This window comes from Melozone crissalis, unplaced genomic scaffold (assembly GCF_028551555.1).
Source record: "Melozone crissalis strain CALT ecotype California unplaced genomic scaffold, PUWL_Pcris_2 ptg000005l_1, whole genome shotgun sequence".
Taxonomy (NCBI): domain Eukaryota; kingdom Metazoa; phylum Chordata; class Aves; order Passeriformes; family Passerellidae; genus Melozone; species Melozone crissalis.
The window spans coordinates 63216687-63360865 of record NW_026535783.1 but is presented as its reverse complement, the minus strand read 5'-3'; the positions used below and the strand labels follow the sequence as shown (position 1 = coordinate 63360865).

Sequence of the window (144179 nt, the reverse complement as noted above, 5' to 3'; positions counted from 1 at the left end):
TCCTATAAAGCTGCCCAGTTGATGGAACAGCAACAGCTTCCATGCTCTTTGTGTGATCCAAAATAACCCCTGAAACCCCTCGGTCTTCACTAAGTCTTGCTCTATTTACAGCTAAGTGTGTCAGGCACAACCCACAGAGCAGGTTCTGAGGGGCAGTGTGCACTGCATCCAAGTGGCCGAGGTGTTACCATTCAAGCTGTACGGCATAAAGAAGCCCAGAGCTGTTCCTGCTCTGGCTGTGTTAATGAGTTAACTGATCAGAGGAGGCTGCTGAATATGTGTATTTATGAGATTAATTTTTACTTCATAACTCAATAGCTGTGTTTTTCTATCTCACTTCCTTTGCCCCCTCCAAGCTTAACCTCTCTATTCAGCTTTCCTCTTTGCTCTGAGAGTTTCCCTTTCTCTACCCTTTCCCGCTGCCCCTTTAAGTACTCTCTCTCTCTCTCTGCATTCCCACATTCCCTGGCTCTTCTAAGAAGACTTTTTACCAGGGATCAAACAAACCGGAACAGTCAAATCCCCGGTTAATTGGTGGGGGTGGGGGAAAGGCTGCACAAGCAGCTGCACAGATGAGCCCTGAGCCATGGCAGAAGTTGCGGGCTGGTGCTTCTGCAGCTTGGATGTAGTGAGGGCCAAAGAGTTTGCTCTCCTCAGCCTCAACACGTTCCAGGTATTATTGTGCCCTGATACTGAATATGACTGGGTTTTGCCTGTTTGTCAGGCCAGGCTTGCAGTTCCCCCAGTGCCAAGGAAAGGTGCTGTGGGTGCTTTGACCTGGGTAGGTATTGCCACTGACCAGCTGGACATGGAGTATTTGGCTTTCCTGGCCTACAGCACAGGCCAAAAGGTAAGGCAGTTTTATTTCCCCCAGCGGCCGGTGGTCCTTGATGGATGTCTCGCGTTAGCCCTGTCTCTGTACTACTTGTTATGAACAAAAATTCGGTTAATATTTTTTTTGTGAGAAAAAGTTACAAAAAGGCAGCCAGATGACTGTAGCTGCCGAAGTTCTGCGTGTTTTGTTATTGTAATCACGGGTCATTGTGGCTAATCCATCCTTTTGTATTAGCAGAGCCTTGCCCGAGGCTAAGTTGTACCTTTCCCAGAATAGTGAAGACACCTGAGAGGGTGGCGGGGGGTTATGCAAAGTGACTCCAAGACCAGAATGCTTTGTGGGACCCCGACTCCAAACGCATGGAGAAAACCCCAAAAACAACGAGCCAAATAAGAGTTGAGAGACTGGAGTGATGTCTGGATGTGAGGAGCGGAGTGCTGGGCCTGCAGAGATGCTGGAAGCCTTCATTGTTCCTCACCCTGTCTGTAGAGCCCCCGGGACAGGTCTGGGAGGAAGCGAGACTCAAACGGAACCAAGATCTGACGGGGGAAACTACACTCTAAAGGCTCCCGCGAGGACTGGATCCCCCAGCCCTGCCCCTAGTGGACAGAGCTGCGCATACCCTCTTCCTCTGAGTCCCCCTGGGAGACATGGAGGGGACTGCGGCCCTGCCGAGCCGCCCAATCCTGAGCTGATCACTTTTAATAAAGGCATTAAAAAGGAGAAAAAGTCTCCTGGCCCTGTTTATTTCACTACTGAGGGTGTAAATCTTTGATTGCCAAGAAAATGTCAGAATAAAGCAAATTTTGTGTCTGAGACACAAGTCTGAGACAGCCTTTAGTTACATCTGCCTTGTGTCTGGTGTCCATGCCTGAGTCAACTGTATAGAGGTGGCGACATTCAATAAACTGCTGTTTTTTCAACTTACTGTCAGAATTTAGGTAATAGGCTTTAGGGTGGTGTTTCTGCAAATTTTAAAGTCCTTCCTTCCTTTAGAGGAATTATTATGGGCTGTTCTATGAGGTTTTTTGAAACAGTGTCTAGACTCCTCACAAGACCAATAAAATTCATGAAGCACTTGCAAGGTAAGTGGTATCCTGCTTGTAATACTGAGAGTTCAGTCTGAGCTCTTAGTCCACTGCACAAACTGCTGTCCCTGGACCAAGATGAGAAACTGATTCTATATTAGGGTGCTTTGCTTTTTGCAGAAGGTGACGAAGGATATGATTATGGAATGAACAAGATACTTTGCCTTTGAATTTCACAGATATTTTTGTCTGTAAAGTAATAGTGAAATTCAGGGTACATGCTGTCCAGCCTGGTACACAGGCTCTGTGTGAACCACTTCCAGGTCCAACTGCACCAATGCAGGACTTTGCAGCCCAGGAGCAGCACCTCACCAAGGTGGCGACTCTTCTGGGATCCAAGCTACTGTTCTGCTGAGAGGTCCATGACAACTCATTGGCACCTGTCAAAGCTCTTGGATGTCTGAGGTAGAACTGTGCAGCACCAGGCAGGGACATGGACTTGAACACACATATTTTTCTGCCCTCCATCCCTCAGGTTTAACGCCTTCTTCTCTGCTTTTTCCACTGTGTTCATCCCACTTGTGTCCCTAAACTGCCATTTGCTCTTTGTCCTGCTCCTGTGCCCCTGCTCCTGATCTCAGCATCTTCCCTATTCAGGTTGCTGCTCCCTGTGCCAGCCAAGCAGTTCTGTAAGAAGTTTTCACCAGGTGTCATTCTTGCCTCTGTTTGATCCAGGTGGCTTCAGGCCAACATCATTCTCTTTGCTTAAAAGAAGATTTAACTACAGCACACATACATATGTTTATGGTTTTTTCATGGTCATGTATGTATAAAACATCACCATATTCCTTTCCTACAAGAAAGGCTCATTGAGGGTAGTGCCTCTCTTTTTAAAATGTGTCACAGTGACCACAAGAAAGAAACTTTTCTTTGGATCTTCATAAATGTGCTGTTAAAAAATCATCTTTCAAAGTTTAAGGTAGTAGAATATATGTTACTATTTCAAAAGGAAGTAGAATAAGGAGAGAAATAGAAACAGTAGTTATAGAATCATAGTAAAAACAGTTGGGAGGACTCTTGAGAAATTATTTCATCCTTAGTAATCTTGCAAGAAATACCTGCCCAAGACTGCTGCTGTCTCTTTTGGCAGTCCCTCTCCCAGTACTTCTGCTGCCATTAGAACATAAGCAGCTAAAGTTTCTCTTGCTTGAATTGAAGCCCATTAACTTTTATCATCCCCCTTTTGCACAGGTAGCAATATGTTTGGTTGTACACCAACCTTTATTTAGTTTCAGATTATTATCATGTGCCCTTTGAGTCCTCTTTGGGCCATAGAATGCAAGATCCTCTGGTCTTTCCTTACTGGTCATATTTGATCATATTAAATTCTCCAGACTCTTTTAAATTACTTACATCTTTCCTAAGGGCAATATCCAAGCCTGGGACAGACTTTGGCTGAGCCTATCCAGAGCTGTGTTGAGCAGAGAGATTAATGCTCTATTATATCCCAAGTATCCTGTTGTTGCCCTGGGCAACAGCAAAAAGGAATAACTAGTAGCTGAACCCCCTCCCATTAGTGAGAAGAGTATTTGCCATCTAAGCAGAATTGAAAGATATGAGGAAGGTCGTGGAAAGTGGATACAGGAAACAAAAAGCACCAATTGAGTCCAGGTAAATGAGCAGCTGAGGTAAGTGAAGGCAATACCATGTGCAAATGAAGAACTGGAGAACTGCAAAGTGGCTGAGCAAATAAAAGGTGAACGTTTTGCAGATTGCTTAGCTTAGAGGAGGCTGCACATGGGCACAGATCCTTCTCCAGGTTGCCAGGCCGTGTGGCCAGCAACTTTGTGCTGCACATTCACATCTGTGTCCATAACATCTGGGGGGGAGGCTGCCCTAGGGACAGCTGCCCGACTGCCCATATTTTTCACCTTTCACTATTCCCCACCTGCACACAGCTTTGAATACTGTTTCCCTCACAACAGCACTGATTCTTGTTTTTTTAACTGAAGCTTATCTTGTAGTCTAGTGATCTTCCATTTCCTTTCTGAAGGTTTGCTGCCTCAAAACCTTTCCTCGTTTATTAGTGATGACAATTACTTACCTTGCCTTTGCTCATTCTGACTGCCATCCTAATTAGTTTATTTGTTAAAATAATTTTGATTTCCATACCCACCCTCCAGTATACTCACTGTCCTTTCCCTCTTCATTTCAGTGTGGATTCAATAAGCTTCTGATTGTCTATGCAATTTTCTAATTTTCTAAGAAATTTTCTTTCTTTAGTGCCAGAGTTTGGAACTTCAAAACAATATTTCAGACCAGCTTTATTCCTTGTTGCTTTAGGTCTTGTTTTGTTTCTTCTAGAAGCTAAGGCTGAGAAAGGCAGCTTTTTAAAAGGAACATTTAAATTTTTACCCCTACTCAATTTTTACAATAGATTAAATTTCTAAACAACTTCTGATGATTCTAATCCAAATGGTTAGATATGTTCTATCTAAAAAATCTATCTATAAAAGGGGTGCAGGTCCCAAATAATGCAGATACCTTTTAAAATTTTGCTGTTCAAGAACCACTTCTCAGCTGGGAGGAATGTGAACATTAGGCTGCATGAAGTTTCTTTACCTCAATTTCTGAATCCTATCTCAGGTGTTCCTTATTAAGCATGCCATTGAGATACAGCCTATGCTGTAAAAGAAAGAGTGCAATTTGAAGTGGGTGTTAAAACAGGGATCTTAGAAACTTAATTCTCTTTTGGAATTTGACAGGATGGAAATGTGTCATGTTCAACATATGTGAATATAAGGAATAGCTGATCGCATTACCTGACTTTACTTACCTGGCACTTTTAGAACCAGAAAAATTCTCTAGTCCTCTCTAGACCAGTTGGTCAGCTCATCTCCCTACCTTTTCAGAAAATGCTGTATTTAGACACAGATAAAATATTCCTATAGACGCTGTATTATGAGTGGTGTTGTTGCATTGACGAGGCATTAGGATTAGTGTAGCGAAGAGCCTCTGCAACCCACTGCTGACTCACAGAGAGTTACAAGTTCTCAACAGCTTTAAAGATATTGGGGCACACTAAAGGACATTTCCTTTACTAGCTCAGTCTTGAAAAAATAGTGATGAACTTAGAAAGAGCAGTAGCAAAATATTTCCTGTTGGTCAGATTCATGCAATGAAAGTTTCAAGTCCACAGGCAAAACCAATTTACATCATCTCTGCTCAACTTTTTCACAACTTCCTTTCTAAATATGTAACACTTGATTTTCTCAAACTGACATTACTTTTCATTTCTCCATTCTCTTGTAAAATGCTGTTGAGTTGCATTACCTTGCACTGGATTTTGAAAATTCAAAGTGATTTTCATTATAGAAGTCTCTTCCTTCGTCGTTTTATTAATAGGCTCACTAGATTCAGAAAACTGTGCTTTTTTGAAAAATCTAATTCACTTCTGTTTTCCTTCACCTTACTTGCATAAACTAAAGCTCAGTTATTGCCAACCAGTCTAACTAGGCTACCTTTTTCGACTTCATTAAGAAATTAATTTGAAAGATTGCTGTTTCTACCTTTTATGTGCTGTGAGGGATCTTACCATGTGAAATTTTCTCTGCTATGCCTGAGTTTTCTACCAAAAACCTCTTAATATTCCATAAACAATCAGTACAGTAAATGCCAGTGTTGTTGTAAGTACACTGTGGTCATGATAGTGCTCTTCCATTCAAAATGAGAGAAAATAAAAAATTTTTGTAAAAAAATCTTTGGGCTGAATTGCATTCATTTGCATTTGACTTAGGAAGTGAAAAACAAATTCCCTCTACTGAGCTGATTCTCCTCTGAGATGGAAAATAGCTTCAAATCCATAAATAAGTGTGACATGCTGTAGTGTGTGTGGCATTGCTGCAATGTCATTCATTGTAAACATGCTGCAGGCATCTCCTTTTTACCTGCTTCCTTGTTCCTTATTTTTATTCTAGATAATAAGCAGAGAGGAAATATTTGAAGCTATTTTTGTCTCCACATGCATGGAGTATGTTCTAAAAACACTAAACCAACAACAGTAGAGAGCTAGATTCCTTTTTCCCAATAACAAAGGAGTGGCTCAAGCAGAAATAGTTCAAAAAACATAAGAAAGATTAGATTAATTTTTTTTCCTGCATTTTGTTTCATTGTTACCCTCATTGTAAGTGGAAAAGAAGAAACAAAGAAGAAAAACAAATTATTAGCAGGGTCCCCAGTACTGATCAAGGATGATTATATTGCCAAATAAATCCAAAAATTATTTGAAAAGGAGGCTAAATACAATGGCAAGGAACTTTGGCAATTATAGTAAACTTCAGGACAGTCTCATCTAGAGGTGAGTGACTGGGTAATAAAATGTTACATGAGATTCAGTGCCAGTCTCCTGGGGGAAAAAAATAATTATAAAATATAATTATATACACCAAGAGATAAGTAGAGGATAAACTGAAAAATACCATTATACCCCTCTGTTAACTCCATCAGTCCTTCATTTTGTACACAGAAAGTGTGTAGTAGAAAAACAGAAGGTGAAAGATCTTATCTTAGGGAAAGATAAACTAGTAACAGTGATGATTAAAAGTGTACAACCATTTTAAGTTTCTGGTATCAGGTTAATCCGAGTAGATTTGGACTCTGTAGTCTGGAAAAGTGGAAGAGAAGGCAAGGGAAAGCTGAAGAGTAGACAGTTGATTACTTTTCCTCTTAGCTCAAGCATGGGCGGCACATAATGAAGTTATCAGGCAGCAATCTTAAAACAAGTAAAAGAGACATAGCACCCAGCTAAGCCGGGGAATTAATCATCCTCAAATATCGAGTAGTCAGAGTGGGAGTGGGATTAGAAAAACTGACAGCTGACAAATTCAGGGGTGCCTATTGAACACAACAGACACAGTTCAACCTCTAGTTCAGGAAGTTCCTTAATCACAGATTGCCAGATACTCCTTACTTCAATGCTACATACTTTCAGTAATATTTTGTAGTTTCCTAAGTTTCTGTCTGAGATGGGTTACTGGATAGTCTTTGTTTTGACCCAGTTGTGACTATGGCCCTGTATTTTTGTGCAGTATGCATTAAAATATGCTGGGTCTAGAGCCAGAACTGACACAGAACCAGCCCTCAGGATATCAATAAGATACAAGTGATTTCTGGCACAAGGACATCCTTGGGAACAACAAGGAGCATGCCCTTCACTTCTATGTGTTTGTGGACTTAAGCCGTCAATGGCACAACACTGCCAGTTTTAAGGATCACCATTTATTAAAGTAAAAAGCAGAAAGCAGAAGTCTGGTGTGACTGTGACTGAGATTTCTAATTAATTTTGCACAGGCAATGTGCAGGCACCAGATGCTGTTACCCAGCCAGGATGGAGCTCTGAGAAGAGCTCTTGTGGTCAGCCCTCATAACCATCAGTAAATTCCCTGACTCAGCCAATGCTTTTGTTTTCATATTTTTGCAGTGGTAGCAAGCCTGACTCTAATTTTGGATGCAAAATTAGCATTAGGAAATGTATGCCACCAATTTGGTAAGAAAATAAAGGGAAAAGTGTCAAAGGCAAAGGTTCAAATTACAATACCATTGGAAAACGGGAAGAAAAAAGAGAACTTTTCCCATTAAAAGATAAAAGTAAAGAGGAGGCTTATTTTTCTACAGAAATACATGTGTCTTGAGGCTACATCACATTACAGAGCTCTGCAGAGAAGGTCATCGCACTTCTTACTAATCTATTACTTCTCATGCTGCTCACAGCAGTAATCTCTGGCACATGTTGATCAACAATATTAAAAGGCTACAGATCATGAATCATATCATACTCTAATCTCCTCACAACTTTTACTCATGTGTTTCATCCTATTGTTTTAATTTTTTTGTTTCAATTAATTTTTTTCCTTTACCAAAAAACTCCAAATTGTAAGCAACGTGAGCAGGTAGAGGAACGGAAAGATTTAGAGGTCATGATTAGGGAAAGATAAACTAGTAATGTAGAAATATTATGCAGATAAATATCTTTAATAACAGTTCTTGATGGTAATGGCAGTTTTTTAAGTGGAATAACTGAGTGCCTTGTGTAATCTATCATGACAAGAAATTATGATAAGGAATTTCATGAAGAAAAGGTGATATATTGAACATCTGCCAGGTCCTTGTTTTCTTCCTCATGACCCAGTCTTTCCTCCTTTGCTTGAAAGAGTCAGAAGAGCAGCTGTCCAAGTGTATTTTATAGGTTGTGCAAACATAGTTTATTAGACAGTAAATTGCTTCAAAAGTCAATGTTTACCATGATTCATATTTCTCCACAGAAAATACTAATTTATCAACATCACCAAATACAGTTTTTGCTCTGAAAAGAAAAAGTCAAAAGCTGAAAGAAATGTTTTGTTTCTGTCAAAACAGAATGTTCTGTGGTTTTGGGGTTTTATGTTTTTTTTTGGTTTGGGGTTTCTTTAAGTATTTGTATAAAAATGAGGTCTTAGTAGGAAGTTAAAAACCTGGACTTCATTCCATTGAGATTAAACTAAATTTTCAGATGTTGGAATTCTCACAGAACAGAAATTACTATTTACAATCAGCTTTTGAAAAAAGTTTCTTCATTTTCATCTGAAAGTTTTCCTCCTTGTTTATCTAAGCGTTGGATGAATGAAGTTCCTCTGCCACTAAACCCTGACAATAAAATAGTATTTCCAATTGCTTAAAAATATACTTAGAAGTCGTCCTTCTGGCCACCTCTAGCCTTCATATTTTCTCAAGCAGTAGCCCTTGATATTTATTCTAGGAAACAGTTCTAGGAAATCAGGTTGATTATTAAGATTTTGGCTGGTCAGCATTCCCCCTCAGGATATTCTGCTGACCTACTGAGCTTTCTTGCCAGTTTAACCTCAAATGGAAAACCCTTTTGTTGGTAGAAAAATTCTTTCAGTGTGACCTAGTTGCTAGTTACAGCAAGATTCATCTACTACAACCTTTCATTTAAAAGCTTTTTTACTGGTGTTGCTATTCAATAGCTTGGGGTTCTTTTTCCTTCTTTCATTTACACAGTTGTGGGATAAATGAATTCAGGTGTCTTCAAGTAACAAATCCATAAAAGATATTTGAATACACCCTCTTGCTTGTTAATTTTCCCCCTTTGATGAATGCAATGATTTTATAGATTAATTACTCCATTGCAATCACACCCAGACTGATGCGCATCACGAGATAATGTAGCTGCAGACAATCCTTTAATTAAACCTCTAATTTCAGCACAATCCTATTTGCAGCCCTAGCACATAGCACGTATGTCACCTTGATTCGTGCTGTAATTGGCTACCAACCTCACAGGAGCACGGCCGGGGAGCCCTCACGCCCTGCTGGGGCAGCTCAGCCTCCCGTCTGATGGGAGACCTCTGGCAGTGCCGCAGCCCCACGCTGCTGCTGCAACTCCTCCTCGCTGTCATTGACAGTAATGGGGTAACCTCCCGTTCCAGAAACCTTGTCTGTTCACAGAAAAACATTTTGTTTGACTTGACAGCAGCTTTTCACAGAGAATGAGATCACTTTTGCAAGGGAAGCAATAACTTGCATGCAAACAAAACTGACAGGCTCACTTTTTCCCCCATGAAGCACCAGTTCATGCCAATAAAACAAAAAAAAATTGAAGTAATTCACAAAGTGTCAACTTGCAATGAAACTGTTTTTAGTATTTCATGCCAGTTGGGTTTTTTTTCCTCCAGGAAGAATTAATCCAGTGATGCTGTAGGAACTCACTAATTTGCATTACACTGCATAATACAGCATAAAGAGGGCAGGAAGGTCTCCTCAGTGTAAAGCAGAGAGAAAATGTGAAAAATTTATGGCTGGGGCCAACATTTAGACATTGCTTCCTCTCACACAATTAATGGACAATTTCAGCTATTACAAGAATGAGAACATATGAAGGATATGGTAAATAACAACAAGATGAAATATTTAAAATTCCATACAGTAAGAAAATATGTATTTTTTTTTCTGCTGCAAGGCTTGCATCCCTCAAGAGGTCAATGGGAATTGTCCAGTGCAACACCCTTTAGCTGTGGTGGAAATCTATTCACAACTTTTTAAGGAAAGGGGCTCTATAATGAAGCCTTCAGTCTTATGCCCTGGTGCAATGTCTGCAGTAAAGAAAATTCAAATCCATTAGACAACAGCTGTGCTTTCTTTGCCACTCAGTTTTTCTTGTAACCTTCCTCTTTACCTTGCCTCAATTTACTTCCCTACTTCATTTTCTTTATTTCCTTTGTCTAGAAAGCTGGGGAGTATATATGACACAATTTTACATATAAATATAACATGTAGAGATAGCAAAAAATTTAAGGATTCATCTGTTGCTGCACTTACAATTTAAAACTGCATGTGGTTATTCTCAGATGCAATAGTGGAATGCTGTATTTTCATGCAGAGCAAGTTATGAAAATGAGCTTTTTATTAACTCTGCAAATTACGTTGGGGTCAAATAAAATTATATGAGTAAACCAGACAAATAAAACTAATTGCATTCTGGGAAGTTTCAGAAAAAGTCCTCCTTTTTTCTGGCTCCAGCACCAAGAGTTACCAATATTATATGATCAGAAAAATACATTTGCTGATCACAAGCCTGAGAGAGCGACACTGTTACATTGCAACTAGTGACAGTAGCTTTTTAAAATAAATTAACTCCTTAGTGAGTGTGAAATGCATAAGTGGTCTCTGGGATTCACAGCTTACATGCTGTTCTAAGGGTGTTTCTGACCACATCAGAATGAATTCCATTTTTTTTGCCATTGCACACAGCCTATTCTTTGCCTCTGAAGACACAAAATTACTGCACATCTCTCTTCATACTTAACAACTCCCATCAAGATGAATATGTCACATTACATTGCCTCATGTTGCAAACAGTCTCAACCCAGAGGAGACCTCTGCATGACTGAGGTTTCTACACAGCCCAGCTTTTACTGAGAAATCCAAAGGTCCAAGACAGGGAAAAACTATGGTATATCTTTTACACTTTTTCCTGCATTAACCAATGCAAAAATTTAAATGTGGCACCAAAAGGCATCCTTGAAGATCCTGGGTTGACGATACAGCTTCCAATTTGTTCTAAAAACACACAGTTTGCAGATGTCGCTTGGCATGGATGAGAAATAGCTATGATTTTCTGATAGTAGAAATTTATAAAAGGCAAATTTTTGGGCAGACAACACATCCAGTGAGTCATGAGCTCCAATTAAGTCCTAGAAACTAAATGGTTTATTATCTGTAATGAACTCTCAAACAGCATCTAGTGCCTAAATGCCAGGAGACTGGAACAACCCATGAACAAGTCTGACTCACTGAATTGGTTTCCTAGAACTGTATTTACAGTGGATGGAATTCCTAAAGTCAGTCCTGATGACAGACATTAAAACCAACCCTTTTCCTAGAGCAACATAAGTCTGGGGCAAATCCATTGAAATTAGCTGAACTGTGCTACACATAAAATCAGAGTGAGATCCCAGATGTCAGTTTTTAACAAGCAAAAGAAAACTCACAATTTTTAAGGTTTATACTTAAAGAGATATAGTGAGTAAATATAGAAACACCACTATCTAAACAACTTTTTTCTCTCTTGACCTCTGCACCTGATGCAGTGGGAGCTGAGAATGCCACATAAACTCATACAGAGCTTAATGGAGGTAGCAGCAAAATTCAAAAGGAATGAGAGAAGTTTCAGGGCATGAGGAGCAGTTGGGATGTGGTGAACAGGGAAAGCAGCTCCTCACATGGCTGGGTCTGCCAGATGTAAAGCTAAGTGAAACTACATTTTTTCAAGAAATTTCAAATATTTTCCTGTGTAAATACAGGCAGCTTGGACTGCAGTTGGGATTTTCTTTCTACGTCCTCTTGCTACACAGCAAAAACACTTGCATATAACATGGCAATTTTTCAACACCACAATCCTCATATATAATGGGGCTCTTAAAATGTTAAAGGAAAGATCTTGAATATACCACATAACTATGGTGGTTGGCCAGGACCTTTTGGTTTTGGTAGTTTTGTGGTCCTTGGAGAAGTCCTTTGGAGAGGTGATTTCTGCTCTGCAATGTGAACACCCATCTAGCTGCAATATCAGAGACAACACCTTCAGGAGGAAAAGTTCAAAGTGTCCCAAGCAAGGGGGAACATCTTATTTAAAGAGAATATGCAGGCAAAAGCAATTATTAAATTCCAATGAAAACAAGATAAACATTAGGAAACTGGTTATAGAAAGCTGCTACAGGAAAAACTGTACAATAAAAATTTTAAATCAGCTACTATACCAGTAGCTCAACTGCTCTTCACTATCCCAGGCTAATGTAACTTTGAAAACAGCTGGACTTTCCTACAGAAGTAATCTAAATAGTTTTCATAAGTTATGTATTTTATAAATGACTGTAATAGTCTCTTGAACTATATATATTTAAACAACACCTTTCTGTAACTTAACTGTAAAATGCATATCAGATGATCATTAAACTATTCCAGATTTTTCAATCAGAAATTTTGAGAAAATTTAGTTTTTAAATGACAATTAAAAAGCTGGACAGTTTATAGAGAAAGGTTCTGAACTGATTGGTGACTAGCAAAAAATAGAGGTCAGAAAAACTATATTTGTGTTAATTGGAGTGGAAAAATAATTGGTCATGAGGAAATCATCTCTCCCTTTTAGCTGGTTTACTATTTCTCACTCTTTACCTCTTCTGACCTATTTTATCTCAAAATGCCATTTTCAACAATGATTGTCTCTATTGTCTCAACCCTTTCAAAAATAGCCAATTTTTTCTTGACAGCTTGACCTCCAGTGATGTCTTCTCTGACCTTTTTTTTGTATTCCCTGGGTGTATTTATTAACCTTACTTTGATTTGTTGTGAGCATGCTGACACAGCACTAATTTTGGTTTCAGCTTGTTAGCTGAAAGCAGGAGTTACCCCTGAGTCCTCTTAATGTCACCAAGAAAATCTAATTCTCCTGCCTCTGCATCCTGAGTCCTTAAACCTCTGGATAATGTAGCAACCTGTGAAGCACATGAATTCCTACAGGCTGAGTTAAAGAAAAATATGATCTGTAATTAGGTGTCGTGATTTATATACATCTGTTTCTTCTAGATCCTACTTGCTTCAAAATTACTAATGTTTGATTAATGTGGTCTTCTTTTTGAAATCTCAGCTGAAAATACTAAGTCCCACATGAACAGATGGTGAATTAAATTGAATGATAAGAGGGAAGAAGCTAAAGCACTTTTAACAAGAAATAGGCAGGGGCAGAATGGAAACAGCATTTTCATTCCTTAAAGGGGAAATATGCAATATGCCTTGCTGACAAGTGGAGGGCCCTCCTAAATATTCAATTTCATTATTTATGGTTGTCTATTTATTTAATTCTAAATATTTTTTTTAGCACAGTGTGTAACATCAAAAAACACCAAAACACCAGTTTCACCAGAAAAACACTGACATACTCTTCCATCCTGGAAAATGCTGGTTTTGTGGGGGTATACTGCACTGCCAAGATACCCCAGGGATCCCAGATCACCTCCCAGATCCCAGAGGCAAAGGGAACAACTAGAAAGGCACAGGAGAGGATATCTCTGTCCTTTTAGTGTGAGAGGAAGGATGGTTCCTTCTCAGCATGAAGAATTCTGTGGCAGAGTGCAGGGGAGAGTTCCTGAAGAGACTGCATCAGTCTCTGCCACTGCAAGGTTGCAAGAGAAAAGACAGGGCAGCTCCTGAAAGTATTCTTCTTCTGCTGAGCTTCTCTTGCTTGTGTCACTAACATCTGGAGCTTCTGAGCTTATGGTAAGACTATCACATCCTGGTTTATAGCATCCCATATGTCCAGTGCAATATGCTGTACTGAATCACCAATAAATCCAGCAGCAGATGTGTGTGTGCATCTCATCTGTGAAGCTATGCCTGGCTGAGCCAGCTTTTCAGTATTGTGTTTTCCACAGCCAGTCCACCTGAAGAGACTTTGTTCTATCCTTTTGGCTGCTAACCCTTCTTCGACAAATCCCATTGCTTAAAATAAAATCTTTGAATGGAGTGTTTAGACAGTTTTACACACATAAAAAGCAAACAGATGTATAGAACATTTTTTAATTCCTCCCTGTATCTTTCTAGGCTGGTTCTTAGAAGATTAGAGAAAACTATTAAGCACACACAAATGTGTTTGCTTTCATTCACACATCTGCATTTTCGAAGTGGAACTTCTGTGGAGGAGTTTCCAAGAATTGCATCAAATAAAATAAGAGCACCACAACACATCTGGCTGGTAAACCAACACCCAGGAAAGTGCTAAACTCCAGAGGTTAACCTGAGGGGGGAAAAACAGTGTAGTTTATTCAAGACATTGAAATATCCACACCAAATGCTTATAGGATCTGTTTTGATCCAGATACTCACCCCCACAATACTTGAAGCAAAATATTATTCAACCATGATCTTTCAATTACTAACATCATATTGTGGGTCAAAATTTTACTTGTGTTTCATCTGTCCATTGTTTTCCTTTGAATCTTTTTTACTAGTTTGGAGGGCAGCTGGCCACTATGTCCTGCCATTTGGTGGGATTGAGGGCATATGAATATAGTCCTCTTCACAAAAATAATGTGGTGCAGATTCTCATCAGACCTCTGTTAGTCATCCATGTACCTCACACTTTTTACAGCTTTAATCAGCCTTGGGAGAAATAGGTTGGGTGAGCAGAGCAAAGCAGATGAAGATATCTGAGAGTTTGATGTCTTAGACATGGATTTTAGGGGTACTGATCTTCAGAGCTGAAGCAGTTCATTATGTAGTTTTCAAATCTTTCTACATGCCTACTTCACCACTGTTACCCAAAATCAGGAAAAAAGGCTTGTGTCCTTGTATCAATTGCAGAAAGAGGAAGAAATTCATTATTAGTGCCAGCTAAAGCTAGCTCCTACTGCATCTCCTCTGACATTTAGATGCTGAATGTTCTGCAGATGAAGGAAATCATTTAGAAAGTGTGCAAAGAGAGAGTGTGTGTGTGTGTGTGTGTGTGTGCGCGCGTGCGTGCGCGTGCGCACTCTCCAGTTCATTGGATATCAAGAGAACGGAAGGTCAAATCAGAAAATGGACCAAGATTAAAGGTGGGTAAAACAACTTGCAAATATACAGCATTTAAAATATGAACTTGTCTTCTGTACCAGCTGGAGAAGATGTGGAGGGAGACAGTCAACAAAAGGAACTATTACAAATATTTCTACGTGGATGTGCAATAGAAGCAGCTGCTTAAGCTATTTTTAAGTTTCATAATACTTGCTGGAGATAAAGTTACTTGCTTTAAGATCATGTTACTGGCCACGCTGGAACACGGTGTCATTCCAACTGCTGACAATACATGGTAACAGGGATTTTAAAGTGATGAATGTTCCCTAATTCTAACTAAATGTAATTGCAAATTTAGCATGCAACATATATTTGTTTTGTTTTTCCTTTCCCTAAACGATTAAACACAATGTATAAAACACAAAAATGCATAAATGTTACAGTGCTTCACATTTGATTGACTACAGGAGTTACTGAGATGAGAAATGAGCTGAAGAGCACAAATTCAACTTTATAACTTAGTTATGACTTAAACAGTACTGCTTAATAATCTTCTTGTTGAATGCATTGTGATCCATTTTATAAGAAGGCATTCATAATGCTCCCTCAAGCACTGGGAGATGGTTCAGTGTCTTCAGTATCCTGTCTAAATTTATTTTTCTTGACCAAAAAAAATACTCCAAGCCCTATATGCATTTAAATTTTTCAGATTTTTGGATAGGACACTGAGTACCTCTGCCTCACCTCATCATCCAGTTCCCTAGGTGGCGCCAGGTTTCACCCTGTGCGTGGGTATCACCACAGCCAGGTCCCCTGCCGTGGCTGAGCGGCTTGGCATGCCTGAATCCCAGCACCAGCTGTGTGCAGAGCCAGAGGAGAGGCAGGGAAAGTCACCTTTTGTATAGCAGACTAATTGCTAAAGGAGCTGTGCAGGAAGTAGGAATATTTGTAACCCCCCAGAGCACAAGGGAAGTCAAAACATCTCTGTGGTTTTTGGAGGGATTTGGTTTGGTTTGGTTTGGTTTGGTTTCATTTGGTTTGGTTTCATTTGGTTTCATTTGGTTTCGTTTGGGTTTTTTACTTGGTTGCTTGGTTGTTTGGGATTTTCTTTGTTGGTTTTCTTTTCTCATTTTGTAGATGTTCTGATGTCACCTTCAGGTGAAATTTCCTCCAACACCCATCTCCCTTTCTTTTCTGCCCACCTGTCAAATGGTCTTACCCATGCCCTTTTAGCTCCTCTAGCACTTACCAGACCCTTCTGATGCAACACAGCAACACCAAAAGATGAAACAACCAACCACCTTCCATTTGCTCTGGTAGTTTCTGACACACCAGTGAATTAAATCAACTTATGGAGGTCTAATTAGTGTAGGGGCCAGAATGAAAGGTGTGGCGCTCAGCAGCAGAACTCTCTTCTGGTGTAGCCAACAAACTACCTGTAACAACAACAGGTGTTTATGACAATGCAGTAATATTTCTGATGTGATTTTTTCTCCCGTTTCTGCTTCCAAAATAGCAATAATAATAGAATGGAATATCCATGCATCTAATCACTGGGGCATTTTCATAATAACAGTCCATCTATATTGTACCTTTAATTTGAAGAATTGCTTGAATGACTCATTTTGCATAATATTCATTATCAGTTTTCACTTTCCAAAAAAAAATTAAATGCAAAATGAAAGACAACCTGCAAACATGCTGTTTCAAATCTGATTAATTTAGTATGGTTTCTAATAAATGCTTCCTGTTCTCATTACAATTTTGCAATTAAAACTGAAGGAAAGCAATCATTTTGTAGTGACATTGTGCTGATGATAGGGCCATCTCCACCATATACCTGTTTCACTCATTCATTATTACATTATTTAATTAGGAAAAAAGAAATTAAATAAAGAAGACTCCTTCTCCCTAGGTGACAACTAGACTTTCCTATTCTTATTTCTTTCCTCTTCTCATTATTAAGATTAAAATAAAAGTACCTGGTTTAATTGCTATTTCCATCTGAAAGCAGGGAGCTTTGTTACAACAGACTACTGAGCTAAAATGCAAAATTTTGATTGAGAAATAAAAACAGAGTAATGCAGTAACTATTTGATTTAAAATATGCATTTCAAGGAAAATATTTTATACTTGTTTAAGTACTGATGAATTAATGGTTAGGCAGTAAGAGGACTGAATGTTGCAGTGAAGAATCTCAATTATTGTTCTCCTTTTTGAATTATTCAGGAGAATGGTTACCTGATCTAACAGAATCATAGGAATGGTTGGGTTGAAAGGGACCTTAAAGCTCATCTGGTTTCCTGATGGAAACCCTCTGCCACAGAAGGACATATATTTCACTCATGCACATATTTCACTATGCAGATTGCTTAAAGCCCCATCCAATCTGGCCTTGAACACTTCCAGGGATGGGGCATCCACAACTGCTGTGGGCATCCTGGTCCTGATCACCCTCACAGAAAATAATTTCTTCCTAATATCCAATCTAAACCTACTCTCTCTCAAGAGATGTTTGAAGACATTTCTCCTTGTCCTGTAACTCCAAGCTCTTGTAAGAAGTCCCTCTGCATCTTTCTTGTGGAGTCCCCTCAGGTACTGGAAGGCCACAGTTAGGTAACCCTAAGAACCTTCTCTTCTCCAGGCTGAACAATCCCCATTCTCTCAGCCTTCCCTCACAGCAGAGGTGCTCCATCCCCCTGATCACCTTGGTGCCTCCTCTGGCCTCTCTCCAGCAGCTCCATGTCCTTCCTGTGCCGGGACCCCGGGGCTGGAGGCAGCTCTGCAGGTGGGGCCTCAGCAGAGCGGGGCAGAGGGGCAGAATCCCCTCCCTGCCCTGCTGCCCAGGGGCTCTGGGTGCAGCCCAGGACACGCTTGGCTCTCTGGGCTGGCACTGCCCATGGCTGGCTCATGTCCAGCTCTCACCCACAGCACCCCCAGGCCCTTCTGGGCAGGGCTGCTCTCGATCTGTTCATGCCCAGCCTGGGCTGGCACCAGGGATTGCCCTGACCCAGGGGCAGCACCTGAGCTTGGCCTTGTTAAACCTCATGGGATTCCCATGGGCCACTGCTCGAGCTTGTCCAGGTCCCTCTGGATGGCATCTGTCCCTCAGGAGCGTCAGCTGCACCACTCAGCTTGGTGTCATCTGCAGATTTGCTGAAGGTGCACTCAGCCCTTTTTTCTGTATCATTAATGAAGATATTAAGCAGAGCTGGTCCCAGCACAGACCCCTGAAAGGCACCACTTGTCACTGATGTCCATCAGCGCTCTGAGCTGTTGACCACAATGCTTGGATGTGACCATCCAACCAATTCCTTATCCATTGAAGAGTCCATCCAGTCTATCTTTCTCCAGTTTGGAGAGAAGGAGGTTTGGGGAACTGTGTCAAAGGCTTTATTTAATTTCAGATAAGTGACATCTATAACCCTTCCTTGTCCAGTGATGGAGCCATTCCATCACAGAAGACCACAAGGTTGGTCAGGTTGGTCAGGTAGGGCTTGCCCTTAGCACAGCTGTGCTGGGTGTCTGGAATCACCTCCCCATCCTCTGTGAGCCTTAGCAGAGTTATTAGGACAATCTGTCCATGAGCTTCCCAGGCACAGAGGCTGACAGTTCAGAATTCCCAGGGTCCTCTTTTCTACCCATTCCAAGTTGGGTACAATGTTTTCCCTTTTCAGTCACTGGGTTTCCATTTGATTGCCATGACTTTTCAAATATCATGGAGAGTGGCATGACAGCTACATCATTCATTTCTCTTGGGACTCTGGGATGAATCCTATTGGGTCTCATACAGTTAAATACATTCAGGCTCCCCCATACCTCATCCTTCTGTCCATCCACTTGAGAGGTGTGGGAGTAGAAATTGCCAGTGGAGACTAAGGTAAAAAATCCTTCTTGGCCTTTTTTTAAATCTATTGTCACCAGTTGACCAGAATGGTGGGTAGACCTTCTTTGACCTGAGGACTGGTGCACAGTTTATTTCATTTATAGAATCATAGAATATCCAGAGTTTGAAGAGACCCAGCATCGTCAAGTCCCTCTTCTGGTCCTGCACTGGACAGTCCCAAGAACCACACCATGGGCCCCAGAGCATTGTCTAAACACTTCTTGAACACTTCAGGGGCAGTGACCACTTCCCTGGGGAGCCTGTTCCAGTGCCCAAACACCTCCTGGGTGAAAAACATTATTTGGATATCCAACATAAATCTCCCCAACACAACTTCCAGGCATTCCTTCGGGTCCTTTCACTGGTCATGACAAAGAAAAGATCAGTGTTTGCCCCTCCTCTTCCCCTCACATGGAGGTTTCAGACCCCAGTGAGGTCTCCCCTCAAGTCTCCTTTTCTCCAGGCTGAACAGACCAAGTGCCTTCAGCCACTTCTCACAAGGCTTCCCCTCAAGACCCTTCACCATCTTCATGACCTCCTTTGGACATCCTCTAATAGTTGAATGTCTTTCTTACACTGTAGTGCCCCAAACTGCACCAAAGACTCTTGAGGTGAGGCCACCCCAGCCCAGAGCAGAGTGGGACAATGCCCTTCCTTGCCCAGCTGGTGACGCTGTCCCTGATGCCCCCAAGACAGGGATGTCCCTCCTGGCTGCCAGGGCACTGTTGCCTCATCTTCAGCTTGCCACAGACCAGGATCTCCAGGTCCCTTTCCATGTTGCTGCTCTCCAGCCTCTCATTCCCCAATCTTTCCATCCATCCAGGGTTGCCCCATCCCAGGTGCAGAGTCCAGCATTTTTCCTTGTTGAACTGCACACAGTTGGTGATTGCCCAGCCCTTTGATTCATCGAGGTCTCTGCAGGGCCTCCCTACCTTTGAGGGAGTCAACAGCTCTTCCCTGTCTTGTCTCATCTGCAGATTTGCTGATTCTCCCTTCCAGTCCTGCCTGCAGATTGTTTATGAGGATGGTGAAGAGCACAGGGCCAAGGATGGAGCCCTGCAGAACCCTGCAAGTGACAAGTCACCAGTTTAATGTCACCCCAGTCACTGTATGTAACCCTTTGTGCCTGACTGGTGAGCCAGTTGCCCACTCATCGCATGATGTGTTTACCCAGTTGTGGCCTGGACATTTTGTCCAGAAGGATCCTATGAGAAAGATGATCCTGAACTTTACTGAAATCCAGAATACTACATCTGTTGGCATATCATCTAGGTGGTTTACCTTGTCACAAAAGGAATTATATTTGACAAGCAATACTTTCCCCTCAGAAAGCTGTGCTGGCTGTGACCAATGGTTACGTTGTCCTATAGGTGTTTTTCACTACCTCTCAGAATAATATTCTCCATAATTTTACCAGTCACCAAAGTGAGACTGACAGGCCTGTAATCTCCAGGTCATCCTTCTTGCCCTTGCTGAAAACTGGGACATTGTTTTCCAGCTTCTAGGCAACAGAGAATTGGGAATTTTCAAATCTCAAGATTACCAAGACCATTCAAAAATCAAGAGGCCTCACAATAACATCAGCCAGCTTTTTGAGTATCCTTAGATTAATCCCATCAGGCCCCATAAATTTAGAGGGATTTGTAACACTTTAAACTCACATTGTATGAAGATTAATGAAAAAGCTGATTGGAAAGGTAGTTAATAATTAACGAGCTTGATCTCTATCTTGTGCATATATAATTAAGAAAGGTGTGATTATTCTTTTCTCGTTAGCAATTCAATAATTATCTTGTGCCTAATACATCCATACAGACTTCAGCATCTAGCATCGCACATAAAAAATTGACTTCAAGATATGGTGAGACGTTGCCTGGCAACAGCTTTTTTATTTTATTTTGAATGACATTTTTGGGGCAGAGAGTGAGGAACGGAAGAGCTGGAAAAAAAAGTTTGACTCGAGAGGCCTGCTCTGATCTAGATTCCTGTGTTTCTGCAGGAGTGTGATTCTGCTCTGTGCTGGTGTGGGTCCACCCAGACCATGCCTGGCAGCTCTTTGCCTCAGTGCCTGACTCAAGCTGTGTAGCTCCTTCTTCCACCCAGACAAACCAGCCTTGTTAAGAGACACAAATAAACTGAGATTTTCTTTTATGTCAGTCACATGAGGAAATTCTGTGATGTCTGGCTCCAGAGAGGAGTGCTTGCTCTTTGGAATACATGACAGGGTAGACACACACAAAAAAAAAGGATCTTCGTGCAGAACTGGCTTTAGTTTTCTTTCTGTTGATTGCACAGCTGTCCTGCTCAGTCCTCCCAGGGCTACTACAATTCTCAGGTCTGCTCACATGGAGTGTGAGTCTTGGGACTATAAGCAGTAAATAAATGCTCTAAGTCTCCTTTCTCAGAATATTTGGGACCTGTGTCCCCATGACACACTTCCATGTAGATAGGATAGTTTAGTCGGTTTTTATATTCCTTTGAATGCTGTCTTCTGACTCAGTCATAAAGTTATAAAATACTTTATATTTAAATAAAAATGGGTCAAAGGAAAAGAAAAGATGAGAAGACTGGAAAAACAAAATGCGCCATCAAAGCAGTACACTGAGAAGGCAAGATGTGAGTTTAAAGGCATGCTAATATGCCAACAGTACAACACAAAAACTGAAAAAGAAACCTAGAAAGGAAAGAACAAGAATCAAAAACCAAAACAAAACCCACCAAAAAACCCCCCAAAAAATCCATAGAACTGAATATCAGATCTTTTATATTTCTGTCATATTTCTGGACTACCTGCAAGTCCTATGCATATTTCTCCAAAAGCTGTAGTAGCCTAGAAAAAAAAAAATATTTGACTGACCATAAAACTCTCATTGGGAAAAGCAAATCAAATGTTACAAAATCCTTGGATATGTTAACAGCAGCAAATCAAGACTACGTGGTCCTGACTCTGCTCCTTATGAAACCACCTTGTGACGACTGTGATTTTCCTCTATACAGGGCTGCCATTCTTTTCCATTTATTTCCTCCTGGTAGAAAAGCAATGAAACCATTTGTTTCTTAGGTTGCTTGAACCATTATCCAACAGTTTTCTCCATATCCCATTGAGTTCATATATTGAAACAGAGTGATTTTGAACGAGTATTACTAACCTTTGAGCTTTTGACTGGGCTTGTTCTTGTCAAAAAATCCCATCTATCTTACCCATTGTCTTTTACTTTTGGATTTAAAGTAAATGCATCAGACGTGTAAAGTGCTGAAGACAGAAGTGCCGGATGTGTTAACTTCCATATGAAAAAAACTTCATGCATTACATTGTGGGTTCTTTTGATACCCCAGAAAATAAATTCTTGGCAGAGAACACCATGGAATTTTTTTATAGTATTCTTTTAATGAATGCTGGATGCTACATGGAAGATTTGGATGAATTTTGCTGGTTTTGTTTTGAGGCAAAATAAAAACATAAAAGGTGAGATAAAAACAAAGGGATCAACATCAGCACTAAGAGAACAGTCTCAGTATGAGCTAGGTCTTCTAGATGGGCTTTTAAACTTACCCTTTTTATCTGATTTTCTGCTTATGCTTTCACTTACAGCATTATAGGTGATAACAGCCATGGGAAATACTAAAAAAACACAGCTGCATGCAACTTACAGCCTTCTAACTTGGTCCTTCTCTGAAACAGAGTAAAATCTCATCTACATCCATATTGCCTTTATTTTATATTTTGAAAGGAAAGGATGAGTGTACATGCATCCCAGTGTCAGGAAGCAATTTATTGTCTCTGCTTATAAAATAGGCATTCTTGCAAATGACAATAATAGTTGTTAATTTATTTAAATCAGAGTTTTCTGATCCCTATTGCTGGCAGAGAGTTTTGGTGGATTTCAGTCTGATCTTTGAAGTCAATAATAAAAAATGACATTCACTTTTCTGTGCAAATCATGTTTCAAGTCTAAATTCACTGCCTCTCAGAGTGACTGGAAACTCTCCTATCAAGGTGTTACCTGGAAACTACACTAGTACATATTCAGCTATGAATGGAAATAGAGTTACACAAAGGGTTTAGGACAGTAACCTGTCAACCTAGCCTGAAATTCTTTCTCTCTCAGAGCACTTTATTAATTGCTGATTTCTGAGCGCAGCCTTTCAGCCAGTGGTACATGAATGTACCAGTAATTTAATTTAGAACATGTTTCACTAATTTGTTTTACAAACTGGGAAAGACAGTAGCAGTAAAGTATTTGTAAAAGCCCATGGATATAACAGCTGTTTCTTACTTAGTCTACTATGACTGTCCCTCTGTCAGGAATGAAATTCAATTGATTTAGCATGATTTGTTCTAGATAAATCCATGCTGTCTCTGTCTTACTGCTTTATTATCCGAATCTTTGAAACAGTCACATATAATTTTTTCCTGTGTCCTCCCAGGAATCAGCTTCAAGTGGGACTGCTCTGCAACTCTTCAAGTTGTCCCTTCCACATGCCTTTTTTAGAGATAAATAACACAGTGGACTTTCTTCCACTCTTCCATTTTCTTTAAAGAGGTCTTGGAAATAATTGCTGGGGTTTTCAGAGTGCTGACTGGAATACACATAACTCGTTTGGTATTCTTTCAAGGTTCTTCTCCCATTTTCTTGCCAGTTATTTGACTCCTAGCTAAAGCTATGTTTTGTTCAGGCAACAATCATAAATAAGCTCAAATTGCCTTTCTGCGAAGAAAGAAGCAAAAGAGAGAGATGGATGCTGCACCCTTCTCTGTTTCTCCTTTATTTCCTTTCCCCTTAGTTCAATTGCCAAATTATAAATTTCTTTGTAATCCCCACACATGAGTTTACAAAAATTTCCACATTTTTTTCAGCCTCTGCAGCACGCTCTGTCTCCTTTTGTGCCTTTGTTTTGGGTTTTTTTTTTTTTAATTTACAGTTACATGCTTAGGTTATTCCTTTAAATTCATGTGCCACTTAGTTGTAGCTTTTTAATAACAATGTAATTCAGGCACATCATCTTTCCAGAAAGAATTCAGCCTAAACTGAACTTAATCCCTGCCTTTCCTGTGTATAACAAAAGACCTAAGCAGAGGATGTCCCCACCAGTGGTTGTAACTTGAAGGCTGCAGTGGAACTGTTTTTCCCAGAACTCAAACAGTGCCTTGCCCTCAGCCCTGTGTCACCTCTTCCCAAACACTCATGTGATGAGCACATGAGTAGTTCCTGAGCAACTCTGACACGTGGATCCCAAGCAAGTGGGGAGAGCCTGGTGGGCAGCCATCTGCTTCATCAACGTGGCTTTTTGTAGACACAATGTGTGTCTTCTCCCAGTTAGCAACAGGGAAATACACTCCTTGTGAAATTTTATATGAGGATTAACTGAAGAGGTAAGCTAGACCTGTGAATTCCAGTGACAAATGGTATCCCTCTAACTACATCAGTCAAGTCCAGTGTTTGTTCTCATCTTCCTTTCTGCCGTAACTGACATTAAATATTGAAGAGTTTCCATGAGTATACCTTGACTGTCACCTCAGATAAAGTAGTGGTGTTTTCCAATCTCCGGTATCTTGGCAGAATAGAACACATATTTAATAATTGACATCAAAATACTAGTTCCTATTTCAGCTGACAAAACAGTGGAACCAGTTACTGACTTGGACAGAAGGAATGGATATTTGCATGTGATCTCCGGTGATTTGAGCTATGGAAACAATAAATGTATTCCAAAAAGTAATTTGCTACTTTTACAATGGAAAAATAAATACCCCAAGCCCTGCTCTGTTATTTTCATGGGGGAAGCAAAAATGGTCTAGGAAAACCAATCATTGAAAAGGAGACTGAAACCAAGTGGCTTGATTGTTAATACTAAGTACCATTTAGAGATGGCAGTACTTGTGTTAAGTTTGTCAACCATTCCATTACATAATTAGGTAAAATGAAAATTCACTTTGAACTTTTGCTTCCCTTTAATTACCCAATTCACATTTTGAAAAATATATTAAAGTATAGTAGTATAGGTAAGTGTAACCTGATTTTGAGGGGTTTGTGATGTATTTTCCTCAAGCATCAAAGAATTTGAAAATCTTGAGTATATATATCATATTTAAATTTTTAAGCCTTAGCACATATGATTAGGCGCATCCCACAAATCACTTGTTTCTAGAAAGATCTTAATATGTTCTACAGATTTTTAAAAATATGAGTTGATTAGATTGCCCATTTGCAGGCATTTTTAATTTTTGTAAGACATATATTTAAAAGACAAGTTATATTTCTTTCTCAAATTGCTAACCCAGATTTGTGGCAGTATTAAAAATGTGAATTTGTAGGTCTTAAACATTATAATATGGTGTGATAACTGAAAACTTAACTAGAATCCTATTGGTGAATTCCCTAGTCATGAATTTCTCAAGCATTATTTAGCAAAGCATTAAAAATAGCAAGAGTTTTCATCCATCAAAACATAAATCTCTAAATAACTGTCCTTACAGTTTTGCTTGTCATTATACTTCAGTGAACAAAATTACTTCAATGAGCTTTAAATTCTGTTTGCTATAGGAGAAAGTTGGTCTTGGACATTAGGAAGCAGTTCTTTCCTGTGAGCATGGTGAGACAGTGGCACATCTTGCCCAGAGAGGCTGTGGCTGCTCCATCCCTGGAGGCATTCAAGACCAGGCTGGATAGTGCTCTGAGCAACCTGGGGTAATGAAAGGTGTCCTTGTCCATGGAATTGGATGAGCTTTGGGGTCCCTTCCAACCCAAGTCATTCTATGATTCAATGAGTCCATGAATAGGTGACAGTGCATGTTTCTGGCTGTGTTGCCAGGGCCTATTTAAGGGCTTGGCGTAAGACTTGCATGCCTTCACATTTTTGTCTGTAGTCATTTACCTAACCAGTCCTATCAGATCGTCTTTGAAAGGGGTATCAGTTTTTATTATGATTTTTGCCATTACACTTAATAGCAAATTGAAAATCATTACAAGTTTAAACTGTCTTACTAGCATTAAAGAGATGCAGACTAGAATGTAACGATTTTGTCCTTTCCATCCACAGCAATAATTTTACTGAACTATTACATTTCCTACCAAGAAAATAATTATGACATCAAAGAAAAGACCTAATAACTTATGGCATCTAGCTCAACCCACAAAAACCCAGGGTTCGCAGATTGCATAAGTAATGAACGAATGAACCATATCTTTCCATCTTAGGGCCCTTCCCACAATTCTCTAACAGCTTCAGGTCTGCCAAAAACTTTATAAACACTACAGTAGGAGAAGCATTATGCATACATTTGATTAACTCCGGGCTTGTGTTTTAGGTTTCCCAAGAGACCATATATGGCAAACCAGTCAAAAAAGTGTTGTGCATTTAGGCTCTCCTCTTTCTAAACCTGCCTTCCTTCCCTACAGCTGTGCACTGGTGTAGGGCTCCTATTAGCACATCAGGTGTCACAGTTACACTTGACAAGAAAAGATACTCTTTTATGCTACTGAACAGCCATTGTACAAACCTCATGCTCTGGATCCTGACTTGTAACCAGGGGGCCCCACAGGTAAAGACTGTTTAAAAATGTACTCCTGTCATGTGCCCATCCTTTACCAGTGGCACAAATATCTGACAGCTGCACCTTCTGAACTGTGGGGCTGATTATGGCTCCTTTTCAATGCTGTGCTTTGAGCATTGGTGATTTAAAGTCTGGTTGTTGAGAAACTGAGCTGTCTGCAGAGCAGGGAGAAATGGAGCATCCCGTCAGATATCCCAAGTTAGGTTTCCGTTGAGCGTCAGTCTGACCCTTTTGCAAAATCTGCAGCTTTTGATTCACACCAATGGTTACCAATTAAAAGATTTGTAAACTATTTGGAGCCATTTATCTCCCCTATATCTTCAATTCTATATTTAACCAAAAAGAAGCAGTTTTGCTTTTATAAATTTTTCTCAAAACATACTTTCTCTTTCCAATAAACAGAAAAAAACCAAATACAAAGAAATAAAACTTTCATAGGTCCTAGCAGCAGCAATATAATTTCTCATTCCTGAATCACAAAAGACATTAAAAATCCTTAATTTACTGATGATGTTGATCAATCTCTTTTATGTAGATAATTTCTTAGATTTAAATATCTTATTTTAAAGCTAGGATTGGTGTATTGTGCAGAAAATAAAAATGGGCCACACTTCTGTCACAAACCAACCAAAACATAAATATCCATTCTTCCATTACCTAGAAATTTTTAAGCAAAACGTCCTGTGTCATTGCTAAGACTGATGAAAGAGCTAATCATGCTGAAAGGATCTAATTCTGTAGCACTCCAACCCTGAAAAATCAGGGAGTGTGGCAACACTGCAGCAAGAGGAGTCATGCTGAGCAGCTGAACACTGCATTTTGAGTGATCAGGGGCTCTGCTGGACTGGAGTTTCTGCTGATTTGCTGAACTCTGTGGAAGCAGGGAAGCAGAATCATCAGCCTGTGATGAAACTTTTAATCTGCCTATAATTCAGAAAGCTAGCCCAGCAGGCTTTGAACTCACTAAAACTCAAACTATGCACTTGGAGCAGACCTTTTAAGATGAAGCCTGTTTTATCTGAACACTGTGTGTTTTCTGATCACAAGTACAGGGAGCTCTTTCAGAGATGCCAAATCTTTCTATAGTTAAATACTTTTCTTTTAAGTCTAACTTTTTGTGCATGTAATATTTTTGGATCAGATAGGTTCTAGAAAAGCAATAAGGATCCCTTTGCATTCACAGTGAAGAAAAAATTAGAAAACATTAGAGAAAAATTTTTCCTTGAGGGAACTGAAAACTCTAAGAAAACATAAGCTCTGTCATGTAAAGTTTAATGGGAGGGGAATGATATCTTGTACCCAGCTCTTCATACTATCACTATGTTCTAAGGCAAAAAATAGTACTGAAGCTCCTCTGCATAGGAATTAAAACCTTTTTTGGGTACCTTTGATCTCTTAGTGACTGACTGCCTGAGTGACATTTAAGAATTTGCCGTCCTTACCTGGAGCGGAACACACTTAACTGGGTAGCTATTACTTTTTACAAGGAGAAATATCCCAGATTTAAACCTGGCTCCTTAGCCCAGAGGGTTTGCTATTTTACTGCTGTCTGTGTCATGACATCAGCAGTCTTTGTATAGACAGGAACTAGAAATATAAATGCATTTAGTTATCACACTTTGGGATTTATGCTAACACCCCAGCAGAACTGTAATCCTCCTTGCCCCTGTATGCTAAGTAATTTTGTTTTGGAAATAAATGTCATTATTATCATAAGGTAAATGATATTTAAAATGTTAAGCTACTTAGCTTGCTCCTCCTTCCTTTCTTCAGAACTGCTTAGAAGTCAAAGGCTGATGACAGTGTCAGATGAATAACAAGAAATATTTTTGTCCTCTGAAGGATATTAACATACAGAACTATGCTTTAAAAGTGGGCAACATTACTGAAACGACATTACATTACCTATTGAACAGCAACTCATTTTGCAAGACTGTGATTCATTTATATTGAATATAGTCTCATTTCAGCCTCATCTGAGATAATCACTTGCCTGTCTTAGAAGAGTTTTTTTGATGAAAAATCGTTTGCACCTGGTGAGCTAACGCAATGCTTATTCTTTAAAAGCCACTGGCCTGTGGAACCACAGAATGCTTATTCTGTAGGAAGGAGAACAGGAAAGCAACTAGCTCAGTTGTGCCAACTTTTACCAGTTCACCAGGCGGTCAGGGTGTGACTTGGTGACCACCAGAGAGATGCCCGGGACAGAAGAACATGAGCAGAGGGCAGAAAACACATGTTAATGATTTGGAGAAAATGTTCATTATACACATGTTTATTCCAGGAAAATCAATGCATACATATGTCAAATATTGTCTATAAACAGGAGCTTTTTCTAAGATCAGTATGCACGACTTTCAGGGGAGATACTCCCTCGTGCATCCGGCCAAATAAAGAAACCTGCTTTGTAATGCTACATTGGTGTTATGGAGTTTTATTTTTACTGATTTTTGGTAAGAGTTTCACCACATGGCTGCCATCCACATACAATAAATCCAAAGTACATCCTTAGTATGGGATTTTCAGGTAGGATCACATAGCAAAATAAGGACTACCAGTCAAAAGGTAGTAAGTAGATTGAGGAGGAAGTGGATCTGTAGGAATATTAAGAAAGCCTCAAAAAGCAGGTCATGAAATTTTTATCAATTTATAGGTTGAAGGCATCCCCCCATTTTTTTTCTGTAAAACTAGTAATACAGTCAGGACAGTTGTATTGATTCCTTAGTTAAAAGAATACGTATGGGCCACAATTTTCAGAGACACAGAGACACGGCAGGCATGTGACATCCACTGCTCCATGCACAGCTGTTGCAGATATTGAGCCTACCAATAAATGTTGTTGCTATTAGTGCCATGTCCATGAGTTACAATAATTACAGAAAAGTTGAAAAACATTGGTTTCTGTCTGTTCTCATTTCAGTTTTTAAACTGGTGTTTTCAGAGCAGATAGTATGTTTTTCCTCCTTTGCAGATTCAGGTGTAAACAAGGACATGGAAGCAAGCGGCTGTTGTGACATGTGACCTACATTCTCTCTGCAATTTTTTGCATTTTAAAAAAAAAATTATTATATCAGACTCTTTATCATGCTTTGAAAATCAAAAAAGACCCACTGTAAGTAATGACATATTGCTGCAGTATGGTACAAAATAATAGTTGAAGTAAGTAGGTACAAAGCAGAAATATTTGATGGCTATTTTCACTATTCCATTTAAAATAAAAAGTATCCTGATTTAATTTTTCATTAAAAAAAAGTCTAATTACAAGGTGGTAGGAACACATCTTTCAGAAGAGGAAATGAAGGCTAAAGGATATTTAAATGCAAGTATTTAAAAGTTTTTAAATGTGTGAGGAGTTGAAGGCCTGATGAAGATTACCATAAAGTAATGGTTCTCTATGGAATTTTTGACAGTCACATCTGACCACATTTCTCTCACAATACAGAGATAAATTATTTTAAAAGAACCTTTTTATTTAATTTTCTCAAGAGGAGAAAAAGCAGAGATTGAGGAATGGTTATGAGGCATGTCATGTATACAGGAAATACTCTCACTATAATATGCTCAAAGCAGTCTTCAATCTATTATCCAGGCAGCTCACTATACAATATTTAAAAGTTGGACACTGCTTTGACAAAAGCTGTCTCAGTGACAATTCTCTTCTAATGGCACCTAAATAAAATACATGCCTTTTAATGTTTCTGTGACTGCTTTTCTTTCCCCAAAATCTCATTTTATTATTTTATTTGAGGGAATATCAAGTTGTATTATTACTCAAAGAATTTTTAAAAAATAAGAGGTAAATTTGCATATTGCAAATGTTAAATTGCAGCATTTCTTAATACAATATATTCTGAATATCAAAACTATAAATGCATAAAGATAGGCTGGACAAATTCATGGAAGAAAAAATCTGACCTGTAGTTGAAAGGCTCAGGAAATCCTGTAGTCACAACTGTTTCAATATGGAGTAGTAAATGGGGAGAAATTCCCCTATATACTTCCTTCAGCCTCGAAAACTAAATACTGAATTTTTGAAACAAAATTAAAAGTTAAATTTTGCATTCATTTAGTTCTCCAGTTATAACCACTCAAATAAGAGGGAAACCATTATTTCCTAATCTGGCACAGGGAAGATATGATGCATAATTCATGCTTTCACTGCCAGTCTTGAAACACCAAGTGTTTTAATACTGGATTAGAATATTCGCTTTTCAAAGATAGATATCTCTAAAAATGCAGTAAATTCCAAAGTGCACTGCCAAAAATATTAATATAAATTTAATTCTTAATATCATGAATTTTGCTGAAGTCACTTATGCAGAGCAATGAAATATCTGATAAATCACTTACATAAATTAACATTTTGTGCATGATGTATTTACAGCACAACATGTGACTGTACAAAGCAAAAATGGTTATAGCACTTGGAGTATTTAAAGATGAGAAAGCTGTCAATCAATATTGGCCTGTGGGGAAAAACAGTTTTATCCAAAGCAAAAACGACAACGTGGATTAGAATGAGTTATTAGTAGACAGGACTCCAAAAATAAGAGCCTTGGAGATTAAGATGTGAAAAAAAAAAAAAAAAAAAGACAAACAACTAAGTATTTGTTTTTAAAGAATGGGTTTTGGTGGTTTTTTAAGTTAACTGCACATCAGTGTAGCTTTGCAGGACTCATAGTGGCTGGATGCTGGTCAAACAGCTGAAAAGGGCTGGTGTTTGTGCTGCACATCATGTGGATGTATTCTCCAAAGCCCAGTGATTTGTACCCTTACCTGGTCCTCCCAAGACCAATTATGTGTTTTATGATAAACACTCGGCATAAAACAGAAATAAGTCCCAAAGAGGTCCAGTACAGATAACCACAATGACCAGTGATTATCACCACAATCCAGCCACTCCAGCTATGAGTTTATACATGCACAGCAACACACTGAAATATGTCTCTAATAGGGATGTTCTTACAAAGAACTGAATCTCTGACCAATGCTCTGCCAGTGCTGAAAGTAAACAACCCCAAGGTTGAGCCTCTTCCTTGGCTATGACCACTCCAGATGTCTATGAAACACAACAAGATACTGGCCAAAATCCTTTGGGCTATTAGCAAATGCCATTTCTGGTTAGAATCATATTTTAGCAACTTCCAAACATTTCAAATGCCCTCATGCTACAAATAAAACAGCTTCATTCTTGACCTTATTATTTTTCCATTTAACAGTTGCCTCTCTGACAAATCAACCCAGCTGAAAACTGTGGGTGAAATATTGCTGTAAGCAATGTATGCATTACATTTTTTAACCTTGAAAATATAGACAAATTATTTTTTTTCCCCCAGGGACTCCAGAAGTAAATAAAACTTGAATTTTTTTTCTCAAGTTTTCTTAACTCTTCAGGTCAGATTTGAAACTACAGAAGTACCTGACACTGAATTAGACAAGTGAACAAAATTATGACAATGGTCTCTATGTAATGTTTAACTTTTAGAAATCTGAAGTATATACAAACATTAATATTTTTTAATTTGAATATTATTTCTAAAATGTATTTCAACATCCCATCAAAGGAAACAAATATTTGATTTCTGTACTATGGAGGGCAGTAACATTCCCCTTTTTCACCACCCTGAAGCTCTCTGTTGAGGCAAAGCTCCAGATGGATATAGCTCAGAAGGCATAAATTAAAGCAGTGAAGCTCTTTTCCCTCTTTCCCTTCGTTCACTCACTAAATAAAATAATTTCCCTCATAATCTTTTCTCATGTAGAATAGCTTGACTTCACCTATAAGCTGTAGAGTATCAATGACAGAAGTGAAATACAGTGATTGTGCCAATATGGAGAGACTGATAAATACAAGATAATTAAATGCTTCCTTGGTGTTTTGGAGTTAAGATACAGGTTTCCTTACTTTTATTTCTTTCTCCTCTTGCTTGTGTTGTGTTTTCCCTTTCCTCAGTCCATCCTTCCTCCTTTTCATTTACCTAACTTCCCTCCTATTGTTTTTCCATTGAAAATAACACTCCAGTTTCTGGTTTTTCTCATCAACTCCACAAGGAGGATATACCGAAAACAAACCAAAAAAAAAAAAAATCCCTATACTTCCTTTGGGAAATGATTCACCACAAGGCACAGATTTTCCCTAATACTCTGACACAAACAAACAATGGGGAAAGTGCCTCTTGCTCCGAGCGAACGCACTCAGGCTGCCTGAATCAGAAATGTGGCTCTGAGGGTGGTTCAGCCCCTGTCCAGCTGCTCTGCTGTGAACATGTACGTGCAGGAGGAAGCATTCATTTGGCAGAGCTGTGGCCTTTTCCCTTCCGCAGCCCTCCACACCAGTCCACAGAGATGGCTGATTATTGCAGTGAAAGAAGCAGACTGAAAGACACGTGGACAAGAAAGATGCATTAGAACTGGGTTACAGATGCTCCTGACCTTGGCTACTTATCTCCCCACACTCCCTCAGTCAAGAGAGGGATCCTGAGCACCAAATATTGCAAAGCAGGTGTGTAAAGCAAACATGTTTGAATACATTCCCTAAAACTTTTTCTCAGTGCCTTTTCTTTGGAAGAGGGAGACAGTAGCAAAAGCAGAACAGACTGGACTAACTAAACCAGGGGGCTTCAGTCCACTTTCACTTTGTGGGTTTTTTTAAATTTCTATTTCTTTAAAAAGCAAAAGTTGCTCTGCTGTGCTTTTTTGGCACCACAAAGGAGTAAATATATTCCTTAGGTTGCAGTAATGCTGCATATTTTTATTTACAAAGTACTCAGGATAAAGATTTTATGCAGGCAATTCCATGTTCAATATTCTGCTTACTGATGCAAAGTCTGACCAACAAATGTTCCTATACAATCGCTCTCAATACATATATTATTTTGAATGCTATTATTTTGTATTCATGTTTACTAGGAGGTATTTAGAAACTGGAATATGTAAAGGGCAATGCATAAGGGGATGTTTTATTTGTAAAATGTATACAGATGAGGAGTCATTACAAAAGGACTGGATGGCAACCTAGAATAAGCAGGAGGTGTGTACTTAAGGAAAAGCTATCAGGAGATATGCATATGTCCCTGTGTATGGGCACAGAAACCAACACCACAGAAAATGTCATTGTGTTGACAGTGACTCTCTTAAAACCAATCAAGTTGCCTGAGGCAATGCAACACACTGGAAAATAGGATTGATGAAACCTACATGACCATCATGGGAAATTAAAACACTAGTCCCCTCTGTTGGAAAAATACAACCTGTTTTTCAGAGGAAATGTCACTTACCCAGGCATACCCCCCTTCATTATTTGCATATTGTGTCATCTAAACCCCACTGGTATTTGGGAAGTAAACAGAGCTTGATACCATAACAGGAATACAGCACAAGCACAAATCCCTAAGTTGTGCAGCCTCCATGGTTTAGCTTAGCTCTGTCTGCACCCCTGTCTGTGTCCAAAATCCACACTTCCTTATGATCTCAAGATGGAACTCCATGAGAGTAGTGCTATCCTGATGTGTTAAATTCAGTGTAGCATTTACTGGTTAGAATGTGGATGAAACAGCTTGAGAATAGCTTGATGAGGATCTAATTGCAGCCTAGAAGCTTAAAATAAACCAGTGACAATGCAACAGCTCTAATTTTTCATTGAATCACAGAATGGTTTGGGCTAAAAGGGACCTTTTAAAGGTCACCTAGTCCAACACTGCTGGAATGAGCAGGGACATCTTCAACTGGAAGAATTGCCCAGAACCCCCTCCCATCTGACCTCCAATGTTTCCAGGGATTGAGCACCTATCACCTCTCAGGGCAGACTGCATTACTCCTTCAATTTTTTTATTCTGTTTCACATTATTTAAGAGCATTATTTATTGCACAGTAGGACTTAAGAATGGCTATTTAGAGAGAAGATAAATAGAGAATACATAGAAATGGAGATATTGTACCCTGTCCTGTCCATTTAGCATTAAAAATTTTAAATGGCAGGAAAGAAAGAAAAATATTGTACTCATTATCCCATATGTTTTACCAATTATTTTAAGACAAATAAACAAAATAATTAGTTTCAAAATATTTTTAGATGTCAGATGGGCCCAAATTGAACCTACTCATATGTGAAAAGCAGCCTAATGTTTTCATATTTAAGCCTGATTCTCTTTTATTATTTTAACTTACATTATCATTCCCTTCCTGTACAGAAGGACTTTTAGGATTTGTTGCTTCTATTTTAAAAATGCAAGAAACAATTTCTAATGTGTTTATTGCTAAAATACTTACTAAATTAACTTAACTTCCAGAAATTAAGGTGCAATGTTAGTGTGTAAGCAGTGGAGAGATACAACCAAGGGATTGCTTTCAAAAGTGTAAATTTTTATGCCTGGAAACAGAGATACCTGTTTTACAGTGGTCACTTTTTATTAGCTCCACCACAAATCATGCTGACATGACAGTAAGACTGCACTTGAAACAGAAGTCTGTGTGTTAGCCAAGCCTCTGATGTAAAAATACCATTAATATACAGATATGCATTACTAATCTGTAAAAAGTAGAGTGAGTTGATATCACAGGGAGACAGAATAAGTTAATCTTAAATATAAATTTTTCATAAGGCAAATAAAAAATACATGTAATCACACATGCAAGCTTGGAGTTAGAAATCTTCACAAATACCTGAGCTGATGTCAACATGGGCAACTGAAGTCTAATTGCTGTGGTATCCCACTAATTTTTCAAGGAAAAAATATGAGAATAAATTCTATTTTGCTTCTTTTTTTTTTTTCCATTAATCAACAAGAAAGTACCATCCTTGGTCACACAATGGCATAATGCCCAGGGTCATGTGATAGGATGCACAGTGAAGTATATACCATGTTATCCAAACCAGGAGGAGCTAAAGAAGGGTCCATCTACTGTACCCCTTAGCAGATGAGAGAAGGATTACTTTCTTCCAAGCAGTGTTTCATTTCTGGCTGAAACAGGCATTTTGTTTCTCAAACAGAAAATATCCTTTTTACATTGCACACACAGAAGCACCTGCATTATACTCTGAAAATTATTTTTGGTTATTTGCTAGGTGGTTAGTTTCTTGATCTGAAATTACTTTACAAGATGTTAGAAGATAAGATTAAATTTGAGAATTTTTATTTATTTTAGACAATCTATCTATTCTTCCTCTTTTTTCTTGGACAACATTGTTTAATACGACAGCCTCTCATTAGAAGGAAGAATACTTTTACAGCCTTAAAAACATAAATTTACCCATCAAAGTAAACATGAAGGAATGAGGATTTGCTTAAGTTTTAGCTTCTATATTTTTCAGATTCTGTGCTGCTTTAGTGTGTAACTCTGAGCTCCATGGTAGGTGCTAGCAAGCTCTCTTCCCAGGGTAGGTAGACAATACAATCCTTTTTCAGCTTGTCCAAGGACAACTGTTACAAGCTCCAAGTCCAAAAAGTATAAACAATGGTGAATTGAAGAGAGAAAAACAAGGAGGATGGAACTTCATAACCTAAAGCTATAGCTGGACAATTAACTCCAATATGTAAATGGACCAAAACTTTATTAAAGTGTGAGACTGCATGACCGGTCATCCATTTTCCAACCATTTTGGGTCCATCTTGGGTGTAGCCGTTTCTGGGCTCTTGTATTGCCCAAGGTGTATCCACTGAAGTGTTTTAATAAATACCTACTTTATTCTTTAACTCTGCCTAGCCTCTATTCTAGGTCAGCCTTCAGAAGGCATCAACAGAGAGCCCTCAAAGAAACTATGCCTGGTCCTCCTAGGTAGGGTATTGGTCAGCACAGCATTCCATGTTTAGGAGCTAGAGATCCACACAACAGTTTGCCTGAGTAGGCAGAGGGCTGTGCTGAATATACAGGGTGGCATTCAGGGCTGTTCTGTGCTGCACAAAGTTCTTGGCTGCAGGATAAACACAGCAAGTTCACTGGAACAGAGGAGCCCATGGGCAGCTCCCACTGGGTACCAGTGATTTCACCACCTGCCTGGCCTCACCTTTACTACAAGCGCAGCAATGAGTGCCCATTATAATCCCTTAGGAATAGTGTTGTTTTCTTGTAATGAAACAATGGAATATCTCCCAGTACTGAAAGGGAGAGCTTCTCTGCACAGACAGGATCTGCTCTGCACAGTGTGCCATGGGAAAATCCATACAGGTTACATCTTGTGGTGCACAAACTCAGGGTGCCCCAGCCATTCATGGAACATCAGGTTTCACTCCTACTTATATTACTCTTCTTAGATTGTCTAATTAATGGAGTTATCTTATTTAGCCATTTGTTGTCAAAGACTTTTTTATTGATCCAGAAAAAGCCCTGTATCATCTCTCCCTCACTTCAACTCTTATCTCCTACCCCAGTGCATAACAGGCAGGTACGTGACATGAAGAGGCAGGTATGCTTGTAAAACTTATCCTCTGCATTTGACTTTTTAAAATTGTTGTTTCTATGAAAGTTTATACATATTTTCCAACTTCAGCAATAGTTTCAAGTTCAGACCTCAGAAGAATTAAATAAATGAATTCTATTGACTCCACCATGGAAAATTCTAATCCATAATCCATAGGCTGTAATCATGGAAATGCTTGCATAAACCCATAATCTTTCACAGCACTATTCCTCCTATGAAATACATTTAAGTAAAAGATCAAATACTTCCATGATTGATGCCTGAATTTCTTTCAATCCCACATATTTGATGGTTAAGCTAAAGCATTTCTGTTCTCTTTCTTGTCTCTCTCCTTCCTGACATAGCAGCTTCCTATCATAGCAGCTTAGCAGAGCAGATTTCTGTAAACAAGGTGAACAGAGAAAATCAGAAAGACATCAGGGAATAACTTAGAGGAGAAAAGAAGACAGTGGAGAGAGTAGCAATATATGGGTCGTTAGACTACCCAAACTACTTTAAGACCACACAACTTTTAGTCAAAGTAAATGGTGTAAATATTTCTTCTTTAATATCATGAAAACATAAAGTTCTAGATATTGAACAGTTATGCATGAATCAACTTGATTTGTAAAAAGTAAGCCTGCAGTCATATGTTTTCAAGGTGTCAAAGTAAGGTCTTCTTTCAGGCCTACTTCTAACTATTTATCATAATCTGTCTCTAGTTACTTTAAAATTTCTTTAATTTGATATTTTTTGTTGACAAAATAGGAATTTAGACTGCTTTTTGATGAAGTTGTGCATTAAGAGAGATTTTGAATAATATAAGATAATAGATTAATTTCAGAAACTGGCAGAATGTCTAACATAATCATATTAGGCTTGATTGAATATCTAAATCATAAATCATATAAATTTGGGAGATTCTGAATGTATAAAACATTATATGTGAGTTGCCAAATTGCTAGATGCCAATTTCTTAATAACTGTTAAATGAAGTTACCAGATGAGGTTTCACTTATGTCAGAGTTGAAGACACAGTTACTTACCCACTCCTCAAATATGTAATGGATAATCTATTCTGGTTATTTATTTAAGTAACCCGTAATAGCTACAGAGTTACAGGTAAGAAGAAGGGTAAAATTGGCTTCCTGTACTATTCTGCCCTTCCTTATTATCTCCATCTAATTAACTGTGTAAGAAGCAAACTGTGCCTTCTTTTTTTTTTTTCCATAGGGTATTTATTGCCCAGCCAGTTAGATTATTTCATGAAACTGCATTAGAATGTGGACAGAACATGTACAGGAGACAGCCTCTCTATTAGGATGCAAATGCTCAGTTAAAGTATTTAAGAATCATGTAGCAGCTGTGACAGTGCCAGAGGTAATTAACTCAGGCTCTAAAAATAAGTTTAAAAGTGCATGGTGCTGCATCCCATATTTGATTTTTCCTCCAATTGCTTATTACATAAATTTATCTTGATAAATTTTACTTAGACTGGAATTTTCCTGTTATGCATTCATGTCAATAACAAAAATCAAGTCAACCAACTTGTATTTTGCTTCTGCCAAGGTCCCCATATATAGTTAAGCTTCTGACAACTTTGAGCTTAGCTCCTGTGCTGGTTTTATAATGCTGTTACCAACTAAAAAATGTCAGGTACAATAATAATCAGCCACTCAGGTAGAAGAAGCCAATTCTCTTGCTTAGGTTACCTCTCTTTGAGCACTATCTTATTTCTATCTGTTTTTCATATTCAAAATCTTCATTTAAGGGACTCTGTTTGCCCTGTAGTTTGAAGTTTGAGGGCAACCTGAACACACAGACATACAGGCATATGTGTTAATGTTTTGGAGCGACTTCTCATAGGGATTTTAAGCTATAATCATAGACACTAAATACAGTTTTTCCTTCACTTGTACATAACAACTCCAGTATTATAGTTAGATCTCAGTTTATTCAGCTCTCTCTCTTTCTGTACTTGCTTAAAAATCAGTATGTTATCTTCTGCACCTCCAAATAAAAATGCTTCATCATAGTCAGAAGGTAGTTTTATTTACCTTCACCAAAAAGTTCAGAAAAATACATGCGATAAAACATTCAGGTAACCAAATCTGACCAGGAACAGAAATCTAAGATTACAATTACTTAGAAAATTAAACTGTGATGTAAATATTAAATTATATTTATCAAAGTAGTTTGAGCACTATAAAAGTTACAAATGTTTAAATTCAGCAGTTTGACATTATCACATTTAAGTTTTTCAAATGGACTTGGAATATGTACTTACTAATTCTATCCTATTGCACTACCAAATAAGTATGCAGTAGCGATAATATTGCTTAACAGAGATTCACTAGCATGCAATTCTACTTGGACTATCAAGTTCTGCAAGATTTGGCTCCATTACTTCCTTAGGTTTCAAAGACTTTTCTAATTTTTTTCTCTTTGCTCAACTGCAAAATGGTCAATATGACACTGATTTAAAAAGGCTTCCAAAAGAGCTGCAGAAGAGGAACTAAAGAGCAGTAAACCTGAATTCTTCACAGGACAAGTTTGGTGGAAACCATCCAAAAGAATGGTAGTCCAAAATTGATGGTAGTGTGGACAATCCAAAATTGATGGCAGTGTGGATAAATTATCTTGACTGGGAAAGAATCTGTATGGGTATTTTATGACTTTACACACAAATCCAGTGGCATTCTTCGAAGGAGTTAAAAATCATGTGCATTAGACAAGTCCTGCTGATACAGTCTACTTCAATTTTCAAATAATGTACCCCTGTTTTTGTAAGTTTAGGTACAATGGCAGTGCCTCTGTCTCAAAAGCAAAGAGCAAAACTCAAAGAGGAACTCAGATGAGTGTGAAAGACTTGGTTCACCTTCCATATTGGGACTGACTAGCTCACCTAGGGCAGTTCATCCTGGGAAAAAATATAACTGACAGGGCATTTCAGATCAGAAAGGATTACTAGAGAATGCTTTACTATCTCTCTGGACACATTAATTAAGTGGCTTTAAACAAAACTCACAGTATACCCATTCAGAACAAACAGAACAATGCATTTTTCACAGAGAGTAAAACCAAGACACACCATGTTCTCATATTATCAGTAGATGTGGTTTGCTGATTGATTCTTGATCCCTGCAGAGAAGATATCATGATTTTATGAACAAGCACTGATTCACAGCATGAAGGAATAAAACAAATGTACTAATCAAATTAATTAATACTGCACAGGCAACCTTTAGATTTCTTAATATTTAAGTGCTTTTCTTTGCAAATAATGTTTTATAAGGTTGTCTGTACATTCTGCCTAAGAGCTCTACCTCTCCATGAAATTGTACACACAGATCCTGAAATTATTGCAAATGACAGCATTCAGACAGATATATTTCTGAAGAAATATACATCCCTCTCCAATACTCCTGCAGCACCCCACTGCAGTTTTCATCCATTTCAGAACTGATTTTCAATTGCAACTTATATTCTTCATAAGAGCTTCTGTCAGCTGTCCTGGTGCTGGAATTTACAAGTTGATCAGCATTATTTATGACTGACCAGTGCCTCAAAAAAATCTACACCTGTGAATGTGGAAACACTGTCACCACTTCATTGTCTAGACTGGTGGGCATGTCAGAACTGGTTTCTCTTTTAAGTAACTGAGTAGCTATTTAGAAGTATTTATTTCTGAATCATTATTAAAACTCCTGCAGTTTATCTTCCACAAAAACATGAAATGCATGAGAGCAGGACAGTAGATATTTTAGCTGAGCTGAAATATATTGGTTTTCAATTAGAAAAATATCTATTTTGCTTCTAAAATAAGATTATCATATGTAGTTTTAGTAACATGCCAGGAATTTTTAAAGTGGTTTCAGATGCAACCTTTTGTGTGGTCTTTCCCATAGTGATGAACTTAGCAATACTGATATCTAAGGTCTAACTCTAACTCTCTTATTTTTTCTCAGAAAATTTATTTACTCAGCTGGCTTCTACTGCACAAAAAGTGTTATTAAAATGTCGTTTTATCTAAAATTAAATATTTTTTCCTAAATTCCTACTATTTCTCAACAACCAAACCAACTCTAATAATATAGATTCTGCTTCCTAATACACTCCTCCACAGTAAATGTCCCTGTAAATAATATAAATTTTTATATGAACTTCAGTAAATGAATTGTGCAAATGAAGGAAGCTTGGACACTACACAAGTCAAGCTTTCAACAAGCTTTCAAGGAAACAACTTGATACTAACACTTTTTTTCTCAAAACTTGCATTAGTGATGTAGTTATAATAATGAGCTTTTCATTTAGGCAGCCTTCAAAGATTTTTCCCAGCATACAGTGTGGACAGAGAAATCATGGTTATTTTGAACTTTACTTTAGGAATGCAAATACTGTTGCTATTGGTGAATTACGATGCAGACTTTCAGAAAGAAAGAATGTAAAGATGGTGATGAGTGTGGCTATTTAATCTCACTGACGTTGATATGCTACTTTAAATTGAGTTATATCTGATCTAGACCTAATAATTTACATCTCTGTGTTGGTTTGGGTTTTTTCCCAGGGAAACAGTAGTAATATCTCAGATGAAGGATATATTACTTAAGAAAAGACCAATGACAGAAACAATCAGAAATGCAAACATTTCAGATGTTCAGATTTTTAAAATGTATGTCTTTTAGAGAAAATTATCTACATTTCTTGATTCTCTCATAGTTTCTAAAAGTGTATTAGTTGCATTAACTCATTGGATTGTATCATATCTTATAATGTACTGATATATAATACAAGATTATCATGTTTTCTTTTAAGAACATGAATGCTAAACTATGACTTTATATTGGTCCCTCTAGACTCTACTTATAATCAGTAGACAGAATCGGGTAACTCTAGCAAGCAATTTTTCTTAAATACCTAAAATAAGTTAGAATAATTGCCCCATATGATACGTTCAACCCAGCTTCAGATGACTGAGCTGAATCTTACAGAGAGTGTAAAAATCCATGTCCTAACAGCACTCTGTATTATCTGCCACATTTACTGAAATTTTATAGAAATTAAGGCTTAATATGAAATGTTTCGTTTAGTATGTACTGTAGCATAAGCATACAAAAACAAAGTATGAAGATTTTCATATAAAATGTCATAATCTGGAGAACATTGAAATATACTGCTCCATTCCCCATCAAAAATTTTTAATTCTTCCTTCAAGAAAATTTCAAGCATAAGTATCAGCAGTGTTAGTTCATTTATTCTACATAAAAACCAAGAGAGTTTATCGAGCCCACATGCTGACACAGTTGCTTCCCTGGTAAAGAAGTCACTTCTGATCATAAGAAAAATTTGAGGAAGATAAGAGAGATTTGCTTCTTTTGGAAGAACACATTAAAAATTGTTCAGTAACATTGCTAATTTTATTGGGTTTAGAGGTCATACAAAGTCCATATTATTCTTGCTTTGTAGCAGTAAGCTACTCTTATACACAGAAGAAGAAAGATGGATTTTAAAGCTGTATTTTTTGCACTTTTAGAAATGACCACATGAGCAAAAATCATCCACTTTTATTTTTCAAGTTCAGTTTTAGTGTCTTCACTGTGAAGTGTTTACCATCACTGTTTGCTCTGTGGTGGAACATTATCATGCAGATGGCTGCCTGTCTGCTCTTATTAGAGTAGCTTGGGTCACCATATGTAATTCTTCTATTTATCAAAGGCAATCTTTTAGATGCAATGACTGGATTCTCATTTCTCCAAAGATTCTGTCACTTGTGTCCTGACCTTTGGTAGCTACAGCCGACTTTTATCTCAACCTTTCCTCAAGAGCTTCCCTTGCCCATCTGTTAGACATCAGCTTCTCTACCCTTTGCAATACTTTTGAGTAATCCAAGAGAAAATTTTTTCACTCTGTGTCTTTGCCTAATGACATCTCCTGTTGTATAGCAAGAACAATTTAAAAATCTTCCTGGTTTAAGAGATTTGGGTAAGCAAAGCACATCAACTGAACTTCACCTTTAGGATGTCTCTATCTCTTCTATCTCCCAAGGGAAGCAACAATGTTGCTTAAAGATGTAGACATCTGTCTTTTGTGGAAAAAGTCCCCTTTTTTTAGAAAGCTGAAATTCGGGGTGCAAGTTCAGACCTCTTCTGATGTCAGGACTTGAGCAAAACTCAAAATGACTCATTCTCTGGACTAAACTCAAAGCCATTTTTCATGAATATTCAAGACCCTCATATCTCATTTCCTTTCCTGTTTCAGTTCCAGCACAGGAAACTTGGACATATTCCATTCAACTATCCCTTTCCTTTATATTGACAGGATAAGATTAACTAAAAATAATGTGGCTTTTGATCCCGTGATCCCAAGTTGGGATTTCTTTTCTGACATTAGTGTTTTTCTTTTTTCCTTTGTTTTCTCTTAGAAATGTGAACCTTAACATGAACCAGACTACCCACCACATGCTTCATTGCTTCAAGTTCTCTGATCTAATTAGCGAATGCATTGATATTTAACTACACCAAAAATAAAATTATAAAAAAATAACAACCTTTACAGTTCTAATTATAACTTTAGGATTACAGGATTACAGAATGTCCAAGTTTAGACTATTTATCCTGAAAATAATCTCTTAGTGTTTCCTCTGTTATATGTTGGAACACGAGACATAAGGTGGGTTCGTGCTTTCCTATTTCTTTCTCTTGATTGAATTTTCTCCAGTAAACAACTTCCTGTTGTGTAGCACAAAACTAAGTACAATTATGAGTGACCTTTTAATATTAAAATATTAATTGTTCAAACCAAATACAAAAAAGGGAAGTCATTCTTCTTAAGGGTAAATTTACTTTGTAATTGGCAAATCATGAATAGAGAAGGCTAGTCCCTCTGTAGCAAACTTCTGTAAAACTGCTACCTAAACTTTTCTGTCTACACTTTTACTTACTTGGGGTTCTCCAGATTGGCCTTTGTCCTGAAAGAGAAGTGTTCCCACAAAATGTTGTTTAAATATACCACAGAGCAAACTGCCAATTGTAAGAAATGCTTTCCTCCTGTAATTATACTCTCCAGAGTGAGGAGAATATCATTATACTTAGTATTGTAGTTAACAACATTGACATTTTTCATGCCTTTATTTAAAATGTAGTCCTACAGAAAAGTTTTTCACAGTGAGCTGAGAATTGCTCCAATGAAAGCACTTCTGAAAACATCCATCTTACAACTAACATTTGAATATACGGGCCAATAGCTAGAGAGCTTGTCTTGGTGGGCAATTTCCCCTTAGAACTTTTCAGAGTGAATCTTCAGTATAATCATCTTGTTCAACTGTCAAATTACTGAATTAGAGCTGCTGCCACTTTATATTGTTCAGTAGGTTCTGGCTTATTCTTGTATATGTTCTTATGTTTACTGATTGAGGGCAGAAATTGACTTATGTGCATGTATTAAACATTTAAGTGCAATGGAATATTAATCTGATCATCATCTGAACATTGTCTTAAAAACTAAACAAGTGGTAATAACCTCCAATTGCACAACTAGCCAGCAAGGTGAAAAGACAGGAAAGCAGATTATTTTAGAGACTGTTTTGAGAAACACATCCACAACTTTCATGCTATCACAGTATACCATTCACCTTTATTCAGTGAATTTCCCATCCAGCACACAGACAAATGCTGTGTTTACTTCTGGAATAGGTACTCAGCAGCAGAAGGCACAATGGGAGGAAAAGGAAAGGTCATGGCTGGGTTGTAGCAATAAGTTACTCCTATACAGAGAAGAAGAGAGACAAATTTTAACACAGCTATATTTTTTCCTAGGGCAAATAGCTAGGGCTAATTCCTACTGATTTCTTATGGCATATATTTCCTTATGGCACAATTTAGAGCGGTTACAGCCAGGTCCCTTGAGAATGCTAACTAGTAACTGTTTTTCTACCTCTCTTGTATGTCTTTATCCCCTGTGAGGCAGGTTAGCTTGAGAGTGCCTTACTCTCCCTTTTCATGAAGACAGATGGTGTATTAGCCAAAGTTTCTTCCTCCACTAGCTACAGGTATTCAGCCACAGGGCCCAGGGAGGATCTATAGCAGCAAAAGCTCTGCAGCAGCTGCTTGAAGCACTCTCAGCATACCAGTGAGCTGGCTTACACTGCTGGGGCAGATACATTCTCTGCTTTTCACCTGTGGCAACAGTCCTGTGCTGCACTTCAGCACAAAGGTGCAGCTTATACTTAAATGCATATGTTCACTTCATTACCTCAAGGAACCAAGGGTCTGAAAATTGTAAATGACTACTGCTGTAGTTTCATTTCCTACAGTTGTTTGGACAAGGTCTCTGCAGGCTGAACATCCTCAGCTCCCTCAGCCTTTCATCACAGGAGAGGTGCTCTAGCCCTCCAAACTGCTTCAGGGCATTTCTCTGAACTCACTCCAATATCTCATATCCTTCCAGTGTTGGGAGCCCAGCGTGGTGTCTCATCAGAGCAGGGCAGAGGGGCAGAATCCTCTCCCTCTCCTGCTGCCCACAGGGCTTTGGATGTAGTCGTGGATGCACACTTGGCTTTCTGGGCTGCCAGTGGCCATGGCTGACTCGTGTACCGTTTTTCATCCAGCAGTACCCCCAAGTCCTTTTTCTCTGCTCTCAGTTCTTTCATTCCTGTGCTTGTGTAAATAGTGGGGACTTCCCCAACTCAGGTGAGGACCTTTCCCTTGGTCTTGTTCAACTTTGTAAGGTTCACATGGGACCGCCCCTCAAGCCTGTCAAGGTCTCCCCAGGTGACATCCCTGTTCTCAAGCACGTCAACTTCATCGCTCAGCTTGGTGTCATCTGTCCACTTCCTGAGAGTGTACTCACTCCCACCATCTCTGTCATTGATAAAGCCATTAAATAGGATTAGTCCCTTGAAGGACACCCCTCATTACCAGTTTCCACTTGGACACTGAGCCATTCACTGTAACTCTTTGGATATGGACACCCAGGCACTTCCTTCTCCATCCTACAGTCCATCTATCAAAATCAAATCTCTCCAATTTAGACATAAGAATGTTGTGGGGGACTGTACCAAGAGTTTTACAGAAGCCCAGTTAGATGACATCCATAACTCTTCCTTGTCCAGCTACAGTCCTGATACAGTTATTCTTCTGTGGAGGGCTACAATGTTAGTCAGGAGGAAATCTGTTTGAAGACATTCTCATAAATTGGATTCAAGAAAAATTGAAGGTTTCTCTCTTTTTATGGAGTGGAAGGTTATTGTGTGTACCACAGAGACATTCAAAATTGTCTTTATTTAGACTGTCACACAGCTGAACATCCTTTGATTTAATCCAAACTCCTTAGAATATAAAATTATTATTATTCTCATCCTTCAACTTTTGGGCAATATGCTAGCAAAACTAAAGGTGACCGAATTTACAAGAATATTACTGAGGAAAACTGTCTTTCAAAAAGCCATACATCATATGACTCTGTAAAAGATACCATTTGGAATAGCTGAATCACAGGATCATTGAATGGTTTTGGAGGGACCTTATAAAGATCACCCAGTTCCAAACCCCTTGTCATAAGACACCTTCCATTAGACCAGCTGGCTCAAAGTCCCATCCAGTCTGGACCTGGCTTTCAGCACTTCCAGGGATGTGGCATCCACAGCTTCTCTGGGCAACATGTGCCAGTGTCCCAACACCCTCATAGTAAAGAATTTCTTAGATATATTTAACTGTGCTAGTTTTCATAATATGGGTCAAATTTGTATCAGCTTGTATTTAGCTATTCGTAATCATGGTTTGTAGGATACGATTTTATGACACTTGAAACAGGGATAATCATGAAACAGCAATGATAGAAATTGCATTTAGAAATTATATTCAAATCCTAGAAAAACTTCGTTGCTAAATTAAGCAGAAAAAACAATATAAAAACTTAAAATGCACAGACATAGCTATTCATCAGTATGTACCAGCTTTCCTAAATATGTGTTTAACACTCACAAACATTTGTGGTTTGACAGCCTCTTGTGAGAGGCTCTAGTGTGATCTCTGTCCAAGGCAATTCCTTTGATAATGAGGGGGTGGAACTTGTCAAGACCAAAATAAAGAGAGCAGAAAGCTGTAAAACACTGCAGGTCACATCAAGGCAGGAAATGAGGAGTAGAAAAGAATTTGAAGAACACCTTGCTAACGATGCGCAAACTGGTAGTAAAAAGGTCTTTACATACATCAAAAGAAAGAAAGTAGTTATAGAACTCATAAGATGGGTTAAAAACAAAAGTGTTAGCTGGGGGAGGGAGTACGATGGTGTCATCAAGGATGGCAAAGCGAGCAGAGGACCTCAAAAACTTGACTGCCCCAGGCTGCATCTGGATATGCTGGGGATTCATGGCACCAGATCGGCCTCCCACAGAAGATGGGATCTACATCAACTTGAAGTAACCTCACAGCAAATACAAGCCTAAATAGGGAAGAAACATACAGGCTGTGCAAACATTTCACCTATAAGTGAAGAAAGTCATCCAAACCAGGCGACAATGAGTCACAAATGATGAGACACCTCAGCTACCAAACTGTGGAACTACTGGTTGTGGCATAGAACCCATCCTCACAGTGGGGAAGTGACCACCAAAGCGTCACTGCCAAGAGAGGGCATGACAGCCCAGCTTGAGAGGGAGAAACTGGAGAGTCTGAGCTTGTCCATTGTGAAACTGAAACACCTGCGGCAAAGCTCACTGAGCACATGGACAAGCAGGGGCAGCCAGGGAAGACTTTATCCTCATGTGACCAATGACAGGCTGCCCAGAGAGGTTATGGAGTCTTCCTCCCTGGAGATACTCCAGAACTGTCTGCACGCAATGCTGTGCCACTCAGGTGACCCTTCTTAGGCAGGGAGGTTGGACCAAATGAGGTGCTGTGATATCTTCCAACCTTGCCCATCCCGTGACTGTAGGCAAACTGCCCGACTGCGCGAGGCTCTCGAGAAAGACACCACGAGGGTCCCTCCCCTGGTTTCCTTCAGCTTACACAGTGCCCGTGGGCACTCTGAGCGTTCTGCCGGCATCCCCTCCCACACACACCCGGGAGCTGTTCACATCCACCCCTCGGCAGGGACATCTGTTCGCTCTCACCCCGGCACCTCGGGCTCTCACCGCCCGCCGCTCGGACCGTGCCTCCCCAGCCTGGGCAGCGCAGCCGCAGCCCCGGGAGACTGACCCTGAGGCACGGCCCCGGGTGACCGACCCCGGGTGACCGATCCTGAGTGAGTGACTCTCCTCGGGGTGACGGGCCCTGTGAGGAGGATGAACTCCGGGTGACTGACCCTCCAGGGGTGACTGACCCTGGATGACCGATCCTCGGTAGGTGACTGACCCTGAGTGGCCGACCCGCAACAGGTGACTGGCCCGGAATGACCGACTCCGAGTGACCGGGCCCGGATGCATGACGACCCCCGCGCGACCCCGTCTCGCCGCGGCAGGAGCGCGCTCACGGGGCGGGCCGGGGCGCGCCCCCGCGCGTGCGCGCGGCCGCTGCTGCGGGCCCAGGATCGCCGCGGCCGCGCCTGCGCGCGCCCCTCTCGCCTCCCGGACAAGATGGCGGCCGTGGGGGCGCCGGCTGGGGGTGGCGAGTGAGGGATAGGGGCGACGCGGCCCCGGCGCCGCGTCTGAGCTGAGGCGGCTGCTGGGCAGGAACAGCGGCAGGGGCTGGGCAGGAGGCGGCCGGGGGTGTCCCGGAGCTCCGCGGCGGGGATGAGGAGCCGAGAAGCCGGGGCAGGGAGCCGGTGAGGAGGGAGCGGGGCTGCTCCTTATGCGCGGCTGGCCGGCGCTCCTCGCCGCTCCGGAGTCGGGGCGTAGCTCAGCGGCCCGGCGGAGGCGTCGAAAGAACCGCAGCGGCTCTGGCGGGGGCAGAGGAAGGCGAACAGGTGAGTGCCGGGAGCGGGATGAATCCTCGGGGCGCTGCCCCCGTCCGGTCCAGTGCGTGTCACTCGAAGCCCGTGCAGCAGCTTTGCTTTGCTTTCCTTTTTTTAAATTTTATTTTGCGGTAGCACGATGTAATTTGACGTAATTTAGTGGTTTGGTCCTTCAAAATAAGTCTGAAGGCATTCAGTTACTCCCTAGCTAGAATATCCCTGGAGTATGAAGGCTGAGGAAGAGCTGAGCCGCTCTCTCCTGTGAAAAGATATTTAAAAGCCTTGACCTGCAAAAACCATAGTTTAAAACTCCACTATTAAACGAGTAATTAATCTCAAAACTCTGTGTTGGGAGGTTTTGTTTCTTCTGTTACGTGCCCTCTGACCTCTGGTGATGAAGGATGGGTGTGTACAGGTGTCTGTGACCACAGCCTCAGATTCTGTAGTCATTTTAGCCTTAGCGACCATTCACAACTTCAGAATTGGCTGGATGTAAAGCAGAATAGCTCAGATTTCTGTAAACATCAGACATCGTTGAGTAAGTGTAGAGAAATGAAGATTCCGGTGTACTAAACTGACTTACTTGTTTGCTGCTGCCTTGCATGTCCCCTCCCAGCTATAAACAATATAATAGTGCTGACCTGTAGAGCTGTAAGACAAGCCTTTTGTTAATGCTGTCACAGAAACTTCTAACTTTCTGAAAAAATAAAACATAATTCTTCAGAATCTGTTTTCCTGTGGTTGCTTCTACCAGCTACTGGTTGAACTAGAGGAGATGGTTTTATATACTAGGTGGAGAAGCACAGGTTTGCAAACTTTGCTTCAGAAGTACGGCCGACATTTTGGTAAGTTAAGGCTACAACAAGAGTTAAGGGAGATTAGGTCATTAATTGAAATGCAGAGAAACAGAACCTTTTCCTCTCCAGGTGCTATAATATTACATTTTTAAGCTGACTTTGAAAAAGCTTGAATGCCAGATGGGTTTGTCCAATCCTAAGCACTCAAGAAATATTGAAGTGGGCATCATGAGATCATTGTTATGCTTCAGCGTCAACTTCCTTGATATGTTTTTTTCCTGTAGCTGGAGTGAAGACTATTTATAGTGTAGTTGTGCCCATTGACAAAGGCCTTTCATGTACTTACTCTCCTTAGATGCTTTAGGTGTCAAAAAAGTATAATATTCGGTTAGAGGCGTATATGTACTTGGTTGCATAAAGGAGAAAAAAAGATTGTGGACAGCCATATGGTGATCTAGTTACTGAATTACTGGTTTTCATTTCTAAGAAATACAGTAAGAAACTCTGCTGAGCACAAAACATGTATTACAGCCTGCCTTGTTTATGCACATCCCCCAAGCAATGAAACCCGTGCTCAGGTGTGTCGAGTGTTGGTACCCAGACATCTGTTGCACAAAATATTCCCCACGTAACTGGCATCACAAATACACAAATGCAGGTTTTTTTGGAACATACAACAAATACCATCAGCAGTATGCTATGCCACTGTATGCATAGAGTTTGTGATACGGTTTTGGTTTGTGTTAATGCTAAACTAGTAGCTGTTGACTCTAACAAACGCCTGCATTTTGTATTTGCAGTATCTCGAGTATGTTAATACAAAAATATGTATATTTTATGTCTAAAACTCAGTGTAGAAATTTACTTTTCATAAATACTTTCAGGTTATTTTTAGAATCTCTTCTGTCTAGATAACCTCTAGAGTAAGGCAGTTATATCTCTGTCATTGTATTTAAAATGAAACAGCTTAGTTAACAATAAATCTTCTCAATCCTGTCATGATTGAGAAAGAAAATTTTGATTTGGCTCACTTCATCTTGGCTAAACTCTAAAAATTCCTTCTTTCTGCACAAGCAAAACAGGTTGAATTGGTTTTTAATGGTTAACTTTTGTAGTGTCTTTCAAGTAACTCAATAACAATAAACAAAATTATTGACACAGGTGTTAGATATATGCTTTTGGAAACATTAGCAAGCTGTTCTGAAGTATCATGAGTGCACAAAACACCATGGAGGAAAGGCTGAGGGAGCAGGGCCTGTTAGTCTGGACAAGACCAGAATCACATCAATGTCTGTAGGTGTCTGAGGGAAAGGTGCCTGACTCTTCTCCATGGTGCTGAGCAATAGGAAAAGAGGAATGGGCAGAAACTGATGCACAGGAAGTTCCACCAGAATATGAGGAAGAACTTCTTTGTGCAAATGATCAGACTCTGGGACAGATTTCACAGAGAGGCTGTGGAGTCTCCCTCGTTGGAGATATTCCAGAACCTGGACATAGTTCTGAGCAATGTGCTCTAGGATGACCCTGCTTGAGTAGAGAGGTGGGACCGTTTGAGCTACTGTGTCCCCTGTGCCCTTACACATCCTGTGAGTGGGAAGTGAAAAGACACCACTGATTTAGGGTAGTTTTCATCTTGTCTCTACTTCTACAACTTCTCAGAAGTTGTTCCATAGCATTGTACAATAGAAATTTGTTAATTCTGTGGTCTTCACTCACACTTACCTAAAATTCAGTGTAGGAATCTTTTGGGTTTTGTGTTGTGCCTCATATTCTTCTTTGAGTTATCTCAGTATAATTTGGACATTAGAAAGCCATATGTAGTTTTTTTATATCAAGTTACCATGTTTTCACAGTATGGTTTTAGTAACTTACCAGATATTGATACAATAAGCAATCATTTGGCTTTTAGGTAATGGACTTGCTTAATAAAATACAGACTTTTAAACTTTTAATGGAGGTATCAGTATTATGTATGTTAAAAGAAAAAAGTATCAGGATTATTTTATGATCATTTAAGTGTATTTGGAAGTTTCCATTGGAAGTTTAAAAATGTATGTATGAAACATACTGAATGAATGTATGTGAGCTCTGCTGGGAAATAGTTGTAACACATTTTTCAGTGAATCTTCTAATGGTTTGCTGTTCAAGCTTATGTTATTTTCATAATCCTTTTTTTTTACCAGTATTGGTATAGTAAAACCCCTATTACTTCATAGCCATACATCTGACACCCTTCAGATTAACATACCCAACTTTAAAAGTTTCAGTACTGTTTCACAGTGTTGGGATTTTGGTTCTTATCAACTTGAATTATCACTACAAATACAACTTTGGATAAAACAGTGTTAAAAATAACCATGATGGTTATTTCAACAGCAGAACATGAGCTGTTGCCTGATTGCCGTTCAGTTTTAGTTGAAAAGTAGCATTGAGTTGCATCAGTTGTAGCTGGGTGATGAAGCAACTGGGCAGTGAGCATTTGCTCAATATTGTACCTCAATTTAACAGGGGTAATGAAGGATGTGGGAGAGGTATGTGGTTGGAAGAAAGGTTAAAAAGATAATACTTGTTTGGATTTGGTATCTCCATGTGCTACTCTGACACTACCTCTGACACTGCTTGCTGCTCGTGGTCACAAAGATAGTATATGCTAATTTGAACCGACTGCCAAAGATTAATTGAGTTCATGAGTATGTTCATTTGTGTCTTAAAGCAGTCATTCTTTATTAAATATTAGTCATCTCTGGTGGAATTAAGACATTTTAGAAGCATTAATTCTTTTTGAGATCAGAGAGAATGCATTTTGCCATTACTTCCATATGGATTTTAAGAAGATAAGAAATAAAATTCAGTAAACAAGACTATGGTGTGAATATGTAAATACAGTTGTATTACAGGACAAGTAGTTTGATTTCTCTATGGAGATGTTAAACTAAAGCATTGAAGTTTAAGTAGCAATAGCATTTTGATATGGCTTTCATAGGTGTAGTATTATTCTTCAAGGGTGCGTTTTAACCCTAAGCTGATAGAACATTAATCTGTAATGGAAGAAGAAACCTTATTCAGGTAGACTTTTATTTTCAAAATAAAAAGAATTTAGGCTGTGCAAAATAGTATAGTGATACCGCTCTTAATACAGTGATTTTTTTGAAGCTATGAACTTTATATTCTTACCCTATAACAGAAATTTGGTGACATGGTCAAACATTACTTAATACTTAGCTTCTCACACATAGATTAAATTGTTGGAGTGAAAGTTGCTTATTTTTCTGGAAATCAGATACCAATAAAAAGCTCTTACTTTTGCTGTTAATGGTATGATTGTTGGCTGCTTTAAATAGATTCTGAAATGTGCTGAGTTTCACAAAGCTGCGTTTGGCTTTTTGTAGATTCGCCTTTTTTTGTAGTAACTGACATGTGGAGGGAACTGGAAGGAAACTAGGACTTCTCATTGTTGTGTGACAAGAGTGCAAAGAAATCATGAAAGCATAAATTGTGTGAGTTGGCTTTCCCTTTATTAATGGAAAAAGGTTCTCAGGATCACATGAGCCTTTTCTCTTCTCTGAAACCCCTGCTATGGAGAGTCCACATTGCTGCTGTTCTTCTATTTAAAGAACCTCAGCCAAGAATCTCTTTAGAACTAAGCTATATATTTTCTTACAGAATAGTGTTAAAAAGTCCAATTTAACACATGTTACTTAGGTGTGTGAAGCAAATATGCCTACTTCATCTCGTTCTCTCACTTTAGATGAAATAAGTCGTAAAAGTATAGTACTTGGCTGTGCTTTGCTATTTCTTGGAATAAGATTTAAATTTGTTTGCATACTATAAGTTGAAATTCAGCTGATGAATGAGAAGCATTTCCCTCAAGCTCCTACTGACTTCTTGTATTACAGACTCAGCTGGAGTTTGTGGGCTGAGTTGAGGACTCTGTGTGGGTAGTGAGGTGACTTCTGATTCAGGTTTGCCAAGCTGACCTCAGTGCCAGGGCAGGCCATTGTGCTGAGTGCCATCTGTCTGCAGGATGACTGGGGATCAGGCCCTGCCTACCTGGGATCCTGGCATGGGCTTATGAAAGGCAGGTCTGGCTTCACCAGCCTGGTCTTCTATTACAATGTGACCTGCTTGGTGGCTGAGGGAAAGGCTGTGGCTGTTGCCTGCCTGGACTCTAGTAAAGCCTTTGGCACCATCTCCCACAGCATTCTCCTGGAGAAACTGGCTGCTCATGGCTTGGACAGCTGCGGTGTCTGAGTGAAAAACTGTCTGGACACCTGGACCCTGGGAATGGTGATGAATGGAGTTACATCCAGCTGGTGGCTGGGAGTTCCCCAGGGTCCAGTGCTGGGACCAGTCCTGTTGAATGGAGTGTTCCCTCAGTCAGTCTGCAGACAACACTAAGTTGGGCAGGAGTGTTGATCTGCCAGAGAGCCGGAAAGATCTGCAGAGGGATCAGAACAGGCTGGATCAGTGGGTGAGGCCAATGGCCTGAGGTTTAAAAAGAGCAAATGCACAGTCCTGCCTTGGGTGATAACTCCTACAGCTCTACAGGCTGGAAAACTGCCCTGTGGGATAAGAGGGGAGCTGGTCAAGAGGAGCTGAAGATGAGGCAGCGTGTGGCCAGGGGCCCAAGAAGAAGGCCCAAGGGCATGGTGGCCTGTGCCAGCAGCAGTGGGGCAGCAGGAGCAGGGCAGTACGCGTGGCCCTGTGCTGGGCAGCGCTGCGGCCACAGCTGGAGTGCTGTGTGCACTTGTGGGCCCTGGGAAGCAGAAAGGCATGGAGGGGCTGCAGCATGTGTAGAGGAGGGAATGGAGCTGGGGAAGGGGCTGGAGCACGAGTCAAATGAGGAGCAGTTGAGGGGGCTGTGGGTGTGTAGCCTGGAGAAAAGTAGGTTTAATGGTAACTGTATTGCTCCTTACAACTGCCTGAGAGGAAGTTGTAGTGAGGACATTGTTTCGGCCTGGTAACAAATGATAGGACAAGAGGGAACAGCTTACACCAGGGGAAGCTTAGGTTTGATATTAAGGAAAATTTCTTCACCAAAAGGGTCGTCAAGCATTGGAGGAGGCTGCCAGGGGAAGTTATGGAATATCACGAAGTGGTAGAAATTGTTATCATTTCCAAGTCCCTGGAGGTACTTAAAAGACATGTAGTTGTGGCACTGAGGGACGTGGTTTAGTGAGTGATGTCTTGGCAGTGTTATTGGTGTTCATGATCTTCAGGGTCTTTTCCAACCTAAATGATTCTTTAATCCTAAAAAAATGGCAAATGAATGCCTGAGTAAGCATGTCAGGATAGAACTTTTTGCTGAAGTGGATTCCTGCTCCTCATTTTGGTTTTTCTTCTAACATCTGAATTGTTTGGTTTTGAGGTTTGTGATTGTAGTGTATATTGTTTTGTAACTGTTCTTGGGAATATGGAAAGGTAAGAGAATAAGAAATTTCTTATTTCTATAACCATACTGGTTATAGAAATAAGAAATGACGTTCCAGCATAGAGGTGAAAATTAGAAGTACTGTAACATTAAATGTATCCATATAATTTCAGTGGATATTACCCATCAGTGTCTTGCAAGACTTTTTTTGTGCAGAAGCTGTGTGAATATCTTTGGTCACAGACTTCATGTTCAGATATATACATGGATCTGTATATGTATGGATCTGTACACAAGCAGTATTCCATGTTGCTGCTTGTGTTATGCTTGGAGAAACAGAGTAAACTTCAAAATGATAGAAGCAAAGTGTTACTACATCAAAATTATTATAAGGAATTTGTCCAATCTACTTCTTATATGTCATGTGGCTTCGTGTTGGAATAATTCAATGGAAATTCCAGTGTGTTACTAGAAATGAGGAAACACAGCATGTAGTGTACAGAGATCTTTGTTGTGATAAGTATTTCTTTCTTTTGGGTTTTATAGTTAATAGGTTTTTTATAAGTTGTTTTGTAATAAATTTGTATCCTTCTCAGTTGGGATAGAGTTGCAGACTCTTTCTTCTCTACAATTCATTACACAAGTCGTTATAAAGATGATTTTCCTGCTTGCTGTAGGTAGTTGTTTCTCGGTGTGGCTAGAAGGTTCTTGCTTGAAACTGATCTCTGTTCTCAGAAATTATTAATTTGCCAAGTAGTGGAGTTTGATGAAACTAATACTGTTTTTCATGCGACTCCTCGGTTTCTCTTAATTACAGCTTACAGCTACAAAAACACTAGTGCTGCAGAGAAAGGGAAAATTGAGGTGAGTTTATAGCTAGACCTCCATTTCAGTGTTTTTATTTGCAGGGAGGAGAAGGGGAAGGTTTAGTTATTGCTGGCAGCAGAGACCTGAAGATCAAGCTGACACAGTCTGTTGAAAAGCAGTCATATATGCTATTACAAGAGGACCGCCTATCAAAATCACTTTTTGCACAGGTATGTGGGCTCTTTGTTATGCAAGAGGATAATATTTTTTTCACAGATAGCGTGTACAAATTACTAAAATACTGAACATACATTTTAGAAAGTCTTGCTGCATAGTTAACATTAATTAACCTTTGGCTATGTTTTGAAGCATATGCAGGATGGGATGGAAAGGAAATCTACCATGTTGATACCTACTTTGAGACATTGGAATTTAGTGGCTTGGAGAGTACACTGGTTTAGTTTGTAATTTTTTTTGGAAGTGTTCTTTGTTTCAGACTTCTTATTGAAATAGACTCTCCAACCAGTTTGTTAGGTTAGGATGTCAACATTACTCAGTTTGCTGAGTGTATGGGGATAGCTCCACCCAACATCCACATCCACTGTCAGAACTTTTCACTACACATTGTAGCAAAGAAATTAATGTTCATTGTCTATAAATAGGGTAATTATCTTCATTAATTAGTGTTCTGTCTTCCATTGGTTATTGTTTTCTTGCTTCTCATCCTAATTAGCCCACCTTTTCACTTGTTTTATTATCTTTATCCCAGAAAGAGAGGATTTCAATACAGTTGCTGAATTTTCTTTGTTACTTTCTTGTTTTAGAGTTTTGCAAAATGTCCTCGTGGTCCATAAATTCTGTTTTCCTTGTGTCCACTTTCAGCAGTAGATCTCTCTCCCAGGCTTTGTTAACATCCTCCTAGGACTGAGATCACTGAAGCTTATCCAGGTTAATTGGAATTGGTTTAGAAGAGTTACAGTAATTTTCCCAAACTCTGTTCCCACAACAGCAGGCTATGACAAATCTTGCTAAATTCTGGCTACAGTGACAGATGACAGAGCAGAAATTTACACTACTTATAATTAATTAAAACAATACATTAGAAAAATTAATTAAAACAATTAATTAGAAAAGTTATTGGGAAATTTATATCATTAACTAAGCACATATGGTACAAACCTAAGCATTAGTCTTGGATAGGGATCAAACATTATTTTGTGAAGGTTATAAGAATTTTCCAACATTTTCCTGCACTGCTACATAGACTCTTTTTTTAAAAAAACTATAACTTTGTATGGAAACAAATAGAGTAACAGGACTGTCATGTAATTGACTAGCTATAGGGAAAGCATTTTGTGGGCCTGTGGTATAAGAATTTGAGCAGATATGTTCATGTTCTACAAGAAGCAGTCACGCTGCTTATCCATCATAGATAGTCATGGTTTCTTCTACTATTGTGATGTAACAACCACTTTTATTTTCATTTTCTTTCTATTGGAAATATTGAAGCATTCAGTTGTCGCTGGTAATCGAAATACTTAAAATGCTTCTTTATTAAAAAAAAAGTGGAGTAAAATTTGCCTAATTTCTGATGTAGTTTACTATTGCAGTCCATTCCTTGCCTGCTTGAACCATCTGTAAAGAAGTTGTTGGGTAATGCAGCATTTTTTCAGTGCAGTGGTGTTGATCGTCATTTCAGTCATCAACAGTTACTTCCATTGCTTTTGTAAGTCTGACATCCCTTGGAACAGGCTAAGCTTCATCAAACTATGAAACAGGACATTCATTTTGGAAATGGAGTTAAGTAGTTTTATCAGACAACCTCTTAGTTTTATTAAGTTGTATTTGTGTGTACTGTGTCTGAATAAAAATACTGAGTTCCTCAGCTGTTCCTCTTGGACACACGTCATAGTAGTGCTGTCTTTGTAGTTCTAAATTCAGATGCAAGTCTTGCAAATAACTTCCACTTTGTCTCAAGTCGCTGACATCTTAGTGTCATACTGCTGCTGTCCATCTTGGTTAGTGCTGCTCAGATTTCATGTGTCTTTTCCATGGTTACTTGTTTCCAAAACACCATCCTAATACTTGGTGTGTTTTGAAAATACACATTGAAAGTACTTTTTTTTGTGTTGCAAAGTCTTTTGGCAATCATATTGATCTGGATGGTTGGTCATGTTGGTCTTTACTATTCAAAAAAGTGTAAGCTTGTTCTCAGGACCAGAAATTTGGTATGCCTTCCTTTGTTAGCTTTTTCATGCAATTAAGTGGTGAGTTCTAGTGCCCAACACTTTGAAACATTGTCAGAAGTCTACTTATTGTCATTTAAGGGTCCAAGTGGGTGACCTTTGCGCTGCTCCTGCCTATTTAGTACAAAATACTTTTCCTGTAGCTGATGTAGTTCCTGGTTTGAAATTTTGGTATTCTGTAGCAACTTGCTTATTTCAGTGAAAATGCTATCTGTCTTACCATTTTGCTGTTTATTTAAAGCTTCAAGTGCATAAGTAGAGACTTCATTTTCATGACAAAGGGAAATCAGCTTTCATTCTGAAAGAAAAGTTTGTACTTCCAGGCCTGAGCCAGTGCTCTTCCAGCACCCCTACTGCTTGCCCAAAGGAAAGAGTTTCTCTTATCCTCATGTTTAGAGATTCTTTGAGTGAAAAATTCCAATTTTTGATGGGCAAAGCATAGATCATAAAGGGCTAAGTAGCTGTGCTGCTTCTACTGCAGTAGAAGCAATAGCAGACCAAAGTCATCTTGAACTCCTCAATACTTTTTTTTTTGGGGGGCGGGGGAGTGTTTTTTGTTGTGTCTTTTAGAATTCAGCTATGTTGTGGAGGGAGAGATACAGGTATTTGAGTTAGACATTCCAGAAAGAAAATGCTGTATATGCCTTGAATAATGGGATTTCTGGAGTTAAATGCCTGCCTCTTCTCACTGAGATTGTTTGCAAAGCCTGTATTTTTTGCCTAGAAAGATCTACATTTAAGATCCCTATTCTTTCTAAGCTGTTTCCCAAGAATTTGCAATCCAAGGGCTCAAGTAAAGTCTCCTTGATTACTCTGTATTAGTCATGAAAGACTTGGATGTGGAATGAAGTTTGGGTAAAATTGTTGGCTATCAGCAGGTGGTGTACAACAAAAATAACTGCTGTGTAGCACCTGCTGTACACCAGGATCTAGACTAATTTAAAAAAAAAAAGCTGATTATGTTACAGTTTACTTACTTTTGTCATCAAAAATGCATTTGTCAGCCGTTTTTGAGTAAATGCTTCAGTGCCAGTAACCCTGATGCTACAATTGTCCCCTTTGCTGAGGAGATAGTGTCAGCAGGTAGTGCTGAAATACCTGAGATTCCAAGGTTATCAAATCCAATATATGATCATATATCCTTCCACACAGTTACTTTTTAACGTAAAGTTAAACGGATTTTTAAAAATAATTTTTTATTATACTAAAAATTTTGTTTACAGACTTTATAAATACCGAAATTAAAAACAACTCAATGCTTCCCAATTTCTTTATATACCTGTTTCTTTAATAATTCTTGATTACTCTTGATTACATTCTTGGTACCAGTTTTCCTTCTCCTCTGTATTTTAGCAGAATTACTGTATTAGGGTTTTGTTCCATGGTATTCAAATTGTTCAACTGCAAGCATTTCATTGTATAGGACTCTAATTTTAGCCCATTGTAGTGAAGCAGTGACTCTATTTCCACAAAAGCAAGGAAAAAAACCTTACTGAATGCATGCAAATGATTTCTAGTATTTGCTCCAGCATTTTTCTACTTCTTGTTTTGTTATTTCAGTGAAAACTGCAGGTCTAACTTAGAAATACAAGGTGAAGAAGGGCACTGTGATTTTTCTTTCTTTCCAGATATAGCTTATTTGTTTATATGTATTGTTATATATGTTAATGACTTTTTAGAAATCTGATGTACTGAACATGTCTTAGGGGAGAAATGACAACATAGAATAATGATACTTAATTCACATGTATAAGTGTATAAATATGTTCAAAATGAGCTCTAGAAAGGTTTAAGAGCAGGGCATAACTTGGAATCAATTAAACAGTTTTAATTAAGTCAATCTTTTTGCTTTTTTTTTTCCTTTTTTTCACTTGATTGTCTCTTACATTTCATACAGGCCACCAAGAAGCATAAAGTATGCCCGAGTACCAATTCATATACATATATGGTATATGATTATATTTTTGTCCTATAACATCTTTGTTAATTTAACATGTATACACTGTAAATCTATATGCTTGCATTCAGTTAGATTCATTCCACTGTTGTGTTAATGCATGCCAGTGCAATCAAGTAGCCAGAATAATATGAGGCTTCTTTTTAGTTAATATAAGACTAATGGGATGTTTGAATTGGCATGGAATTAGGTCCTTGACAAAAGCTTTAGATGCCAGTCGAAGTGATGGCTTGCTAATTAAATGTCTAAATGTCATTAAGACCTTGAGAACTAGGCTTGATTCATAAAGCTTTTTCCAAAAAAATGTTTCAAGTGCTGGAAGCTGAAAAGAATTAATTGAATGGAGAAAGAGAACTTGTCTTCCTCTAAAACCAGTGGATTTGTGTATTGCTTTGTTTTCTATGAAAGAGTAGTTGTCCATACATGACTGTCTTTATACTGTTCCAAATCACTCTCTCAATTTTACTTGTGAGCAAGATGTCCAGGTCTTTTTTTTTCCACAAGTGAAATAGTGCTCAGAATGATGTAAAGCTACTGAAGAATCCATGTGGCAGTCTGGTATGCATGCAGCAAGGAAGACTTGAAACTAGTTGTAGTGACAAAGCCTGGTTGTAATTCACTGTTGTCTAGTTTAGAAAACAGTGATTTTCTAAATCTCAGGTTTAGAATATTTTAACTTGTTCAGAAAATACTGAATAATGTGTCTATCTTCAAGGTACCCGTGCTGCTGTGGCTGTTTTATTTTTGCCCTCTGCCAGTATATTAACACTTGTCTTAAAGTCGACTGCTCTGAATATGGGTGGCTTTGGAAGGTACTTATCTGTTACTTAGCCAGTTCTGACTAGAAGTAGAAGTGATGGAGTTCTTTAGAATGCCAAGTAATTGTCAGTGTGGGCAGTTTGCGACCTTGTTCACTGTCTGAAGAACTGTCTGTTTTATTCAATCTGTGTTCCTTTTAAGTTTACATCCATGTACCATTTCTGAACATGGATGGATAGTACTTTTCATCATTCTTGCCTCTGTTAAGAATTTTTAAAGTTCTAAATATAATAATATTGCTTCTGTTTTCTAGAAGCCAGAACTGCTTTATGTTATGGAAACCTCAAATCCTTAAAAAGACACTGGTTTTGTGCTAAAGCAATTCTGCTGTTCAAAGCCCGTGGTGCAGAACATTACCAGGCCCTTGGACTGGGTAGTAAGGTTGTCATGAGCCTCACTACCAGCACTTGGCAGCATTTGCTCCTTGGGGGAAGGAGGAGCAAAAACCAGTAAATAGAAGAGCACCAGGAAAAGTGTCAGCTAGGTGTTAGACTAGAAGGCCCCTGCTCTTATAGCTCACTCACTTGAAGTCATGCTGTGACTCCAGCCTTTCCTGGAAGTGCTTGGACATTGTGGAGTCACAGGTGCTGTCCCACCCTTCTGTGTGGTGGGTGCACATCTGGGCGCACAGAGCCAGTTCTGGTCGAGTCACTCATCCAGGTGACTTTAGTCACACCTGTGTGTGATAATGTGAGGAATGAATGCCATGACATGAATGTTGAACAAAATTCCCAGTGTCCGGTCACAAGATGGGGCAAAAAAAAAATCAAGTAAAGCAGAAAAATAAATAAGTGAGACTGGACAACAGGTCATTCATAGTCTTGAATAAGAAAATTTCAATTACTGCCTATTGTGTTTCTGGAGAACGACTTTGGTTTTCTGTTTGAGTGACAGAAGGGATTTTGTCAATGGCATGGAATCTCTCCTATTGTTTCTTCCTTGTTAGAACAAGTGTTACCTACTGTGAAGATTTCTGCCTTTCTCTTGCCACCTGGGGCAATTAGCTTACAAAATTAACTCCTTCAGCGTTGTGGGAAATACTTAAAATTCTTGAGCTCTCACTTTACCTTAATTTTCAAGCATTAAGTTTCCCTGCAAGACTACTCTATTTGGATTTTTTCTTTGTGTAGAAAGAATGCATTATGTTTTTTTGCCAGAGTTTTCTTGAGATTGCTCAGTTTACTTGAGTTTGCAAGGTAAACTTTAAACTTGAATAGTTTGAATTTTATCATTAAAATGTTACAAATTACTTCTAGCAAGGGATTCTGTACTTGATTAGAAATATGTACATTTATAAAGAGTCATGGATCTGTGAAATTCAAATCCATGCTGAGAAGGACTGTTTGTGTCAAATGTGACTAAGAGCTGGTGTTCTAACTGACTTGCCCTGGAGATTTTTGAAAATACAGTCTTTTCATTTAAGATTGAAGTATTTGTGTTATGTATTAGGAGCAGGAGGAGTCCTCTAGTACACTTAGTGATGGAGAGCTTTTATAGGTATTGTTGTGATTAATTAAATTTTTTCCTTCTCATATCTATAGGGATTGAAATCTAAGATGCAAAGTACACCAGCTATGTTAGTTTTAAATTGTTATATTTTAATCTGTTTCTGCAGGTCACAACATTGTATACTTTAATCATGCATTTCTATTATGGGTTCTAAGATTTAGTGCATGCAATTGAAGTATTTTGGTTGAGTTGCTGGTGACCTTGAATTCAAACTGGGGAGAGAAACTGGAACTGAAGTATGTATTCTATCTAGATCAAAAAATTCCTCCCTTCTCAGTTTTTGGCAGACTTAAATGTGTTTTTTCAGCTCTTCTGCTCTACTGATGCTTTATTTGTTCTGGGCATGGATATCAGTCCTTTTCTTCAACTGCTTTTTCCCAGTATTGTACTGAAGTAACTTGGGTAGTGATAAATTTTCAGTAGTAGCTGTCTCAGATGGTGATTTTGCTACTTCGGAGATGCATGGTGATTTCTAAGATGATGAATGGCCCAAAGAAAGAGCAGTTTTGTGTGACTCCTAAAAATGTGGATCACAGAGCACTGTTGCTACATGTGTAGAGCTTGGTACTGGAAGCAGCTTGTCTGGAAATACAATGAATATTTCAAATTTGTATTCCTTTTCTACTCCACAGATAGATCAATTTTAAAAAAGTATTCATGCTGCTTGAATACTAGGCAGAGCAGCTTATGCTTGAATTTTTACCCCCCGTTGGCTATTCAGTAAGCTGGACCTTCATTTTTAGGAGAATATATCATAAGATATTACAGATTTCTTAGACTTTTATTAAAACACTTCCCTCTCCAATCAAAAGAAAAAAAGTCTTTTCCCCCTCACTAGTGTTACTGAAATTAAGATTTAGAGATGTCATTCATTCAAAACCCCAACAAAAGAATCTAACTCCTAGCACCCACACCAGCAACACATATTTTGAGTTGAGGTTGTGTATTTTTAACTTTCAATAAACTGACTAAACAGTGTGCCAAATGAGGAGGGAAAAAAATTAGTATGCCACCATTGCCTAGAGGATTGTGTAACAGCAATTCCCTAAGGGAGTGAGACCCAAATCATCCCATTTTTATGATGAATAAATAAGCTGAAGTGAGTAAAAATGCTTCCAAAACAAGAGCTAACCCAAAAATATGAGATGAATCATTATTTGCAGTGATTAATATGGCAGTGTGCAGAAAAATTGCATGTTGGCCAGGTGTCTTGGAGGGTTGTGCTACCTGAGAGCGCAAGTCCATTCTTGTCCTGGTTTTCAGCTGAGATAGAGTTAATTTTCTTCTTTCTGCAGGAGTGCTGCCTCCCACAGCAGCTGATCTTTGCATTTACTGAAATCAATTAATGGAGAAGTTCTGTATTAGTCCCAAGAAACGAGCTGGGGGATTTTCTTTCTTAACCTTACCAAGCAATCAGCTCGATCTCGGTGGTGTGAGACTTGATTATAATTGTTCCAAGACCTTATGAGTATATGCACACTGCAAGGAATTAAATTCTGTATTAACTGAATCGTGAACTTTCATGTATTTCAGACCTGCAGTGGGTTCCAGCACTGTTCAGTGTGATCCTTACATTAGAAGCTGTAGAGCAGTAAAAATTGGTAGTTTTTGAAATACCTTGTCTCAACTTGTCGGCTTAATTCCTACTGAACTTCTGTGATTTGATTAACTGCAGTAATGTTGAGAAATTAATTTCCAGTTTTTCTGATCTGTGCTGATGGATCTTTTTAAACTTGTGACACTTGAAAATATTTTCAGTAAACAGTGATAAAAAATAAGCCTACCTTTTTCTAAACCAGCTAAGTTGTACTCCTTAAACCATACAGCATAAATCTTCCTTGACAAGCCATTTTTATTTGTGGTCTTTCTTCAAACTCCCTAGTAATTACTTTTATGTACTGAAATATGGAATTTTTTTATATATCTGAGTATGATGTATGTGTCCTGAGATGCCTTGCTAGCACTTTATCTTGTAAATGATAGTTTTTCTAGATTGATTTGATACAGTTGTCCTGTTGTAGCTAAGAGCCTCTAAGGCTTGAGCCTTAATTTTAAGTGTTCAAAAGATTATAATTATGGTGAAAGAACTCACAGCCATGACTTAGCAAGAACTTTGTGTTTCTAGATCTTGTCACAGCCTTTCTTAATGCAGTGGGCTTTAAAAAACTTGTGTCTAGCTGGAACTTTTTAAATCTTAACAGACTTGGAGAATGGTCATGGTTAACGTACGTTTTTTGGAAAAGGTCATTGCTTACAGGATTCCACAAAAATTTACTTTTCCTCCTTTTCAATACCATTGGCAAAAAATGTGTTGATGACCTTTAACTAAATAGATGACCTTCAGCTAACTGATTTATTACCACTAAAATGTCAGAATGCTTACAAGAAATCAGCTCTTGCATTAAGAACATCTGGTTCAAACCAAACAAAGGGAGGACTGAAAAAAAGATTGCGAAGAAAAAAGTAAATATTCTACTGATAGAGCTTCCATTTGTCAGAGTAGTGTAGAATTCTGGGATGCTCCTGGTCACTATAAAGCTTACATAACCATGTAGCATCCATCTTTTAGCAGGGACCTCTGTCAACCACAGTGTAACAAGACATCCACTTGCACATGCAGCCATCCATGTGTCATGTGAGTACTGCGACTTCTTATGGTTAATGCTGAGTATGAAGAAGCAGCAAAATAGGGGTTTATCTTGCAATCCAGGCCACTGCAAGTAAATGTTCCAAGTGTGCACTCAGAGCAGTTCTGCCATCAGACAGATCCAGAGTCTGAAGCTTCCCAAGAAACATAAGAAAATATACTGGTTTTTATCTTTCTTTAAACATATTTTTCTAGTCTATGGCTCCAGTGGAGAAAAGATAAAAAGTATGTATTACTGAAAAACGACCTCTGGGAATAATCTTTCATCTGAAAAATAATCACCAGAGTATCCCTGAGGTATGCTGACCAAGGGCTTTTATATTAAGATGTTTGGCCTTCAATACTATTAACAGACTACTGAAACAGAATTACAGATGGGCTAAAAGGTGCAATTACAAGTTTTCAAACTGGCCAGATAAGAAGTTATAATGTGTGTGTTATATATATACATACCAACACAGCCTGGTCAGTGGGCTAAGCTACACTTGAAAGTCAGCTCTTTGTCTGGTCACTGTGAACTCACTTTCTGCAGATTACAGACAAAGATTCCTAGCTCACATCTCTAAAATCAGCTTCCAAATTTCTTCAAAGGTTGAGCCACTTAGTGGATTGAATAAGCACCATCCATGAAGCAAGAAGTGAAAATTACAAGATGCAGATACAGTAAACTACCTAACAAGCCTGAAAGAGCTACAGCAGAGGAAGTGAAGTGATATAATGCCAGGACAGTGTGATATTCTTAATTAGTGGAGGAGGAAATCATAGGTAATGTGACACAAAGTTTTGTCAGGTGATGTTTATTATATAGCTGAGATAGAGGAGTGGGTGGTGAAATACAGTGGATTAATGGTTTTCTGAAGAAACTCTTCATTATTGCTTTACTGTTTTTAGAAAATGTGACTAATATTGCAGCCTGGGCTATGGCTCCACACTAGAGCTAACAGATGTGAGAAAGGAAGCAGTATTTCTCCTTGTTTGTTTTTTTTTTTTTTCTAATTTAGAGCAAGAAAGTTTCATGCAGATGGAAAAACTTAGTGAGAGGGAAGAAAATATGAGTGGGAGATGCCCCAGAGAGCAGACTACTTCTGGACAAAAGTTAGGAATTGGCAAACAGTAGAGAGCATTAAATAGTAAAGGATTTAAAGAGCAAGTAATGTATTTCTGTACCTCTGACTTAGTTATGAAATAGCTAAACAGCATGCATTTTCTGCTTTTCTCATTTAGCTTATGGTGCACATCTGTGGTGTAATTAATTGACCCCACAGACAAGGAAAGACAGACCTTGTCATTGCTTGTGGAAAAATCTTCTGAGGTTCAGGAACTGGTAGCACAGCTTCCTGGGGGAAAAAAAAAAACACCAACGTGTAATTTAGTACATTAGTATAGTAAAAAATCTGTTCTCAGTACAAAAGATTCCTGGTTTTGCAGGACTACTGCATATGTTCTGGATGATGCATTGGGAACAATGACAGAGTTATTTTCTTCATTCTTTATGCGTGTGCATGAGAAAGGCAGTCCTTTAGGTTCTTGATCCTCAGGAAAACTTCTGATCACCTTTCTAGTGCTCATAGTTGGAAGTTCCTGTAGTTGGGAAAATAATATGCAATATATATGAGAGAATTTTGATGGAGAAAGCAGGGCTACAGCTCTTAATGGCCAAAACAGTGATACTAATGCCAATGGGAGCAAGTTATGAGTTTTCTCAAGTGAATATATACAAACTTTCACTGTTCCTGGTCCCATGGTAAGGACGGGCCTCAGAGGAAACCTGGTCTTTGTGTGGTAGGGAGAGACATGAATGTTCCTTCACTAAAGTAATAAAGAAAATAAGAAACAAAGAGAATGTTCGGCTTAATTGATTTTTTTCTTCCCCATGTAAACTTGAAAGGCACAAGACAACCTTTGGTTACAGCAGCTGTTAAATTTGTCATCAAGTCCTGTGTGGAGACAAAAACTTTGGTCTGCGTAAAACAGATGTGAAATGTCTTCAGTTTATTTTGTTAATGAAATCTATGAAGTACAATCTTTCTAAAAGAAGTGCAGTGTAATACAAGTCAATGCCTATATCTTGCACTAGAAAATTCTGAAGGCAAAGTCTCAGCAGCACTATTGTTTTACGTTTGCAGGCAATGCCAGAATAGTTCTTGGCACCAGAGGGAGAATTTAGTTCATTACCCAACCACTCCCTGCCCAGGGTTTCTGAGGTAGGTAGTTCTGTGCATGTTCAATGACTAATAATGAAATATCAATCACTTTAAATATATTAAGTAGTGAAAAGCTTCCACAGAGAAGAGTATTGCTGCAGAGGGTGAGGCTGCAAAGGTTGAGAGAATTATGATTTATGAGCCAGCTATCTAAAACCAGAAAACCTCATGCAATTTTTGTTTTAGTAGTTGTGATTTTATGTGGCAAATAGATACTTTGGGGAATGTACTTTATGTTTTTAAAAATTTAGACCTTAACCTACTCAGAGATTCTAATTAGCATTATTTAGTAGGGGTTGTAACAGTTAATGACAATTTCATTTGGTTGCAAAATGTATTTTTATATGTGCAATGGGAAACACCATAGAGGTTGTGTCAAAAATTGCCTAAAAATACTGTTGATTCCATTTCTGAGCCCAAATTCCCATCTTACTGTTTGAGAATGCTGGGCTGAGTAGGCTGCAGGGATCTTGTCCAAAATCATAGAAGTAATTTGAAACTGAACAGGTATCTTTGGATACTAAAATTTTTTGTCCTTTGAATTTGATAGCTTACATGGATTCATGCAGAGATTTGAGTCTACTGATAGATTTAAAAGGGGAGGTTTATGTAATATCTTGCAGGTGTTGCTAAGTCTGTCTTGTTAATGGTTTCTTTCAAGGAATGAAAGTCATCTTGTTCCATCTGCCAGATAGAAAATAACTAGCCAAAAATAAACTTAGTCTAAAGACTTTTTCCTGTAAAATTCCTTTCTTTTTTCCTGAGAGCCTGACCTTTTTTTTTTTTTTCTCAAACAGTGTTTTGTTGGTATCAGTTTTATTAAGAAAATCCAGCACTGCACATAGAAAGCACTTTTTGAGGGAATATATTCACCTGTATAGCAGTGGTTTGACACCACTGAAAGATGCAATATGGGAAGGGTCAAAGCATGCTGTTTATTAAACTGAATTTGACTTTATACTGGATATTGCTGCAGAGACAAGTACATGTGACACAGACACCGTAAGCTGCCATGTTTATGAAATCATAACAGAATGGGCATTACAATGAGGGAGGAAGGGAAGGCTTTTTCCCTCCCACTCAGCTGTCATCTTGGCAGAAAGCATTAAAGAATTTGTGCTTCTGCTTGTTCTGCAAATAAATGTAGGACTTCAGGCTACAGAATAGTGAATTTGCTCAGGTTGTGACTCCCAGACTCAAAAAGTATTAACGAGTACCAGGAGTAGCAAAAATCTTTTTATATAGTGGGAACTACAGTTAGTTTTTCAGACCTGCCGAAAATGCACTATGGTGTGCGTAAATAAATACATTATGTAGCCTTCCATCTCTAGTACATCTGATTTGGGTTCTAGAAAATTACTTCTCAAAGCATAGTTTTTCACTTTTAATTATGGAATTTAGTTTTAAAGTACGTAGTATTTCAGTTTCTTTGGTTCTCTGGTGTAATCTTTGCACACATCGTCATTCCAGGCTGTGTGGCACTTGCCACTTCTGAACACTTGCCACTCTTCAGGTTTAAAACTATTACTGGAGTATTCTGATTTGTTATTAAGCTACAACTCCTATTGCAACAATTTGCTAACTGATAACGAAGGTGTTGAGTGGTGTCTGTATTTATTTGAATGTATGCTTATACTAACATAAAGAATTTTAGGATGGAGAGAGCTTTACAATAACAACTGAGAGCATTTTGGTTTGCTTTTCTGAGGTGGTGTGTATCACTAAGATATCAAGTAAGAAGGCTTTAGGTCGAATGACTAGCTGGGTTCTAAAATTCGAACTGTTAGGAGTACTGTGACAATTTGTTACAGTAGGATAGGATAAACTTTGTTGCTGTGAAGTGGAATCAAGTGGATCATAAACCACCATAAACCACCATAAAAAAGGATATCAATGATTACTGTAATTAATAGAAGCTTTATAGCAAAAAATCATAAAGCCTGAAACACTCTTAACTAATGGCCCACTCAACTTTGGCTTAAAGTGTTTTACCATAACAGCTGGAATGGCAGTACCTCTGCAGTTAGCCTGAGTGGTGAAGTTATAGAGAATTTTGTGCAAAAGTATCCTGAAGATAGCAGATGACGTGTCACACGTCTTAATCGTGAAAGGGTTTGAGGTTATCTGGTAAAGGGCATCTTTTCTGAGTGTGGATTGTTGCCTTCTCTGATTGGAAAAAGGAGGTATGAGGAAACAGCTGAAATGAAATTAGTAGCATTTAAGTAATGTGTGGTGCAATTGCTCGCATGCATGCACAGGCCTGCAGTGCCTGTAGTTTAATCTCATCCCAACCACGAGGGATGTTTGCTTGTCTCATGCAAATCAAAAAGATTATTATAAGCCAAATGAAGGATTATAAGGAGGCATATCAGGACATATGGTTTTAATGACTTACCTACCCCTATATCCCTTGTATAAGCATATAATGTCATAATTTATGTAACAGACCACAGGGAGGGGCATTGTTCTGCTCTGGATGGGGAACCACTGCACCTTTTCAGATGTCTTCTATCATGCCCTATTTTGTTGAAATGGGTTGCACTGCTCATAGATCTATTCTTGAATCATTCTAGGGGATTTTAAAGGTTGAATACTGTGCTGTTTCTGCAAAGCTGACTTTGATATAAAAGGTTTTTTTTAAAGATTCCTATAGTACCTGCTATATAGATAATTGTTTTTTAAAATGAAAAAACGCAGCTGAAATATGGCTTAATTTCTGCCGTCTCTTGGATTTCAGTAGTGTGCTTCTGTGAGGTTTTAAGTCATCCTTATGACCACATTGTTACATCCTTACCCTTGGAGAGAGATAATTTCTGAAAGGAGATTATAAAATAGTTTCATAAATTGATTTCTTTCATAAATTCATTTGTCTTTTAGATTTTTTTTTTCAACTGGTACTTATTGTTCTGATTTAACATCGCTTAAATGTTAAATATATTTGATTTGTTATTAAGCTACCAAGTAGCAGTTACAACTTCATATCTGAAAAGCACATGGAAACAATGATTTACTGAACCGCAGAGAAATCTGAGATGCCCTTGAAGGACACGCTTCCTGCTGCCTTTTTAATAAGCAATGTCTCAGTTTATTTCTGGGTGAGCCTCGCCTGCTTTAATGCTACTACACGCAGAACCTCGTTTCATTTCTACATGAGAATTGTTAAATGTTGTGTTTCGGCGGGCGGGTTGAGAGGCAGCGGTGCCGCCCGGGCGGGTTCGCGCGACGCGGGTTCGGTATCCGGGCGCTCGGGCTGCGCCGGGGGCGCGCCCGGGGCCGCGCGCGAAGCTCCGCCCGGGGCGGGGCGGGGCGAGGGCGGCCGCGCGCGCCATTGGCTGCGCCGCACGTGACCCGCGGGGCCGCGCTGTGCGCGCGGCGCTGGCACAGCCGGTGGCGCGGGCGGGGCTGGGCGCGGGCGCTGGCGCGGGGATGGAGGCGCGGCGGCCGCGGCCATGGGGTAAGTGCGGCGGCGGCGGCGGCGGCTTCCCGCGCGGGCGAGGCTCACCGCGCCCGGGACGGGCAGGGGTAGGGGGGAGGAAGCTGTTTCGCGGGTTAAAAAAAAAAAAAAAGCAACCCCTCTCCCCACGAAAACCAAAAAGAAAAACCAAAAAAACCGGGGCTGCGCGAAAGGGCTTTAGCGCGGCGGGGAGGGGAGCCCCAGAGCCGCGGGGACGGGCGGGCGCGGCGAGGCGCCGCCGCGGGCGGGACCGAGCGCAGTGCGCCGCGCCGGCCGGAGGCACAAAGCCCTGCGCAACCCCTGCGCGGGCTCCGGGGCCGGGAGGAGCGGGAGGAGGAGGGGGAGCGGCGGCGGGCAGGGGTCTCGGTGCGGGCAGAGCCGTGGAGGTGCTCCTCGCGGGGCGGCGAGGCGCTGCCTGCGGGTGGCACCGGCCCGGCTTTGTTAGGGACGGGCGGCGGCGGCGCCTCCGCTGCCGCAGCGCGGGGGACGCGCGGGTGGGCGGCCGGCGGGAGCGCTCGGGGGGCAGCGCTGCGCCCTCAGCGCGCCCTGGGATCCGCTGACTTCTCACAGATTGATTTAACATCACAAAGAGGTGCTTGGGTCCGCGACTTAACCTGAATACTGTGGGAAATCTTAATAAATTATGTATGAAGCAGTGGGTCCTTTCTTCCCCTTTGTCAGATACGCAGCTTTTATGCTAGTAATTAGGTCATTGCTAGCAGAGCGCTCCTTGCTTTTGCAAAAATGTGTGGCGATTTTTGGAGGACACATATATCATTTCATCCTATTCGGGTTTCTTGTCAAGATACGGTATTCTTTCTATCGACTCACATGGAGAACCTTGTCTGTGGGCTGTAAGGGACATTTTTCGTTTGATTGGATTTTCTTCAGAGGACCAGTAGGGCCCGATTTTGACTTGGAGAGGCATACCCTGAAAAATGCCTTTTAAAAGCGTACCAAGAAACACACAGCTTCTTAGTGTGCAGAGAAGTATTTTCAGTAAATTTCAGTCCATACGTGAATAGCACGATATAGATTTCCGTTTTTAAGTACTTCTTCCACCCTTTGCTGTTTTTTCTGTTGAAAATGCTTCTTAATTTTTTTTTCCTTAGTGTCTTTTTATCATTTGGTTAATTTTTTCTGTTATCTAATACAGGTAATAGATTTATGAGTATTTTGTCAAGATTATAGTTCTTTGAAAATATACATAAGCATGTATACTGAAAGACATTTCCTGGAACCAGATTCTTCTGTATTTTTAAGGAGACTTGAAGCAACTATAAAAAGCTCATCTCCTCAGTTCTGTTAAATAGAGTGATGGGCAAAAAAGGTTTGATAACAAAAAGCATCAGTTTAAATACCTGCTTTTTACATCCCCTCAAAACATTTTCTATACATACACCGTTATTTTTAGAATCATGAATCTCCTGTTTTATCAGTTACAGAGGCTTTGGATAATATTACATCTTAAAACATCACTTGAGAACTTACTGTTTGGAATAACTGGTTTCAAGAGGTAAATTGGTGACAGTAGATGTTTCTGCTTTGGTATTCTTTACAATTGCTTAAATGTTAAAAGAAAAGAAGATGCAGAGGTGTTTTCACCACTTTTTTCCTTTTAGGAAAGAGAGTGACATAAGCACAGTAGTGATTATGGTGATTGTTATGGTGATGCTTCTTCCTGTACTTTTTTTACTCTTAAATAGTATCATTCTATGTAACCACTGTAGTAGTTCTGTAAGTCACACTCTTAAAATGATAACTTGACTAAAAATCATTTTTCAATATAATACTTTAATTTACTTATGGGTGCAAACTTTACTAAACGTCGTCCATGAAGTACAAAATACTTGGTTATGATAAATGTTCTGCCACATCTTGACACACTTTGCCATTGTTATATCAGCATGGAATGATACAGCCAGCACAAGGTAGAAATGCGCATGGCTACAATTGGTTCCCTTGATCTCTAAATTCTTATGTTGGATTCCAGTATGCATCTTGATTTAGTGGGTAAAACATTATGTTGATGACATATGGTAAATTCTTTTATTATCACTGTGGCAAAATCCTGTTTAAAATAGGCCGTACTACTGTTGGTGTGCTGGGATGGTAAGTTATTGTCAGCAAAGATCTAGTTTCCACATGGTTTTCCAAAATTCACGCAGCACCTGTGTGATCAAGTACTGATACATTTTCGGCAAGACAAATCTTCTTCTCGTCTTTAAAAGTCCTGAAAGGAACCTTGAAGATGACCCTGATAGTGCGCCCCAGATGGAGAAATATTTATTATAAATTATTTTTATAATATAGAATAGAATTTTTATAGTATGTACAATGGTTTTAATTATAACTGATTTATTTCATGTTAGTTGTTTTGAGTTTTTCTGATAAAATAGGAAAAGAAATACCTGTCTCAGATTTTTTAATGGTTTAAACTTTCTAGAATTGAATCCTTAAAGATTACGAGAAATATGAAAGTAAACAAGAGCAAGTCATGTGCAATGAGGACATACTCAATTAGTCATGAATTGCAAAGATGATCATCTTGAAGGATGAGTGTTCAGGCTTATGAATCATTCCTGATCCAATATAAGTTATGATTCAAATGATGTCTGGAGTTGTTTGTGTTCAATATAGTATTTAAATGCAAATCATGGTTCGAATTTTCACAGTCGTATTCTGAATACAGCATGACTAACCAGCTAAGGAACTTCTCAACCCTGAATTATAAAGGAAGAAGTGGCAATTTTCTTGACAGTGTAAAGAAGTTGAACTTGACAGTTCATAGCCTGAAACACATGACTTCTTGATTTTCCTTTTTGTATTAATAACAATGTTTTTTTCATTGTTAGCATTCTTTAGTGGCATTCCAAGCAATAAATTATTTTTGTTTTTCACACAAACACACACTTGACCTTTATCATACTTGACGTGTAATGAGGCACACAAGAGTTCAGACCATGGTGTTCTCATTTCTTCTCCTCATGGTCTTTTATGGAATGCTGAGAACATGGATCACTTATCACTTTTGGTAAAAATGAACAGATGATGCTTCTGTTCATGGTTGGTGAGTACAGGCCAAGTATTGAATTTACTGAAGCATCCCAAGATATAATGATGGATTGAAAGCTCTTGCCAAGTTATGAATTAATTTCTGGAAGAGTTAAACACAAAAACACAGTCTTTACCCAATTACCACTCAAAAGGATTTAGGAAGGTTGGGTATATTAACATTTATTTTAGTCTGCTGTCCACAAAAATATGCACTTCATGCAGAAGTGCATGAAAAAAACTAAAAAGAAAATCTTCTTCATGCAACTGAAGTATAGAGAAAATTGTGTGGTCCTCTTTTAAAGGGACTAATGCTTTACCAAGTTGTGTTAGGAAAACTAATAACAGTAATGGCTCTTCATCTGGCCTTTGCCTTTCGGTTGAAAACCTTTTGCCATGGTTGAAAACCCCAGGAATCCACAGTATGCATAATCTTCAGATTGTAATTTGTTATTAATTTTTTCAATGTCATCCTTTTCAAATGTATTAAAAAGAGTAGTGTTATATAACTTGCAATTAATTTTCTGTTATCAAAGCCCTTGTTGCTGAAAGAAACTGGATGAAGAGCAGTTTTCTGTGATGACTGCTTTTTATACTCCTTCCTCCATCTCTAATCACCTAAGTGTGCTAAAGCAGAGTGAATGAGAACATGAACAGATCTGCTGCTCCACTCATGGGCGGTTCTCATTCTGGGCTGAGTATTTTCTTAGTTGTCTCTGACCACAGTCAAAGCCACTGACAGACAGCTCATTATATTTGTGTGCCCGCATTGCCCAGTTGAAGAGAACCCTAACAAAATGGCTTTCCTTTCAGTTGCTCCTGACTCAGATTTGGGGGATTGTTCTTAAATTCACATGGGCATAGGAGGATCAAATATGCTGGCAACAAAGGCCATTTTAGTGAAGGATGGACTTAGCACCAGATGGAAATAACATAGTTTCTCAGTGTGATGCTGGAGAACGCAGAAATATTTTTTTCTGCCATTTGGAGGGAGTCAGGATAATGGGCTTTTATGATTTGAGTCCATTGGAGTATTTTTCAGTGAGTAGGGAAGGAGAGAATTAGACAATGCCAGTGAAGGATAAACATTTTTAGATAGGCAAACCTTGAAACCTTGCTCATACTGAAATGGATTAGACAATCCCTGACACAGTCATATTCATTTTTGATAAGTTCTTGAACACAGCACTTGGAGTGCTGATATTTTGCCAGAGCTGAAAATCTGAAGGCAAGCTTTAAACAAAATAATGGAAAATTCAATACAGTATTCGGTCAACAGAGAAACTGAACTAATGCAAATTGGCGTGACTTGATGTGTTCAAAATAAGAATAGCAAAACCCCCCCACACTTCTTTCTTATGACTGTATAGATAAGGAAGCTGCATGAAAATGGTCCACTTGAGGAACTCAAGCTTGGAACAGCTGTGCTGGATTTTTTGCCCCTGTCTGTCAGCCTTGCCCCTCTTTTGGAAATAGCTCTGCAACAGCTGCTGAAGCATCGTGGCTAATGACCGAGCACAGTAAGCTTAAACTGACACCTATTTCAGATTACCTTGGCAGTCGAGCAGTAATCTGCAGTGGTTTAGCAGCTGCCACTTGAGCAGCTGAGCTCTTCCCTGGGTGGGAACTGTGAGGAGATGGGTGGAGCGGACAGCTGGGAAGGCACCAGCACAGCCCTCCCTGCCACTAGCCACAACCACTGCTTCTCAGAACCCCTAGGCCTAGTGCTTTAAAATAATCTGTTTTTAAAGGGGGTTTAGAGTAACTAATTGGAAAAATATCATGACAGTGTCAGCATTTCCTCCCTGAATTCAGTGTAGTGTGCCCTTGGAGAAACAATTCCCCATTAGACACATTCCTATAAATGAATGACAAAAATTGGCAGAATGGTAAAGAATAACAAGCATGAGATCCCGGGCTCTGGACTGAAGAGTTGCATAGAATTTGTGGATGCAGAAAGAAATCTGAGCTGATGGTCCTTTCCAGCCTTACTAAATTATACAGTCATGAAGTTTGGACTAGAAAAATATTTAAATGTAGATACAAAAAAATTTCAGAATTTGGATACAAAGATCAAAAAGATCAAAGATATAAGCATGAAGATGCATTGTATCTATGTGTAAAGTTGAATTTGTTACATTAAGATAAGCAACATTGTGAAAAATCTGAGTTACAGAGTTTAGGAGTAAATCTGCTTGCTGGTGGTAGTAGTGTGATGGTAATGTTGATAGATTTTATGGATAAAAGCAATAATAGGACTCTGAAATATTTTCATAAGGAGATTTAATATATGGCAAATTGTTGGGGTTCTTAAGTAGAACCTCTTCAGGGCCTATTGAGTATATACGCTTGCTGAATTCAAAGAAGGTGGCTCTGATCAATTCAGAAATTCTAAGTTTTCAGGGAGCATTACATTTTTCCTATCACTTGGGATTTGAGATCAAAATGATTGCATGTAAATTCCTGTCTGGGCAGTGGCTACTGGTGCAGTTTTCTTAATACAGGAAAATGCGTATCTAAATCTTAACAGTATGTTTGCATAAATTTAGGCTTCTCATTAATTTTGATTTTAATGCATAAAAGAGTTCTATCCAGCTTGAAATTCCTTTTTGATATGTATATTCATGTGAAATGCTGATTCAGTAAAGCGTGAAATTTCTTGTCACAATTTCCTCTTACTCTGATAGGAGATGGAGAAGAAGTTTCTTAATTATGAGAAATATGGGTCAGGGAAGTAGCACAGCTGGATTTTTTGGGTGTCTCTGACATGAGGCTATTGAATTTTAAACTTTCTGCATTCTGAGACAGTTATTTCTCAGAGTAAATCTAGAGAACTCAGGATCTATTCTTGCCTTTGATGACTACTTTGTGAAGAAACAATGCAGTTAAGAGTGTGAAAGGGAGCTTGATTTGAAGCATAGTACTGAATTTCACAAAGGTGGGTTTTGTGTTGCATTTGTGATGCATTTTCTCTTGGGCTGGCTGAAATGTGGAATGGATTCTGGAGGTGAGAGTTCTTCCCTTCTCCTCCATTCTCCCTCATTATAATGGTTTCCTACAGAGGGAAAGAAGAGATGTTTTATTCTTGAACCAGCTGATTCTGGCACTAGTGGTGTTGAGCATGTTTGCGTGTGCAGTGGTGGAGCTTCAGACTAGTGGGCCATGTCTGAGGTAGTCCTTGTTTTCCCATGGGCTGGTTAATTCTGCTCCAAATGAAGAGTGATGTGGCTGGGAAGCCTGTCTGGCCAAGAGGGTCCAGGGTTTAACTCTTTCCTCATGGCTAGTAATTTAACCACTGAGAAACTTCAAAAAGGGGATGAAATGGTACAGTCAGTTTCTATTTATGCTGGGGGTTCTGTGTTTAGAAAACCTATAATATATAATTTATAAATTATTTTTAATTTATATTTATTTGTTACTCAGAGCATAAATCCTAGGATCATTTTGGGACCTGAATTCTGATCTCATGTGTCAAGTTTGAGGCAGCTGGTAAAAATGTATTTTCAGAAGAGAGGCAGATTTTAATTTTGAGGGGTTTATCTCATACATGGACCAGCTTATGTGTAATGGAGCCCTGTGATTTCACTCTACAAATCATGTGCCTGAGAGATCACACAGTGTTCAGCATCAGAAAGCCTAAGCTGCTTTGTGGTCATACATTACCTTTGTCAGTTTCACCAGTTTTGAAATTAAATAACAGTGTCTTGTGTGAAATACTTTGGCATTGTATTATTTCAGAAGAAGAAGCAAATATCTTGGAGATATCAAAAATAAGTACAGCATTTGTCTGTATGGAAGTTTAGGATTGGATTTCTCAAGCCATGAAGTCTGGCTCCTTGTGTAGTATGCTTGGCAGGGATCCCACTGAACTACAAGTTCTAATTAATGTTGCCAGCCTAGGTTGATAAATGACCAATTTACACCCATTTGTTCTATGTCGGTATTGTGTTTTAACATAAATGTTGTTCTCCCTCTTCAGTGTTTTCTGCTCCCTAATAACAATGTATGGCTGTGTCATTCCAGCCTTTGATGTGCTGAGGCAGCCAAGGTTTGCTTGGCTAATCTCTTCTAAGATACTCTGTCATCCCCTGATCACTTCAGATTTTCTCTGCATCCACTTAAATTCACTTTTCTTACCCACCTCTTTGTAAAATTATTTGCCCTAAATCTGGGAATCGTGTTTGCTCTCCTTGTGCCAGTCTCATTGGCAGCACATAGTGCCCTGCAGGCTGGCTGCTGAGGGGCTTCACTGCTCTAGGTTGAGATTCCTTTCTGAGTGACCCTGTGTTGCTATGCTCTGCAATTCCACCCTTTTCTACTGCTTTATTTCTCAGTTCATCAAATTCATTGTGTATGATGTGGAGCCCTCTGACCTTGTGCAACCTTGTGAATTTATGGGAGCAAGTTTTGATGCTACTTCTTGTGCCAAAGTCAATCGCAAAACATTTTAAAATGCCTGTCACAGTCTGGTTTTGGGGGAACTTTTCTGACAGCCTGCCTCCAGCCCAGTAATTTGGCTCTCAGAACTGCCGTGTCCTGTTGATGTCTTTAAACTGCTCCTTACCTATGTACAGTTTTTCTGTTCATCTCTGTTGCAACTGTGGTTACAATGTCCCTTCCTTTGGGCATTTATTTAGCAGGGGGGGAAAATTGTTTCGGGGTGCCTGGGCTGTGGTAGTTAGCTAACATTTTTTTTAATCTGAAAACCCACAGAGCCTGACATTTGAATAAATCAGGAAGTAACTCCTAGTCTGAGGTAGGGTACTGTCTCTTAGTAATGTCCTGCTTTCATGTTACAGGAATAAAGGAAGCTTAGGAACTTAGAAGGGTGGAAAGCCAAACCTCATCTCTCCTTCAGGATCCTTACTCATGTAGCAAAAATATACATAGGTTTGTTATGCATATGAAATACCAGAGCTATGCAATTTATGTATTTCTATTTGTAGTCCTCCCCTCATCCATTTTTCTCCATTTAATGTATTGTGTGTGTGTACATCTTGTTAATGGGGCTGACTGTTCTAAATTTCAAATCTGTAAGTTAGAATTCCTAAAAATGGACTGGAGATGGAAAAACTGGATACTTACTTGTTATTACCTGTCCTTTCATACTAGTAATGAATTATAGCAATGGGAGAAAAATACGCTCTATCTAGAAACAAAATGCATGTCCTGTGTGGCACAGGGCAGCTTCTGTAAATCACATGTAGATGAATAAATGTGATATATTTTACTGATATACTTCAGTAAAAACATTCTATCAATATTACAATATAGTGCTAATTTGTAACAAATAATGAGAAAAAGTTTCCATTCTTCTTCCCTTCTGTCTGCCTTTCTTTGGGCTTGTGCATGCTGTGTGTTCTGAAATGTGAACTATAGCTATTAATTTTCTTAATAATAATGGAAATTGTTACTTAATAGATAAAGGCATACATTAAATAGAAACAGTCTGTCCTTACTGGTTTTTTGGTGTTTGTGTGTTTGTTTTGTTTTTGCTACAACTCTCCTTGACAAGACTCAACCTTTTAGGTGAAACAGCCTGGTGCCAAAATCCCAGAATTCACATTGTAGAGTAGTTATTTCAGATTGCCTTTATTTCTCAAAAAGGAGGTCTTCAGTAAAGCATGATCAATTTTTGAAAAATAAATTTTACAGATTCTTTTCATTCATTGAAGTCAGAATTTCATAAGTGGCAGGTGTCTTCTTTTTTCTTTGATGGTGGCAGGTGCTTGGAGAGGAAATAAACCAGTCATATCAACTGCACTACAGCTTTTGTTACTGTTCCTTGCTTCAGTGGTGTACTCTCTCCTTTACATTTCGTTCAGTTTAAATTTAGAAAGGTTAAACAGAATTTTCAAAATTTGTACTGAGGAACTAAAATGTTTTTAAATAATTTTACCTTATTTTTGGTCGACCGGGTAATTCAATTGAGTTTCATCGGGAAGAGGAAACATGATTTACAAGGGGTTACACAAGCAGGTTAAAGTAAATGCTAAATAATAGCTTTTAATTGTTTTGTCTTTTCCAAAGTATATATACTGCAATAACGATGAAAGAGAATGTTGCCCTGTGAGGGGATGTTATTGGTTTTGTTTTTTTTTTTTTTCCCTGAGTTACAGGCCACATATTTAAAAAATATCTGCAATGACATTGGAAGGGTAACTTGTCTTTTGTGAAGTGCTAGGCTCCCTTTTTTTCTCTGTAATGGCTGATTAATAAGAACCTGATAGCACTAATTCTGAAGAGCTTCAAACTTTCATTAGCCATGTTTTAGTTAACTTAAGTTGTTAGATTAACAACTCTGCTGGCTTTTGGTTTGGAAAGTGGGGAACAGTTTGTAGCTCATAATGGAAATTGAAGTATTTGTTACTTTCTCCTATATAATGGCTAAGCAGTTGTGCTGGTGTTCTGGGACTGTGTTACAGTTTTTCTGAAAACAGTATGGGATGCCTTGATATCAAGAGTAGCCTTTCAACTTTAAATTAAATGGTGCAGTATGACCACTTTGTGCGGAAGAAATTTGTTTTAATCTTGTGCCTTGAAGGATATTTTTACAAAATATCTACATATTTACTACATTTGATGATGTGGAGTTTTTTCAATTAAAAATTCCCCAATATTTACTGGTTTCCTTTCGTATAGCGTCTCCCTCAGAGTGTGTGCTATTCCTAGGAACATTGAACATCTGTGACTACCGTTCGTTTCCTAAAATAAGTGGGCAGCATCTTTAAGATATGTGTGAAGATGCTTGTTATCTACCCAAAAATTACTATATATGGTCTATTATCTCTAGTTCTCCGTGTTGCAACTGAAGTGCCAGTAGTAAAGATGCTTTTGTGTGATGCAGTGATTTTCTTTCATGTATTCTAGATTCCCCTAATATCTGATGCAATTGACAATGAACTTTTTTCATTTGCTTAATCATGCACACCAAATGGAAGCCCACAGAAAAAAAGTCTTGATCTGGCACTAGTTATAGTCATTAACACTTTGGTGCAATGGATTTAAATTAAATGTTTAGAAAGACGTGTGGTAAATGAGAGAGAGAGATGATTTTGTGGTTAGATACAAAGGAAGAGAAGGTTTTTTTCTAAAATGCTTAAATTTAATATTTTCTCTTACTTTTTTAAGGGCTGAGGGTAGCCCAGGATGGCTGCAGCTTCATATGATCAATTGTTAAAGCAAGTTGAGGCATTAAAGATGGAGAACTCCAACCTTCGGCAAGAGCTAGAGGATAACTCAAATCACCTCACAAAATTGGAAACCGAGGCATCCACTATGAAGGTATTGCAAGCTCTATGCCTGTGTGTGGGGTTTCTGTCACTGCCCGTTGTGTCATGGACAGGGAATCACTCAGAGAGTTTTGTGTACTTTTAGATTCCTATGGAAGTCCTTTTCCAGGCTGTGTAAAGGAAAAGCTATCAAAGCTACATTTCCTTATTATTATTTTTTAATTTCAAAGTTGTTTTCTAGAAACAGCTCCCAGCATGCTCTGATAAGCACTACCATTTTAGCACAGCTGTGCTTCCCAGCAGGAAGTCCAGAGTGCTGACCAAGGCTGACAAAGCAAGTATTGTTTGGCTCTTGAAAATGTGGGAAACACTGGAGGTGTTCAGTGTTTTCAGGTAATTTTAAAAATTTGGAGGTTTACTGTAATTACAATATTTAATGTCTTAACAGGAGAAGTTTCTTTAACATATACCACAAGTTCTCCAATCTTTCCCAAAGCCTAAATTAATACTTTAAAAATTCACCCAGATGAGTTCCTGCTGGTGTTTTTTGGCTGAGTGTAGGCCTTCAAAGCCACCCATCCAAAAGCAAACACTACGCTCAAGTGCAATTTAGATGGATTTTAATCAGTGGGAAGATACACTGTCAGCTGCATCTATGTGATCCATGATAGTGAACAAGGCAGAATTTTGCAAGCCTTAGAGCTGCATTAATGCAGTACTCTTCCTAAGCTGACAAATCCTGCTGCTAGGAGCAAAACCAGTCTGCTTTTGATACCTCAGGTAGAAGGGCTCAGAAATTGTTGGTATTTCTCTGTATACTCCTGTATAGGATAGGCATATTCCAAGTATTAAACTTAAATTAATTTTTTTTCTCCATTTCCTTGCTTGCTGATCTTCTTATGACAGACTTACTGTTCCTTTACAAGCAATGTTTAATTTTTAAAATATGGTAATTTGATTAGTATAGCAATTAAAAATATTTGAACTCAATTTTCTTCTCCAGCATGTAGACCGTAAGAAGAAAAATTCACTGTAAGAAGTAAAATTCTTCTGCTTTCTGAAGCACTGTTACAACACTTGAAAAAAGCATAGATATTTCAGATACATTTAATCATTGCATTGCAGTGTAAAATGAAATCGATTTTGCTACCTAAATTAAAAGGATACTATAGTTCTTTACACCACGTACTTGAAATGGTTGTCATTAACAGCTGCAGAAAAAATGTTCATTTGCTGAGTTACATGTCTGAAAACTAATTCTGTCATTTATATTATTTTTCTTAAGATAATATCACAACAAATTTATTAGTAACTCCCTTACACTCCTTGTCATTGCAGTCTAAATTAAGGTAGGGAAGAACAGGACAGATGATCTTACTGCTAGTTTTACAAAAAAAGAGTAAAAGAGGGAAATGTCTTTTTTCCCTCTTCTTTATCCACATACAGGTGTTTTGGGTTTTGGTTGTTTCTTTGAGGTTTTTCTAGCTTTTGTGCAGATGATTAAATTTCCAGTGACCTAAAGCCAGTCCAGCTGTACAAGCTGGTCTCTGGGGCATTAATTTGGGATGTGGAATGGCTTTTTGTTCTTACATTAAATCTGGCAGACTACCAAACAGAAAGTGGCTCTATTGCACTCCTCTGTGCTTATGAACATATGCAGAGTAGAGGTCTCATTTTTTTTTTGTCCTAAAGTTCCTTTCTAGATCTAAGGATTGTAACACAAACCTCAAATATCAAACTCAGTATGTTTCTGTTCGTTTTGGGGAATGGGTGGAGAAGAGATTGTTCAGATTAATTAGATTTTTTTTTTTTTTTTTTTTTTTACAAACCATGTTCTATTAGGAAATCATGGATTCATTCCTCCGGTGTATTTGCTCCTGCACCTGAACTAAGAAGTCATGTCTTTCCCCTGTTTGTTTCAGACCCTTTTCTTTGTAAAGGGTCACAACATAGTTTTGATTTGACTAAAACTTGAAGGATGGTGTGGGAATGATCTTGGGGTCAGATTGGAGTAGGTGGGTACAGTTTGATTGGGATAATCGCAGGATTCTCTTAAACTGGAAGATAATTTTAGTTTTGTAGGCTTTTGGAGAAAGTATGTGTTGGCTTTTTTTGCACTGAAAGAAGCTACATGGTTTGTACAGTTCCAGTGCCATAATTAGGGATAATTACAAGCAAAGTTATTAGCAGAACAAGAGCAGTCAGGATTGGAAGCCATTTGGCTATGATATATGCAGTCAAAAAATTTCCCAAATGTCTTGGAAAAAATGGTCCTTTGGGAGCACAGAACTGTCACAGAGCCCTTGTAACACATCCTGCCAAGTGAAATCCCAGATATTAGCAAGGGAGCAGCAGTGGGGAAGACAAGCTGTGGCTCCATGGCAAACATCCCTCTTCTTGCAATGTGAATTTTGGTCTGTGGCCCAGTGCAGAGACATCTCACACTGATTCTTTGGAGTCCCGCTTTGTTCGTGTCCTCATTTCTTTATATTGTTTAATCAGTTGTGAAGGGCAGTAGTTAGGAAGGGCATTTTAAAGACAATATTTAAAGAATTTTATTTTGGAAGCAACAGTGTTAAAACATTGTGTAAGTGTGCCCCATCTTTATAATCCATTCATTTCAGAATTATAAGGTAATCGTATGGGAATTAAAAGCTTAACATGAGCTCATCTTGCACATGTATTTATTACAAACTACTACTGACCTATATAAGAACTATTTCTGAATGCTTCCTGTTTAAAGCTAAATCTCTTGTTTAAAAGTAAAAACTCCATTTGCTGACCAGAAAACATGATGGGTAAACAAAGAGAAATGTGATAATGGGGGGGTGGCAAAATGATCAGTAAAACAATCTCCACTTTGTTTTTTAATTTGTGTTGTCCTAGGGATTAACTGTTTAAACAAAAGAAATCCCTCAGTATTATGACTAACTTGGGAAATTCAGTTGTTTTTATTGGGTTACTGTCAGATGAAATACAGCAGTTTGGTATGATAAAAGTTTCTCTCTGAATCAACAAATACCCTGTTTGATGGTCAATGAAATAACAATGTTGGACCATAAATAAAGAAAAATGGTGTCAGTATCTAGATGTAAGAGTAACTGCATAAAACACAGACTAAGGACAGATTTTAAAAAATATTAACAGTTTTATCTGAATTCAAAACCTGTAAAATTCACGGAGAGACAAGAAGTAATCCAGTGTTAGCTGTACTAGTTTGTGCATATCCCTACGTGTCTCCCACATTTGCAAAAGACTTTTTGTGAGACTTTTCTGCCTGGTTCTTGTAGGAGACTAGTATTTTTCTCTATAAGGATGGCATTTATTTATTTATTTATTTATTTATTTATTTTTAATGTCATAGCCAAATAATATCAGCATTTCTCGCCATATAAAATCTGGGGTGGAGCTGGTATGTTCACCTTAACCTCCAGAAATCACTTAAGAGTGACATCATGCTTGATTTGCTCACTCAATATTTGAGTGCTTTGATTTTGTAGTAAACCAGTAATTCATGATATCATGTGTAAGAAAGCCATTTTTAGTATATGTGATGCTCTGTGAGCAAGACATTGTTTCTTTTGTTTTCATGTAGTGCACTTAAAATTTTATTCTGCATACGGCTTTTCAATTGATTCAGTGTCTTCTATATTGTGTTGACATGTATCAAAAATAAAAAGACTGTTGCTAGAGGTGATTCCGATATGCTGATTTTTTTTGAGAAGTGCTCTAATCAGATAAATATACACTATAAAGAAACATGGTAGTGGTTAAACTCTTTTCAGAAAATTATGAGCTGTTCATTTGTGTGTTGTGGAGGGTGGTGTTTAGGCAGATAATTTTCTTCATATAAATATTTTAGTTTTCATTATTTTCTGTGGGGTTTTTTTTTGTTTTGTTTTTATTTAGTTTGCATGTTTGAAGAATTAATGTTTAAAGGGCGAAGTCCTAGAGAGCTCATTACTATCATATCCATTGCAGATCCAGAGAGTGATTTGTTTTTCACATTGATGGTGTTTTGAGTTTCTTCTGCTAATAAGCCAACTGGGCAATAAAACTTGTGATGCTATTATGTTGAATTCAAGTATATTTTCACTAAATAAAAAAGCAAGAATGAAGATATTTTATTTTGAGGAATTTTATTTTGAATGGGTTTGTAAAATATTAAGCTATGGTAATTTTATGTGATAGTGAAAGGAATATTAAGTCTCTAGAGTATAATATCCCATATTTATTTCAGTGTTGTGGATACTTTGGGATGTTGATGAATTAATACGCAAATCCTCAGAGTTAAAGGTAAAAACACTGCCAAAGAAAATGCCATGAGGCCTGAATTTCATCTTGTGTCATGATGACTTTGAAAAAACTGTGAAAAAGCTTATATTGTATTAAAATTACAATGTACTTTTATGTCTAAATATGATTTAGTTGTATTTTATCTGCAAAGTCAACTTTCTGTTATATCTTTTCATGGATATTGGAAAGAATGAGTATACAAATCCTTATCAGAAATAGCAGATTGACTAGCAATTTAGCAGCTAGAGTAGCTTGTTTGACTCATTTTAAGAAGAGGGACTCTGGAAAATGTGCTGATTGCAGATTGGACCTTGTTAGCCGATGTTTTTCTACAAAAAAGGGAAGATGGATGTTCAGAATGTTCCAGAATCTCAACTGTCTTGTACTCTTTTGAGATGGAAGCTGCACTTTGTAATCTCTAAGTCATAAGTTACAAGAAAAATTTTAGAAGTGCTGATGCTTTACATCAGGCATACTCGTAGCTTAATCACACCCAATTTTAGGAGTAAGATTTCAGGTACTATTTGTATCTGTTATGCCCCTTGACTAATTTTCCTTTTAAATGTCTACTGGGCCATTCTCTCTTTAGGAATGAGTAGCTGCTTTTATCAGATGTCTCCCTGATCAGGCAAGCAGGTGATCCCATTTTCTTTTAAATTGACAAACCCCACTTGGCGGTCTTAGAGTCTGCGTAGCCATCACTTCTTGATATTTAACCTTGAAAACCTGTTTTGTTCTGATCAGCTGTCTCTGATCATCAGTGCTTATTGATCCTTATCATAAAGCATAGAAGGTACTGGAGATGATATTCTAATTGGCACAGCAATTTTTGATTCAATGTGTTGTGGTAAGCTGTATGCTTGCAAACTAGAATTTGAAGTCCAGCATATTCACAGAGACCTCTAATACATGCTGCTTAACATATTGTCATGTGCTATATGCACATGCAGTTTCCATCTGTCTGTGTGTGTACTTCCTCAAGTAGGTGGGAGATGAATACATTTGAGACATACCCAGGTTTGCAATAGCATCTCCAGAAGTCTAACAGCAGTTTTTCTTCTAAGGTACCAGAAATGACACATTTTGCTGCGAATACTTACTGTGTCCAATAACATCGCTTTTCCATCTCTGTGCAAAGGGAGAGTGTTTTTAGCTGCTTCCTGCCTTTTTTAAATTTTATCTTCATTTGGTTGGCATTGCACGCAGTGAGATGTTTTGCCAAGGCATATATAGAAAAACACAACTGAAAAATTACATTAAGCTATGAAAATAAACCATTCAGACGAGAATTAAATGGTTAAATATGTTTCAATATGTTAAATATGTTAAAATAGATGTATATGTTAAAATAGATATATTTGATCTGGAATTACTGTTAGTGAGTAGGCTACATGTAGTCACTAAACTGCTGTATAACCTGAGATGCTTTATTTGAATTCTGAATGTAGTACAATACGCATTTCTTAGTGTATCCTATTGCGCATAAGAATATTAGCATTATTTCCAGAACTGGATTCCAGAATCTGATTTCTGATTTGAGTTATCTGGTATGTTGTTATTTCTGCTAAGAGATCAAGTCAGATATAACATGGTGGATTATAGTTGCTTCATGGACCAAAACCAGTGTTGTGAAATCTCCACAGCAACTGGTCACAGAGAACTTAAGAGTATTCCCTAGTATGCTGAGAATATCTCAGTAGCCCTGTCTGGAATTTTAAGGTTCTTGGTTCTTTGATGATTATTCAACTTAAAGGTAGAAAATGAAGTGCAGAATAAATAGTCTTTTTCTTTTTACTTAAGAAAAACACTAGTATCTTAGTGAGATTTCTGCCATTACCTGTATTTCTTTTCAACATAGTCTTAAGTCATGTGGAAAAAAGAGATAGAAGGGTTTGACTGATGATTTTCATAATGCTAAAAACGAACAAAGGAATGTGAACAGTGTCAAAAGAATCTTCTGGTGTTGAGTGAGTGAATACATGGCAAATAAAATTCCATGGCAAAAGCATAAAAGAATCATAGCTTCTAGACAAGAGCCTTAACTTTATATACACCATGAGGACTGAATTAATGTGGCAACAGTGTAGAGAGAGTAATAGAGATACTCTAAATACCTGAAAAATAAAAGGGCTTTTCCATATAGTGTCAAGTTAATGCTTAGTTTGGATCCACAAAGTTGGTCTGATATTGGGAATTACTGGGCATTAGTAGGGAAACAGAATGATTATAATTGTGCCAGGATGAATACATGCTGATCCAGAAGATGAGTGTTATATTCTGTTCTGATCAACCTCCTCAGGGGCGACCTAGTAGAATACGTCATATTAGGTGCCAGAAAAATCAAGTGATCTGAAAATCTTCCTTAAGTGATATGATTGAATAAAAATGGGACTTTTCAGGTGAAGACAGGAAAAGGAGAGGGACAGAGGATGGATGTTGAGCTCTAATAAAAAATCATGTAATGAGGAAAGTTATTAGGGAATTAGTAATTTTCCTGAATACTAGATCTAAGGGCATCAAATAACATTGTGATATAGGCAGTGGAAAATAAACAAAACGAAGATTGTTTTGCATCATGTGTTTGCCATGGGAGGTAGAACCCCTGGAGATGTGGTTTTAGGAAGTCTGCAAGTCAAGGCCAGAGGGAATCTGAGCAGAGGACATTCAAGAGAAATTAACAGTAGGTTTTGTTCATGCATCCTCTCAAGGTTCCTGCTGTTGGAGAGGAAGGAGGTTGGTTTGGAAAGATGTTTGGTCTCTCTCAGTGTTAAGGATGATGTTTGCTCTTGATTCTGTTCTTGATTCTTGTCTAGAGCACAAGTCATATGAGGAGCAGCTGAGGAATCTGGGGAGGCTCAGCCTGGAGAAAATAAGGCTCATGGGGACCTTCTTACTCTATACAACTTCTGACAAGAGGTTGTTGGTGAGTTGGGGGTAGATCCCTTCTCTTAAGTAAGAAGGAACAGGCTAAGAGGAAATGGCCTCAAGTTGTACTGTGGATGTTTAAATTGGATGTTACGGAAAATTTCTTCACTGAAGGAGTTTTCAAGCCCAGGAACATTCTGCTAAGGGCAGTGGTGGAGTCACCATCCCTGGAGGTATTAAAAGGATGTGTAGATGTGGCACTGAGGCACATGGTTTCATGTAGGACTAACCCAGTAGTAGCTTTAATGGCTGATCTTAAAGATTTTTCCCAGCCTAAGTGATTCAGTGATTCTGTTATCATCCTGTAATGTCAGTACTATCCTGCTGTGGGGTTGCAGACATGTTACCAGTTTTACTGCATCCATCAGTTGTGGTATTTATTTGTTTCCCATCATCTTAGGTCTGTCTGTGCATGCCTGGCTTACAGCTCTTGGGAGAAGAATCCTGTTTACCTGGATACCAACTGTAGTAAAAGAAACTTCTTTTTTTCACTTCCTACTTGAAGCAGTTGAACATAAATTTTCCCTCCATAATTAGCCTATGTGTCACCAAGTGATGAGAGCCTTCTAGCACACTGTTCATTTGCTCATTGCTATGCAAGGAGTGTACCTCACAAAGTGGTGCCTGTGTTGAATCTGCCCTTGTCCTGGCATTGTTTCCTTGCAGCTTCCAGCCAACTCTCATGAGTCAACTTCATTTGTCTGACTGGTTTTTCAGCACTCTGGCTGTGGCCAAAGTTGAGGGGTTTGGGATTTTTCAGCGCTTTTGTACTCCTGGTTCTTAGGGGTTGTTTATATGGTAGTGCAGGCTCTGCTGTCTTAGCAGACCTTGTTTTTCTTCTCTAAACTTACAGTTCTTTTAAAGCATGTTTTGATCTCTATCTGGCAAACAGGAGGTGCTTTGTCTTAATTTCTCTGATACTTCACTGAATTTGTTTGTTCCATTCCACCAACAATGGTTGTTCCATTTTGAAGAGCATTAAGCAGGAACAAAAATTCAGCCATCAGTAAAGGGAAATGCAGAAGGATTTGGAAATTCTTTGAAGGGCAGCTAAAGATGTTGTAACAAGTGAGGAGTTTGTGCTATAAGTTTCCTTCTTTTGAGAAGGAAGCTATGTGAGGGAATCAATAAATTAAAAGCATAAATGAATAAAATTCGTGTGCAATTAATGTTTGTATCAGTTGCACTGAATTTGACCACCAGATCTGTTCTTTGCTTGTAGCAATAACAGACTTTGTGTTTGAGATGAGCTACAAAAAAACCCTTAGTAATTTGCACAACTGAGTTTATTTTTACTCACTATTTTTAGATTTAAAACCCCAGAACAAACAAAACCGCCAAAAACAAATAAACAAATGCATTTTATTTGGGTTTGCAGATTGAAATATTAAGGAAATTGCAGTTTTTAGGCAGATGATGCCATCCTGATTTTGCCACTTGGTTTGTACATTCTATAATACAAATTTAGCTATTCTACAAAAAAATTTTCCAAAGTCAGTGTGCTCAATGCTCCCAGGATGGATGAAAGTATATATTTGTATAACATACTGTTCTTTTCTAATTTGCTTCTGAAAAGGAAGTTTTTAAATCTCTACTTTTCAGGCATATAGTGTTGTGCAATGAGTGAAGCATTTCTCTTGAAAGTTACTCTTTTATAGAAATTGAGTCTACAGGAGGAATTGAATATTTTTTATAGAAGCTATTTTTTTTTTCTCACATTATTAAAAGTAAACTAAAACTCCATCTTCTTCTGTCAGCTGGATTTCTTAGCTAAACTCTCTCATTATGAGTGAGTCACATACTTTCTGGAAATTGCACTCCCCATCAGAAACACTGTCTTTGGACAGCCAAGCTAGTAGGGGAGAAATAAGTGAGAATTATGAGATACACACCTCAGACAGCACTGAACAGACAGTGCTCAAAATCCAAATACACTCGATCTAAGCTAACAAAATGTTTTGCTTTCAGGGTAACGGAATTAAGTTTTGTCTTCTGAAATAATGCACTTTAAAAAAATTAGTACATTAGCTGTGAATCAGCTATATGTAGAAATTTAACATTTTACCTGCTTATCGATGGAGAACATTGGTAACATAAGAATATCTGACACTCTAAGTCAGATCCCTTCCAAAGGGCTGGCTACACTGGCACTTGCACAGCAGGTGCACGTATGTCCCTGCTCTCAGTGTGAGCTTCTTTTAGCTTTGAATTCATCCCATTCTGCACAACAAGTGTGATAAAAATGGACAGAATATGGTGTTAACTAGTTTTCTTCTTTGAGTAGCCATGCTAGCTTTCAGATTTTTTCATATTTGCTGTTTTCAACTGCCTGAATGAACAGCCTTAGTGTACATGATAATAGCTGGTCTTGTCTGGGAGTGAAATGATGCTTATTTCTCTTTTTTTTTAGCAAATGCATTGTTTGGTGAACAGGTGAATAGGGAGAAAAGGGATTGATTCAGCAGTAGCATTCCTTGCCTGTGTTAATATTTGTGAAATAGGTGCTAAATTCTGAGCTTCTGTAACTTGTGCTGTGTGAATTCACCCAGTATTTTCCTTTTCATGTCTGCCTGGTTTTCATATAATTTCAACACATCCTTACCTAGCATGTAAGCACTTGAAATTTTGAAGTCTTGCAAGGGAAAGCAGTAATCACAGGAAACATTATATGTACCTATGACTTTTTTCCCCCTAATGAGAACCTTCATCTTCATTCTCAAATTACTTTCTTTGCTCTTAGCTGGATTTTGCATCTGCAGAATGTTTTTTGTGGCTTTTTGTGCCCCATGCACTCAGTCCTTTCAGGAGGGAAGAGGACATGTTTTTCTGAAGGCACATGAAGTCACATCCAGATAAAGTGACATAGGGAATTAGAACACTGATAGGCATGGGAGATACTGCAGGAGATAGCACAATGGTTAGATCCTCCAAAATGGAAGTAATTTTGAAAATAATGATGTGTATTGATCATTCAGTAAATTCTAATGTGTTAATGGAAGAAACTGTCATAAACCAAATTGATTCTTACAAAATGTATCAAGTGATGAATTCTGGGAACTCAGTGACGGCACATCTAATGCAGTCAGGGATGTTTTTAGGCTCACATGAACTAAAAATGTGCTTATAAAAGTCATTTAGCATTCTACAAAACATATATTTTTAAATATCAGTGAATTTATTTAATCTGCAAAGAAGCAGCAACAGCTTTATATTGTAGGTCTGTGTGTTTTTATGATTTTACAGTGAGAAATATTTTTAGATCTTTGCAATTCTTAAGTTTCTAACAGGATCCAAATTGGCTGGAAAATTAAAGAAAATATTTGTTTACTTTTCTTTTTAGAATTTAGGTGAAATTAAGCTGATGATACATATAGTTAATTCCATTACTTTAGACTACCCTCTTTCTGAGCATAAAATCAGATAATTTTAGTTGACCTGAAAGTGTACTTGCACTAAAAACTTGGTACTGTCTTCTGTAAGTAGTTATAGCAAGCGACAGCTCCTGAGCATGGTGACACTGGGTGAATATTTTCCATTTAGAAAATGACATTTTTGGAAATTAAAATGAACAACATCATTTCACATAATAAATGCATTCCTTTTTCTGCAAGGTTGAAAGTTGAGTTGCTCCTGTGTTCCACCTCAGTCAGTAGTGTTGTCACTGCTGGTGTTATCATTTGGACCTGGCTACAGGGTTGAGCAGCCTGAGCAGTTCTTTGCACTTGAAGGGCTAGAAGGGCTCCCAGCAAGCCGGATTAAGCAGCAGCATAATTCACCAAAATGTATAGGAGTAAAGAGCTCCTTCGAAGCACTCCCTCAGCCCCTGTGAATGTTCTACCATATGTGACAGAATTAATGCACTGTCAAGTTCATGTAGTTATGATAGGTCATGTAAGACCTTGAACTTAAATTTCTGCTATCTAAAAAAAAAATAGTATTCTGATGTCTATCCCCCCACCCTCCCCCATGCTTCTGACATTTAATCGTTTTGTGGAATTTGAGTGATATTCTTTGAGTATATGTTACCTTTTTTTCTGCTTTTCTAAATAGTAATTGAGACAACACTCGGCTCCATTGGAGATCAAAAATTACTTTCAATTTAGAAATTTTATGTTACATTTTCAGCATACCAGGTTAAAAATATGCATATCAATGTGGTCAGAAATACTGTAATTTAAAAATAACGCTGATTTGGTAAACCATGATTTTTTATTCATTCATTATGCATATTCCCATTCTGTATGCTGCTAATAGATGTTGAATTGCTCTCTGAAATTGTGAACACTTTCTATGTTTGTGTGATTAAACCCGGTTTTATAGTCAAATGTTGTAAATACAGTGGTAACCAACATAACTGGCCTGTGAGTATATCTGGTGTCCGCATCCAGGAGTTTCATAAATTTAATTTTCATTGTGATTTTCATAGATTTTGTCATTCACTGAATCCACATAGCTATGACAAAAGTGAATACAAGTAATAAAGCTTAATGTTTAAGGGGTGGGGGGGAGAGAATAGTGTTTACAGAAGACCAAACATATCTGAATTGTCATCAAAATGTATTTTTACATATACCATATTTTGAAATAGTCCTAGGTATTAATATTTATACTTAAAGTTCCCAAAAATGGAATACACTTTAAGTCTTAACTCCTTGGGATTTTAAATCCACCATTGTAAGCATTATTCCTCTGTGATTCCTTTCCTTATTAGCAGCTTGAGTAAATTTACAGCCTTTAAGCCATGTTATTTACAAGAACCCTTACCACTTAGCTGGGTGCATCTACTGTTAGTTAAGGTGCTTTTATTTACCATAGTTGTGCAATTACATGCTGACAGATCTGATCTCTTTTATTTAATAATTCACAATGTGGGTTTTATGTCAGGATTATATTCACAGAGTCCAAACAAAAAACCCCATCTGACCAGACAAAAAATAGACAATGTTTCAGTACTTCACAGTCCAGAGACTGTGAAGACAGAAACCCTTTTAAATGATGATGAGTCATAGGGCCTGCTCCATTTCCAGAAACATTCTTTTGTAGTTCTGCACAGAACAAGATAAACTAGGTTATACTTAAGTGACCATTAAAATAATTTGACTTGCATTCTTTAGAAGAACAGAAAAAACCTTGCAGCCTTTTCTTACAGATTTACATTTGTGTATATTTTCAGTAAGTCACTGCTAAGTCAGTAAAGAGTTTCCTTAAAATAATGCTGTAAACCACTACTAAAATACTTACGAAAATGTGCAGTAATTAAACAGATACAAATTGAACCTTGAAGACTATTTTATGCTATAGCAAACACGATATCAAATTTAATATAAAATTATCATGGAATAATACTATTTCAAAGCACTGTATGGATGTAAACAGCATTAGTGTTGAATCCTAGATTGTAAATGGTGAATAAATAAAAATTTTCATTAGCACAGTAACGGGTAACTTGCCATGTTTCCCCCAGAAGGATTATTGCAGAAAATGGCTCTGTTCCTTGTTCAAGCAAAAGCACAAATTCCCTGACTTGTCATTTTAGCACACAGCCTCATTTTCTACCAGTACCTGACCCAGGGGCTGCATCTCCTGCTCTAAAAACTTTGTCTCCTTTATTTAACTGCCTATTGAGTGGGCAGCTCAGATTTTGAAGTGTACTGTGATGGAGTTTAAAGTTGATGTCACAGCCTCGTAATAACATTGTCGCCTTAGCAATAGCACTATAGAAAAGAAACGTAGAAAAATACAGAAAAGCTAACTTGAGAAAAATGCAAAGGAGTTTGGTTCATGCTCCAGGATACCTGCAATGGGAATCCAGGTACAGCTGGTGTGGGAGGATGGAAGTCTTGCATCGAACTGGTCCAAACTAAGACATGAATGTGGACAAACGTCTTGACTCCATTAGTAAACTGGGAATTTGGATGTCTGTACTCCAGAATTCTTCTTCCCAGAGCAGCATGGCAGAGTCTGCAGCACCTGGGCTGCTACCATTTATCTGAGTCTAGGGCTTGAGATTATTTCCCCAGAACTGCACAGTTCTGTACTCAAAACCCTTTTACTCTCCTCATTTTTTTTTAGTTACAAGTGACAACAGTTGGAATACAGAAAAGCTCATTGCTGCACTGCTTTAAAAAAAAGTCTTGACTTTTCGTAGATGCCTTTTCGTATATGTTTTTTTTTTCTCTTGAAAAGAGAAAAATGCATTTAAATGGTACCTTTTGTGTAAGTTGCAAAACCCACTAATATTGACAGTAAGGTATGCAAGACTCTTAAAAGAGCAAAAAATATGTATGGACATATTTTTAAATTGTCTAGAATTCATTAGTTTTTAGATCTAAACAAAAGTACAATCCTGTGTACAGGGTCTATTTATGAAAATTACAGAATACCTTCCATTATTCAGAACTGCTTTCATCTCCTGACTGTTGCTGCTTCTAAAAATGTTTTCTGTGGCACAGTATGGAAAACGGTACTTTAAATTCCAATAAGGGCTTTTTGCCTTGTAGCCAGTCTTTTATTTGTTTTTTCTATTGATACATCTGTCATTATGATATTGAAAAGACTTTCACTAACTTGCATTTAATTTTCTACGTGAATTTAGGCCACTGAGCATTTGGGACCTGAGGGCTTACAGGCCCCTTTAGTGTAATAGTCATTGTTGACTGATTTTTTTGTACATCAGAACTATGTTCCTTCAGATGTATAATTTTAGTATGCACAGCACATGGTAGTATTCTTGGATTTGAAGCTTCAGCTGCATGAAGGAGTCTACATCTCTTTCTAGTGGGCCTGATGGTGGTTGAAATAGAAGTTTTAATAATACAAATAATAAGTGCCATGAAGGAAACCTAAATCTTTTGCTCGCAGGCATGGAAATGGTAGCATTTCTAGTAAGAATAACATGAGTCTTCTTGTGGGTTTACAGTGGTGCTAGGGCCTCAAAGAAAACAAATCCTGGGGATTGCTTCTAGTCAAGATGCTTTTCTGTTAGTTACATATCCAAATTTTATTTTTACAAGACTGACTGATTTCTCTGTGCTTACATTTCTCCCGTCTCTTAATTCAAAATAACTGTTATTCACTTTGAGAAGAACTTCCAAATAATCCAGTAGATTGAACTGCCAGATAGGTTTATGCAACATACACTTTACATCATGACAGTGCTGGGGTATACATTGTAGAAATATATCTGATGGCAAGTAAAATTATGACACTTGATCACTGCTCACATGAAATATAATTTACATCAGTGTCTGAGCAGCTGTTACATGAGTGTGCACTTCAGGGTAGGATAGGATGTATTTACCTTGTGTGTTACTATTGTAATGATTTCTTAATTAAGCTTAATTTCTTATAGGAGGTACTGAAACAGCTACAAGGAAGTATTGAAGATGAGGCAATGGCATCTTCTGGACAGATTGACTTACTGGAACGACTTAAAGGTAAATCTAGAATTATATTTTAAGTAGGTTAGTTTCTTTGTCCATTGTTTATAGTTTGGGATAACATTTTTGAAGTCATTTGTATCTTCTTTTCAGTGCTAAGCTTGATAATGAGGCATAGTCTCAGTGCCTAAATATTTTTGCTAACCATTTTAAGACACATCCTCAGAGAAAAAAAAAGTCTCCATTTGTACTTTTGCTACTGTAACTCTAGAGTTTCATATTAATTGCATTTTATATAACTCACATTGGTTTCTTCAGAAAAAACAGTTAATGTTGGTGTAGTTCCACCAATTTTCTATATTTGTTTGTGCATCCTGCCCTCTCCGTGTCATATTACTGGAATTGTTTCTGTCATTCTGCAAATTTATGCTCCCTTCCCTATAGCACGTGCTGGAATGTGTATATTCCGTTATATGGGAAGTGCCAGCAAGCCCCGACCACTAACTTCCTGTATACATCCATCATCCCTGTCTCTGACCCAGAAATTCCATAGGGGTGTCTAAGACCCCTGTGATGAACAGGGTATTCATCTGTTACATGATGGTGAAACATTTGCAGGATCTCTGGAAAAGAAATTGTTAGGAAGTGGGCCACAAGGTAATTCACATGATGTTTATGATGTCAAAACTCTGCCCCTTTCTTAAGTCCTCTAAGAAGGAGGCAGGCAGGCTTTTATAGGATACTTGTTCTGATTGCCAGGATTGTTGTTTGGCCATCTGCTCAGATAACTGCTGTTCTCTGAGTCCGCTATATCCATTGTTTTTGTTCACAGTATTTTCACTGCATTTCTGTGCAAAATGCTGCTATAAAAAAGCACATGGATTTGTTCAGAAAGTAAGAAATTAAGAGAGAAATGATCTTTTAAGTTTATGCTACTGAACTTTCAGCTCTGAAAAATGTTTGCTGTTTATTATCCAGAACTGAATTTGGAAAGCACCAGCTTCCCTGGTGTGAAGTTAAGGCCAAAGATGTCGGTGCGCTCGTATGGGAGCCGGGAAGGGTCCGTGTCGAGCCGCTCAGGGGAGTGCAGCCCAGTCCCCATGGGGTCATTTCCAAGAAGAGGCTTTATGAATGGAAGCAGAGAAAGCACTGGTTACTTAGAAGAGCTAGAAAAAGAAAGGTAAATTTGTTTATTCCTCCAGTATGGATTGACTTCTCATTTTAATGTGGAAGCTTACTGACACACCTAGTATTTAGCTGTCATGAATATGGTTTTGATCAGTGGTGTATTTACCTGTCATTTCCCTTGACAGGTAAGAAACCAGGAATCTATGTTTTATTTAGATGCCCATGGAGAAAAATATTTTTAAAATCATGAAGTATCATTCAATTTCTACTGTTTCATTTGTGCATTTCATTGTTACTCTTTGTTGGCTGAAGTTTTTTTTTATTTTGATAAGCAGGTTGTCACTGTCTGAAATATGTTTAAATAGTGAAGGTGGAGTGTTCTAACCCCCTCCATATCTCCTCACCACTGTTGATAAATGCTGAAGCTGTAACAATGTGATGGTGAAATAGTTTTCTCTCTTTTGCAAATGGTTATTAAGTACCATAAATGGTTTATCAATTATTTACTATTAGCAGACACTTACCTAGTGACTTTACTCTCTCAGCAAATATATCAGCTAAACAAAATACGTGTTCTTATCTTCAAGGTGTTGTTCCCATCAGACATTTTGTGTTGATAAAATCCTAGAATTTCTTTTCTTGAAAGGCAGTGGTACCCATTTATAGGAAGAACGTACTTTCAGGTCATTATACAGAATTGTAGCACTTTATCAGTCACTTACAAAGGAAATGCAAAGTAAGAGATGTGCAGCTGTTTCCACTGAATTCATCTTTGTTTCTTAAAATTAATCTGACTGAAATACCAGATGTTTTCAGAAGCCTGTCTGCAGGACAGGGCTTCCTAAAGATTTGATTCTACTTAATGGATGGGGTACCAAGCTGTGGGCTGCAAAACCAAATAAACTGGAACACAGTATTTTTATGCCTAGTATACATTAATAAGCAATTTGAAGTTGTAATGGAAAAGCTTTGTGGGTAACAAGTGCTTTGTGGATCGCCCTCCAGAAACCCCTCCTCTAAAGGATTTTCTCTGAAGATCAGCAAAATTTTTACAGCCAAGACCTGAAAGGATGATGCTTTTCTTCCAAGATCTAGGTCCCTGGGGGTTTTTTTTGTCCTATCAGCAGAATAAAAGTAATTTCCCATAGGTCCATACTGAGCCTGTTCTAGCTGCCACTCTATTTTTTACCTTCTCCTAGCCAGGACCACCACTAATGATACTTGTTCTGTTGCATAAAATGTAGTTTCCTGAGGAGGTGTATAAGAATATTTAGGAATTTGGGAAACTATCTACTTGTTCATCTCAGTCTTCAAGAGTCTGATGTGTCTGTTATTTACTGTCTTAACAAACTGTGCATTTGTTTGTATTCTTCCAGTGCTGTATTTTACTATGGATGATGCTACAATCTTTAAACACAGTTGGAACTTCCAGTGTGGTTCCAGTGAACTCCTACTCACTTGGAACAAGCAGCATTTTTAGCAGCCAGAGTTCTTTAAGGTGATAGGCACCTCTGATTTATGATCTATGATCCTTCTCCATCATGGTGGATTCTGAGGTGATAGTTTTTAGGACATTTTTCTTGGCAGTGAAGACGCCTTAGGCAGTGAACCAGTCTGTGTTCCAAATAACACTGGAGAAAAGGGATGAGGATGTTTTAATTTCAGAGTAGCTTAGATGCTGTTACTGTCGTAGCTGATGGGGTAAATATTTGTGCTGTGGAGAAGATGGATGTATGGAGGCATGGCCAGATCACATCTGGCTTCATTATTAGTGAAATGATGGATAATCCAAAACTGCTCTGTTCTTTAAGCTGTTTCAGGGTACATGTGGAAGCATGTAGGGCATTGATAAGAATCCTGGGTAGCCAAAAATGAATAAAATCTTGGGGGGGAGGGGTATCGGACTGTGCATCTAAAATCACTACCATTTCTAAAATTAAACACTTCTTTTCACGTGTTTTGTGTATGAACTTGTTTGGCATATTTACTAAATTTCTGTGTATCTAAATGTATATTTGCTAATCAAGTTTGGATTTTTGCACTTAAACAGACTTTCAAGAACTTGTTGAACTTGACAAGACTAAAATAATTTAGAATAAAATAACACTTCCCAGACATATGCAGCAGGAGACCATTTCCATTCAGTATTTTAACAGGCTGGCACAATATATGCTATTTATGGGCAACAGTGTTTGTGGGAGGACTAAATTATGTATTTAAATATTTACAGCAATTCAGTGGGCACCTGGCATCCAGTCAGGGTCAACCCACTGCACTTGACTGAAGGTGAGCTTCTGAGAGGAAGACACTTTATCAATTGATTCATCTGCCAGAATAAAGATTAAATTATTGGCACATATCTCATTTGCTTGGCTCCCCTCTAATTCTAAAGTTTAAAAAAACAAAGAGAAAAAAAAAAAACAAGAGAAAAATGGGCAGTGGCAGCACTGTGCTTTTAAATTGCCAGTTTAGAATACTCTAATAATGAAATATCTCTTGCTTTCTCTGGCTATTTCCAGGAATACTTGGTAAGAGCATCATATCAACAACAAAACTTTTCAGAGTACACTGCAGGTTAATTTTTGTGTTTACCCATGGCAATTTAGCAAATTTAATAATCTCACCTTTTTAAATTCTGTAATTGGCCACTAAAGATTACAGTCTTCTGTGAAATTTAATATATTTTTATATATTTTATATGAAAATATTTGTATGCCTTCTTTATTCCTTCTGGTTTATGCCATTTCCTTTTTTATTTCTTTAATGTTGATATGGAGCATTTTCTATCTTTTGGCTGGTTGGTAAAACTTACCTCAAACTTTACAGCATCAGCAATGCTTTTCAAGATTTTATTTTATCTCCCACCAATTGAAGTGAAAGTATTAATTATAGTTGTAATTTACATAATGTAAGTAGAGTAGTATATAGTTTGTTTCTCTTCTCCCTTTTAGTCAGGAATAATATTGACATAATTATGCACAAAATATTTGCAAAAGAAGTCAAGAGTTTTCTGCATTCATTCAGCTTCCTCTATTGTTGGGAGCTTCAAAAGTGCCACATGAGAGGTCTTTGAAAAACTCACCCTTCAGAAGAGCAGCTCAAATTGAAAACTTTTTGTTAACTCATAAAAATAGCGTCAAGTTCCAAAAGCTTTCTCCATTTGCTTTGCTGGATTCTCTGTGAACTTGACAGGGTATGACACAGAACAGAATTTTCTATGATGAAAAAAGTGAAAGTTGTAATGTAGACATCTTGGGGGTATAAAAAAGATAAAATAACTGCACTGTTTTTTTCCATCTTGTTATTCATTACCAGTGGCAGCTCTTCCACTTAAAATCCTCTCCTAACCCTGAGAAATTCCAGGAGGCTGAGAAGCCGCTGTACTTCTGGTTAGAGTAGTATCTGAGAGTAGTGTTCAACGTGGGGAACAGCTTATCAGACACATTTACAGAAAACTGCTGCTTATTGCGGTTTATTTTCAAGGAAACTGAAGTGCAGCCTGCTGTAGTTGTAGCAACCTTTCAGGTTCTGTGCTGAGAGAACTTAAAGAGTGTTAAACCTGCATTCTTACAGAGCAGCGATACCAAACTAGTAATCCCAAATGAAGCATCACTTCAGAAGACAAAATGACAATATTAAATTAACAAGTCGCCCTTGGGTCATGCATTATGTTATTTATGCAGCACTGATGGTTTCTAAGTTATTTTCTTGCTTCCAGCATCCATTGTGCATGTCCAAACAGATTGAATGACACACTGTCTCACATACTGAATACCCTACGTTTCATAAGAGGAACTTAATCACATGTTTACTTAGCTGAAAGTAATCCCTCTGGTTTCTGCTACCAGTTCTTTGACATCCAGAGGCAGAATTAGTCAGTCCTTTCACATTTGCAAGTCCTCAAAAGTGAAAATACTTTTTATAAGGATTGCATTAATTGTGCTTTTGCAAATTTTATTTCACAGCCTGGACATAACTGGTGCCTGGGCACTCAAGGTGGTAAAAGGGGAAACTATGCAGAATTCCACTCTGTCCAGAGATTAGGCACTAGGGCTATGTGGCAAGAGAATGGGCAGGTGGGAGGCAAAAAAAGCTTTCTCAACGAACTTTTCCCAAGCACCATCTATTAGTTTTGCCTTCAATCTGTCTAAAGGGCTTTAGGAATTTCTGCCAGCCACATCGTTGTGACTGAAGAATTACAGCTGTCCTGTGATACTGCTCCAGTTACCTGCCAAATTATGGTAATTGTTACTTCTTTTCGATAATTTTTATTGTAAACCTTGGCATCCTTAAAACAAAACTGTTTCAACATGACTATTGGATCAAGTCTGGAAATTTATGTAATTTTGTTCATGTTTACAAACATTTAGCACTCTTTTATGTGTATAGTTTTCCAGTCTTCAATTGAAGAGGAGGGATCCTCTCATTTAATTTTCCATTTGCAGGGCAGGCCAAGCCACTTGTATAGGATGTGGAATAAATGTTAAATCATCAAAATTAGCTTGAAATATTTTTAAAGCAGGAAATAAGTCAAACAGATTCTTTTAAATACAAATTTTAAAATTCTTTCTTCTTTGTTTTGTGTGGAAGATGGATTACCATCTCAAATAATGTCTGTGATGCATTATCAAAATAGTCAGGGGAAATTTGTACTTTTGTTGTATGCTGTGTAATTGTTCCTTAATGACTTATAGTAATTATTTATAATGTATTTGTGTGCTTTATAAAGGTTCATATGCTCTTGCTCAGAACTGCCACAGCCAGAGAGGGATGCAAAAGTTAAGGGATGGGAAATAATACTGGGGAAACTTGTATGCAACTTTCTGTCTTCTGGCTAAATGTTGGTTTTTGTAATTTCTGTTAATGAGCAATATTAAAACATCAGAAGGAAGAACAATACTAACAGAAAGCATTAGAAAGAAAATAATAAATTTATATTTTAAATAGAGTGGCTTTCTGTTTATTCCTACTAGACAGATTTTGCTAAAAAAATTTAGTATCTATTTTGAGGAGTATTGTAGACATGAGCATTATTTTACTATATTCATAAGATTTAGAATTATATAAAATTCAGTTCATGAAGTATTGATAAAGTAGCATGTGAAATTTTTAATAATTTTTTTCTCTGATAGTCTGCATATATTACTCATTTTGTCTGTCTTTCCCAGTTATTACCCAGGTATGCAGTGTGCTTATGATACCCATTTAAAATAAAATTTCTAACAGCTGCAAACATATCTTGTCTATGACATTTGCTGGAAAATACTGGTTTAAAATATTTTAGACACTCACAGAAATGGCTTGTTTTGTGTGCTTTACCCATAGTTTTGCTATAGGTGACAAAATGAGTAAAAGGACAGTGGAAAGGTGAAGATTCTCGATTCAGTAATTCAGGATTGAGGGTAGTACATGTTTCTTTGACAGACCTTTTCTTAAATGTTTGCACTATGCAAAATATATTTTTGAAAGAAGCAGGGTACAGGTTTACACACCACTAATAACTGGTTTTGCTTTCACAAAATGTCTCTTAGCTTTGGATTTTGAAGTGGGTTTTTTTGAGAAATATGTATATTTTTCTCTCTCATATATGAGGACCTGAAATGCTTAGCACAGAGGAGTGGATAGGTTGATTAGCCAGGGCCAGGGAACTGAGCTCAAATGGCTCCTTAGTGCCTTCTTCACACTTCCCCATGGAAATGAGGTGTTAATGGTGAGAAACTTCCTCCTTCTGCTTTTAATAGATCTCTGCTGCTTGCGGAACTTGAGAAGGAAGAGAAAGAAAAGGACTGGTATTACGCCCAGCTTCAGAACCTGACTAAAAGAATTGATAGTCTTCCCCTTACTGAAAATGTAAGTACCGTCTGAGTGCTTGGTGAGGTGTCTGATGCTACAGTCTCTGTTTAGGTGCTGTTTGTATTTTATGAATTTGGTGGCATTCTCTACTATCACTTTAGTACCAAATTTTTTTCATTCAGTACGTAATGATAACTGAATAATGCATTTCATATAGAATTTTACACATCAAAATTCATACATGTCAGTATAAATGTCAGTGAAAAGACAGCAACATTAAGACGTCATTGTGACAAATTAATTGCATGTCAGTACACTTCCTTAACTCTCTTCTTCCCTGTTCTTTTATTTGATGGATTTTTCTAGTTTTGAGAATAATATTAGCATATGATAACGTACACAAGAGCTTTTTTTTAATAACAGTCAGTAAAGTGATTCTATAGCAGGTGTTTGTTTGCTGTAAGCTTTTACCTTGGCACCTCCAAACTATTTATAGTCAAGTCACTGTTATCTGAGATAATAAAAATGTCTGATATCCCACATAATGCAAGATTTCCTGTTAGATGTCAGCAACATGGATGTATTTGCAGTGCATCCTTCACACCTAGAGTTGGGAAGGTGTGGTTGAGAGAGTCACACCTGATAAAGGATCAGTCAACCTTCTGGAAATGGAAAGAGAGAGCAGAAACACTTCTTCAGTGGGCAAAAGTAACACTGAGTCATGGCTGAGCTTAGCAGAGCGCCAGAACCAAGGGAGAAGGCCTGAAAAAGATTTTGAGGAACTGCAACCCATTCTCAAAGCACTGTCAGCTGTCTCTGTGTCACTTTGTCATAGGTTTTTAAGTTGTCTCCTCTGTTCCATAGATAATGAATTCACTTAGGTACTCTTAGGATTAGAATGCATTACTTAACATCTACACTAAAGGTCTTTTGTGGCAATTTATATCCATTACTACTTAGGCCAGACACAGCAAAATGACAGGTCCCATTTGGTCCTTGCAGATTATTGTCTTGTTTTGATTTTTCTGAATTGACCCTGGTGAAGTCTTCTGGAAAGACTGCTCTTGGAAACTCATTTATTTTCAGACTGAGTGATTGTCCAAAGCCAGTGAAGAGCTTTGCTCCTGCCTTGAAATTTCTTTTAGTTCAAAAGTCCCTTAGGCTGTATTGCTGCTCTTGGGTTTAACACTTGTGCTCTTTTCCCAGGGTAGTTAGAAATAATGTAAATAGCAGCTGTATGAATACCACCACTATGTGCAGTAGCTTAATACATCTGAATATTTTTGAAAATGCCAATTCAGATGGCACACATCACAATTTTGTTGGTAGCAGCCAGATGTTCTTGTAAGCAATTATACTTTCTCAATGCTTATTTATTATATTTAGTCATTTGACAAAACTCAGGTATAGTCTGCTGGTTGAACATTGTTGTGTACTTGTTTTTCATAATGCAGTCATATTTTAAGAATGTATTACTATGTTTTGTTTGTTTATGAAATTTGTTGTACAAAAGTAATAGTTCTGCCTTTTGTTCTTAGAAATACATTGGTTGCATCAATGTTATTTGCTAAAATGCCTTCCCTGTACTCTTGTTTCAGTTCTCCTTGCAAACAGATATGACCAGAAGGCAGCTGGAATACGAGGCCAGGCAAATCAGAGCTGCAATGGAGGAACAACTGGGCACTTGTCAGGACATGGAGAAGCGAGCACAGGTAGAGTTTGTCTTTCACCATTAAAAGCAAGGGAAAAGGTTTTCCTGCATATTTATTAAATTATTGGTAATTGTACCTTTAAACTGTGTGTAAACACAGCACTTAGCTAGCCTTTCAAATATACAAATAGGAATCAGGACATATGAAATATTACTCAGCAAAAACTACCCTCATCTGCCTGTTGTAAATAATCCTTTCTATTCAGCAGATGTAAACAATTTATCCAAGAGAAAATACTTTTTAATGATAATTTCCTTACAGTTTACTACCATTTTAGCTTTAGAAAAGCCAGTGTATTTGCAGCTGCTTAATTTTGCATCTTTTTGGTGGGTTTCTTCATGCTTCTATGTCTAGGATAAAATCCAGCTACTGTTCTTAATTTTCCTTAGCCAGAAAAGATGTATCACAAGATGTTCAAGTAAAATGTAACTCACATACTTATCTGGAAGTTGTTTGCTCTCACCAGGAGTTGTTTTGCGTTCATGATGAGGATATGTACATATCTAACCACATGGCCCACACATTTGGAAGTATAAATTAGAATGCAGTCATGTGCAAATCGTAAATTAAATAATCAGTTGGTTGCTGGTTATAAAAAAGAATCCTCCATAGTAGGAAAACAATTTGAATTATTTATTAGCATTTATTTCAAGACATATTGAGTAACCAACTTAGTAAGATTTAGGGTTTTTTTGGTGAATGACAATAATCAGTTTTTTCAGTAACAAGTCTTCTTAGGCTCTATCTCCCTCACTAGGTTGACTCAACACAAAATTTTGCTATATGAGAAGCATTTCTAATTTGGTTTTACATTTAAGGTAAAGCAGCTGTTCTAATTACAAGAGGTAATCAGAATAGTTGCTTTAAACTTGAAAGTGAGTAATCTAGTAGGACTTCTCCAAAAATTCCTACAGTTGAAAGTATTTAGCCAAAGAGATACCCAGCAGCTGTTGGGTTGTGTGTGCAGGGCCGTGCAGGGTTTGTCTGTGCTGATGTTCTCAGGCAGGCCCAGGTTCAGTGTGTTTGGGGAGTCACTGGCTCTGATCTGGGAGCTGTAAGGCAGTTACCAAGGTTTATCAGCAGGGGTGATGCCCTCCACAGTTTCAGCTGTGCACTTTGTGTCAGCCTGTCCCAGGTGAAGATCCTGGACAGCAAAACTCCTGGGAAACTTCTACTGCTGTTAACAGGCTTAAGTGAGAGGAAGGTGAATTAAGCTAAACAGAAATAAGCTAAACAGGCTAGGCTGCTGATGGCAGCATTCTAAATGCAGTCAGGCAGGGATCAAAAGAAATTATTCAGACACGCAACTTGCTGTAGTTTTATCACTGTATGGAAGTTATCAAGCTGACCATGCATTTGCTTCTTCCGTGATTATTGGGGGTTTTAAATTTGGTGGGGGGAAGAATGCTGCCAAGATGATGTTGAAACATTTTACGGGTTTCTGAATTAATGTTTGACATGGGGTCTGTCACAGCTGTTTCACTCTCTCTCTGTATGTGTGTAACACTTACATACTTGCAGAAATTACAGTGCCTATTGTGATTATATATAGACTATTGAATACAAAGTTACTACTTATGCATGTGCTTCTTGTGAATTTAACTGGTAATTCCCCTTTGTTTCATTCTGCCAAGGACCAGTGCCAAAAAGGTGTAGAAGCTCACTGATGTACAAATACCTAAGAGCAATTTCTGCATTATTTCACTGTGATCTTTAAATTTGCAAAATGAAGCTTCTGTATTTGGCAAGGATATTCAACTTAGTAGTTTTACCATTTTCTTTCCGCTCCATATTTTCTTTCCACCCAAATTGATAGGGATATATAATACTATGCAAAATGTAGGCTGAAGGGAGGGAATATTTCAGCTACATAAAGACTGGCATTGCAGACATCTCTGAATTGAGTCCCAGAGATTATTCTGTGAGGGAGCTGGTAACCTGCAGTTGCTCAGGTAGTCACTGCACTTTTCTGTGGCTGCCCTTTCTCGTGAGCCTTGAAACAATGGCTTTCTCCCATTTTTAGTGTGGCATGATTTGGCTTTGTTTCCTTCTGAAGCAACTTAACACACAGCAGCTCACTGTTGATGTCTTCTGTAAAGATTGTTCACAAGTACTTGCCCAGCAGTTGTTCAGAAAGATGAAAAAGAAGGTTGTTGGCAGTTTATTTCAGCTAGTTTAATGATTTATACTAACTTGTAAACTTGTAACTATTCTCTGATGCCAGTAATTTCACATAGTAGTGCTTACTTGAAAAAAAGGAAAAAAGCATTCTTAACAATGTTTTATTTTTACTTTTTTTATTTGTTCAAAGGTTGCTACTGGAGCAACCAATAGTTGGCAAGTAGCCAATATATTTAGTTATAAGTAGAAGCAAACTTAATTTCTGTAAGATATATTTTAAAATACTTCAATTCTAAGACTGAATTCATGTTCACATAGAATTTAGTTTTCAAGCCAGAACAAAAAGGATCTAATTTTTTTGAGGTTAAGAGTTCCTTAAAATCTTATGTTAAATTACCATTTTTATAAGAATTTATCCCAAGATCTGTAAAAGCTTGCTAAAACAGCAGAACACTAAAGATACAAGAAAATTTAGATCCTGGAGTTTCACGCAGATAAACATTTCAGCACTGTTATATTTATATGGTGATCTTGTATATATGCCAAGCCATTAATGCATTTGTCTATTATATATGTTTATTTTGGAAAAAAACCCCAACCAAACAAAAAAGGCAGACAACATTTTACAAACAAAATGTTATTCCCTGTTTTTACTTTTTATATAGTGATTATTTTTCTCTCACTGTGAGTGTGGAGGAATTTTATTTTTGCTTTGTTAGACATGTTACTGGGGCAGTGAAAACCAAATCATGTGTAACTTCAAATGTAAAGTTACTCTCTGCAACTATTTTATGTTTATAAAAATTACAAGTAATTACAGTAATAAATGGGAATGTAGTATGAACAAATAGAAATCAAAGGTGGTATTTCTCAGGTTGATTCTAAAGTTAAAATCATTGTTGCTTGTTCCATTGTTTTGCCCATTTGCCATTAGGCTTCACCCCTTTGTGGCAAGAAATGCATCCCTTTTTTCTGTTCTGCAGTTTTTGGCACAAAGTACAGTCCTGGTTAGTGGAACTCCCCAGTTTCCCTGTACTAGAAAAAAGTTAATTAGAAGTATGATCTGGTGTTTAAATCTCTGGACTGAAATTGGAAAGGGTAGATAGAATTCCTGTCCCTTTGGAGGACTCAGTAATACTTGGCAAATCATGCAGTAGTTAATTGGTTTCATCTGCACAACATTTTTTTCCTGTGTTTAGGTGCATATATAAAGATACTCAGATATTCTTGATGCTCTTTATTGGCTACATTGCTGGTTACACAGAAGGAAACTTGATTTATGGGAAATTTTGGGGAGACCTGTGTCTTTTGAGTGCTTGAAAGGGGACCTGTAAGAAACTTATTAGCAGGGAATAGTGATAGGAGAAAAGGTAATGGCTTAAAATTAATGGAGAGTTGATTCATATTAGATGCAAGATGGAAATGTTCTACGGTGGGAGTGGTGAAACACTGGAAAAGGTTTCCAAGAGGCCGCAGGGGCCCCATCCCTGGAAACATTCAAGGTCAGACAGGGCTTTCAGCAACATGATTTACTTGAAGATGTTCCTGTCCTTGGCAGAGAGTTTTGAGTGGAGTAATTATTAAGGACAATGAGAGATGTATTTTGTCAGTCATGCATCATGTCACCAATATAGATATTCCCAGAAATATTTTTCTATTATCTTTCTAATACTTAAAAATTTCTTGAACTAGGAGCAAAGGGTGGGATAAATTATGTTTGCCTCTGTGCTTTTATGTATTTTCCAATTCTTTGCTTTACAAAATCAAATCCAATGTATAGCTTAAAGTTATACCTTTCTAGCTCTGCTAAATGTTGATGCTTATGGTGTTTTCCCCACAGCTGCTTCTGATGTGTGTTTCAGTAATTCGTATTTTGTGGTTACGTTTTATTTTTCTAAATTTTCTAGATAGCATTGTGTTTCTATTGCATGTGCATCTTTTGGCATTAGCACCTTTTGAAAATTCATCTTATTTCCATTTGAAGATTATAAACATGTCAAATAAGGTTGGTTATAATGCTGATCTTTGCAGTGTCTGCTAGATTGCTTTTCTAGTATAGCACTGTAAATGTTAATCAAATAAAGGCATTAGAACTTTTTTCAACAATATGTCTATTTTATCAATCTATCCATGGCACCACAAAAAAATACTGTTTAATCAGTTTGGTCTTCTGCCCACATTTAAAGTCAAATTATGGGAATTTATTAAATTATCAAGGTTATACAGTGACTGTTTTACAGACTGATAATGCATCCTGTTCTTCACTACAATTTGTGTGGAGTACATGTATCCTGTTACATTTGGAGTCTCTTAACATTCCATGTTCTTACCACAGAATGGTTGCAGTGGGAAATGTGTAGCAATATGTCTGTAAAAGACTGATTCAGAGATGTCTGTAAAATCTCAGATAAACCAAAGAAGCAGTATGTAGATTTTTTAATATATATATATACTTAGCCTGTTAAATTTTTTGAGATTTGTAGGAGCAGAGAATCATCCAAGGTTGGGGATAAGCAAAATTCTCAAATCAGTATAGTAACTGAATGTAATAAAAATCTGTCAGGGTCTCATACCTTCCAAGACTCTCTGCAAATAAAAATATCTCTGGGATCACTAAAAGGGAAGTAAAATTCTGATACTAGAGATGAAAGTGAAGTAATTTGCCAAAGATCTGCGTAAAATTTCAGTTTCAGAAACAGGAATATTGTGCAAGTTGAGGAGCTTTTTTAAATACCTAAATGTGTGCTGTGTGACAACCTATTACATCCAAATGTGTATTCAATGTTATTAGAACCCCAACTATTCCCTTGCTTGTTTTCATTACAAAGAACGCATGAATTACTGCATGTAGTACCTCTGCTTGTACCTACTAAAGTAGTTTTTTTTGTAGTCAGCAGTATTTGCCAAGAACTTTTCATGCTGTCATTCTGTACAGTAAGTAAAAGGAGTTTTTGAACAAAATTAAATGTGAAAATCCATTCATTTCAGGCAAGAGTGGCCAGAATTCAACAAATCGAGAAGGACATTCTTCGTATACGTCAGCTCCTGCAATCACAAGCAGCTGAAGCGGAGGTTAGTGAGCAATAACTTGCCTTTTTTTATTGTGGGTTGTGTATTTTCTCTAAAAACCCCAAAATATTTTAATAAAGTGGTAGGCAGGATTATTCCCATCAGCTGTTCATGTCACAATCAGGTAGCCAATATTCTTGGACTGTTACTTGCTCTGTTTCTAATGAACTGAGGATGGAATACTTGGATTAGTCCTCATACTACTGTGGAGCTTCTATCCACAGTAGTATGAGGACTGTAAGTTCAAAGTTTAGCTTGAAATTTCACTGAAAATGTCAATGTGCAATGTGCTTATTGAGGCTGAGTCCTGGTTTTAGAAATAATTAAAGCAATCAGTTGTACATGCCTTTGTAATTATGAATCTGTGATAAGCACCTTCATGGTTTGTTTGTCTTTTGAAGGAGATAAAATGTAAAAAAAGGATGAATAGAGCTTCTGTCAGACTTCATTATAGAAGCCTGGTATATTTTAGTGTTTAAGTACAGGGCTCTATATTAAGAAATGCAGGATGTTTCCTGTAAATTACAAAGTCCATAGCAGTAATTGCCATTAGCAAAAACTGCTGTCATGGAAATTCACTTAGAATGTCAACTCCATTTCTTGTACTGGTAAATTAAATTGTGTGTTTGACATGAATATTTTATGACTTGCCTTCACCCAAAATAACTACAGAAAAAGCTCAGAGCATCATTTGGATCACTAAAGGATGTATATTTTTCCATTTTGTAAATGGAAATTTTCCACTTGTTTCATAGTTCCAGGATTGGAGGGAAATAAATTCTTATAAGTGATGCAGCCCGTAGTGTGTGAAATTAAAGTTGCCTGGGCTATTGATATCAGTCAGTCCAGGTGTTTATAGATATTGACAAGATCTCCCTGAGCTTTGTTTTTCTCCCGCTGAACAGGCTCAGTTCTCTCAGCCTGTCTGTGTGTAAGAGATGCTCAGGACCCTTAAGGACTGCTGAACCCTGCAGAGGACTTGTTTCAGTGAATCAATCATAAATCCAGCTTTATTGTGCTGGGCAGACCTGAACAGGACTTTGGATGCTGAGGGGAGAGGAAGGGCCACCTCCCTGGCCCTGCTGGCAATATGCCCCTCACTGCAGCAGAGGACAGTGTTGGAATTTTTGCCACAAGGCCTTTGAAAGGATGGCGCAGCAGGACCTCCAGGTGCTTCCCTGCTGGACATCTCCGGCCTGTGCTTGTGCCTGGGGTTGTTCCCTCACAGATGCAGGACGTTGTACTCCCCTTCTTGAACAGCTTGAGCTTCCCCTCAGCCCATTCTACCCACCCATCCAGGCCCCTTTGGAAGGCAGCTGAACGCTGTGCTGTATCAGTTTCTCCAGCTTGAGGAGAGTGCACCGTGTCCCAGCATGCAGATGTTGGACAGTATTAGACTCAGTTTGCTTCCAGCTGTACTTTGTGCTACTGATTGCACCCTCCTGATTGCTAGCTATTCCAGCAGTTCTCAGTCCACATGCCTGTCCCTCACCTCCTGCTTGCTCCCTGAGCAGCAGTGCAGGGACGTGCCAGAGAGCAGCACCCGGCCGTGCCCATTGCCCAGCACAGGCCTGGGAGTGTTCCCAGCAAGGCGGCTGTGCTGCATGTTGTTCTTCCTTGCGTGCCAGTGCTCATGGACGTGCCCTTATCTCAGCGGTGTGCATTGCCCTTGTGTTCCCACCAGCCAGGGCTCCTGCTTGCCAGCCCTCCCTTCTGTCCCCTGTTATTTCTAGTGTAATGCTCTCACTGCCTGGTTGACCACCCTCTCAGCAGATACTTTTGCCCCATATAGTCAGACAGAGTGTTTATCTTTTTCTTTGGTAGAAAAAGAAAGTCTTTTGAACTTGAACTCAGAGACTCAAACAGCATTGAGATGCAACTATAGAAAAAAGGTTTTGTCATAGTTTTTCACTCCTGCCAAATTATTTGGCTGCCTCATACAGTAAAGGTCTGATATATTGATATTTTTGCATGATGTGTCTTATCTGGGAAATGTTTGGATATCAGGTTGCATAGTTACATGTTTTAGGACAGACTTACCAGCATGCTGATGGTGGTAAAGGAGGAAGTCACTAGACACACCCTAATACTTTACAGTGTGTTTTAGTCATTTCTGAGTGATGACCATCTCCTGCAGAGAACAGCTAGATCTGAAATTGTCTGGTGGTGCAGTAACACTGCAAAGTCCATATAACTGAAAAATGCAAACATGAGACATTTTTTATATTTTTATCCAGTGCCTGATACTGAACAAATATATTTTTTGAAGAAGAAGTCTATACAGTAGTGGGAAAAAGCTGGAAAATTCTTTTAACCTTAGCACAATATGTTTGATCCCTGTATTTGTGGTTAATGCTTAGTTTTGTACCATTCAGTGCTTAGTACAAATGCCAGAGATTAGCACAGCCTTGTGTTAACTCCCTACATCTGTGACTAATAAGTTGTGTTCCAACTAATGCTTCCTTATTTACTTATATCAGTAATTATTATGTATTAGCTGATACATTAGTTTTGAGAACAAAGATTGTGTGTGACAGCAAAGAATGATAAGAGAAGTACATTATGGCATGATCACATATTTGAGGTACTCTCAAGGAGAAAAGATTCATCAGAAGGTCTGAACTGTATCCAGATAAGTCCATGAAAACAATTAGAATATATGCATGTATTCAGGAAATGTGATGAATATGTATTTGTTTCAGGAATATACGCTGGTCTGTTAGTCTGTTACTGAGCATGCTCTGAGCAGAATTCCCCATGCATTCAGCACTGGTAATGAAGAAATACTGGCTTTCTGAGCTGGTAAATTGGTTGGAGAGTTTATTTCCTGGTTTTCAGTGCCAATAACTAAATTGAATGTGCTCCTTCTGTTATAAAGATCTGGTAACAATAATAAATATTACGGCTTGTCTGCTGATAGTAGGCCCTGTGGTGATGCCAGTCACTGTGGAGCCCAAGTGCAATATATCTTGAAGAGTAAGACCAAATATAAAGCTGTGGCATAAAATCAGCTTTTGGGAATCAATGAGCAGAGAAAATTCTCACACACATTTTATCACATTTTTAAGGTTTGGCAAATTGCTAAGTCTCATGAATGATTGTAGAAAAATTATTCTAGACCTGTCCAGAAAGAATTTTCAGCTCTTGGGTACAATATGAAATTATTTAAAAGGAAAAAGGAAATTTTTGGCAGTAGTTGTACAAGCTCTTCTTTCATAATATCTGTAACTTGAAAATACTTCCATTAGGCAGTGTTGCTGTAGATAAAATGTAAAGGATTATTTTCTTCCTGAAATTATGCTCAGCAGGACATGAGCATTCTCAATCATTTTTCTCACAAGACTTTCTTTTGTCTTCGAATCAACCATAGCAAAATTATTTCTTACAGTTTCATTTGTTGCATTTTCCGTTTTCTCATATATCTCTTATTTATACATGTATGTCTATTGTGTTTAATATGGAGTAATGGCAATTCCTAATGAATATATAAGTGTCAGCATCTCAGATTGACAAAGCGTTAGGTAAAATTATTTGTAATTGGGTTTCTTAGCAGAAATAGTCAAGGTCTACTGTGCTAGCTAGAGTTTATAATTTTTTTACTAATAAATACATGGAAATTAATAACTGATAATGATAATTCTTGTTGACTTCAGAAGCATTTAGAACATTGTGGCAAATGCAATGGAAGGAGTAGCTCCATGTCCCTGTAATTAGCACATGCAGTCTCCCACAATTTTGCTGCAAGAGCAAACAAGAGAACTCTGTCAAACTGACTTTTATGGTCTGATGCCAAAATTCAGCAATGGCAGGGGTTACAGAGCCACCTTAGGCCTCCTCAAAAGTCATGCTTCAAAACAGGTTAATCCAGGGGACCTGTGTGCCATTCTCTGGCAGCTGTGCCTCACGTAGGGTTTAGAGAGCCTGCTGCTGTTCACATGCTGTTCTTTGCTGATGTGGTTGGTGGCTTCTGTATTTTCTTCCACAGGTCCTGTGTTCAATGTTAAAAGGCACCATGAAGGAGAGACATACTTTCTTTCAGTGGTTATATTGCCTTTCTAACCATTAATCTGCAGTCTGTCAGATGAATATTAATTCATTTACAGTAATACTATGTCTATACAAAAATATATTTACATTATCCATCTGCATGGATATGTGCTATTTTCATATGTTATAAATAAATATGTTTAAACATGTTATACATTATAATAATATAATACATATTTATATAAATACTCCATTTTCAACTAATAACCTGCTTTCTGCTGCCTGTGTTGTTATTAACTCCTTTGTGCCAATCTGCATTAAGAGAACAGTTCACTTCAAATGACTTCAGTGGCTGAAGTGGTAGGGAGTCTTCACTAAGAATTCACAGATCTGATGTTCAAGTCCAGCTGATAACTCATGTGACAGTAATGGGTTTGTACGTTGTGAACGCATTCTGCATTTCAAATCTGATCAACCCTGCTAGTAACTGTTAAAAACTGCCTTGCAAATTAATTTGTGTGTTGACTACATTTTGTATTGGCATATTCTTGAGAGTGCTTAGGGGAAATGGGAAAGCATCTCATTCTTAAATAGCTTGTAGAAAACAAATGTTTGTTAATAGTAGCAGAAAGTGTTAAAGGAGAGCAGAAACTTTTCTTGTCAGGGAATGAAATATCTCTGTGTCTGTGCTGTGGATGCAGCAGAACTATTTAATAGATATACTCCATTTTCACCACCCTGTCCCAACCCCCAGGAGTGTTCTTGGAAGAGGAGTAGTATTCCCTCTCATGTGACCCAGTGGATCAGAGCCCTGCTAATGAACCATTCAGATTTTCATCTCTAGGCATGTCCAGTACTACTTTCTTCATGCTTTGCAGTCATTTGGTGACTGGAAAAATCTGTCTTGATTTTGTCAAACTCATAATTACATTTTATTCAAGATGGAAGTGTGTTGTAAGAGAGGAATTCAGCATTATACTGAATTCACCTCATGTACAGCAAGGACTGATCTTGACTGAGTGCCACACTCTTGTACTGAGAACCAAAATTTCTTCAGTTACTGTATGAGCATCAATAGCAGTTTCATTTTATACACAGATCAGATTTTAGAAAGAAGTAACACTATGTGTGCTAAAATACTTTGAGATTTGCTTTGTGGCTTACTTATTTTCTGTAAGTGAAGGTATAACGTCAAGGAATTTTTAACCTATAGTTGTTTCCAATTTCCTCACATTACTAGTTTGTATAATAGCCTTTTTTACATACCTTATTCATTTAGTTAAACTATATTTACACTTTTAAATTTTTCTCTAAATTAATTACTTCACATGCTGATTACTGGTTTCTGAAACTCTACTTAATGTTAAGTGAGACTCTTCTGTCTTAGATGAACAAAACAGAGTTATTTATGCCAGTGATACTGTATGAATTTAATTACTGAGAGTATCCAAAGATGTTTCAGGGTGTGTACATTGAAGAGAGGTATTGCTAAAAGTCAGAGATAAATATCCTTAAAGCAAGATGAGGCAGACTGTGCCATGCTAGGCTCTGCAGCTCAAAAACATTGCAAAGCCACATAGAAACTGGATGACATATACCATATGTGGCTAAACAAATTAATTAAGATTGTGTTGTCTGTTAGGTAGTAGCCTTTCAGTATATGAAATGAAGCTTGGCAACAAAAACAATACTTAGAAAATAATATTGCTTTCAACTCCAAACTTCAGCCATTTCCATGGATTATTCATGTTTTCTGAAAATCTGAAATGTTTTAAACCTATTAATAGAGGATGTTTGATACTTCACATATTCCATAACTGCTCATTTAAATGCCTATCAGCATCAGGAAGACCAATTTAGTTTTTATGTAGATGTGTAAAAATCTGTTTTCCTAAAGGAACTGAAACCTCTCTGTACCAGCTTGCCATGTCAGTTAAATTTATTTTGACAAAATTTTAGATGGATCAGTATCAGGCTGTATAAATTTCTTTTCTGCAAAGTGGTAATTCTTGCACTGTTTGTCCTTGACATTTAGAAATATTCTTATAGTAGAGATATCCTTCTGTTCAAGCAGAAATTATTCATCTTTGAACGTGAAGCTTAATTGAACAGTGCTGGCCATGGTCCCCAGTAAAAGCAGGGATCACGTGTCCAGCAGAGCAGACAGTTGTTTGCTCCAATTCTGTTACATTTCTGACAGGGATGTGAGCACAGCTGGTGGAAAATGGTGCTGCTGTGTGTCACAGCAGATCCTTTGTCTTGCAGGGCTGTAATCCTCAGAGGAAATGGTTCTCTTTCATCTCGCAGTTTTTGAAGGCGCTTAGTCTCGGCTGTTAATTTTTGAGGCTCAGGGTTATGAAATGCAAAGTGCTGCTCAGTGGCTTCCTGAGGATGCAGTATTGATGTGCTCACAGCCAAGGAAGCTTTGAATGGTAAATTGTACCTCATTTCTGTTTGTAATTTCATAAACTCTTGTATTAACAGAGAGCACCTCAAAGCAAGCATGAGGCAGGTTCCCATGATACAGAGAGGCAGAATGAAGGTCAAGGAGCAGCAGAAATCAGTGTGGCAGCCAGCAGTACTGGTCAGGTAAGTAGAGTATTTTCCTTGTTTTAATATAATTAAATATTTGAGACATATAATGCTTACATGCTGGTATTTAACTTAGTATGTTTGCATGCCTACTCATTTTAAAAAAAAGTATATTTTTCTTCTTTCCATCTATTTCTGGGAAATTTATTGTATTTACTGTAAGGAAGTGTTTGAATAAAGGGACATATAAATATTCAGTAATGCAGGGAGCATTTTTCTTTTGTTTAAATGATTAATGAGCCTAATGGTGTGAAAGAGATGGCAAGAGTGACTACAGGAAATGTATTTCATTGTAGGTGAATGGTAATATGAAATGGTAATATGAATAGTAAATTATGGAAAATTGTTCAAATTTTCATTTTAGAAACTACCACTGAGATGCTGGTGAATTTTAAAAAAAGAAGAAAAGCAAATGACAGGTTTATTATTAATGTTTCTTCAATACTGTATTATCTAAAGCTTTGAAACTGAAGTATCAATGAGGTAATCTCCTGAAAGTTGGCTGAAGGGTTATTTAAATGCTTCTAAATAATCTTCCATTGCTGTTTCTCCTTTTATTATTGAAATACATTAGTGGAATATTTTGAGGTATACATTAAATTCTTTACTTTTCCTTTAAAATCAATATTTATTACTACTCTCTTTGGCTAAAAATACTTTCATTTATTTACCATGATTATTTTCTTTCATGATTTCCAACTGTAGCTTAGACATTGCCACTAGTAATCCGGGTTTTTAAAACTTCACACTACAGATTTAATAGCTGAATTGATATACAGGATGTTTTTGTTACTCCAGGGAAGTAAAATTATTTCAATGTTTCCGAAAGTGTCTTGTAGAAGATTTATCAGTAAGAATTGTGGTTCGGCTTGAATATTTCTCTTGATTAAACATTAAGCACAGCCCATAATTTTGCTTTTGAAATACATTTGATCACCATTTGGAATTAAATTCTATCATCCATATCTTATTGTGGTTCTGACTCTTAATTCTTATGACAGCTTTATTGTGTGGGAAGAAAATAGTTCACTGCTGCTTTTGGGCTGAAAGCATAATGTACTTAAATAATTGATGCATTGTTGCTCTATCATCCATCTTCAGAGAATGAATTTGAGTTTTTTCTGGACAATGTATTTTACAGAGAAGGATGGAAGAAGGGATTGACATGTCTTGGCAGACTTATGCAAATGGAAGATCCGTTCATAATTCAGTTGAGGCCTTAATGTTGAGGATTTGTGCAATTTTGACCTTTGCCTTGTAAAAATATATAAAACATGGCTATTCCTTCCTCCTGGTGGGGATAGAGACAGAGCACTGTATCTGTTTTAAAACAGCCATCTGGGGATTATTTCCTTTCAGTGCAAGTCCAGACAGAGAAGGTTTAATGGATTGGACATAACATTTATTTCTGATAAACCAGCTCAGTATACTTAGAGCAATCACCATTCAGTGGAGTGAAAAAAAAAAAAAGTTTTCACCAATTTATTTTGTTCTAATTGGTTTTGTAGTCAGTGTTAATTGAATCCAGGATTTTTCACTTTTCAAGTGTGTCCTTTTCAGCACCATCTTTCAGCTTTCTTTTCCATTGCACTCACTACTTTCCTGCTGAAGTAAAATTTTGTTTATAGCTTCATTTTGGAAGTTCTATAAAGGAATTTGTTGAGATTGTCCATCTTGTTAAGAAAATACTTCACAAAACAGAGACAGTTACTCAGCTGGCATGGTAAATAGCAAGGTAAAACAATGAGTGAAAGATAATGAAGTATAAAAGCCAGAAACAAGATGATGTAGACAGGAAAAGATTTTGAAGGAGAAGGTCCTACACAGGAAGGGTCCACCTAACATTTCCTTGTCATTTCCCATTTTCTTGGATAAATGACTGTCCACCTGACATTACTTCCTTGGCATTGGTCTTTACAAGCCAGTGAGAAATGTAGTTACACTTCAGCTGAGCAGGCAGCAGACCCTGAGGGAATTGGTTACCTGAAGTGAGGTTGCTTTTCTGTCTACACCATGGTGAATTTTAATAGATAGTGCCCAAGACTTGTGTCATTTTTTACCTTTCTGCATGAAACAATCACACTGAGCTTAATGGATAATTTTGGTATGTGCATTATGTTGAACCTGTAATCCTCTGAATGTAGTTTGAGGAAATATGAAGGGACTGCAGGGTGTAAAATTCCGGGAATTCATTCCCATATACGTCACATATTCTAAAGTGAAGTATATGGGAATATTTCCCATATACTTCACTATAGCACTGAACATTATTTAACTGAATTATTGAGAAAATGTAGTGTGATTTTCTTCCTAGGCTTTTAAATTCTGATTTTTTTCCCTGTAGTCAACAGAGAAAATAAGTGTTTGCTTACATAGGAAATATAGAAGGGAATAAATGGTGTTAATATAAATAATTCTAGTTATACTCTTGTAGCATAAAATACTTCTGGAACATGTATCACATTTTCTGGATTCAAATATGTAAGTGAAATGAGTAATAATGTTAATGTGTTTAAATATTCCAATATAACTACATTCTTTTCTGTTTATACAAACACTTCTTTAACTTACTCCTTCCTTGTATTTACAAGTCTCTTACAATTTCATGTTGAGCTGTTAAAATGTTGGGAACTGCAAAATTTCCCTTTCTTTATGGATCACATAGAAGAAACAGACATTATTTCAAAGTGTCTTCCATGGAATTTTCTTCAGTGTGTTACTTATTTTTACTGGAAAAAAATTATATCCATTGATCCTCATAGTTTGAAAATGTTTTGCAAATTAGGCTAATAATTCCATTAACTGATTTTAGCTTTTTTAGAGGATCAAATGAAAACTGGTGACTACCTCAGGAAAATAGTTATTGATACTAGAAGTGTTCTCTAAACAAATACATCTTTAATTTCCCAGAGCAGATGGGAAGGGAGTGATATAGTAAGGGAAACATCACAGATAGAAAACAACAGCAAATAAAAAAGTAAGAATATTGAGTGGATAAAAAATGGCAGAAAAAGGAAAAATGTAAATACATGAAATTAATTAAAATAAGACAAAGATGCTAATAATTGAGTCTTGCTAATACAGGTAGGAGCATACCTAGATTCTAGGAAAATTACATCAAGTATTGTCAGCATTATTTTATAGTTTTCACTACACCACTTAGGCTTTGCTTTTGAAATAAACAAATTCAGGTAGATTTATTCATTGCCCAGAGCAGTCTCTTCTTAATGGTGGGTTCTCAGATACTACTCCAGTGCACTACAAAATCTGACATAAAAGTGGAGTCTGTTTTTTTTCACTCTGTCAAAATTATTATTCAGTTTGTTCCAAAATCTACTTCTTCTTGGTGAAAATAGTAATTAAATCCATTCAGTTGAAAATACAGTTCTATTGGAACTGAATCTCAGGAAAAAAGGTTAATAAAACCCGGTTTAACAGTGACCTCTCTGTTGTGTCAGGGCAGAGAGGACCTAAGAGAAGCAGGTTGGCTGTTCATTGCTGTCAGTACGACTGCATCATCCAGTGCTGAAAATCAATGTTGTTCTGTCCCTCAGACTTTGTTTTATATGAGTTGTTGTTTAAATCTGTAGGGTTCTGCTGCTCGAGTGGACCATGAGACAGCCAGTGTTATGAGCTCTAGTAGTAACTATTCTGTTCCTCGCAGACTGACAAGTCATCTGGGTACCAAGGTAACCGAAGATTACAAACCACAGGTCGCTAATGCTACATTTTTACTAATACAATAACCTCATTGTTTCTGCCAGTAGTACTAATATTATCTGAACAGTCTTGTCCATACATAGTAATTTTTATTAAGTTAAAATTTTAGTATATTTTTTCAGCTTTGAAAATATGTGCACAGAAATATTTTTTTTAACTTGTTGCTGATGAGTTAAGAGTTGTTACAGTAAGGAACAAGCAATTCCTAAAAGCTACTGGGATATCAAAAAACCTTGTGATGTTGCTTTATAATTCATGATGAAAATTAACCTTTTTAAGAGCATTTCTTCAAATACTTTTGCAGAGTCCAAATCCACAAAACAGACACAGTTGCCAAGAAATTAAACAGACCAAATAAATTTATTTAAGCCCTTCACAGCATCTGCAGATAAAAGACTGCACTAAAAAGTACATATGCAGCATGAAAAGAGAGGGGAAGAAAAGGGCAAACTCAGGAGCCACTGATTTCATACTGCCTCTGGAATCAGCAGCTGTGTGGATACTGTGGGTGGTGTGCCAAGAACAGTTCTTTGGGATGGTGGACCTATTAATTTTGCATAGTGTGAATGATTTTGGGCCTTAAAACAGTGTTACAGTGTTGTAATTTCAGTCCTACACTGTATGCATATCCTAAATGAAGTTGATAACAGCTGTTTGTCTGCCAGTTTTCACTGCAAACTGTAGAACTCCACAAAGTTACAAACGGTGGGAAAGCCCTGAAGTCAGGAAGAGGAGTGAGTGTGGGAAGATACAGGCAAAGTCACAGGTTTAACTGAGTGTACTCTGGCGTAGGAAATTATTAATAGCTTTAAAAGGGAAAATGGTAGAGATTCTAAATGGAGGAGTACATTTACAGGTGCAAAAAGAGATGAGTCTGTGGGCAGTCAGTGTAAACAAGAGAAACAAATAGATTTGTTTGTTTTTCCTATAATACAACTTGCATTACAGCTGCAACTTGGAGGCCTGATTTGGTGGCTTCTTCAGCTTTATTCTCTGGCAAAAACTTAGCCTTCCAAATCCAAGTAACACTGTATTATAGCTGCCAGTTGAAACATTTGCAAAGAGATACACATAAAGCAAATTAAATTCACTCTCCTTTAAGAATCAAAGGCTTTGTTTAAATGCTACATTTGGGGTTTCCCAGACCAGGAAGACAGGATCTCCAAACTGGGATGCTAGACTGTCATAGAAGTCTATTTCAATGGGTTTTGCCATGCGACCATATATTTTAACAAACTCTAAGATTTGTATTGCCTCAGCAACCCTATAAGTGTTTAGAGAAGTCCATGTTACCAGACTCGCTGTTTAGTCTGCCTGCTGATGTTCTTTTTTTTTTTTTGAAACTTGGTATGTGTATTAATCTTCAGGCACATTGGAATTGTCACTGAAGACACCAAATAAAATCATTCATTGACAGGGTAACCAGTGCAAATATCTAATTATTAGTAGGAAAATTTGTCTAATGGTTCTAAGTCTTATTTCTTCCTTATTTACTATATTCTAGAGAAACACACATGCTGCTACTTTATAATTTCCTTTGATAGTTTCTTTATGTTGTGCTTTGACTTTCAGTGTCCCTGTTTATCTTGGCTTTACAAGTTTGGAGTTTTTAGATAGTATCTAAGATCATCCTCTACATCCTGTTATTCTGTTAAAAGTTGACTAGAAGAATCAAATGTATTTCTTGATTGAAAGCTGTTACTGAAGAGTGGGAGTACAAATAGTGCCTTGACCACAATATTACCCAAAAGCCAAGGGAATCACTAAAAAAATCACTATTTTTAATTTTTAAAAGTGGGTTACTCCAAGGTAAATGGGTAATTCTGGGTTTTCATGCCATGAGTTAATTCGACAAATGCTCAATATTTTATACATACTAAATAAGCATTTGTTTGCTTTACTGTTTTTATCCCTGTAAACTTGAAAAAGTATTAAACTCTTTAGTTTTGCACTTGCTCAAAATAATCTGGTTCATATAAAAGTCAGTGATCATAACAAAAAATTACCAGTTAATGTGAGGTATTTTAAATGAAAACTTTAAAATACATGGATGTTTTTTCAGCATGATGTAGACTATAAATAAAGTGTAATGAATTCACACAGAGGATACCTTTTTAAAGAAAGATTTAATTTGAAGGTATTTTGGTAGCCCAAAATTAAACACTTTAATTATACATTTGTTTAACCTTTTTGTATGATGGAAATCTGGAAGTCTTTGCTATTGGTTTTGTAGATTAATGCAGTTACACACAGCTATGCCCCACTTCCAGCCATTTAACCACTAAGTGGAATTTATTAAGATTATGAATGCTGAAGTAATAATAGTATTTAATTACATTTAAATAGCACAATTTTTTTCACCATTAAATAAGGGGATTTTTTTGCTCATATGTACCATTCAAGTTTCGTTTCAATTTGATATGTGTTTTTAAAACGTAACTGTATTTTTAAAATCATTTCACCTGCAGGTGGAAATGGTGTATTCATTGTTATCAATGCTTGGTACTCATGATAAAGATGACATGTCAAGAACATTGCTAGCAATGTCTAGCTCCCAGGACAGCTGCATAGCCATGCGTCAGTCTGGATGTCTTCCTCTCCTCATCCAGCTTTTACATGGCAACGATAAGGACTCTGTGTTGTTAGGAAACTCCCGTGGTAGTAAAGAGGCCCGTGCCAGAGCCAGCGCAGCGCTGCACAACATCATTCACTCCCAGCCTGATGATAAGCGAGGCAGACGGGAAATCCGTGTGCTCCATCTCTTGGAGCAGATCCGTGCTTACTGTGAAACGTGTTGGGAATGGCAGGAGGCACATGAACAAGGCATGGACCAAGACAAAAACCCAAGTAGGTTCTGCAAGCCATATAAAAGCATTTCAAAGATATATTGAAAAGAGTGAATTTACAGAAAGTACAGCTTTAATCTGACTTCTTGTTGAATGTATGCAAGTTCTGTTATATACATATATGTGTGTGCGTCATTTCTCCTTTATTTAAGTTCAGCTACTGTTGGGAAATAGTATGTGTCGCAGATACAATACCCTATTTAGAAGCTTTTTGAATTTAAATCTTGGACTTTGGTGTACTTTGCAGATAGTAATTCTAGTGGTTTGTATTTGTAGTTTGTAAAATAATATTGAATATATACTCATTATAGTTTACATTTTTATGGATAAACAGTCCTAAATTGCTCTTCATGCAGATGTTTAGGAGATAGCACTTTCCATTTGGCAGAGGGGCAGAGAGAACAAATTAAATAATCTCCATCTATCAAAATGAACTGCTGTTTATGATGTTATATGTGAGAAATGTAAATTAATAGGATTTTTCTCAGGGAACAGTTAGAAAAATAGATTTAAGCTTTGAGTTACCTTTGTTGCTCCTCTGAATTGAGGGCATCCCATGAGTGTAGCCTGTAGGTGTCCGTGGCAGGTGTGTGACTGAAATCAGGGCTGCCTTTTGCCTGATGCAATTCAGCAGAAGTGGCCTCTGCACAAGCTGTATCATAGAATCATAATAATGCCATTTCTGCATTATCCAGAACCTAGCTCACAAAAGTATGAACTTAAAAACTTCTAGGTTAGGAAGCAGAAGTTTTAATTAACCATTCATAAGGATGTAGCACTCAAAGAAACAGAGTATTATTTATTGCCACCAGAATATTTGACCATATTGATTTGTTTCACAAATATTATTAATTTCTAAGAGTAATAAGGTAATATTTTTTGCGCTGCAAGTCGTGTTTCTAGTTCAGCACATACATTCAGAATTCTCCCTAATTTGTTTTCAAGCATCAAATATATTTACAGTACACACTTTCTTTAGTAATAGTCTTAACTAATTGTGTGTTCATGGATTACTGGGAAGATACAGACATGACCAAAACTGCAGCTGGTTTATTTTTAAGATTAGATTTGCTCTGGAGAACTTATGATCTAGACAAAATCACCTGGAAGGTACTAATTGTTACCTGTTTCTGGATCAGTGCCTGCTCCAGTGGATCATCAGATTTGTCCTGCAGTGTGTGTTTTGATGAAACTTTCATTTGATGAAGAACACAGACATGCAATGAATGAGCTTGGTAAGATGAGAAGCTTGCTAGAAACTTCGTGCATGTCACTGCATATATGGCTTTTTTTTACTAATAGTTTAAGCTATTAACAGCAATTCATTTGTGTCAGTTGTTGCCCCCTAAGTGCTGAAAGGAGTTGAAATTAACTACACCATTTCCCAGTGGATAAGTTTATTATGTCAGTTACTGTTTTTTCTGGCATGAATTGTGAATTTCTGAAGAGTAATATTATTGTGGAAATATTTGCAATTTTACAAGTATTGGACTTAAAATTGAGACTACTTTCCAGGATGGGTGGTTTTTTGATTGGTGTTTTAGTGGGGTTTTTTCATCCTGCATGTGTTCTTATTTGACAGCCTGAATTTTTTTAGTTCAATAAATTCCATGCTTATAATTTTAGCAATTCATATCTCTTTCTGAGCATTGTGGTTTTCAGACATTTGAGGTTTCTTCTGTGCATAAAATGCAATTTGTTCCTTGCTACATATGTCCTGTATGTACAACATTAGAATACAGTTATGACTTTTTTTCTTACCTGAATATTTTTAAAGGAGGTTTGCAGGCCATTGCTGAACTGCTGCAAGTGGATTGTGAAATGTATGGACTCACAAATGATCACTATAGTGTTACCCTAAGGAGGTATGCTGGCATGGCTCTGACAAACCTGACTTTTGGAGATGTGGCAAACAAGGTGAGAGCAGAACTGTAAACTTGCAGTAATTTCAGTTCATAGCTGTTTGAATTACAGCTCTCAGCACAGGTGATTAAAATCTCCAGGATAGGATATTGAGTTTAAACTCAAGGTAGTTGAGTTCATATACTCTCTCTATTCCATCCTGTTGCTGACAGAGAGCACCACAAACAGAATGTTCCATCATATATCTATGGTATTGGCTCTCAAATCACTTTTGTCACTCAAAGCAAGGATTTTATCTATTGACCTGCTTTTTTAATGAGAACTAGGTTAGTACAGCATACAGTGATTTTATAGTAACTGATTCTTTCTGAGAATGTTGAATTAAAATACAGTAGTAATTGGGTCATTTTCTGAAGTTTTCAGTTATTTAACAATGCTATTGCTGTCTAATGAAATTTTTCCAACCTCAATTCAGGGTAGAGCTTGCTTTTAAATATATGGAGTGTATCTGGATCAAACTGGGCACCACTTCAATCATTATAAGAGAAAATTGGTTCCCCTAATTTCTGACAAGGACATTTCTTTTAAACACTAGAAACTTCCAATAGATTTGCCAGTCTGTGTATCTTAAAATAACTCAGTACTGAAGACCTACCCTTCTGCTCTAGAGGGAAGACATTTCAGCAGTAAATGGAAATAACAGACTTCAGAGAACTCAGGATTTGTTCTCTCACTAGGCAGTAGGTAACAACACATTGCTAGCTCACAGTGGTTTTTATCTGGTGCAAAGGAAAGAAGGCTTCTAAGGCAGTAAAGATCAAGATCACGTCCTTGAAGTGCTGTAAAAAATACAAAATTTTAGCACAATTTTGCCACTTATGTACTTAAACTGATAGCTGTGCTGAAATTTTGTAGTAGTTGTAAACCAAGTATTTATTGTTGACAACATATTTGCTAAGTTTTTATTGAACATAGATATGATTTGCTTAAAATATCATAACATTGTGCAGAAGTAGCCATCTAACCTGCTATTTCATACTACTCACTTTCTTTTTTCTCCTGATTCCTAACAGGCTACATTATGTTCCATGAAGGGCTGCATGAGAGCTCTTGTAGCCCAGCTGAAATGTGAAAGCGAAGACTTACAACAGGTAATGCTCTTTTGAGATAAAATACTTCTTTTGTTGTCTTATCTGCCTTAACTTTGATGTAAATTTTTTCTCATACTTATTTCATTAATTAGGAAGTACATTCTTCTTGTAAAATATTCTTATCTGTGGGATCACATTCTGGCTTTTTTTGTGGTTTGGCTTTTTGTAAATCATAATGCATGGGCTGCAAATCTTTTCTTATGACTCTGATCTGTTACTGTCTGTTCTAATGGGTCCTTCTGTGTAAGGAAAACAGCCTGAAATAAAGCCTTTAGGAAGTGCTTAGGGTAATCCTCAGAGCTGAGAGAGCAGAACTGTTGGAACTTGTGTAAAATTACTGTAATTTAAAATATTAAATTACAGTCAACTTTAACTAATGCTTATTGCTTACAAAGTGGAACAGTTCTTTAAAATAAAACCACCCTTGTCCTTGCAGTCTGACTGAATCATCAGACATAAGAGCAATTTTAAATAAACTTGACCTTATCTCTTAAAATGCTGTTAAAAAAATATTCTCTCCTTAACAGGAGAAGCTCACTAGTTACAACTGAGGAAAATATTAGAATTACAATAGAGATTCTTGGATAAACACCGTGATGTGCTATTAGGACAGGTATTGAGTATTCTTGAAAAGAGAGTCACAGCCCCATGGGCCCTCTGACCTCTGGGATGTCTCTAGCCACTGGCACCTAGACACCACACACACACAGAGCAGGAAGTCCTCCACTCAGGACAAGTTATAAATGGGATTTAGTAAGAATATGGGATCAGTGTACTCAAAACAGCCAATCAGCTGTTCAGACATCACTGTGCCTTTCTGTCCCCTGTGCTTTCCTGTGCTGAAAGATCACCTCAATCCATCTGTTTTCCTGCATTTGAAACCTTTGGGTCCTGCCATCCTGCAATAAGTGTTCTACAGTTCCAGAGTGCTCTTCCCCTGGATCCCACAGTGTCCCACATCCCCTCTGTCCAAAATGGGCGGAGAGCTGCTCCCTTTGACTCCCCTGAGTGTCACAGCTGTGCCACAGGGTGGTGGGTTCCCTGGGAGAGTCCTGGGAAGAGCCTGGACAGGGCACAGAGCCTGGCTTTGGGCTCCTGTGTTGCTCTGGCTGTGTTGAGGTGGGCTCTGAAGGGCTGGTGGCTCCTTGGGAGCAGCCAGGGCTGCGTGTTCCTGGGCCGTTCCATGTGCCGTGACTGTCTGTGCTCCACTGAGTGGGGGGGCAAGGGAGCATTCACCACGTAACCTGAAAAGTTTATGCACTTCTGTGACAATGAGAACACCCATAAGCAAAAGTTTTCTATCAAATTAATTTCATGAGGGATATGCATGCTTACAGCTGCTCATGAATGGATGGAGTTTAATGTGTAATGACTGCCCACTACAGTGACAACCTATCTCAGTCTAACTGCTGCCAAGTACCAGGACATCTTCTGGAGATAGCTATTCTGCTTGTAAAAGGCAGAATGTATTTTAAAAATACTTTAAAGAGCTTTATAAACATCAAAATAATCATACCATATGAGAGACAGGCAAGTGGTATTGTTCTAAGTGAAAAAAGTGAAAAAAATATTATATAAATCTCTCCTTTGAGATGATATAGCTCTAAAACAGACATAAGAATAGAGAAGCAGAGAACCTGACTTCCAATCTCTGTTTTAAGTACCAACACACAAAAGCCAGTAGCTTTGATCAAACTTGATGCTGAAACGTTAGACCAGTCTAGCAGACAATACAACAAAAAGCAGATGTTAGCAAATATTAGTTCAGTAATTGAATGTGACCACTGTTAATTAACATAGCATTTGATAAGTCCAGGAGGAAAGTCTGATAACCTGCTAAAAACATTCCTATCTTGAAATATGTTACTTTTCTTTCTCATTTTGCAGGTCATTGCAAGTGTATTGAGGAACTTGTCCTGGCGAGCAGATGTAAACAGTAAAAAGACTCTAAGAGAAGTTGGAAGTGTGAAAGCATTGATGGAATGTGCTTTAGAAGTTAAAAAGGTATCTTCTATAAGTTACTAAATTGAATTTTTGAGAGATTGCATTTATTTTACACAAAACACTAATATGACCATTGACCATTTTTAATAACAGCAGTTGCTGAAACAGTTGATGTGGCTCAGGTAATTTTTCTGGAAGAAGAGTTTGATTTAACATAGCAGCAAACCACAATGGAGCAATGTCACCTCAAAACTACTGTTGATCTGATATTATTTATGAGGGTTGACTGCTTTTGCTTTTCAGTTTCATGAGCTCTGCTGTTAAAATAGTCTTTTTTATAATTTTGTCATTTAATAAAAGCTCTTTTCAGTTAATTAGTAGGCATCTACGACTTCTTTAGTGTGTAGATGAGAGTATATTCCATCCCAGAGACTGCTGCCAACTGGTCTTCAAGCCCTTCTATCATTGTAGCAGCAAACAAGTATTGAGACACATATTTCTGATACCTCTGAGGCAGGCAATATCAAATCCATGGCTGAAGGAAGGAGCAAAGTAAACAAAATACATGTGCACTGCTGCCTGCACCTTACCACCCCAGAAAGCAGAATTGGAGTGTACACAGCTCCTTGAAGCTAACTTAATGTGTTTTTGAGAGCTTAAGGTCAATAGCTGAAAACTTCTCCTGTCATGTTGCTGTTTTCCTAGGAATCCACCCTGAAAAGCGTTCTGAGTGCCTTATGGAATTTGTCAGCTCACTGTACTGGGAACAAAGCTGACATATGTGCTGTTGATGGTGCTCTTGCATTTCTGGTTGGCACACTGACATACCGGAGCCAAACAAACACTTTAGCCATCATAGAAAGTGGAGGAGGAATACTAAGAAATGTTTCTAGCCTAATTGCTACTAATGAGGACCATAGGTGGGTACACTTCTGACAATTTTTAGTAGTTCCACATGTATATTTATTAGATAGTTTCTATGACCAAGCCTTAATATGAATGCATGTGTTAAGTATAGTAATTAAAACCAGTTAATTTCTAGTACATTTGATGAAGTGGGTATTTCACTTACATAACAGGAATGTGCAAACAGATTAAGAGCTGCTGCTTGCTAATGATGAACTGTACTCAAAGCTAACTATTCATATTTGTAATAGGATTTTGTTAGCATTCAGATAAAAGCTAGTGGAAATACAAGTTATTTGCACAGGAGAATTCTTAATTATCCTTTGTAAGGGCAAAACTAATATCTAGAAGAATAGGTTTCTGTTTTGCTTTGTCTCTTATCCTTTTGAAATGCCACTTACGGATGTTTGTTTTCAATTACTCAACCCCAGGCAAATCTTGCGAGAGAACAGCTGCTTACAAACCTTGTTACAACACTTGAAGTCACACAGTTTGACAATAGTTAGTAACGCGTGTGGGACCCTGTGGAATCTCTCTGCTCGAAATGCAAAGGATCAGGAGTCGCTGTGGGACATGGGAGCTGTGAGCATGCTGAAAAACCTGATTCACTCTAAACACAAAATGATAGCCATGGGTAGTGCTGCAGCTCTACGGAACCTCATGGCAAACAGGCCAGCAAAGTACAAAGATGCCAACATCATGTCTCCAGGATCAAGCCTCCCATCCCTCCATGTCAGAAAGCAAAAAGCACTAGAAGCAGAATTAGATGCTCAGCATTTATCAGAGACTTTTGACAACATTGATAACTTAAGCCCGAAAGCATCTCACCGCAATAAGCAGAGACATAAGCAAAATATATATAGTGAGTATGTGCTGGATGCCAGCCACCACGACGATGGGGTGTGCAGGTCGGAGAGCTTTAATGCTGGCAATATGACTGTGCTCTCACCATATACCGTAAATACTACGGTATTGCCTGCCTCGTCCTCTTCCAGTAGAGGAAACACAGAAAATTCTCGGTCTGAGAAAGACAGAAGTGTTGAAAGGGATCGAACAGTAGGTTTAAATACCTATCATCAAGCTGCAGAGAGTACTGGGAGTTCCTCTAAGAGAATAGGAATGCAGATTTCTACTACTGCAGCTCAGATTGCCAAAGTTATGGAAGAAGTAACAAGCATGCACATTCCACAGGAAGACAGAAGTTCTGGTTCCACTTCTGAAATACACTGTTTGACAGAAGAGAGAAATGCCCAGAGGAGATCAGCCTCTGCCCATACTCACTCAAATACATACTTTCCAAAATCCGAGAACTCAAACAGGACATGTCCTGTGCCTTATACAAAAATGGAATACAAAAGAGCTTCAAATGATAGTTTAAATAGTGTCAGCAGCAGTGATGGCTATGGTAAAAGAGGCCAAATGAAACCTTCCATTGAGTCTTACTCTGAAGATGATGAAAGCAAATTCTGTAGTTATGGCCAATATCCAGCTGACTTGGCACACAAGATTCATAGTGCAAATCACATGGATGACAATGATGGAGAATTAGACACTCCTATTAATTATAGTCTTAAATATTCAGATGAGCAGTTAAATTCTGGAAGGCAGAGTCCCTCCCAGAATGAAAGATGGGCAAGGCCTAAGCATACAATAGATGATGAAATGAAACAAAATGAGCAAAGACAGTCAAGGAACCAAAATGCAGCCTACCCTGTGTATACTGAAAGTGGAGAGGATAAACACATGAAATATCAGACACCTTTTGGACAGCAGGAGTGTGTTTCTTCCTTTAGATCAAGAGGATCCAGTGGCTCAGATCAGAACAGAGTAGGCCCAGCTCTTGGAATGAATCAGAAAGTGAACCAGTCCTTGTGCCAGGTTGATGATTATGATGATGATAAGCCAACCAACTATAGTGAACGTTATTCTGAGGAGGAACAACATGAAGAGGAAGACAGACCAACTAATTACAGCATAAAGTACAATGAAGAGGAACATCATGTTGATCAGCCTATTGACTATAGTTTAAAATATTCAACAGAAGTTCCAGCACCTTCTCAGAAGCCATCTTTTACTTTTCCAAAGACTTCTTCAGTGCAACTCAATAAAACTGAGCATATTGCCCCAAGCAGTGGGAGCACATCAGCCCCCTCAGCTGGTTCAAAGAGGCAGAACCAGCTTCACCCAAGCTCTGCACAGAGCAGAAGTGGTCATGCACAGAAGAACGCCTCATGTAAGACTCCCTCTATTAATCAGGAAACTATACAAACTTACTGTGTGGAGGATACCCCAATATGTTTTTCAAGGTGTAGCTCTTTGTCATCCTTGTCATCAGCTGAAGATGAAATAGGACGTGATCAATCTGCACGTGGTACAGATGCCAATAACACACTGCAGATTGCAGAACTGAAGGAGAACAGTGGGGCTCTACCTACAGAAGGTGCAGCAAGTGAAATCACATCAACAGCACAACACATCAGAACAAAATCCACTAGACTTCAGACTTCTAGCTTGTCTCCTTCTGATTCCTCTAGACATAAAGCTGTTGAATTTTCTTCAGGTGCCAAATCTCCCTCAAAGAGTGGTGCCCAAACTCCTAAAAGCCCACCAGAACATTATGTGCAGGAAACACCACTCATGTTCAGCAGATGTACTTCTGTAAGTTCCCTGGATAGTTTTGAAAGCCGTTCAATTGCTAGTTCAGTTCAAAGTGAGCCTTGCAGTGGAATAGTAAGTGGTATTATAAGTCCCAGTGACCTTCCAGACAGCCCTGGACAAACAATGCCTCCAAGCAGAAGTAAAACACCACCACCTGCTCAAGGAGTTCAAGTCAAAAGAGAGGTACCTAAAGGAAAAGCAACCACTACAGAGAAAAGAGAGCCTGGTCCTAGACAGGCAGCTGTAAATGCAGCTGTTCAAAGAGTTCAGGTACTGCCAGATGCTGATACACTATTACATTTTGCCACAGAAAGCACACCAGATGGGTTTTCTTGCTCTTCTAGCCTGAGTGCTCTGAGCCTTGATGAGCCATTTATACAGAAGGATGCAGAGTTAAGAATTATGCCTCCAGTTCATGAAAATGAGCATGGAAACGAAGCAGAACCTGAACAGTCAGATGATACTAAGGATAACCAGGAGAAGAAACCAGAGAAGCCAGCTGAAGCAGAAAAAGACATTCTGGATGATTCTGATGATGATATTGAAATACTGGAAGCGTGTATTATTTCTGCAATGCCAACAAAGTCTTCACGTAAAGCCAAAAAGCCTTCTCAAGCGTCTGCTCCAAAAATACCTCCTCCTGTAGCCAGAAAGCCCAGCCAGTTGCCAGTTTACAAACTTTTGCCTTCACAAAGCAGACTGCAATCACAAAAGCACGTGACTTTTACACCAGGAGATGATATGCCACGGGTATATTGTGTTGAGGGTACACCAATAAATTTTTCAACAGCTACATCTCTAAGTGACCTGACAATAGAATCCCCCCCAAGTGAGCTGGCCAATGCAGACAATGTGGGTGTGGGAGCAGAGTCAGGGGAGTTTGAAAAGCGGGACACCATTCCTACAGAAGGCAGAAGTACTGATGATTCTCAGAGAGCAAAAAGCTCAGTTGTGACTCCCCTTGGTCTGGATGATGACAAAACAGAAGAGGGTGATATTCTGGCTGAGTGCATTAACTCAGCTATGCCAAAAGGAAAAAGTCACAAACCTTTCAGAGTGAAGAAGATAATGGATCAAATTCAACAAGCATCTTCATCTCCAAGTAATAAAAACCAGCCAGAAGGTGAGAAAAAGAAGCCAACATCACCAGTAAAGCCTGTTTCCCAAAACAATGAATACAGAGCACGTGTGCGAAAAAGCACGGAACCCAAAAGCAATGCTAGTAATGAAAGAGGCTATCCAGAGAACAGAGATGCAAAGAAACAGAACCTTAAAAACAATTCAAGAGAGATTCATGACAAATTGCCAAATAATGAAGAGCGTGCAAGAGGAAGCTTTGCATTTGATTCTCCTCATCATTATACGCCTATTGAGGGAACTCCTTACTGTTTTTCACGGAATGATTCCCTGAGTTCATTAGATTTTGATGATGATGACGTTGACCTTTCAAGGGAGAAGGCAGAATTAAGAAAAGGAAAAGAAGGAAAGGAAATTGAAAGTAAAGAGTGCTCTAATGCAGAACAGTCTTCAAATCAGCAGCCAAGTAACAGGACACAAGTTTGTCAAAAACACCCAACGGGCAGAAGCCAGACAAAAACTTTCTCTCAGTCAACTAAAGATATTCCAGACAGAGGAGCAGCTACAGATGAAAAAATGCAGAATTTTGCTATTGAAAACACACCTGTTTGTTTTTCTCGCAATTCATCTCTTAGCTCCCTCAGTGATATTGATCAAGAAAACAATAACAACAAAGAAGGGGAACCTCCAAAACGTCCTGAGGCTTCCGAGCCACAGGTGGAATCCAACAGACCACAGACTTCTGGTTATGCCCCTAAATCATTTCATGTTGAAGATACTCCTGTGTGCTTCTCTAGAAACAGCTCTCTGAGTTCTCTTAGCATTGACTCAGAAGATGATCTTCTGCAGGAATGCATTAGTTCTGCTATGCCTAAAAAGAAAAAGCCCTCAAGAATGAAGAGTGATGGTGAAAAAAATAATTCCAGAAACACAGGTGGTATACTAGCAGAAGATTTAACACTGGATTTAAGAGAGATACAGAGGCCAGATTCAGAACATGGTTTTTCACCTGATTCAGAAAACTTTGACTGGAAAGCTATACAAGAAGGTGCAAATTCTATAGTTAGTAGCTTGCATCAAGCTGCGGCTGCTGCATCACTGTCTAGGCAAGCTTCATCAGACTCTGACTCTATCCTTTCATTAAAATCTGGTATTTCTCTAGGGTCACCATTTCATCTTACCCCAGACCAAGAAGAAAAACCTTTCACTAGTAATAAAGGTCCAAGAATTATTAAGCCAGGAGAGAAGAGTACACTGGAGTCTAAAAAAGTAGAATCAGAAAGTAGGGGAATCAAAGGTGGGAAGAAAGTGTATAAAAGTATGATCACAGGAAAAGCACGCTCTAATTCAGAAGTTTCAAGTTTGAAGCAACCACAACAGACAAGCGTGCCTTCAATTTCACGTGGTAGAACAATGATCCATATTCCAGGGGTTCGAAATAGTTCTTCAAGTACTAGTCCTGTTTCCAAAAAAGGACCCCCACTCAAAAACATGAACTCCAAGAGTCCCAGTGAAGGCCAAAGTTTGACTAGTTCTCCAAGAGGAGCCAAATCATCAGTGAAACCTGAGCCAGCTCCTGTGACTAGGCAGCCATCAGGGTTGAACCAGAGTGGATCAAGTAAAGGACCTTCTAGATCAGGATCTAGAGACTCCACTCCTTCTAGACCTCAACAGCAGCCATTAAGTAGGCCTCTGCAATCTCCTGGACGAAGCTCCATTTCCCCAGGAAGAAATGGTATCAGTCCTCCCAACAAACTGTCACAGTTGCCAAGAACATCATCTCCTAGCACAGCTTCAACTAAATCCTCAAGTTCAGGTAGAATGTCGTACACACCACCAGGCAGGCAGATGAGCCAGCAAAACCTTGCAAAGCAAACTGCCTTACCTAAGAGTACCAGTAGCATTCCACGAAGTGAATCTGCTTCAAAGGGGTTAAACCAAACTCTCAGTACTGGTGGATCAAACAAAAAGACTGACCTATCCAGAATGCCATCCACAAAGTCTAGTGGAAGTGAATCTGACAGATCTGAGAGACCTGTTCTCGTTCGTCAGTCAACTTTCATTAAAGAGGCTCCGAGCCCTACTCTGAGACGGAAATTAGAAGAGTCAGCTTCATTTGAATCTCTGTCGCCTTCCAGGCCAGATTCTCCCACAAGGTCCCAACTACAGACCCCAGTTTTAAGTCCTTCTCTTCCTGATATGTCTTTATCCACTCATTCACCTGCCCAGAGTAGTGGTTGGCGAAAATTAGCCCCTAATCAGAGCCCTACTATAGAATATGATGGGAGACCAGCAAAGCGTCATGACATAGCTCGTTCCCATTCTGAGAGTCCATCTAGGCTGCTGATCAACAGATCAGGAACGTGGAAGCGCGAGCACAGTAAGCATTCCTCATCACTTCCTCGTGTAAGCACTTGGCGGAGAACTGGAAGTTCCTCCTCAATTCTGTCAGCTTCTTCAGAATCCAGTGAAAAGGCAAAAAGTGAAGATGAAAAGCAGCATGGAGGTTCTCTCCCTGGACACAAGCAAAGTAAAGAAAGCCAAGCACCAGCAAAAGGTACTTGGAGAAAAATAAAAGAAAATGAAATTCCTCAGATAATGAATGATCCTCAGCATTCTTCTTCAGGTGCCGCAAATGGCTCTGATTCCAAAACCCTCATCTATCAGATGGCTCCAGCTGTCTCTAAGACAGAGGATGTGTGGGTGAGGATAGAGGACTGCCCAATTAACAACCCTCGATCTGGAAGGTCCCCAACTGGAAATACTCCCCCTGTTATTGACAGTATTTCAGAAAAAGGGGGTATGAATGGTAAAGATCCTAAAGAGATTCAAGAGAAGCAAACCCCAGGGAATGGAGGTGGTCCTGTTCGTACCGTTGGCTTAGAAAACCGTCTGAACTCTTTCTTTCAGATAGACAGTCAAGACAAGAAAGGCACTGAAACAAAGCCTCTGCAGAATAACCCCGTTCCTGCACCAGAAATTAACGAAAGTACTGTTAGCGAGCGTACTCCGTTCAGTTCCAGTAGCTCAAGCAAGCACAGCTCCCCCATTGGTGCTGTGGCAGCAAGGGTGACTCCTTTCAACTACAACCCAAGCCGCAGGAAGAGCAGCGTGGACAATAGCTCTGCTCGGCCCTCACAGATACCAACCCCGGTGAATAACAGCACCAAGAAACGTGACACCAAGTCTGAAAACACTGACTCCAGTGGAACACAAAGCCCTAAACGTCACTCTGGCTCTTACCTGGTAACTTCTGTTTAAGTGCAACAAAAAAAAAAAAAAAACTGATGTATTATATACAGCAGCTACTTAGAAACTTTGTTTCAAATGAAACAAAAAAAAATGGGGATTGATTTTTTTTTTGTTTGTTTGTTTGTTTTGTTTTTATTTGTTGTAAATAGCTTTGATTCCTGTTAGATGGTCCTTGTTCTGGAAGCCATATTTGATAGTATACTTTGTCTCCACTGGTGATATTTTGCAGGAATACCTGATTGACAGTTTGAAATAAAATTGCTAAAGCAAGTGTATTTGTACAGTATGTTTAACATGTATTCCCATGTTTAACATGCATCTCATCCCATTATCCTTTGAATATTGCTTGTCATTGAAATCATAGAATAGCACAATAGAAACGATGCAGTCATATTGCTTTACCAATAATTTCTAGATTACAGACCAACTAAACTACATCAGGGAAGAATTGGTATTATTTATGCAAAAAAAAATATACTCATGTTTAGTATTTGTGAGTTCATCTAACCCAATAATTAATCATGTGGCTGTGAAATTCACAGTAATATGGTTTCCGCTGAACAAGCTTTCCTAGCCTGCTTTTCTGCATGAATGGAACTGATGGTTCATTTTATGAAGTAATGATTAACATTTCTGTGGTCACATAATGTGCATAGATAGTTATGGTGTAACAATTTACACTTTCTTTGTGCTCTGAAAAAGAAAAAAAAACAACAAAAAAACAACTGTGTAACTGTAAAACCTTGAACAAAATTATTTTACCTGAATTAGATTTTATCTTAAAGTAGGTAGAATTTTTTTGCTATGCTGTAACTTGTTGTATATTCTGGTATTTGAGGTGAGATGGCTGCTCTTTTATTAACGAGACGTGGGTGATGTCTCAACAGAGACTAAAATGAACATTTCAGAATAAATTATTACTATATGTAAGTTGTGTGTGTTACTTCTGCATTACATAAAAATACAGGATTTTACTTTGAGATGTCACCATATAATGTGGTTGTATGCACTTAACACTTAAGGCCTGATTTGGGATAATCCTGCACCTCCAATATCTGTTCTTCCTTATCACTGGCAAATGGCTGTTGTAGAATGCTTTTAACATTTGCAGGATCAGGCCCTAGGTCTTCTGTAATATATTTGTAATTGAAACAGTTTCACACATCTCAGGTGCATAACAAGGCTAAAGGCAGGGTATTTCCAGTAGCCACGCAGTATAATTGTTCTCACGACTGCAAGCCTGAAACAATATTGTATCTATACAAATAATATTTGTAAAACAAAACATTTTTGATTGGGGATATAATGTAGAATGTGAAATAATGACTATAAGATGAAATTTTGCTTCTATTTGCGCTCTATGGGTTTGTGGTTTTTTTTATTTATTTTTTAAAAAAATTATGAAGGGAAAAATATCACACGAATCCCATGGCAGCAAGAAATTTGTTACCATAGTAGAAAAAGAATTTTATGCAAAACATGACATTTGCTGCCTCGAGCCTTTTTGATGCAAATATAGACTGTACTAGAACAATGCTGAAAAAAAAAATAGATTTGTGCTTTAAAAATATAAATATAGTCTGAATTTAGATGAGGATTACTTCAAAGTAGTAACATGAGAGAACAGAACATTAACCATTCTGTGCATGTTTAAACAAACCATGAAATGAAATGGTGTATCAGTTTCGTTGTATCTTGACTGGATTGTCTAAAGGTAGCTTTCTAAATAACTGATATGTCAGAATGCCCTGATTTCAGGAAGCCCTGAAATAGAGCAATTTACCTTTATGGTAGCTTTAACACAGTTGCAGAGTGTATCACTTCTGTGGCTTTTGTACTTCTGATACTGAAATGAATCAATTGAATCCGTTATAAATCATGCACTGCTTTAGGAACACAATCAAGACACTATCAGCAGACAGAAGTCAATTTATATAGAAGCCAGTACCAAAAACACCTATTTGGCAGAAGTGGTATCTTTCTTACTTGCTCTTTTGTTCTTTGCTTCCTGTCAGATTTTCTTAGAGACATGCCATGTTCCTGTATCATCTCGTGAACCTGTTAAGAAGCAGCACTCCTCGTGTTAGCATTTGAAATATTTTGCATACAAGCATCTTCATTAAACTTCTAATATAAATGTGTCCTTTTAGTGTCCTTTTAAAGATGAGATAGAAACAGATTATGTCATGTGTTTAAAGTCAGGACTTCCTGCTGGAGTAGAATACGGAACTCCATCCTTGAGTTTTAAATGAAAGGCCACTTTGGTTCTACATGTTTTGATTTTTTTTCTTTTTTATCATTATTTTGTGCTGGGCTTTTAACAACTAATACAAAAATATACTACATAATCCAGAATAGTTGTTTAATACTGGCATTACATATTTGTCCTGTCAATTAAAGAGTTAAAGGTGAATTCAGTCTCAGAAAAGAAATTCTGGTTTCAGTTCTGTTACTGAAAAACTACTGAAATCAGTTTTTTAATCAGAAGAACGTGAAACTATAAATAACTGTATGCGTATCAAACACCAGAATGTCTTTGAAAATTATAGTGGCTTCTTGATATAGACTTGGGGATACTTCATGATCATTATAATTGGAAAGTTTCTCTTAGTATCCACTTAAGTAAACCTATATTTGTAGCAAAGACAAGCTAGAGAAACTTTCCAGCTATAAGGGTAGTGATACACTAAAATATGCTTCCCATGGGAGTTGTTAAATTTCCATTATAGAAGTTTTAAGAAGAGGTTTATGAAACATCTCATAGGGATGGACTGTAGTATATTTCATATTGCCTGTGTGCAGAGATGGGTGATCTTTTAAAATCTCTTCCAGATCTACATTTCTCTGATTCTTTATCTAAAATACTTAGTATCCACTAAGAGCCTTTCAGAATATTTAAAGACATCCATGATGTTTGATTTATGATGGGGATATAAAGTTATATTCTTTAAGCTCAACTAAAAAACAGATCCCAGAAATATAAAATCAAACATACAAAAAATGGTTGCAATAAGTATATTTGGTCTTGGATTTTGTTAATGATGTCAGAATCACAATAGTCAGATTTGATTTATGCTGCTAAAGATAACCTCTCGTTCCTTGGTTTTATTTGTATGAAGTTGCCACAGCAGGTAAGAGGACATTATTTATGTCAAGGCAAAACAAAGAATAGCAAGGAGCTAAGGAAACCAAGACTCAATTTACTGTTCTGGGATGCACTGCCTTTCTTTCTACCAATTTTGGTAGAATTTTTTGTGACTTATGCTCAGACCTTTATTTGTCCTTGAATTAGCTTATTGTATCTAGTGCATACCAAACTTATACTTCAAAATCAGTTTATACTGAAAAATAACTCATAAAGCTCATTTCAGACTGTCTTCTAGCTTTGTCCTCTTGGTGTGAAAAGCAGAGATCTGACCTCCCCACAATTTGTAATTAGTTCATTTTTTAAAATGTACTTCCATTTTAGTTTTTTGCAGTGTGTCACAGTTAAGGTTACTGCTCAATTTCTGTGTAAGCTCTTCTGACTAAATATTGCAGTCTTTAAAGGGGAATTAATCTATTTCTATTTTTCATGTGCAGTTCTCTATTGAGAGTATTTTCTCCTGAAAGATTAAAGATAATACAGCTCTGTCAGATATGACAGCTTAAAAATTGAAAGCCTTGCCATGGTTTCCGGATGAGACTGGAGTATTATTTCAAGTAGGATTTGGCTGCAGAAAACAAGCATAGTTTATGCTATAAATGTCAGTAAGCTGCAGTATTCTTCAACATAGACAAATACCTTTGATGGCTTTGGGACGTTAGCTGCACTGTCTTTGGTAAAGGAGGAGGGAGATAAAAGGGACAGTTTCAGAGTGAGTCATGTTGTCTTAGGGATGTACTTTCCTTTTTTCCTCAGTAAATTACATAAGCTGTACCAGAAAGAGAACAGCTTATGCACAAATTAATGAGGTATTATTTTGAAGTATACTAGTAGACCACAAAACTGCATAACCCTTGTCTGATAATCTGAAAACTGAATTATTTGATGTCTACTTTGGAGTACTTCATAGCTGTCCATCCCCTTGATCCCCTTAACAGAAGTTGATATTACCACAAAGATAACTGTGTTAGCTTCCGCTTTCTTCTTAAGGATAACAATCCATACTATTTCTAGAACTGAAGAAATGGCATGTGCTGTTCAAAGAAGTTTTCTTCTGCATTCCATGCTTCTGGCTATGAATCCTGGCTCTTACATGACCATTCATTTGCTCACCTCTTACCTTCTTCCCTGATGGGGTTAGTAGAATTAGCGCTGCTTGGAAATGCTGAATTTGCTCAGTGCATAGTTGGACAAGAGCCACCTGAGCCAGCAAAAAAGTAAATACAACAGCTAGGGCTGATTGAAAGAGGTTGGGATTGTTTACTTTATAGGACGTCATTGGATTGAGCCATTACAGGCAATTTTAAGCCTATGTGCCAAGTTTCAGACCTTCACCCATTTTGACACAACAAAAGCAAATTGAAGTTTGTTTTTTTGGGGTTTTTTTGGTTTGGGTTTTTTGGAGTTTTTTTTACTGAATTTTTGCCTAATGGCCTCTAGTGCTTTGCATTTAAGTACCTTATATTCGGGTAAATCCTCAATCCTGAAATTCTGACAACTTAACTTCAGAAGTATTACATCAGTATATGGACGTGGAAAAAATACATTTCTTCATCAAAAATCCCCCCCTCCCCCCTTCAAAAAAAAAAAGTCTACCACTTGTAAGCTTCTGGGAGACTTGGTTTAGATTTGCAATATTAAATTCAATGCAGTAAATCAGTAAATCTTTCCAGTGAAGAGATTTATTGCTTTCCCAGAAGAGGCTTGAAGAGGGAGATAACATCTCCCGTTCTTAATGAGGTCAGTATTGTAGGGATGACCTGGAAAATGTTTAGGTGGACTCTTCATACAAGGAAATTGTACAGTTACTACAGTTACTAGATGCCTCCCAAATGTTTTTCCCATCTAGCTTTCATGAAATAGTACAAACAGCCATAGGAGCATCACTAAAAATCAGGTATGGACTTCCACCTAAATATAACTTCCTACATCTACTGTAATGCCTTGCAAAGTTAGATCCACCTGTGCGACAGCTTTGTTCTTGATGAGATGTGTGATTTGGATGAAGCTGTGAATCAGAAGTGAAGTGTCAGTTAATGTAAAGCATGACTTTCTCCACATGTTTAAAACTCTGAGGACCTTTTCGATACCAAATTACCCTAGAGTATTCGCTCTCTGGTTCCACAGCCATCTCCTTTGCACTTTGACATTTAACCAGAAGAGATGCCCGCTTTTATTTTCATTTCAGATCACATGTAGAAATAAGATTCCTGCATCATAGTTTCCTATATGCAGAATAACAGTTTGTATCTGTAACTGTGTTTATAGAGAATGTTATGTAGCTAAGATTGAGTTTTTAGTCAGAATGGTAAGTTAACTGCTTACGTGTGTTGTGTTTGGTTACATATTGGAAGTGCAAGGGAATGTGGTGTGGTGCTTTAAGAGTTCACAACATAATTAATGCAGGTGTCAATTAACTTGTGATGCCAAGATGAATTTTCTGCTGTGAAGTTTCAGTTTACCAGATATGCTGTTTACTTACTCTAAGATTGGGGAACACCTCCCTAGTAGTTTTGCAAATTACCTTTCTTAGGAAATTTCCACACAGTTACAGGCTTATGTGTTAGTGAATTTCTGCCACTTCAAGATTTAAAGAAATTATTCTAATTTTGCTGTTTGTGAAAATATCCTTTGCTTGAGTGGCTGTAGAATTGCAATTAGAATGTCAGGAAGGTGTAGAGGGAGCTAGTTCCCTCAGTAAAATGCACTTCTGTCCAGAGCTCAAGCCATACATACAAACACAGTATATCTAATGCCATCCTTTCTGGTAGGATCTAACATGAATAAAGCTTGTGCTGGTTCTCTGCAAGTAAACTGTCATCCTGTGAGATCAGATGAATTTGCCCACCTGTAAGTGTTGTTTCTCTTGAACAAACTTGGCCCACAATTATCTTTCCTTCAATTTTGTTGTTTGCTTCTGCCTGAGATGCATTACTGTTTATATCCTAACTCTGTAATTAATTCTTTCTTCAATTATTCTAATGTATTTTGTTTCACAGTATACTTATTCTGAATTTAGTCTTGCTATGCATAATTTATTTATTACTTGCAGTGTTACATAAAATTTCCTCCTGATTGCACCTTGTCAGAGTGGAATTGTGTTCTTGGCTACTACTGAAAGTTAGGTGTCTGTCCACTGTGTTGGAAATATGATTTCATTTTAAAAGGAATTCGTTGTTTAAGACACTTCAATAATTCAGTATATCAGAACAAATGCTCTAAAAAACCCCCATTCATTTTCATTTTAGAGATACCTGCATTTCAGATAAATAAGTGGAAAAAAGAACTTGAAAACCTGGTTCACCTGTAGAGTTCTTTGTTCTCTTCCATGTTTCACCTTAGAAGGAAATGCACAAAACAGAATCTAGTTCTGACACAATATAATTCCATAATCCCTCTATTACTTACCAAAGTTTCACAAGGCTTATTTCATTATGACTCATAAGCATGGCAGAGACTCATTACAAAAGTCTTTTTTTCCTGTAAAGAACGAATTCTTTAGTCCCTGATTAGACTATTAAGGGACCTAAGTTGATTAATTCCCACCACACATACACATATATATTAATATTGGCATACATATTTTACACTCCCCTATTCACTTTAGACTTTCACAAAAGGGCATTGCTGATTACTAAGATCCCTTGTTTTCTAATAGTTGTACCACTTTTTCATATTGAGTTGTAATTTCAGGACTGATTTTCAAGTTGTTCTAGGAAAAAAAAAGCATTTAAGTCTTTGTTTATATGCAGAAAAGAAAATTGCTTTGCCAAAAATTTAAATGTTTTATTAAAAATAAGATTTTTAAAAGTATTATAATTATCACCTCCAATTTAAAATCAGTAGGGATTGTGAAAACAAGGAGACTTTGAGTGATGATTATATTAAATACAAATGAAGGTAGGCTATGCCCAATTCTGCCCTTTTTTCTCTAAGTCCCCTATGCAAAAAGCACATTGGTAGCAGGGAAGGACTTGTGCATCTTACCTGACTATTGCTAAGGTCTGGGATGGCACACATTCACACTGGAATTAACTGGAAGAACACACAAATAGATGTAAAAGTTAAGCCATAAAATGAGTTATAAGAAAACTCTCAATTTTTATTATTTTTATAGTAGTATTTTGTTATTCCACTGGATGTTGAAAAAGAATTGGCATCCTTTTTTTCCTACTACACTGAGCAGCTAAACAGCTGTGATGGAGTATTTGACACTTCTAAGTGTTTTATGTGGCGTTGTTTAACCACAGTTGGCAATCAAACACTATACAGCCTGTGGGATGGGGGAGAAAATCAGACAAGTAAAAATGAGAAAACTGTAGATTCAGATAAAGACAGTTGAATAAACAGAAAAGGAAGAAAATTACGATGATGATTATGATGATAATAATAATAACAACAACAACAGAGAATCTACAAAACAAGTGAGTCACAATACAGTTGCTTACCACTTCCTGACTGACTCCTAGGCAATCCTGAGCATGGGCCTCCAGCCCACTTTCTCCACAGATATATCCTCAGCATGATGCCATAAGGTCTGGAACTATCATTTTGGCTCATTCATGTGTCCCCCCTCAAATTCTTGTGCCACTCAGCTCTCTTCCTGGCAAGGCATGAGAAACTTACTCTAGCAACAAAAACATCAGTGCATTTTCAACATTCTCATACTACATTCAAAACACAGTACTATACTACTTACTAGAAAGGAAATTAACTATCCCAGCCAAAACCAAAACATAAATCATTTGGACTTGTTAGAAGTGAAAATCTAGCTCAAGTGAAAGGTAGGAATTCAGAGCAAATTCTGTATTACTGTATCACACACAGATGACTGATGGTTTCTTTTGATCTTGGAAGCTGGCTGTACACAGCTGTGAATTTACACAGCTGTCAGCTGCTTTACAAAGCTAAAACAGAAAGATAAAGAATGAGTGTAAAACTGAGCTCCATACTTAAGAAATACAGTCTTTGCAATCAGAAGAAATGAGAGATTGGTAGAAATCCATGGTTTTCCACTTTGCCAGTTTCACTGTAGCCAGCTAATAGGGATTTGGATAGAATTTTGACATTGTGGTGCCCAGCATTATCCTCAGGATCTCAGTGAAACACTGTATATATTGTTTGCTGTACATTAATTCATGCAAGTCAATTTTGGGTCTAGGTGACATAATCCAAAAGACTTTTAGGTCCAAACACCATACAAGTAAGTCTGTTGTTTCAAGGCCACTTTTCAGCTGCTCTTGGTGGTGCAGCTCTTTCACAGATTGAAGCATTTAAGCCTCAAGTGGCATTAGAACATCCAACACTCCTTAAACAAGCTATTGACATTTATAGTCCTCTGCCACTGAGATGAACAGAAGTGGTGCTTCTGCTGATTCATAAAGAATGTTTGGTGTTGGTGTTCTCTGTACGAGCATGAGGTAGTGCCTCTATCTTCTGATAGCACTTCTGTAGCAGACAGGATTCTGGATCATTAAAACCGAAAGGCAGTCTATGGATTTAAAATCACAGAATCACAGAATGGCTTAAGTAGGAAAGGGACCTTAGAAATCATCCAGTTCTGGGTTGAAACTCTGCCATGCATAAGGACACCTCTTGCTTTGGGAAAATGGTGCATACAGTCTTATAAAAGTAGCAATTAGTGATTAATTCTGCATGTTGAAGTCTCATGGTAAGTAAATACCAGCAAAATGAAACTAAATGAAAGCATAATTTTCTGTCTATGCTGTTGAAAATTTACTGTTGGACGGACCTGCCTGTTACTTCCAACTTGAGTCATAATTCATGAAGCATTTTTCACTATTAAAGTTTTGTGGGTTTTTTCC

The 144179-nt window shown here is 38.1% G+C and overlaps 1 protein-coding gene across 4 annotated transcripts; it reads left to right on the top strand.

Moving 5' to 3' along the window:
- Positions 1-48497: 48497 nt before the first annotated feature.
- APC (APC regulator of WNT signaling pathway) lies at positions 48498-141434 on the top strand. Of its 4 annotated transcripts, none has more exons than XM_054288738.1 (16): positions 48626-48705; positions 80690-80842; positions 95363-95447; positions 96369-96570; positions 102260-102368; positions 103910-104023; positions 109133-109216; positions 115685-115789; positions 119383-119505; positions 121981-122359; positions 123498-123593; positions 124136-124275; positions 125295-125372; positions 127260-127376; positions 128022-128236; positions 128654-141434. In XM_054288738.1, the coding sequence occupies exons 2-16, from the start codon at positions 80708-80710 to the stop codon at positions 135216-135218; spliced, it is 8547 nt and encodes a 2848-aa protein (XP_054144713.1). In that variant the 5' UTR covers positions 48626-48705; positions 80690-80707; the 3' UTR covers positions 135219-141434. The 4 variants fall into 4 exon arrangements, with proteins under 4 accessions (XP_054144730.1, XP_054144713.1, XP_054144721.1 ...); XM_054288746.1 differs by lacking the exon at positions 48626-48705 and adding an exon at positions 70446-70504 and having other exon boundaries at positions 119383-119481; XM_054288730.1 differs by lacking the exon at positions 48626-48705 and adding an exon at positions 70446-70504.
- Positions 141435-144179: the final 2745 nt, after the last annotated feature.

Coding starts and splice junctions, on each gene's coding strand:
- APC (XM_054288738.1), top strand. CDS start 80,708: ATGGCTGCAGCTTCATATGATCAATTGTTAAAGCAAGTTGAGGCATTA. Junction 102,369..103,909: donor GTCTTCCCCTTACTGAAAAT/GTAAGTACCGTC, acceptor CTCTTGTTTCAG/TTCTCCTTGCAAACAGATAT. Junction 119,506..121,980: donor CCGAAGATTACAAACCACAG/GTCGCTAATGCT, acceptor TTTCACCTGCAG/GTGGAAATGGTGTATTCATT.